Source organism: Labrus bergylta, chromosome 19 (assembly GCF_963930695.1).
Source record: "Labrus bergylta chromosome 19, fLabBer1.1, whole genome shotgun sequence".
In the NCBI taxonomy this organism is placed as follows: domain Eukaryota; kingdom Metazoa; phylum Chordata; class Actinopteri; order Labriformes; family Labridae; genus Labrus; species Labrus bergylta.
The window spans coordinates 4,187,523-4,298,185 of record NC_089213.1 but is presented as its reverse complement, the minus strand read 5'-3'; the positions used below and the strand labels follow the sequence as shown (position 1 = coordinate 4,298,185).

At 41.3% G+C, this 110,663-nt stretch overlaps 12 protein-coding genes and 2 long non-coding RNA genes across 20 annotated transcripts; 9 read left to right on the top strand and 5 right to left on the bottom strand.

Moving 5' to 3' along the window:
* Nucleotides 1-249: 249 nt before the first annotated feature.
* lipea (lipase, hormone-sensitive a) lies at nt 250-11,438 on the top strand. The gene is made up of 11 exons (XM_020642302.3): nt 250-294; nt 3,604-3,851; nt 4,700-4,984; nt 5,271-5,361; nt 5,452-5,597; nt 5,696-5,881; nt 6,884-7,036; nt 7,255-7,399; nt 8,084-8,311; nt 9,462-9,835; nt 10,451-11,438. The coding sequence occupies exons 1-11, from the start codon at nt 285-287 to the stop codon at nt 10,715-10,717; spliced, it is 2,133 nt and encodes a 710-aa protein (XP_020497958.2). The 5' UTR covers nt 250-284; the 3' UTR covers nt 10,718-11,438.
* A 1,358-nt stretch (nt 11,439-12,796) lies between these two features.
* On the top strand, nt 12,797-24,715 carry LOC109990211 (probable ATP-dependent RNA helicase ddx6). Its single transcript, XM_020642245.3, has 13 exons — nt 12,797-12,965; nt 14,352-15,464; nt 15,542-15,646; nt 16,547-16,676; nt 17,199-17,345; nt 17,592-17,686; nt 17,812-17,934; nt 18,383-18,511; nt 18,783-18,899; nt 19,277-19,340; nt 19,428-19,529; nt 19,804-20,024; nt 20,108-24,715. The coding sequence occupies exons 2-12, from the start codon at nt 15,198-15,200 to the stop codon at nt 20,016-20,018; spliced, it is 1,494 nt and encodes a 497-aa protein (XP_020497901.2). The 5' UTR covers nt 12,797-12,965; nt 14,352-15,197; the 3' UTR covers nt 20,019-20,024; nt 20,108-24,715.
* Nucleotides 24,716-25,887: 1,172 nt separating this feature from the next.
* On the top strand, nt 25,888-31,809 carry tomm40l (translocase of outer mitochondrial membrane 40 homolog, like). Its single transcript, XM_020642291.3, has 10 exons — nt 25,888-26,042; nt 27,599-27,807; nt 27,940-28,007; nt 28,143-28,235; nt 28,335-28,436; nt 28,666-28,771; nt 29,863-29,985; nt 30,079-30,155; nt 30,245-30,347; nt 31,100-31,809. The coding sequence occupies exons 1-10, from the start codon at nt 25,903-25,905 to the stop codon at nt 31,237-31,239; spliced, it is 1,161 nt and encodes a 386-aa protein (XP_020497947.3). The 5' UTR covers nt 25,888-25,902; the 3' UTR covers nt 31,240-31,809.
* Nucleotides 31,810-33,285: 1,476 nt separating this feature from the next.
* LOC109990209 (apolipoprotein A-IV) lies at nt 33,286-34,508 on the bottom strand. Its single transcript, XM_020642243.3, has 4 exons — nt 34,398-34,508; nt 34,248-34,295; nt 34,009-34,159; nt 33,286-33,923 (listed from the first exon to the last, which is right to left on the bottom strand). The coding sequence occupies exons 2-4, from the start codon at nt 34,279-34,281 to the stop codon at nt 33,368-33,370; spliced, it is 741 nt and encodes a 246-aa protein (XP_020497899.1). The 5' UTR covers nt 34,282-34,295; nt 34,398-34,508; the 3' UTR covers nt 33,286-33,367.
* A 2,880-nt stretch (nt 34,509-37,388) lies between these two features.
* Nucleotides 37,389-38,763, top strand: LOC109990230 (apolipoprotein A-IV). 2 transcript variants are annotated; one of them, XM_020642282.3, is made up of 4 exons: nt 37,389-37,483; nt 37,566-37,619; nt 37,707-37,860; nt 37,986-38,763. In XM_020642282.3, exons 2-4 carry the CDS (start codon nt 37,580-37,582, stop codon nt 38,563-38,565), a joined length of 774 nt encoding a protein of 257 aa, XP_020497938.1. In that variant the 5' UTR covers nt 37,389-37,483; nt 37,566-37,579; the 3' UTR covers nt 38,566-38,763. The 2 variants fall into 2 exon arrangements, with proteins under 2 accessions (XP_020497938.1, XP_029134810.1); XM_029278977.2 differs by having other exon boundaries at nt 37,452-37,483; nt 37,710-37,860.
* A 2,681-nt stretch (nt 38,764-41,444) lies between these two features.
* On the top strand, nt 41,445-46,565 carry apoea (apolipoprotein Ea). The gene is made up of 5 exons (XM_020625697.3): nt 41,445-41,540; nt 41,721-41,783; nt 42,268-42,418; nt 44,713-45,000; nt 46,148-46,565. The coding sequence occupies exons 2-5, from the start codon at nt 41,741-41,743 to the stop codon at nt 46,419-46,421; spliced, it is 756 nt and encodes a 251-aa protein (XP_020481353.2). The 5' UTR covers nt 41,445-41,540; nt 41,721-41,740; the 3' UTR covers nt 46,422-46,565.
* Nucleotides 43,437-43,806, bottom strand: LOC136177129 (uncharacterized). The gene is made up of 3 exons (XR_010664778.1): nt 43,679-43,806; nt 43,601-43,626; nt 43,437-43,561 (listed from the first exon to the last, which is right to left on the bottom strand). It is a non-coding gene; the product is annotated as an uncharacterized lncRNA (long non-coding RNA).
* A 1,362-nt stretch (nt 46,566-47,927) lies between the features above and the next one.
* Nucleotides 47,928-54,371, top strand: msto1 (misato mitochondrial distribution and morphology regulator 1). Of its 2 annotated transcripts, none has more exons than XM_020642233.3 (14): nt 47,928-48,121; nt 48,974-49,103; nt 49,487-49,556; nt 49,820-49,895; nt 50,414-50,471; nt 50,545-50,698; nt 51,016-51,130; nt 51,345-51,479; nt 51,569-51,721; nt 51,831-51,962; nt 52,046-52,230; nt 52,743-52,847; nt 52,942-53,054; nt 53,146-54,371. In XM_020642233.3, the coding sequence occupies exons 1-14, from the start codon at nt 48,038-48,040 to the stop codon at nt 53,403-53,405; spliced, it is 1,770 nt and encodes a 589-aa protein (XP_020497889.2). In that variant the 5' UTR covers nt 47,928-48,037; the 3' UTR covers nt 53,406-54,371. The 2 variants fall into 2 exon arrangements, with proteins under 2 accessions (XP_020497889.2, XP_020497890.2); XM_020642234.3 differs by having other exon boundaries at nt 47,929-48,121; nt 50,548-50,698.
* A 548-nt stretch (nt 54,372-54,919) lies between these two features.
* On the bottom strand, nt 54,920-61,142 carry srsf4 (serine and arginine rich splicing factor 4). Its single transcript, XM_065948365.1, has 6 exons — nt 60,958-61,142; nt 58,749-58,966; nt 57,074-57,180; nt 56,746-56,960; nt 56,490-56,567; nt 54,920-55,846 (listed from the first exon to the last, which is right to left on the bottom strand). Exons 1-6 carry the CDS (start codon nt 61,062-61,064, stop codon nt 55,357-55,359), a joined length of 1,215 nt encoding a protein of 404 aa, XP_065804437.1. The 5' UTR covers nt 61,065-61,142; the 3' UTR covers nt 54,920-55,356.
* A 3,594-nt stretch (nt 61,143-64,736) lies between these two features.
* Nucleotides 64,737-68,970, top strand: xkr8.3 (XK related 8, tandem duplicate 3). The gene is made up of 3 exons (XM_020642297.3): nt 64,737-65,065; nt 66,551-66,738; nt 66,877-68,970. The coding sequence occupies exons 1-3, from the start codon at nt 64,737-64,739 to the stop codon at nt 67,617-67,619; spliced, it is 1,260 nt and encodes a 419-aa protein (XP_020497953.2). The 3' UTR covers nt 67,620-68,970.
* A 235-nt stretch (nt 68,971-69,205) lies between these two features.
* Nucleotides 69,206-74,062, top strand: xkr8.2 (XK related 8, tandem duplicate 2). Its single transcript, XM_065948384.1, has 3 exons — nt 69,206-69,619; nt 71,630-71,823; nt 72,010-74,062. The coding sequence occupies exons 1-3, from the start codon at nt 69,324-69,326 to the stop codon at nt 72,792-72,794; spliced, it is 1,275 nt and encodes a 424-aa protein (XP_065804456.1). The 5' UTR covers nt 69,206-69,323; the 3' UTR covers nt 72,795-74,062.
* Nucleotides 74,063-74,334: 272 nt separating this feature from the next.
* On the bottom strand, nt 74,335-91,559 carry eya3 (EYA transcriptional coactivator and phosphatase 3). 3 transcript variants are annotated; one of them, XM_020642240.3, is made up of 20 exons: nt 91,437-91,559; nt 85,706-85,810; nt 85,100-85,149; nt 84,836-84,918; nt 84,663-84,743; nt 84,506-84,560; nt 83,327-83,436; nt 82,929-83,066; nt 82,662-82,747; nt 81,604-81,781; nt 81,319-81,488; nt 80,930-81,013; nt 80,742-80,831; nt 80,523-80,581; nt 80,267-80,427; nt 79,872-79,986; nt 79,389-79,510; nt 79,185-79,285; nt 75,414-78,873; nt 74,335-75,357 (listed from the first exon to the last, which is right to left on the bottom strand). In XM_020642240.3, exons 2-19 carry the CDS (start codon nt 85,760-85,762, stop codon nt 78,793-78,795), a joined length of 1,821 nt encoding a protein of 606 aa, XP_020497896.1. In that variant the 5' UTR covers nt 85,763-85,810; nt 91,437-91,559; the 3' UTR covers nt 74,335-75,357; nt 75,414-78,792. The 3 variants fall into 3 exon arrangements, with proteins under 3 accessions (XP_020497896.1, XP_020497897.1, XP_020497898.1); XM_020642241.3 differs by having other exon boundaries at nt 85,706-85,813; nt 91,437-91,549; XM_020642242.3 differs by lacking the exon at nt 82,929-83,066.
* Nucleotides 91,560-91,589: 30 nt separating this feature from the next.
* On the top strand, nt 91,590-107,423 carry LOC114920683 (uncharacterized). The gene is made up of 3 exons (XR_003809013.2): nt 91,590-91,634; nt 93,101-93,179; nt 107,360-107,423. It is a non-coding gene; the product is annotated as an uncharacterized lncRNA (long non-coding RNA).
* Nucleotides 93,431-106,438, bottom strand: si:ch211-195b13.1 (STKc_SGK domain-containing protein). Of its 3 annotated transcripts, none has more exons than XM_020642287.3 (13): nt 106,141-106,438; nt 98,388-98,463; nt 97,510-97,594; nt 97,389-97,429; nt 97,219-97,276; nt 97,040-97,123; nt 96,802-96,933; nt 96,595-96,707; nt 96,345-96,468; nt 96,156-96,251; nt 95,915-96,070; nt 95,732-95,821; nt 93,431-95,388 (listed from the first exon to the last, which is right to left on the bottom strand). In XM_020642287.3, the coding sequence occupies exons 1-13, from the start codon at nt 106,265-106,267 to the stop codon at nt 95,224-95,226; spliced, it is 1,347 nt and encodes a 448-aa protein (XP_020497943.1). In that variant the 5' UTR covers nt 106,268-106,438; the 3' UTR covers nt 93,431-95,223. The 3 variants fall into 3 exon arrangements, with proteins under 3 accessions (XP_020497943.1, XP_020497945.1, XP_020497946.1); XM_020642289.3 differs by lacking the exon at nt 106,141-106,438 and adding an exon at nt 98,985-99,220; XM_020642290.3 differs by lacking the exon at nt 106,141-106,438 and adding an exon at nt 98,985-99,220 and having other exon boundaries at nt 97,519-97,594.
* Nucleotides 107,424-110,663: the final 3,240 nt, after the last annotated feature.

Here is a 110,663-nt window from a genome sequence, read left to right as displayed (position 1 = left end):
CACTCTGACATCTCTCCATTAGTGTGTGTCCATGTGTGTGTATATTTTGTACTTGTACCTCCTGTTTTTAATTGTATTTATCTAATCGATTGTGCTGCTGCAACGCCAGAATTTCCCCTCAGAGGATCAATAAAGTATTATCTTATCTTATCTTATCTTATCCCATTGTATTATTTCCTACCTGTTGATTTAAACCAACGGGCACGCGCCGCGCCTCGAGCTCAGCTGACATGACGTTCACCCAGAATTCTGCGTGCGCGCGCACTGAAACATCAAGGAAGAGGATGCGGCTCGGTGAGTGAAGCTGCGTTTACTCACCACGAAGTCACATTAAATCCTAACTTATGTGTCGTGTTTCGCCACGGTTATGGGGTTGTCTCACGGCGTTGCTGTGTTAGCGTTGATTTTAAACCGGTGACACCGTGTTTCAGCGTGTTCTTACCGGTTCTTCCTCACGACTCAAACCGAAAGAAACGATGTGATCGACCGTGAAACTTTGCGGTGTGGGTGCGAAGTTGTCAGCGGTTGAAAACGGTTGCCCGGTAGCCGGTGGGAAATGAAGTTTATTTAAATGTATGCAGACGAGCTAACGATAGATAAACAGCTTACAGTGACAACACTCTGAAATGGTGTAAACACGTGAAGAAGAAAAGAGAAGCCGATATCTGTGCTGGAAAGTGATATCAGTGCTGTAGTGTGACACAGGAGAGTCTGATGACGTCATTTATCAACTGTGATGGGTTAAAGGTCAGCAGAGGGGAAACCCAGGGGCTTAAGTTTGGTAAACAGTGGTATTAAGACTGAGACACAAAGTCCTGATAAACTAAAAATGTTGTTTTGTCAGAGGACAAACATTCACTGTTGTCCAACAAATCTACAAAAGATGATCAAGCTTCTGTTGGGTCAGTGGGAAACCTTTTCATGTTTGGCATCAGTGGCTCTTTCTTCTAGGCCTGCTGGTTTTTATGGAGAAAGTTAAAGGCACGGGGCGGCAAGCTGCAAAGTGAGTGTGTTTATGTATGGCTCAAAATAAGAAATTGCAGGCTGCCTCAGAGGGCATAACAGCGCATATCTAAGGTCGCCCATAAGGGAGGGGGGGGGGGATTGAAGGGGGAAAGCTCCCTGGGGCAGAATCATTTATAGGGCGGGTCCATGGAGGTTAGCAAAACAAAAACATGGTCCATCCTAATTTTAAGCAACACTCACCAAATTGTATTTTATACCTAAGTACTTACCATTACCCCTCAAAGCAATAAAACACATTTTATTTACCCTTGCTTCAGTAAAATGTAGCCTGTTTCTAAATGTAACACCCCCCTCTTCCTTAAAATGATGTGAGCCTGTTTCTAAATGTAACAACCCCCCCTTCCTTAAAATGATGTGAGCCTTTTTTTTTGTAAAGTCACTGATGAAAGCGGTCCCAGTGAACTTAACTGTTGTGCCAGTTATGTTGCAATCAATATAGCCATTCCATGACCTGCACGGCGTTAGGATGCCAAAAAAAAAGAAAGAAGAGGGCGCTAACAGTAGGCCTACTGATTGAATTTGCTCATGCTGATTTTACCCTGCGAGGGCCCGTTCACTGGGCCTTTCAGGAGCCCTGCAATGTCTCCGGGCTGGCCTGTACTTGGCACCCATTTAACTTAAGATCCACCGTAAAAGAAAACAAACTTCCCCCAATTAGGTCTTTAAAAGGGAAGAACTAGGAAACACCTCAGAAATATCTACAGTGGAGGATCACTGCCAGAAAGGAAATGTTTGTACATAAATGTGAAAGCAGAGTTAACAAATCAGGTTGGTTTTAAATATTTTATTATGATTGCACCTTTTTGGCACTAAAAGCCAAAACACAATGATAACTTAGCCTTGATGATATCATTATCCTCTTAGGTATAATTATGAGATAGAAGGTCGTATTGATGAAGTTTAAGTCGTCATAATAACATTTTTATCATCTGTGACTTTTTTATGTCATGAATTTCCAAATGGTAACTTTCAACATATTCTTATGACCAACAAACAGTCACTCTTTGATCCTCCTAACAAGAACTGTGTGTGCCTGGTTTAGCTTGTTCCTCTGTATTAAAGGCCTCCATTGTTGTCCAAAATTACATGGACAAAATTACATCTGAGAGCCACATTGTTGCACTTATAACCCTCTAAAAGTGCTGTTTTTACAGCTGATTGGCTAATATTTGCAATTAAAAATAACAAGTTTGCCCGGCAGATATGAAAATCTTTACCGTGACATCGGGAACTGTTGTTATATCATTTACATCTTTTTTTTAGGCAGCAGCAGGCTTAGTCACTGTCTCTCAAAGACAGTCAGGGAAGTATGGATTGAAGAGAGTATATTAGCATGTTGTTGCTCTGCATCTTTTCAGGAGATTTGACGATGACGACGGTGTTTTGTGTCAGATAATCATCTATAATGACATGACATAAAGAAGATGCTCAAATATTGTGTCCAAGATATTGTCGGACATATGACATTTTACAACCGTATAGCTCTGGTGGACAACCATGTTCAATTCAACCCAATCAGGTCTTCAGCATTTTTGTAACAATATCATGATGTGTATTAGGACTACAAATATTATTTAAAATGCATTAAAGACAAAACAAATCAGTTCAAAGTGAAATTACTAAATAAAATACAGAGATTATTGCATTAAGTTAATGTAAAAAAAACAATCCAAGCAGAAGAGATTAATCTGGTTGATCTTGTTTATACTGTTGAAATACAGTTACAGAGCCATACAAGGAATTAAAACTACAAAGAATAATCCTTTCTGATAGGGTTTCCTGGGACTGAGTTTTATCTGTGGTCAGTTAGAGCTTCAGCAAGTATTGATTTAGCTGAAGTTATGTCCTCTGTGTTGATGTTTGAGGTTTTACTTGTGTTGGACATGTGTCAATACTGCAAGAAAGCCTCCAGTGTTGTTTGTAAACATGAGCTAACAGCTACAGCAACGCCTTGTCCTGGCTTCACTTTCTCTTCCAGGCTGTGTATGTGTGCTTACAGCTACTGTGACTCAGAGGAGAGCTTTTCCCCTTTAAGTATAAATATTTTATTTTTATATGACACACACACATTGCACAATGTCTCTGCTGAATACAAAAATATTCACAAAATGTACATTTTCAGTCTGTCAGTGGAAAAAGAGAGAAGACTCTTGCTGAATAGGTTTTCAATATTTCAGCAATCTAGGAAGAGATATGTTTGAGAAAGACATGCAATCCTTTTTGTTTGTGTGTTTGTATTGATTAAAAAAGAAGAACAGATCTAGTTCTTTCTCTCCATCTGGACTTATTGTCTGGAGTATTGTTTTTATATATTCATGTCTAGTATTTCATGTGTTGCAGTCAGCTCATCTAAGAGGCCTGGTTTTATCCTCAGACTGTACTTAGACTTCAACCCTTGACCAAACAGATAACAAGAGGATTATCAATCAAAGCAGGAGATGATGTCATTAGGGGATTCTTGTTTACCATGAGATGGTTTCTGTTCTTTAACATTTTCAGAGCTCATCACATGTCTGCAGTGTCGAGCTATAAAGGAAGTTAAAGAACACTCTGCTCCTCTCTCCTGTTCTCTCCCAGACTCAGATATGGATTACAAGCTTGTGTTCGCTGCCCTGGAGACAGTATGTGTAGACAATATTTCTATTCTGGGTGGGCCTTCTGATTTGCCGTACGGCTCTGTTGCCACCCGCCTGGTGAAGTGTATGAAAGAAATTCAGGAGCATGGTCGAGTCCTGGAGCCTGTGGTCGCCGGCTTCACAGCCGTCTACCACCATTATGACTTTGACGAACAAACGCCTGGGAATGGCTACCGCACACTCGTCAAGGTAAGAATGATTCAACTGCCTGGATGTGTTGTTTCATCACTGCTGATTTTACAGTTACACTTTAGATTATAGTTATAAAGACATAAAATCCAATTTTTAACAGAAAAAAAGAAAATATTTGTTCATTATAAGAAAGTGTGGTTAGAATTGAACTGTTGGACAAAAATAACTTCACTGTTTTATGTATAGGTTGAAATATGTTTCATGTTGGAGAAGGTCAGCCATCTTATTATTATTATTTTTTGGTCTTTTAGGGAGCACTCACACTTAACAATCCATACCATGCCTATGCAAGCTTCACCCTTAAAGTCCAGTTTGTTTGACTAGTGTGAGTGCTCCAATCCATGCTCAAGCACGGTACAACACCTTGGCCCTGGCATGCTTGGAAGGTGCGCTTCGGCACGGTACAGTTCATGCACGGGTGCACAACTTGGACAGCCTTCATTATGGAGAAATCCCAGAGTGTTATCGCTGTATCTGATTAAAAATGACTGAAAATAAATCACAAAGTCAGTAAAGTAGCTGTCATGTTCTTTGTGTTGTTCTCTAATGTGCTGACCCAGATTGACGGCGCCCCCTTTTTCTTTTCTTTTCTTTTTTTTGAGTCAGTCTGTCTTGTAAACTAAGCACGCTTCATGATAACATAAAGCCATGCATGTGTTGTATTACGACGTTATGTACAAGAGGTAACCATGCTCAGGTCCGGTTAGTCCTGGAGCAGTGTGAGTGCAGACCAAGGGGGGGACAGTCGTGCTAAATCAGGGTACAGGCCAACTGGGCCTAGTGTGACTGCGACCTTATAGTTGCCGTGTTTACTCCAAATATGTTCCTCTTTCTCTTTTCCTCAGGTCTTGCAGTCTTGTCTTATGCACATCATTCACAAAGGCCGTTACATCGCCTCAAACTACAACAATGCCTTCTTCAGGGCGGACCACAATGCCTCTGAGATGGAAGCGTACTGCAATGCTCTTTGCCAGCTGCGCGCCCTGCTCCACCTCGCCCAGCGTCTGATCAACGATAACGCTTATGGACAGCTGAACTCCTTCCAGGACGGAGACCTGAGCAAAAGGTTTGTGCAGGAGTACAGCTCCATGCACAAAGCCTGTTTCTATGGCCGCTGCCTCGGCTTCCAGGTCAGTTATCGAACACTGACTTACTCCTCAACTGTTGCTTCTGATTTTGTCACATTTTTAGATCATAGGAGTTTGTTTTCTGAAGTTTGATCCAGTAACTTATGAGAAACCAGACTATTGATTACCTTGGAAGCTTGTTGAGCAACCTCCATCCAGTCCCAAAATGTGTTCAAACATAGTAACCAATTAAGTTTTGTTTGAAAATGTTACATGCAACTTTATTTTAAGTATTACCTTCTTTTATGAACTGTCAGTTGTTTTGTTTTTGTTTTTCTCTATTTCACAGTACGCGCCGGCTCTGCGTCCATTCTTACAGACAATTGTCATAAGCATGGTGTCATATGGAGAGACGTATGGTAAACAGCAGTCTGGTTTGGGTAAGTCTTATATTTTGTACCTGTTGTGTGAGGTACCTGTTGTGTCCTTCTCAGGTGTGTTCATGTTTTAAATCATTCCTCCTTTTCCAGGCACGGCAGCTCTTTCACTTCTCACATCAGGGAAGTACGTCATTGATCCAGAGCTTCGAGGGGCAGAGTTTGAACGCATTACACAAAACCTGGACATGCAGTTCTGGAAGTCTTTCTGGAACATCACAGAGTCCAACCTTTTAACAGTAGGTAGCGTTAATTATTCTTGAAGTGGCTCTAAGGTGAACTGAAGTGTTGTTTTAATGTTTAAGCAGCTCAATACCCTGCTTCTCTCTCTTTACAGGGCTTCAGCAGAATAGCATCCATCCCAGTGCAGGTGAACTTCACCATGACTGTGCCTCCTGTAACTCTGAGCCTCCCGCTGGCCTCAGACCCCAGCCTTACAGCCACTGTGTCACCTCCATTAGCCCACTGGGGCCCCGGGCCAGTCCACATGCGTCTCATCTCCTATGAGATTCGAGAAGGACAGGTAAGGCTTCAATATCAAGTGTGAAACTGTTCAATCAGCTGATCAGTTATCTCAGGGATATAATAGGAAGATAATACAAATAAATTGAGGATGATCCCAGCCAAGTAACACCTTGTCAGTTAAATGGAAAATTAAATTCAGTTCAACCGTAAAAACACCGTAAAGATAAAAACACTCAAAAAACTCAGGGGTTGGGGGCTCAGGAGGCAAGACATGGCGTAAAAAAAAGCTGAGTAATCCAAGATGGCAGACAAAGCTACGGCCACTAATGACAGTTTTTGTCTTCATATCAATGGCACATATAATTGGACATATTAAAGGTATCAAATAAATGATGAATATGAGAAATTGAAAATTGAGAAATTGATTGAAAGTATACTGACCTTTTGTATTAAGTGGTGGTGGTCAAGCATTGTCTAAAAAAAATAAGAACAAACTTGACAAGTTGTTAAACTAGGTTGCAAGATAACTGAGGAAACACGTGCAGTATTTCTTACCTGACAGACCGGTACACTCTGTACTTAGTGCCTAAGATAACAGCAGACCCACTGCACCCTCTTCTGTCTGAGTGTGTACTCTTGGCCTCATGACGACTAAAAGAGTCATCACATCCTGTGAACAACAGAGCATTCAGCTGCTCAACAAGCTCTGATACAGTATGAACTTGGAATCTGCACTTTATTGAACTTGCTGTTTGAAATCCCTTACATGTAATCACGTGATGCTTTAATAATGTGCTGTCCTGTATGGTCGTTTATGCTCTCAGTGCGAGGCAGATTCCCCATAGGGTGGATAAAGGTTTCATTCTTTTCAGTCATTCGTTCATCTTCAATACAAAAAGAAAGGATTGAAAATATTTTTTTTATGTTGAAATCTATCATAAACAAGAAGTATATACTGAAAATATGTCCATCGGTGGAAGAAAATCATTTTCTTTTATAGAACTGGTCCCCTGGTCTTAATTGGTCTTAATTAGTAATTTCTTAATATCTTACTTTATAGGACAGTGAAGAGCTGCTGGCTTTGTCTCGTAGCGATCCTCCTCCCATCACTGCGTCCCAACTCCCCTGGGTGCAGAAGCAACCGCTCTCCCCTTGGCTTATCCTACACATCCATGGAGGTGGCTTTGTGGCTCAGACCTCCAAATCCCACGAGGTAACGTACAGAGGGCTGGTGTAAGCATGCTGGAGTTACTACTTATCTGTAGTGGAGTTCTTATTTCTCCTATGATTAATACAACCACTAATACTCTTCATTCTTTCATGATAATGGAAATTATATTATTTAACACCAGAGATTTCAGTCCTACAAAGATGTTCATGGTCCTGAAAAGCATCACAGATATTTACTTGTTCCACCTCTTCATGATACAGAACTATCTCCGGACGTGGTCGAAGGAGCTGAAAGTTCCTATCCTGTCTGTGGATTATTCTCTGTCACCTGAAGCACCTTTCCCCAGAGCTCTGGAGGAATGTTTTTACGCCTACTGCTGGGCTCTGAAAAACTGTCATCTGCTGGGTAGGTGCATGAAACTACACTCAGACAGCACAAGAAGGGGATTACAAGAATTTAAACCTAACCAAAAACAGTTGTGGTTTCATGTTACTGTATGTTGGTGACAGTGTTTCACCAGTATTGACATTTTACCTACAGTAGGTTGTTTGTAAATATCAGGAGTCCTCTAAAATTATTTGTTATAATGCTTCTGATGGACCCAATTCCTAAAATTTAAGAGGGAATTTAGTTTGTATTCAAGCAACTGAGAATTTATAATTATAATATGATAGCAAAATGTTCTTAAGCAAAATGCTGATGTGCATTATGTGCCAATATAGTCACACAAGTAAACAGATGGCTGTCTTTGTGAGTCACCAGAGGAGAATCTGTACATGTGATGTCCATGTTCCCTTTCGATCACACATGTACACGGTGTACTAGACACTGTGATGTTACTCGTTGTTCAGGCGGAGAGGCACGTGGTAAGTGTCAATTGAACCTAAGCATGTTCAGAAAAAGTGAAATGCACATAGATAGGATTAAAGTTGTATTATTAATATGTAGATTGCGTTTTTGGATATCATGTAGTCTATAAATTAACCATAACAAATAGTCAACATCTTCCTTTGTTTCCCAGCTGGCCGTGCAGAATATAAATCCTTTAAATGTACAACGATTAAACATAAATCTGTCCTTGTTTCTCAGGCTCAACGGCAGAGCGTGTGTGTCTGGCAGGTGACAGCGCTGGAGGGAACCTCTGCATCACTTTGTCCATGAAGGCAATGTCCTGCGGCATCCGAGTTCCCGACGGCATTATGGCCGCCTACCCCGCCACCTTGCTCACCACAGATGCCTCGCCCTCCCGCCTGCTCACGCTCATCGATACGCTGCTGCCTCTAGGTGTTCTTGCGAAGTGCATCAATGCCTATGCAGGTATGCTGGTGCACAGTTTGTGTGTGTGTGTGACGTTAGATTTTGTTTTTCCACGCCTCATTTAACACAAGAGAACACTCCGGCGCCACTTCATATGACAACACAATCCAAGAGGGGGATTTATGTATGAGCTGTGGGAGGGGGGAAAAAGTCAACAATAGAAAATAAAAAAAAGCTGCTTTAAATATTTAGTTTTTATGTTATTTATCTTGAATCATCATCATTTTGGGAATACCTAGTTTGCTTCAGGTTTGGCTGTTAATCGAGATATGAATCATCGCCACATACGGTAAACAATCGAAAGCTTGTGTGAAGCATGTTCTTGCTCTGTCTGGTTTTAAAGCCGTTTTAAATGAAGAATGTTGTTCAATGATATTCAAGGAGAAAATAGAAAGTCCTTAGACATTAAACTCTTCAATGTGAATGCAACAATGTGAGTATTGATTGCAGCTTGTTGCCATGTCAACTGTGTACAGCAGCAGAAACCAATAACAAGGATTTATTAACTAGCTCCCCTAAAAGACACGAAAGTAGATGTTTTCAGCGGCTCCTGAGTTTAAATTTTTTATTATATCCTTTTCCAAGTTTGCGTTTTAGCCACCAGTGTTTCGCTATCTATACCTATTCAGGCAGTAAATTATTATTTGCTCTTGTGACTTGAAAAACGTCCCCAACCTACAACAAACAGAACTAGTAAAACGTACTGATAGATAGTTTAAAACATTCGACATATTGTAAATGTTATCTCTAACTTTCAGTCATCTTAGTAACACACAATGAAGTGGAGCTGAGGCCGGCCTTTAGCCTCCTAGTCTGTCAGTCAACTCAGCCACAACCCTAACTGTGCATAACTCTGACAGATGAGTTATAAAGAATTCTCCACCCAGTTTATTGTGTACCAAAAAAGAAATGAGCTATACAGATCATAACCATTTTTTGAAACGGGCTGTAAACATGTTTATTTTTCTGCTGTCAAGCCTGGCATTTAACATGGGTGCTAATGGGACTTCCAGGGCTTTTGCAGCCAGCCCCAAGTGGACATTCAAGGAACTGCATTTTGTTGCACTTATGCATCTGCTTCATTTTTCATCACCAGAGTTTTTAATTCACCAGCCCTCGCCTAATGTATGTCCTGTTATCTTCCCCCTAGGTACAGACTGTCAGACGGTGCAGCCTGCAGTGGAGAGCAGCAGTCTGAGCGCTCTGGGTAGAGAAACCGTCGTGCTGCTCAGCGATCTCACCCAGGGAGCCTCCAACTGGATCCAGTCTTTCCTGGACCCTGGGCGGACTTCAGGTGGAACACGTTCTCTGTCGTCTTCACAGAGGAGGCTCCAAAACAACGCTCACAGCTCCAAACAAAACTGTGCAGATCACGTAGAGTATCCAGAGGGCTTTCAGCCGCTGCGATCAGAATGCCTGGCTTTCGTTCACCCTACGTCCTGCCCCGTCATCAAGAACCCGTTTGTATCACCTCTGCTCGCTCCAAACAACCTGCTCAGAGGGCTGCCGCCTGTTCACATAGTGGTGAGAGAGGGGAGATGAACTGAGGGATGCCGAGGGTGGATATAGTTTCTTCTAACAAACAAACAATTCTCAAAACCTCCAGGAAAATGTAACGTCTTGAATTAATTTATTTTCAGCATGTAAATTTGAGAGTTTTGGTTTAGGTAGCTTCAATTTCAACATTTTGGAACTCTTCTAGAGCTAGGCTGATAAAAATGCCAGGTTGATATTGGATCATTTTATTTATTAGCTCATCTGCATATGTTGGCCGATAAATTGCAAAGAATTGCAGCACAGAATTACTTTTTTTGACCATTTGGGAACAGTGTTTTCTAAACATAGTTTGATCCCCAGAGGTCACTGACAAGTTGTAATTTTAGCTGCAAAATGACTCAGTGCTGCTCAGTACATCTGAGTCACAATTAAAAACAAAACAAAAATGACCATATCAAGATTGTCTTCGGATCTAATCTGTTTATGTTCAAAAGTATGACTGACTTGTATTTTGTCATCAGGTTTTTGAATTCCAAAATATCAGCGACAGTATCTATGTACCCACAAATCCAGAAGGTTTTCCAGCTCATGGTGTTTGTTTTTTCAGTCCTTGTCTCCTAATTCCTCCATGTCTCCTCTCAGGCCTCTGCCCTGGATGCCTTGCTGGATGACTCTGTGATGTTTGCCAAGAAGCTGCGGGACATGGGCCAGCCTGTGAGTCTCACGGTGGTGGAGGACCTTCCTCACGGCTTCCTCAGCCTTACACAGCTCTCCAAGGAGACGGAGGCCGCTTCGGGGATCTGTTTAGAGCAAATGAGGAAGATTTTTCAGCAAGAAAACCCAACGCCTTCCCTTCACAGACGGACTAATATGCAAGAGACTTCCATGAGTACCAATCATTCAGGATGAGGCAGGCATAGGATGGATGAGAAAGAGATGTTCTGTGATGCAAAGGGAGAGATGCAATAAATTAAGGAAAAGGAAAAAAAAAGTCAGAGGGAATTATGAGGATTCAACAAAGACTGTAAAACCGCGGGACGCTTAGGGAGGCTGCACTTGAAAACTATAACGCACAACATTCACCTTCAGCAGCAGTCATCGAAAAAACTTCACCATAACCAGCTCTAACATGACTCACAAATGAAAGATTTTGGTATTTTTCTACCTATAAATACAACACAAAACCCAGTGAAATGTACATTGATGGTATACAGACCATAACCAGCCCATGCAGTCAAATCTTAACTGATGCACAGTATGTCAGTGGTGGGAGCTGTGGTGCCTTAAATTCAAAGCGATGCTGTATTTGAGTCATACATGGAGAAAAGCTTTGCATACATCAACAGACTGACCAAGAGCAAAGGTTTACTTTTATAGGAATATAAGCTGATGCACTGTATTATTGTTGTTTTATTTAGTATTAATCTATAACTTGGCTTTGCCAGTTTGTCATTTGTTTACAATACATTGATAAGTAGGCCTTTACCTTCTGTTTACCAGCAGTATGTAAATGTTGATGTTAAAGTATCTTGTAATACTGTACATTAATTATGAGCTTTTCTTAATGTAACTATTTATCACTGTTATATTTTAAGCCTGAATTAAATAAAAACAGAAGTGTGTCACCTCATCTTTTAGCACAGTTCACACTTCCTACCCCAACATTAATAAAAACCAAGGTTTTGATTTAACAGATAAATCCTGTGCATTTCACATCCCAGACTCACGGGGGCTCTTGGATCCCCATTAGGAGACAAAACTGGCTGAGAGCAGGGATGATGATCAAAGTGTCTCTTTTGAAAGACAATCTTCCATGGCCTTTGACCCTGAAGGTTCAAACCCCTCTACAGGCAGTATAGATCTACATTTCCTGTTTACAAAATATTAACTATTTCATTGTGTTTGAGATTTTTTCTCTATTTAATTTCTCTGTAGTGAACAATCCATTGGCACACTCATGACATTTACTTTAGTTTTGTAATCCATCAAAGTCAACATTAAGACTTGATTTTATTTGTTAGGAGAATTCGTGTGCTGTCCTTTTTAGTAGAGGAACTTGGGCCCCTAAAAGTTGAGAGACCCCTACACGAGGTAGAACAAAGCACAACCATATTTTTTCATAACTTAAACATGTCTAGTTTATGAAACGGATGGTTGTATAAAAATATTTTACTGCAAAATAACTTTTTTCGGATGTTTTATGCATCTTACCAAAAAACGAAAATAGGTCAAATTAGGGCTTCTCCAAAAGAGACAGCTCTAACCTTATCACATGTATCTCTGGGAATCAGAATCAGAATTTCACCAATGTTAGATAGGATGTTCACAGATAGTTATTAGTTACAATTACGCAAAGTTTTTATCAATACCATTTTCAATTTTTGAATTTTTCACACTTAAACACACATGTAGTTCAGGCAGAAATTGAAAATTGAAACAAAAATTCAAAAGGTATGTATATCAAAGTCTGTCATTTTTTAAGTAAGGACACCAAACATTAAAACATGTCATTTGTATCTTCTTTAGATTGTTATCTCAACATAAAAGAAAGTTATTTGACTTTTCACTTGACCCTATGCTGTCACCAGCCCCTAACAGGTAACTAGTGCAGCCAGGATTTCAGGGCGACCTGGTACAATGGGGCTCTATGGACGTGCATGTGGGAGGAGGTGGCCACAAACAATAGATTAAGACTTAACAACAAGACACAATATAATTGTATTCTGTAATATATATATATAATTAAACATTTTATAGTTATTCCTAATACACTTTGTCTCATGTTTTCTAGCTTACATGTGATTTATATGATGACACTCAGAGTCAACCGGTCACCTATGACATTGTTTCTATTTCATTGTAAAAAATTAAAGACTTGTCTTGCCATCAGTTGTGAAATATTAATGAACTAAAAAAACAGTAACCACGAGTGACAGCAGGTGGCAGCAGCGCGGTGAGCGTCACATGTAATAAACATGAGCGAGACGCCGAGGAAGAGGAGACGAAGAAGAAGGCGACCATGTTGATTTAAAGGAATAAGAAACACAATAGAGGCGATTAATTTCAAGTAAAATTCAGTTATTGAAGCGAATTATAAAGAAAGTAGACAAAACGCTGCACCCTGAGCATCCCTTGTATAATAACTAAAGAAACTAAGGTAGGTTTTCGGTGGCGTGGACGCGTTTAGTTTCGTTTAAAAACATCGAGGACTTGTTGTGAGCTGTTAGCTTAGCATGTAGCTTAGCATGTAGCTCACGTTAGCTGGTGGAGTTATTTGTGCTAAATTAGCCTTGATGCTAACGAGCTTGCTAATTGTGCCGTGCAGCGTTTACGACGAAATTATAAAGGACCCGAATTTAAAACGCGTTCGACTCGATTGTCGTCAATAAAAAACAGGTTTGTGATCTTGTTTCGTTAATAAAAGTCCGTTAGAAAAACGAAAAGCGAATATTTTCAACGGCTTAGCGGCTAGCTGCGAGCTAACACTGATTCTGCCTGACGTTTCTATACAAACGCAGCTTCAGGCTAAAGTCGTGTTATTGATTTATTAAACCAACACGACTCAAATATAACAAAACTCAAGTGCTTATTTTAAATTTAATCACCATACATGTTTTTTAAACCAAGAAAAAAAAGATAAATGTTGAATTTAATGTAGAAAACAGACAGTTTGAAGCTTGTTTTAGTGAATTAACTGAAATCCTAGTTTTAACTTCTTTAATTAAATATTTATTATTTAATTGTTATGAGATGTGTTACTACCAGAGTTAAGGTTTTGACTGTGGGATAATGTTTGGTTAATATTGGCTGTTAGTGCCTCAATAATCAGGTTCACCTGGATGGAAAAAATGCAATCAAGGATTTAACATCAAAAAATAATTATTAAAAAAACATATTTATTCTAAAATGTTTAAACTTTCTGTCACGTTTCTTTCCTTCAGTTTTCACAGACTTTGTTGATGTTGAATATAAATTTAAAAACGAGTTTAATTTATCTGGTAAAAGTAAAATTTTATTTTTTTATTTAACTGATGTACATATGTTTGATTTTTAACAAATATGTTTTTATTTTTAATAATTATATTCCCGTCTCCTGTTTCCTGTTTTTCTTGAGCTGCTGAAATGCAAAAATTTCCTCCATGGGGTATCAATAAAGTTTATCTTTATCTTTAATTTTTCACCAATATGATTTTTATTCACAAGTTAATTGGACCGATTAAGCAATGCAATGTAAGACTTCACAATTGTAATGACTCTCTTTGTTGTTTGCAATTTTAAACTAAATGCAGTTAAATTAGAACTTTTTTTTGCTCTTTAAATTGATTAGAAATCTGGAACAGCAGATTAAGAAATACTCAAAAAAATTAAAATACTAGTAATTGCTCGTATAGGTCGATATAAATACTCTTTGCATCTACGAAAACACAATCAGGAAATGTACTACAATTTAGAATCCGAGTGATTTTTCCGCTGCTCTTGGTGAATGCTTTAACGTTTTGGCTGTTCTTTGTTTTTTATTTGTTTGTTTTTTTGTTTGCTTTAGGAGACAAGTTTTGAGTTTTTGGCTGATTTAGCAGAAGCGGAGGGTTTTTCACGGCCACACTCACACAGTTCACACCCCGACCTGAAGACCTGTGGTGACGGGGAGAGAGGGTCGAACACCTGGAAGAGAAAGGAAACACACACTGAGGACTAAAAAGGGGTGGAAAGCTTTTGGCTTTGGACTAGATAACACCCCTTGTATGATTACGGATTTCAGGATCAAGGTTTTTTTTTCTCGTGTGAACTGACCTATATCCACGCAGTGGAACTCAGCAGAGAGCATTACAGACTATATGATTTTGGGGAAATACCTGTACAAAGTTGGACACCCTATTTCTTCAAGGACAGGGATATTGAGCAACTCTTATGGACTCAAAGTGAAAACAGGAAATATTGTTCACTTTAGGAACAGAAGTTTGAGTATTGAAATAAGATTATATTGAAGAAGCTTTCCCCAAGTTCAATTGCCTTAGTTGTTCTATTTCAGGACTTAACCGCTTTGATACTTGTTCACATATAATTTTTCTATACTGTGGACAAGTATATTCATGCATATAAATGCAAATTTCTCTTCATTTCGAAGAGCTCTTGTGTAAAAACATTTTTTTTTGGTGTTGTTGTTCCTGTACGTCAGTCACTCTGTGACGGGACCGAACTGCACGTACATGTGTATATGTAAATACTACCAATTGACTCCTGTCGTAAAAGCTTTGGACTTAAAAATAATAGAGAATATTGTTTGTTAATGCTTTATTAAACTTTTTTACTTTGAAGAGAATTTTTAAAAAGAAAAACCTAAGAGGCAAAAATCTAAGACTTTGAAGAGAGAAAAAAGAAAAGAGGAAAAATGGCAACTGCCAGAACAGAAAACGTTGGTCCGGTCGTCATGGGACTGAACAAGCAGAACGGACAGCTCAGAGGACAGACCAAACCAGCTCCAGTCCAGCCAGCATCCACAACTCAAGGAAAGGCTTTGGGATCAGCCCAGATAGCAGGTGCTGCCCTTCAGGACGGAGGAGGAGGAGGAGGAGGAGGAGGAGGAGGCATCAAGTTTGGAGACGACTGGAAAAAGAGCCTAAAGCTCCCACCCAAAGACTGTAGGGTCAAAACCTCAGTAAGTCACGCAGATTATCTGACTTGAGAATTAAACTTCTTCTCGACTGTTGTTCTAACACTTTATGTCGCCTGTAGGATGTGACGTCCACCAAGGGAAATGAATTTGAAGATTACTGTCTCAAAAGAGAACTCCTGATGGGCATCTTTGAGATGGGTTGGGAGAAACCTTCCCCTATCCAGGTTTGTGTGCATTTGGTTGAATTTAGGGTACATACTTTGCATCTTTTTTTTGTGTGTTAGCCTTTTTCTTTGTATTTCTGCAGTGTGTGGGTTATCTTGTTTGTTTTTTAGAAAGTTATTGCTATATTGTAGCCTTGGCTGTTTGGCCTTGTGTAGAAGCGTAGCTGCTGAATCAAATCAAGGACATTGCGTTTTCATGGTTTCTGTCTTTTGGAGTTTTATAAAGAAAATCTACCTTTTTTTTCTTTTTTTTTTTTTTCTTTTTTGGCTCATACCAGTGACTTCACCACTCCTTAAATCATCTTCAAGGCCTTTTTGCTTTGTTTTTGATATTCAAGGTGTAAAGGTGTCTTTAATTATCTGGTGTTGTAAGAAAGAAAATAAATATATTTTAAATTTAAGCTAGGGAGGAATTTGTTGGCTCAACTAGACCCCCCCTCCCCCCAGATGAGGCAGATGAGCCGTGTGTTTTACACATTTCTGGGAGGAGATGTTTCCTGGTTCTGACAGGAAAGAAAAAAAGATGCAGTGACTTGGTTGTCAAGATTCTTCTGTGATAATGCATAATGATAACTGGAAAGTAAAGGGAGGGGTCTTAGTCTTTTCCTGAGGTTCTTGTTTAATTTAAAAAAAATCTTTAGATGTATTTCAAAGGTCTTAAAAGTCACTAAAATGTGTAGATACTGTTCATAACTCAGGGCCAGTGTTTTAAGTGTATTCTTTCTACCATGACTTACACAAACCTTTTAGAGTCAAACATGTGGAATAAAGACTCAAACATTTTATCCTACACTAAAACAAGTGGTTAAATGTTGAAATCATAGTGTTTATGATGTAGTTTGAAAAGGACAGTAAATTGACAAAGTAAAACTACTGATGATATTATTTTGGTCCCCACAGGAGGAGAGTATTCCCATCGCCCTGTCTGGACGGGACATTCTGGCTCGGGCTAAGAACGGAACGGGGAAAAGTGGAGCCTATCTCATCCCACTGCTGGAGAGAATAGACCTGAAAAAGGACCACATACAGGGTGAGGCCCCACCTCAAGTTTCAAACTGTTCCCTTCTTCATGGAGGCATTCTCTCTCTTGTCCTTCATGCTGTACCATTAGCTTCATATTTGTCTATTCTTCCTCTGTGCATAAATGTTAACTTAATTATTTTATGCTTTCAAGGCTAGGAAAATTTCCCCGTTGGACAAAAAATACATTATGCAGTATTTATTTTACAGATGCAGTAATGTAGGCAAAAATCGTTTTGTATTTGACATGAAGCAATGTCATTATCAGTGACGCAGTCGAGACAAAAAGGGAAAGTAGGTGTTATGAAAAACGGATTTGAGAGTCTAGAAACTTTTGAAAGAGCTTGAATTATATTCAAAATAAACTTTTAGAACCCTTTTTATCTTCCCAATCTACCTCCCCTGTTCCCCTCACAGGTTCCCATCTCATTTTTCTCCACTCTATAAACTGAATCGTCTTGTTAGTTCCACCATCTTTCACCATCCAATACATTTTGTAACAGTGGTTACATTGCTCCGCTTTATTCCACAGCACTCGTCATGGTTCCCACCCGTGAGCTGGCACTGCAGGTGAGCCAGATCTCCATCCAGATCAGCAAACACCTGGGAGGAGTCAAAGTCATGGCGACCACAGGGGGTACCAACCTGCGAGATGACATCATGCGTCTGGATGAAATCGGTAAGAATCTCACAAACGCACAATATCAGGAATTTATATTTTCTATTCTTGTTGAGAAACAGGTCTGTGTGTGTGTGTGTGTGTGTGTGTGTGTGTAAATTATAACAACAAATAGTCTATTAATCTGGATTGTTAAAGGAGAGTTTAGGTTGAGGTACAAACCAAATTGAATGCAAGAAAAAAATGATATATCAATGTTTATAACCTTTTTATTTAATTGTAACCGTCTCCTGTTTTCCACATCAGTGCATGTGGTCATCGCCACGCCTGGTAGGATCCTGGACTTGATAAAAAAAGGAGTGGCAAAAGTGGACAGGGTCCAGATGATGGTGATGGATGAGGTAATCATGAATTGTGATCAACAACAACGAAATAAATGATCTAATTCTCGATCAGTTTTTCTGACAAATCCGTCTCCTTCCATGATCGTTAAAATCTTCATGTGAAACCGCGTGTTTCCTCTCAGGCGGACAAGCTGCTGTCTCAGGACTTTGTGGTGCTCATCGAGGATATCATCAGCTTCCTGGCCAAAAACAGGCAGATCCTTCTCTACTCTGCAACCTTCCCCATCAGCGTGCAGAAGTTCATGGTGAGTCGCCGGCTAATTGCTGCATCGCTCAGCCAACTCTGATGGCTCTCGGCCACTTGGCACCTCTTGGCTCGCACTGCAGACCAAGCTGTTCTTACGCTGCACCCTGATCTGTGTTTGTGTCGGTTGTTATGAATGCTGTTCTTTTTTTCGTCTGGAGCAACTCGGACAACAGGGGCAAGAATCTCGTTGTTTGGAGTCCCTAAAAATTCTATAAATGTTCTTTTAGAAGCAGTCATGCAAACAGACTTTGATGTACACATTGATTCTTTTAAATCAGCCAAATCACCAAAAACACTCTTAGTGAGTGTGTCTTCTATACCATCGCGACTCATTCCAGATTTTATGGTTTTGGTTAAACAACGTTGTACTTTCTTATCCATTCTTAAAACGTTTTGCTTTTCTGTCTACACTTTCTCAACTCTTTACCCCTGTGTCGTCTCTGCAGGCCAAGCACCTTCAGAAACCCTATGAGATAAACCTGATGGAGGAGCTGACTCTGAAGGGCATTACTCAGTACTACGCCTACGTCACAGAGAGGCAGAAAGTCCACTGCCTCAACACGCTGTTCTCCAGGGTAACCGACCAACTCTGCATTCACGCTGCCCATGCTTTTAAACTGCAGTCACACACTCTAGAAATGTTCAGAAGCCGTAGCATTTTGTTAATATCGGAAAACAAACGTGCATGTTTGCAAGTTTTCATGGCTGCATCTCAAGTTTGAATTCTTTCTGCTGTAAATCTTTCCCAAATCAGTCACTTAAGAGTTTTTATCAGAAGCAGTAAAAAGGACACAAGGTTGATGTAATGGTAATGGTTTCTTTTCATTCTCTCTCTCTTCCTCACAGCTTCAGATCAACCAGTCTATCATCTTCTGTAACTCCACTCAGAGGGTGGAGCTCTTAGCCAAGAAGATCACTCAGCTGGGCTACTCCTGCTTCTACATCCACGCCAAGATGATGCAGGTGAGGGAGGCACAGCTGAGAGAACATTTTTGCGACATTTAAAATGGGATTCTAGCCTGTTCGATATATTCTTATGACTGTGATGTCCTGGTAGCTGATTTGAATAAGACACATGACACACAAATTGTTGGCTCTACCCAGCAAAGGCCGTAATCCTCCCGTTTGTTTCCTGTAACATCTGATATCAGAGTTAGAGTTAGATAAACTTAAACTCCACATTTTATGTCAATTACTTGATATTAAATGTGCAAGAGATATTGAAGGACAAATTAGATGTCTCTGGATCTCTGGGCACTCCTGGAGGTTGAGGGATCTTGAGTGGTGTGAAGTAGCTAGAGCTCTTTTTGAAACATTTTGCGTCTTTATTTTGTTCCCAGGAGTACAGAAACCGCGTGTTTCATGACTTCAGAAATGGGCTGTGCAGGAATCTGGTCTGCACTGGTGAGTTTCTGTTTTTTTAACTTTAAAACTAGCTGTCCATCTGGATTAGAGAAAGGTATAATCTTAAATTTCCGTGTCTTCTTACAGATCTCTTCACCAGAGGTATCGACATCCAGGCTGTCAATGTGGTCATCAACTTCGACTTCCCTAAGAATGCTGAGACTTACCTCCATCGTATCGGAAGATCAGGTACGTTGTTCGACCCTAAAAGTAATAAACGGATTCAGTTTAAACGTGTCACATCGCAGAGGGGCGAGGTTAGATTTGTTGGGCTTCAAAAGGCCTTTTCAGAAACCAGTGGGTGATGTCATTGAGACTGCTGTTTGTCCGTGTGTTATACAGTCCATGTATATGTAGAAACGAGATAACGAGAGATAGAGAAGATGAACAAGGTAGCAGCTGTTTTGTAAAACGATGACTATCCTGCATCACTTCTTTATTTACCGTGTCCTGTCACTCTCAGGGAGGTTTGGTCACCTGGGCTTGGCCATCAACCTGATCACATCAGAGGACCGCTTCAACCTGAAGTCCATCGAGGACCAGCTGGTGACCGACATCAAGCCCATTCCCAGCAGCATCGACAAGAGCCTCTACGTGGCCGAGTTCCACTCGTCCGGAGCGGACTGCGACGTGGAGGAGGTGGAGGAGAAACCAGGACGCCAACAGGACAGCACCTAAAACAAGGCAAGACGCTGGTAGATGACGACTTTTGCAAAAACAAAAAGATGAGACCCGTCTTCCTAATCTGAAGTTCTGTCTTCTTTTAGGACTTTGGGACACACCGGGCTTTTGCACAGACATCGGCGCTTGCACACAGGCTTCAGGCAACTCTTCACTTTTACATTTCTCACTCGTTTTCAGAGCCTGTCAAATTAATTCATAGGCTGTTTTTATTTTCAAACATTTCCTTGCGCTAATCCTCAGCGAGAGCTGCTTCATTCTTTGTTGTTAAAAATTCAGAAAATGTAACTTTATTGTTTTGCACCAAACTCAGAGAGGACCGTGTATCCTGCTAATGAGCTCAGTGTATCTTGGTGAGACGGCAGTTCAGTCGGTATCGAAGCTGTTTTGAAGCGGTCATCCTTGGAGACAGTTTTTCTTTGCCAGCAGAAACGTTGGTCTATTTTTTAACGTTACAATGGTGCACCTCCACCAGCCATCATTCTGTCCACGTACACTGTTGTCGTCACTTAAGTGCCTTAATAACTCCTATGTGCACTCATCCATTCATCACCTGCTGTCGTCCACAAGCAGCAGGGAACGAGCACAAATAAAATGAATTTATTATAAACCCAAGTTTATTTAAACATCCATTATGCAAGGGATAAAGACAACGCACACCTTTTCATCTCTCCTGATGAGAGGTGTGCAGAAACACGGCTCGTAATCCTTTAACCATCCTGAATGTGAACGTTTCTTTTTTAATGTGAACGTTGCAATAAAAAAAGGGCAGCTTTATTTGAATACTGCGTGACTGTTTTTCCCCTTTCGCTATGAATAAAACATGAGCAGAGTTAATATGAGAACATCGCTAAAGACACACTCCCCCCCCCCCCCCCCCGCTCCCCCTCATACTGATTCATGGATGTTAGCCTGCAGACGGCCTCATGCTGTTACACTATGGCTGTTGCTGGTGAGTTAGCCTGCACACAGCTGCGGTCTGGAGGTTATTGAACATACAAAAAAAATAAAAAATCACATCGGGCTGGTGAAAATGGAGAAATGATCAACTGCTCATGCTGGTAAATGAAAATCTAGTTTCGTCTCCTGCACGCTGCGGGAATAATGCAACCAAGACGGCTTCCGGGCAGCTTTGATGGCTTTGATTTGCCTTTACTGAGAGGTGATAGCACGTCCACGGAGTTAATGTTCTTTGTTGTCATTGGTGCAAAACAATAGATTTAATTTTGTCTTTTTTTTCCTTCTTACACCGCTTCGCATTCAGTTATTTTGTGGAAATTCAAATCAATTAATTACTGGAGCAAAAAAAAAAAACACATTTCTTTTGAATCCCCATCATTACAAAGTTGAAGTTGGTGAATGTATTTGTTGCCATTGTGAACGGCCCAGTGGTTGAAAGCCAAGCTCTTAAGCATATTTGTATTGCTGCTGTTGCATGTCTCCCCCTCAGGCTTCATCTTTCATGATGTGTTCAAGGGACCCCAGGGTGACAACACCTGCCTGGTAGAGAAAGAACCACACTGACTTTCAATGTTACTCCACTTAAAGAGGGTGGAGTCTTTCTGCAGCAGCAGCGATACCATTTATCCCCCTTTTTGTTCCTTTCCCCCCCCAGCACAGCTTTTTTTTTTCTTTTTTTTTAAAAATATATATAACCGAAGTGAGGGTTATGTTTTGTGAGGGGCGGGCTCTGTGTTTTGAAAAGCAAAATTGTAGCATCTTTGAACAGGCAGCTGTGACTTCTTTATTTTGTCCTCCCCTTACAGAGCGTCAGTGACGATACAAAAACAAAAGAAGACATAAAAAAAGAAAGTATTTTTGCTTTTTAAGATGTATTTTTTTGACGTCGAGTGAGGCGGTTTAAAGGGGGTGGGGGGTCGGGCTGTGAGGCTTCAGCACTGGGAAACTTCTGGAGGTGCGCTCTTTGCATCTTGAATCTTTTCCTTCTCTCTGGTACTTAAAGAAAAGCTCTGTCTCAAGTCCAAACTACACACAACACAACAGACGTTCTGCTTCAGGATTTAAGTGCCAGAGAGAGAGCGTCGACTAAACCAGGAGAGAGTTTCTGAAAAGAGTTGAAGCACCGAGATCTTCTCCAACCTGTTCCATGTTTGTGTGACGGATGATGGATTTTCTTTTTTTTTTTCAGCAACTCGCTCCATTTTCCACTCGGGCAATCTTTATACGAGGTGTTCTGAATCATTTTGAGGAAACAGAATTGTAAATGATTCGTTGTTTACACTCGTCGTTTACAATTATAAACCAAGCAACAACAAAAAGAAAATACTTTGCTTCACGGGCGGGACGAGGATGTGGTATTTTATTTCCTTTTTTCTTTTCATGAAAAAGAATTTTCAGGATTTACATCGAAGCAAAACCAAAAAAGGAGAATGTACGAGTGTGTGTGAGAGAGAGCGAGACGTGTGTGTGTGAGTGAGTGTGTGAGAGAGACAAACAAGTGACTGTTTGAACAAGGTGTGTGTGTGTGTGTGTTTGAGAGTGAAAGAGTTTGAGAGTTGTTTAAAGCTGTGAGAGGATTTTTGTTTTAACAATCATTACATTTACATGCAGCTCCAACTAAACCCAATCTTATCAACTCTATCCCATAATGTCTTCACAGTTAATTAGTTTGAGGAAATAAGTAATTTATGAAACCAATTAAATATTCATGTTTAAGAGGCTTACATTCCCGCTTCCTGCACATGAATATATTTAGTTTCCTGACGGTCTTTTAGGACTCCATCTTGGCCTTTTGAGAGAAACTGACCATTTGTGGACCAGACAACTCGTCCACTTTGTAAGGTCATGAAGACAGATTCCCCTCGTTGCATTTTGGGGATAAACAGATCATCTTTGGGAACTAAGACATGACAGGAGTATGGAGGTTCATCTTTTTACTGTGTGACGGCCGGTGATTTGGAAACAGAGACAGTATTATAAGTCAAACTGTCCCGTTAAGTTAGCAGCTGCATGTACGCGTAATAAGGTCAATGTTCTGTTTTCATGTGCAGACTCGTCTTGTTTCTGTCGACGACGTATGATGTCTTATGTATCATGTTGTTTGAATGTTTACAGTGTCAGGGATGTGTGTTTTTCTTTTCTGTCCCCCCTCTCTTCTTTCTGGATTCTACATTTGTTCTTCTAAGTCTCATTTCTTCAACACAAAGTTCTCCCTTATCATCTTTTTGTTTGTTTTAGTCGGTGGTTTATATCCCCGATTACATCCCAGACAGTCCTGTCATGATCTCCTTTGTGACCCAAAAAAACAGAGAATCCTTTTTTTAGAGCTGATCCTGTCCAAGAATTTGAAATAATAATTTTGTATTTTTTCATTTAACAAAAGAAAATCTCCTTGCATTTGTCACCAACTAAAAATAAGAAATCTGCCAGATGACTTCTCGCTGCTGTCGGCTTTCTTTGTTGCTTCAGACGCATATTAAACTTCACATCAAAGCGACAGCAGAGATCTTACAAGGTACCGAACACCTTGTTAGGAACCATTTGATCGTAAACCCCAGAAATAGTTGTTGCTTCCTGAAAGCTTTTAGGGGATGAGTTTGTCAATCTTGCAGTTGCAGTCGTTCATCTGAGGTCACAAAGGAGGTCATGATGGATGCAGTTCTGAATGTCGAATGATTGGGCTGTTTTTTGTTATTGTGTGTGTGTGTGTGTGTGTGTTTGTTTGTGTGTGTGTGTGTGTGTGTGTGTACTCTGGCCTGTAGAGGCAGGTGGAGTGCTAACGGGGGGTGGGGGGGTTATTTGTCAAAATCTGTTGAAGGAAAAAAAAAAAGGTTAAAAATTTGATAACGGTGAGGATTTGGGTAAAAAAAAAAAAAAAAAAGTGCAAATTCTAAATTGGAGGAAATAAAAAAAGTAACACCTTAACTTAAACTAGTAATACCGGCTGAGCTGCCCCTTCTATCTCTACTGTGCAAAGCGAAATCAAATTGGGCTTCTTAATTCGCCGCACTGATGTAGACTCACCCACGCTCTAAAGCTAGAAGTCGAACTCGGCAGAATTGAAGCCGTAAGCTGAGACTAAGTCAAAGCAGTATTTTCCCTGAGGCGACATGGAAAGAAACAAAGCGGTGTTAAGACTCTTGGAGTGGCTTTCAAGTGTTTTTAATTTGTTTCTATGTGGCTGGAGAGAGTTACAACAGTATTTTTTTTACAACGAGGACAATAAGGAGTGGAAATATTCTTCACCGGCTTGCAGAAGCGTCAATCCTTCATACACGTTATTGCTGTTTTTATTCCAAGAAACAATCCTGCTGTCTTTTTATTTTGATGTGGTCACTCCTCTTTATTGAGTTTCTCGGGTGCCTCAGTGTTCCCAATTCTCCAAAAATCCAACGTTCACCCATGTTTGACATCACGTGCATCGTTATGGACGTAGCTGTAAAAGACTCAAACCAGCTTGTTTTGGATGTGAGTGTCTTTTCCTCCCTCAACATACCATGATTTTCTTTTGGTTCCGTTAGAGTGAAGGTCATTTATGATTGGGTAAAACTGCAAAAAAACAAAATGTCACTCTTACATTCTTTTATGTTTTAAATGCTTTTTGTTTTTTTTATTTCATTACGAAATGCATTGAAGAGATGCGAGGTATCTTGTGTTCATCACTCTGTCCTCTACTGTTGTAACTTGAAATACATGCAGGGGTTATACAATTGAATAAATTGGACTTAAATTTACGCTGCCTGGTGTCCTCTATTACACATCAGTCCACCTTTTTATGAACATTTATCCGGTCACATCAGTCATTACCTGAACACACAAGTATCCAAATAATTGAGTTTTAAGGACAACATCTGTTTCTTTATTACTGAAATGTGTGACAGGCCATCGGTAGCTTCGTACCGTGGCTGAGAAGTGCAAAGCAAAATTACAAATGTGAGACAAATTTACATTTTGAAAAACCTTTTTACATTTTTAGAAAACAAAACCAAAACACTTACACCAAGGAAAAAAAACATTTACGTTTTATAAAACAAATTTACAAACGACAGAATCTTAACATGTACAAAATGTCAGAAGTGGACCCAGAAGTGATCGAGTGAGTCATTTTGTTTTGTTTTGTCGCGGTACGTTCGCTTTGCCTCAAGATTCTGCCGTTTGTAAATTTGTTTGGTGACTGAGGTGATAAAAGTGTTTCACATCTTGTAAATTTGTTAAGTGTTTTTGGTTTTGTAATTTTGTTTCATAAAATGTAAATTTGTCTCACATTTTGTAAAAGTGTTTAACACTTTGTAATTTTGCTTTGCACTTTGCAGCCACCGTAGCTTTGAGACTTTATATGTTTTATGTCTTTACAATGGAGTTGAATTTATTTATTTAATCGGCACGATGCAATTTAACTTTCAACACAGAACGTTAACGTGATGTGCTGCACAGAGTTTACAGATATTGCTAATTTCCAACTCTTGTCCCTAGTTTGGCTTTTGGGTAAACAGTAAGAATGGAGTACCTGTACACTAGTAGTAAACTCTGTTATACTCACGCTTGTGTAAACATTATAACACTCATCACAAGTTTGCACACAAAGTCATTAAATATAATTATCTTTTTTTATTTATATTTATCATAAACTATATTTTAAAAGTGTTGTTACTTGTTGCTGTTGCCCCTCAACCCAACATTTGACCTTGAAGAAATCCCATAGTAACAGTTTACGTCCCCCGTTGTGCTTTTCACCAGCGAAATTCTCCGCCAATTAGAAACCTCAGAATATAAAGCCCCGCCCCCTGGGAGGGATCTCCCTCCTCCATCAGCAAATTGTATTTGCGTATGAATGTTACGTCATTTGAGTAAACCCACGCCCTGTAGTCCTTCAAGCTAAAAAAAAAAAAAAAAAAGTGATTGACGTCCGTTTTAGACAATAATGTACGAGTGTCATTTTTGTTCATCCAATCATAACGTCTCTCGACAAAAAAAGTGGGCGGGGCCTCGCGTAACTGACCCTCTTCCTCTTCAGCGCTACCGAATACAACTTCCGGCTGTATCGTCCTCTGGAAACACAACGTGAGTAGCCACCGCTAGCTGTGTTTTATATAACGAGGGGTTTTCACCGGACACAGGTGAAAATATAAAAGGTGCTTTCAGCAGGTGACGTCACAGGTGCGGCGTTTGTGTTGCCTCTGGAGTGTCAGCTGTTTGTTAGCTGCTAGTTTTCATTCAGACACTAAGTGTGCTCAGGAGCTAGCTTAGCTACAGTCATGGCTCAGCAGGTGAGACAGTTTTCATTCAAACCTGCAGCTTCAGTCCACCAATAAATCAGGTGCTGGTCAGTGTTTCCTGCCTTTTTGAACCACGTAACGTTTCAGTAGCTTGTGATTTACCTGCTTTTACAACCTGCTGCTGCTCCAACTTAGGAATAAACATGATGATCTGTGTGAAAGGTTAAAGGGGCATTCCACCTTCTGTACATAATCACACACACACACACACAGCCTGAGGCCTGAGAGGGGAATTTTTTAATTAATTTATTTTAATAGGGACAATGCAATGTAACATAATTTCAATACAAAGCATGAAACTGATGTTCTGCGTAAAGAGTTTATAGATATTGATCATTTCCAACTCGTGTCCTCCAGTTGGGCCTTTGTGTAAACAAACAGATTAAAATGTTCAACATTCAGTTACACAAAACCCCAGAACACGATATGAGGACACATTAAAATACATGTACGACAATCCAAATGCTTTAAACCAGTTTAAAATAAAGTTTTAAGATGCTAGTTAAAAGTGGGAACAGCTCTGGTTTGTAAAAGATTTGAAGTCTGAGATTAATTTTATTTCAGGTGTTTAATGTGTTCCGGAGTTTACAGCCTTTGATGGAGAAGGCTGATTGACCAAACGTAGCTCTGCGATGTTGTATGGTACAGTACACAGGTGTTTAATCTGAAGACAGGTGTCTAACTGTGAAAGAATAACCCTGATGATGTCACCGGGCTGAGCATTATATTGAGTTTTTTTTTTTACACACACACACACACACACACACACACACACACACACACACACACACACACACACACACACACACACACACACACACACACACACACACGTCAGAGTGACGGAGCAGCGCACAGCGAGCGCTCCTGAGCTGGGGAAGTGATTTGGCACCTCTCCAGCTACCAGACCAACTTCTAGATTTGGTCCGCACCAGGACTTGAACCGGCGACCCTCCGGTTCCCAACCCAAGTCCCTACAGACTGAGCTACAGCCACCGCTTAATAGCTCAGTCTTGCTTATGTTGTGTTAAAATAATGTCCTACAAGTTTCTTCTATTCAGCCACCACTGTCTCCTCTTCACTCTCCTCTCAACCATCTGAGCGAAACTGAAAAAGCACCTGCATAACAAAATACACAAGCTGTGTGTTGTGCATGATTATATTTATTAATATAAATAAATATTAATAAAGTTTTTCTGATGACATAAATCTAAAATCTTTAAAGGTCTAAGTTTCATCTGTTATCTCTAACTCGTGTTCATATACCTGCATGTATTGGCTCGCACCAATAGCAACATATTCTCCTCTCTCTCACTCCTTCATTCATTTTCTCTTTGACAGAATGGGCAGTGTTTTGGCTGCCAGCTCCCCCAACCCCCCACCCCCGACCTCTGGGGCTGCCGTGGCCCCGGGGTTGACGGTCCCGCCGGGCTTTGGGATGCCTTCGGTTTCCTCTGTGATACCCGAGGCGGCATCCGGGCAGCAGCAGGAGGAAGAAAACCCTTTGCCTAATCCAGGGGCGTTCGATGAGTGTCATCGCAAGTGCAAAGGTAAGCAGAGGTTACCGATCCTTGCTAGTCATGACACTTCTTCATATAATCAGCATAATCGTAAAGTGTGTGTTGTACGTGGTGTTGCTTCTCATGTGTCTTCCTGAATATGCAACCATGTTTTCTCCTCAGAGGTTTTCCCCATGCAGATGGAGGGCGTCAGGCTAGTTGTCAATAAGGGCCTTAGCAACCACTTCCAGGTCAGTTAAGTTCATTTTTTTAATGAATAACTACCACTTTTCCATTTCAATCAGTGAAACACAAAATAAAGCCTGTCTACATCTTCGATCACTTTTTTCCACAAGTTTATGATCTGATTTCAATCTCTCTTGAAGGTGAATCACACCGTGCTGCTGAGCACCATGGGAGACTCCACCTACAGGTTTGGAGCGACGTACGTTGGGAAAAAGCAGACCGGTCCAGCAGAGGTACGCCATCAAGTCAAGTCAAGTCCCCGTAAATCCCATCTGTGTGTGTTTTCTCTAAACATAAACTGTGATGTGAAATGTGTGCTGCTTTGTGTCTAGTTCTTTCCAGTCATGGTGGGAGACATGGACAACAGCGGCAGCCTAAACGCCCAAATCATCCACCAGGTGTCCAGCAGTGTACGATCCAAACTGGCCTTCCAGGTAAAGCGCCAACTTCCTCTTCACCTTCATCGTTAGTTCAAAGAATAACCACAGAGCCAAGTTTATATTTAGAGAGTCATAATGAGTCCCTTTGGTTATTATTCTTAGTGATCTGTGTTTATGATAAAAGATGAAAATCAGCAGATTTGCATGTTTGATAAAAGGAAAGGTTAATCAGTATGACTCTTTGGCTGTCATTCAAACTTTATCTTTTCTGTCTTATTCTCAGACACAACAAAACAAGTTTGTGAACTGGCAAGGCGACGCTGAGATCAGAGGAGAAGATTTTACTGCAACAGTCACACTCGGAAACCCAGACGTCCTCGTCGGCTCTGGTAGGTCTTCAGTCTGTCATCTCTGTCCAGTTTGATCGAATGTTTACATTTTGTCCCCCCCCCCAAAGTCTTTACTGCCAATTTCCACATACTCTGTGCGCGCACTATGCCGCTCTTTTGCTTCCACTCTAGTCGATGTTCCTGTTTCAACAGCGAGCGCCGGGGGTCCGTCTCCAGCGCCATTACGCTCTGCTCTGTTTCAAATACGCTGCAGGTCTATTTTTGACGGAGCTCGCTGCAATCAGGTGTGGAAGCTGGACGGAATAGAGAGGGCTAGACAGGAAAACACACACAGAGCGTGCGGCCAATTTCAAAATAAAACACATTTGAAGTATTTTAAGTGAAAACAAATCATCCTCTGAATGACAAAGTAACACGTGCACATTTTTCTCTTTATTCCTGAGTGATCTTGTAGTTCTCCTGTGATGTGTGTACAGCTGCTCATGAGCAGTCTGACCGAGCAAAACCGTAGCACTGACTGACCGCGGTGCTCAGAGTGTGTGGAAATTGTCAGGGCTGCTCGATTATGGCAGAAACCGTGTTTGAAATTGAAGCTTGATTAGATTGCCCAGCACTCCCTCGTGTCCTCTCACCTCGCCTGATGCAGAAATCGTTCCCCCTCTGCACATGATGTAGAATCTTCTAATTCCTTAAACACACCACGAGGAGGCGAGGCTCATCATAATCAGCTGTGTTAAACCCTTCACATGTTTCAGTAAACAAAAGGTTTTTTGAGAAGATAATTCATGACTAAAATATCCTCCGTCTTTATGTGGAACAAACTCAAACGTTATGAATTTTTTTAATATGACCGGACCCATAAACGTTTGTAAAGCAGGTTTTTACAGGTGACTCAGCCGTGCAGCTCGTCATCTGTACCCTATGTGTCGTCCTCCGTCCTTATGTCTCTTTCGTGTGTTTCTCTTTGACGAGGAAACGACACGAGTGAGGGGCGCGGGGGGAAACTTTAGTGAATTCAGGAAGATGCTTAAAGTATTTTCTATCCTTAAACACTTCCATCCATACTTATCTCTGTCTGAAAGCTGACATCATATCTTAAACTGATCACCTCTTTGTTGTCACCGTGTCAGGCATTGTTGTAACACACTACCTTCAGTCCATAACGCCGTCTCTGGCTCTGGGAGGGGAGCTGGTTTATCACCGCAGACCCGGAGAGGAAGGCTCAGTCATGTCTTTAGTGGGCAGATACAGCGGTGAGTTATTTCAACATTTATTTGTTGTGTGGCGTCCATAATAAGTTTCATCTCCTTTAACCGTTGTTAACTCGACCCCCCCTGTCTGTACAGGAAGTAACTTCATCGCCACACTGACCCTCGGCTCAGCAGGCGCTCACGCTTCATACTATCACAGAGCCAACGAACAGGTAACCGTGGTGACTTTTACTCCATCTGTTTGACCCACTCAGGTGAAAAGAAGAAGTTGTGTTTAAATCTGTGTGCTGCTCTCCAACAGCTGCAGCTCGGTGTGGAATACGAGGTGAGCACCCGCATGCAGGACACCAGCGTGTCGTTGGCCTACCAGCTAGATGTGCCTAAAGCCAATTTACTGTTTAAAGGTACGACATCTTTATAACCTTGTACAGACGTTACCACGGTGATTTACCCGCACATGGAGATGTAAAAGACTTATTTACCAGCGAACTTAAAGAGGACATATTACCCCTCTTCTCCACCTTTTCAAACAGTCCCCCTGTGGTCTAAATGAAACATCTGTGCTGTACTTTGTTCAAAATATAGCATGAATCAAGCACCAGAGGAGGTTTGTGACCCTGTATAAACCAGCTCTCTCAGAACGCTCCGTTTAGGTGTGTGTGTCTCTTTAAATGCAATGAGCGCCCCCCCTGAGTTTTCCCGGTAGACATCACTCCTCTGTAGCGAGAATAAAAATGGGCAAAAGTTTTGTTTTAGGCTGGGGGTGGAGTCCATGGGTGGAGATATTAGGAGAGGGGATTTTTTTTTTTACCAGAATCCCACTGTGACATCACAAGGAAAGCAAATTTGAAACAGAGCATTTTCGTCTGTGTTGTAAGACTTATGCAGACCACAAACAAAGGACTGGATTGGTTTATTTCACATTTTGTGGGTCCCTAGAGTGAGTAGATCCTCAGGTTACCTAAATATATGTTCAACAACACTGTACAAGTGGATTTTTCATAATATGTCCCCTTTAAATATTCAAAGAGATGTATTGCGTTAGAATTTTTTTTTTTAAGTCTTGTAAAACGGATGCATTTTTTTAAATTTGAGTCTGCCGGTATCCCTTTTGTAATTTGACTACTTGTCTTTATCTGTGTCCTGCTCCTCTCAGGTTCTGTAGACAGTAACTGGGTTGTCGGTGCCACTTTAGAAAAGAAGCTGCTCCCGCTGCCGCTCTCTCTGGTCCTCTGCACCTTCCTCAACCACCGCAAGAACAAGTTCCAGTGCGGCTTTGGCGTCACAATCGGTTAGACGGACCGAGCGGCGGGTTTGTTCCCCCACGGATAGACTCACTACGGACGAGCAGACTATGCCATGTTACACCACCGTGTGTCCCGTCACCTCCATCTGGACATTTTTCATGTTTGAGTTTGATCTCACGTGCTGAATAGAAAGTTATCAATATACTCTAACGCATATAATCCTAAAATATGAATGACCTAATTGATCAGAACTGTAACACATAATGTGATTGGTCAGGGTTTTGTTGACTGTGGACTCTCGACGAATAGAAAAAAAACTGAGCTCTTTGTTTCCGTCACTGACTTCTGTGCCTGTTGTTCCAGATTTGATTTTTTACATGTCGTTTTTTTTTTTACTGTAAGTGTCTGTGTGCAGTGGATGATACTGTCGTCAATATTTTTTTTTGTTACAGACAAGTTTACCAGGACTGAGTGTACTGTACTGCATGTCACGTTCACAAACCATCACTTGTTTTGTTGCCTTTTTGTTTACGTTACATACATATGAAACAGTATATATATGACCTGTATATACCTCTTGGAAACTGATAAATACCATTTCTTACAAAACAAAACTTGACTTGTGCTCGTTTCCTCCAACTAATCACGGTTCCTGCTTTTGTGTGCATACCTATAACTTCCATAACAGGGCTCTTCTCTTTACAGAAATAAGTATTTCTAGTTTATAACCACTGCTCCCAGATTCTGTCTCAAAAGGAGAGTATATAAAATCAACCGCAAGACTGCAGTCACACACAAACTGATGGTATGAGCTGACACTGAACAGAAGCAGGGCGCTGCCAGGGGTGGCATGGGTCCCCCTTGAAATCTTATTGGCCACCAAGGTGCCGCCCCCAAATCCTCCAGACTAGGATTGGCTATTTGCCTTGCCACTTTTCAGGCTGTGTTGCAACAGGCAGCTTTCAGTGTGCAGATGTTTGTTTGCAGTTTTTTTTAAATGCTTTAAATTGTGACTTTGGACCTATTGTTTGGAGTCCTTGAAGAATTTAGCTTAAAAGATGTATGCTACTACTACTTTGTTACCTTAAAGACCATGTGATTAGTGCAGTCAGAAGGGTAAAGAAATGCTCTTCATTCAGCTTAGTGATCACAAGCTTCAGGCCACCCCTACACAAGTCAGTTCCCCAGTTGGGCCACCCTAGTCCAAAAAGTGTGAACACACCCCTGACCAAGAGAAGACAATCAGAGCACGAGGGAGTCATAATAATTATACCTGGGTGTGACGCCTGTGTTGGAACCGCTGGATGTTCGGACACCAGCCTGACGTGCAGAAAGAAAGACTGAGCTAAGAGATGCTACCTCCACCTAATATTGGATCAATCTTAAAACAGGCAAACAGGTGGAGTTGAAGCGGGTGCTCATGCATTCTGCAATTCACTTAGCAGACGCTTTTATCCAAAGCGACGTACATCAGATGTGGTACCAGAAGCCAAAGTGGGTGCCCCACCTTAAAGCCTTAACCCTAATGACCTTAAGCCTCTTGGGAAACCCCCCTACAACTTAACCCTAAGCAACCCTAAGTATGCTTTACTCTTGGCCTTATTATAATCAAAACAGATGACGTATAACAAAACCTTCCCCTTACAGTGTTGACCAATAAAGAAATGAACTATAGAGACCTGAACTGATTTTATTACCTGGCTGTAAACACGATTATATCTGCTGTAAAATATTGATGGGCTCACTTTGTTTTTTGATCAGCTGACACTCAAAGAACTGCAGTTTTTCCAGATTGGCTTCATTCTTCAACGCAGAAGATTGCTGCCTAACACATCCCCATTGCAATTTTAAAATCTCTGTTATCCCTCCATTAAGTTGTGTATATGAAATGTCACATTGAATACACATACTGTGTTTTAAGAAGGAGCCAAGCTATCAAGTTTTCTTCAAAGTTGATAAAATATTCCCCCCAAAATGTTGGAGACCAAAGACTGCAGTAGTGTTGGTTTCTGTGTTAGTGGTTGCTTGTTGTCTCACACTGCTTTGAAAAGTTTGCGTAAGTCTTCCACACACATAAAGACGCCAACAGACTGAATATGTTCTTCTTTTTTATTTAATAAATTAACATTGGGTAGAATTAGAATAAATATCTGGTGGTGTGAAGGCTGATGGAGCAGTTACTGGGTGCTCTTGATGAAAGACTCCCACAGAGCGGTCAGCTGAGCCTGCATGTCCTGAGCGCTGGCGTCCAGCTTGGCCCTCAGCTCCTCCATCTCCTGGGTCTTCTGGGCGAGCTGGGTCTCGAAGGTCTGGGCCAGGGGCATCATGCTCCTCTGGAACTGGTCCATGCTCTGCTCCACCTTCTCCTTCATCTCCTCGGTGATGGGGACCATCTGGGCCTGCAGCTGGCTCACGCTCTTATCCACCTGCACCTTCAGCTCCTGGCTCTTCTGCAGCAGCAAGGATTTCAGGGACTCGGGGTCCATGGACTCGGTGTAAGGGGCGGCCTCCATCTTCAGCTCCTCCACCTGCTTCTGGATGCGGGCCATCAAGTCCTCAGCGTAGGGCCGGAGGGTGCTGGTCCCGGTGGAAAGGTCACTCTCCAGCTGGGCCCTGAACTGCTCGGCCTCCTTGGTGAACTGGGTCATGAAGTTTTGGGTCAGAGGAGCCACCTGAGACTTCAGAGCGACGACGTACTGGTTCACTGCGTCAGCGCTCTGAGAGATCCTGTCACTAAAAGACAGAATAAAAAAATCAGTTATTAACTAGAATCCCTTAACATAATTCTTATTTGTTGCTTTTAGGTCAGCTCTCTTACTTGACTTCTTGACCCAGCTCAGACGCTCTGATCTGCCTCAGGTTGTCCTCGGCGGTCATGGTCACCTTGGACACATACTCCCAGAAAGCATCCTTCACCATGTCCAGGTTGTTCTTGGGCTGCTCGGCCCACAGGATGTTTGCATTGCAAACTGTGAATAAATAACAGCAGGATTAGCACAGAGGTTTGTGTAAATGTATTCACGAGTCCTTGTTCATGCTGATGGGGATTTCACTCACCAGAGAAAAGAGCGAGAAGCACAAGTACCTTCATGATTCGATTTGAGTCTGTGGATTAAGAAAGTGATTTACCATTAAAAATATGTACAAATGAACATTTTCAGAATCTCTTGAGTCATGAAAAGTGATAATAATTATAAAATGTTTTACCTTGCAGAGTTAGATTGGCTCTTCTTCTCTCTGTGTCTGGGGATGTGTGTCGTTCAGGCAGCTGTTAACCGTTTTTATAGTCACATTTAAGGGTAAAGTCCTTCTTCTCCTGCCGTGCTGTCAGATTCTTGTCACTCCATGTCATAATTTATGTGTCACCGTTAGGTTGCTGCTATCTGGATTCGTTATGTAATGGTTGACATCATTGAAATGGCTCTTCATGCAATTATTAAATGTGGAAAAAGGCTGTTAATATTCAACAAAGGTGTAGTAAATATTGTTTACTTGAAGTTTTTAACGCTCCTGTGAGGAGAGTTTAGCTGGTTATGAATCTGGTCTTTACATGGCAAACAATAACAAACGAGACAATGAGTGAGAAGATTAGTTATTTCTTCATGGTTTTTTATTAGGCTGATTAACGTTGTAGCTGAGGAGATTAACAGCCACCTGCTAAAATAGACTTAATTTTAGAGGGGACATTATATGAAAAATTCACTTGTACAGTGTTTTTGAACATATATTTGGGTAACCTGAGAGTCTACTGACCCAAAAAATGTGAAATAAACCCATCCAGGCCTTTGTTTGGGGTCTGCATAAGTCTTACAACACAGAGAAAAATGCTCCGTTGCGAATTTGCTCTCCTTGTGATGTCACAGGGGGATTCTGGTAAAAAAAAACCTATCCACCCATAGACTCCACCCCCAGCCTAGAGCAAAACTTTTGCACAGTTTGCCATTATTTTTCTCGCTACAGAGGAGTGATGTCTACCAGGAAAACTCAGAGGGGGGCTCATTGCATTTAAAGAGACACACACACCAAACGGAGCGTTCTGAGAGAGCTGGTTTATACAGGGTCACAAACCTCCTCTGGTGCTTGATTCATGTTATATTTTGAGCAAAGCGCAGCACAGATGTTTCATTTAGACCACAGGGGGACTGTTTGAGAAGGTGGAGAAGGAGGGTAATATGTCCTCTTTAAATAAGCTTCCCCTTTCTTGTTTCTTTTGTCATGTTCCTAAAAACCAGTGCTCCCCAATGTGAATAACAAGGAAACCCAGATTTCATTACATCATAGTTTATAAAGAGATTTGCTGAACTTATCTGTGTGGGGAAATAAATGATGAGCGGGTGTTTATAGAGGCCTAAAGTGGACATGTCACTGGGAAGAGTTTACATAAGCATAAATCTGTACGATGTGTTCTGCATTTTTGGTGACACGGCTTAAATTAAAGATACTCAAATAACATGTAATAAACAGTAGGACATCTCAGCTCTATCTGCCTCTCTTCATAATTCTGTCTCAAGGTCCTGGTGTGCGTCACAGCGGCGGGATGTTTATCAGTAAGTTTGTCCGGAGATGCAGACTTTAGCTCCTCTGTGTTATCACACAGTGTCCAAGGAATCGCTGTATAAGGACACATCCCATTCCTGCGTATAAAGATAATCTGCAGGTCAGATGGAACGACTGGATCAAAGTCCTGCTCGCATCTCACTGACCTATAAAACGTCTGTTACTTGTGTATCGGCAGAACATTTAAGTCAATCAAGCGTGTGTCTCTGAATGAGCTAATCAGCAGAAAACAAAGCAAGTTTGTCACAACGGGTAGAAATAGTTGAAACCTCCCGATCTTATCTGCTTTCATTTCTAACTCTGAGTAGTTACAACTCGTCAGTTTTCAACTTGAATTGAATCTATCTTTTTTTGGCATTGCTATAAAAACAACAAAAAACTGTTTTGCAGCTCTTGTGATTGGCAGCAAGAGACAAACACAGGAGTGATAAGAATGTAAAGACAATCATTAACCATCATAAAAACACAATTTAAAAAACACTGAAGTCTAAAAGCAGATGTCAGGTTCAATAATCAATCAACAGTAGGGCAACTTGTATTTGTTTTATACCATAGTGAGGATTTTTTTACTCATTTCAGTATATTTGAATGCTGTCATACAGATTCTGATGCAGTTTATTGATGCACTGGTTTTGTGTGATTCTACGGAAGCCCTAAAAGGACATAAATCCCGATTGTATTATGGCTTACCCATTTTGATAAGGATGAGAATTATGCATAATTATGGGCGTGACAGAACTGACGTCGAGCGGCCATGTTGTAGCAGTTTGTCAGGAGGCTTAAAGGCCTCTCTCAGCTCTGTGCCAGTCGTTAGGTTAACAGAAAGTTTAATAGTCAACATATCCAATATGGCAACCGCCATGGATAAGCTTCCAAAACAGCCCTTCAGAAACCAATGGGTGACATCGCTCTAGCTTTGTAGCCTTACAGTCTATGGGTATAAAAAGCTGCATCTGTTTTAAGTCATGCTAACACCTCTAAGGATGCTAACGTTGGTCGTGTTTCCACTTTTGTCACAGCTGATATATATCCCAAACTTTTTGATAGATTGCCTCTATGCATGCATTCATAGACTCCTGTGGAGGATTCATACAAACAGACTTTATCTCTTGCACCGTCAGGCTAAATACTTTGGTTATAAACCAGTAAATGGAAACATATTAGCATATTAGCAGCATTGATTAAGCTAATGTAAAGACATGACTCCATTTCAAGCTGTTGTTGTTTATTATTATTATTTTAATATCTTTTTTAATAAGTTTTGTGGTCACTGCGGTCTCCTTTTTTATTTTTTTACTATTCACTTTAAAAGCAGGGCCAATATTATTTTCAGATTTTAACCTTTAAATTGAGGATAAATTAAATTTGCAATTAAAATTGAAACTGGAATTTTAGGGTTGAATTTTTGTCAGATGATAAAGTGAGTATAGATTGTTATGAAGGCCCACATTGCAACAGTGAACTAAATAATTGTTAGAAAATCATCTTTGCTAAAATCCTGTGTGAAAGCTTTCTAAATGATGAATAATGAAACCATGTGAGACTTTAAAATGTTTACATGAGGTGTCATCAGACGTACTGCTGTGATGTGGAAGCTGCAGTGACAGCGAGACACTCAGACTTGGACTTTAGTCCTCGTGAGTTCCCCCTGGAGGACCCAGAGGCCTATATATACTCATGATGTGTGCAGACACTCACACCTTATCCTACAGCTCTCTGACTGAACGCACACACAGGTAAGACACCAAGGAGAGGAGGTCACTCTTTATACATCTGAAGAATGACCACACAGGGCTAATTCTGCATGTTTCCTTTCAGCTGCAACATCAGTCATGAAGGTCCTTGTGGTGCTCGCCCTCGCTGTTTTCACAGGTAACAGAGTTTTGATGAATATTAATAAGTAATGTTTAGAATTAAACAGTGTTCAGACATCAACAGAGATGCTCTATGTTCTTTCAGCAGGATGCAATGCAAACATTGTGAGGGCTAACCAGCCAAAGCAGCAGGTCGACATGGTGAAAGATGCTTTCTGGGACTACGTTGCAAAGGCCACCATGACCGCCGAGGACTCCCTGAAGCAGATCAGACAATCCCAGCTGGGAAAGGATGTCAAGTAAGGGCCTCTTGAAAACCACCACAAACTTTGAATGGCTTTGAAGGAACTTAAAAATCAAGTGAAAAGTATTTTTTGTTGGTATTTTTGCACGATTATGATGATTTCTGTTTGTGTTTCTGCAGCACCATAATCTCAGAGAGCAGCGACGCCGTCGACAAGCTCAGCGTCGCTCTGCGCACCCAGGTGGCCCCTCTTGCCAAAAACCTCATGAACCAGTTTACCCAGGAGGCCGAGCAGCTGAAGACCCGCGTGGAGAAGGATCTGACCGCCATGGGAACCCGTATGCAGCCCGTCGCCCAGGAGCTGGTTGCTAACCTCCAGAAGCAGATGGATGAGCTGAAGATGGAGGCCGCCCCTTACGCCGAGACCATGGACCCCGAGTCCCTGAAGGCCGTGCTGCTGCAGAAGAGCCAGGAGCTGAAGGTGCAGGTGGATAAGAGCGTGAGCCAGCTGCAGGCCCAGATGGTCCCCTACACCGAGGAGATGAAGGAGAAGGTGGAGCAGAGCATGGACGAGTTCCAGAGGAGCATGATGCCCCTGGCCCAGAGCTTCGAGGCCCAGCTGACCCAGAAGACCCAGGAGATCCAGCAGAGCCTGGCACCATACGGGGAGGAGCTCAGGGCCACACTGGATGTAGACGCCCAGAACCTGAAGACGCAGCTGATGGCTCTGTGGAAGTCTTTCACTAAGATGGCCCAGTAAACGGACTCATATGAATGCTTGTTTCTCACTCAGAGTCGAGTTGATGGGACGGATAAAAAGTGCAATATCTCGTTTTTTTTACGTGTTTATGCTGCTGTAAGACACTCAAATGCAACCCTCTGTCAGTATTTCCTCCATTGTGATACTGCTGAAACTATAAATATCATCTTTAAAACAACAATAAATAAGTTAAATGTATTCGGTGTTCACACTTTCTTCTCTTTGTCTGGTAGAATATGATCTAGGTCAATGCCGTCAATTCAAAAAAGATTATTTTAGAGCTGAACAAAGGTTGTGAAACAGATCCTGTTCAACATGTTTAGACACATTTAGTCAAACAGAATGTGTGTTTTTGTTTTAAGGCTGAAAAGAGGAATTCATTAGCTCTCAAATACAAACATTAGATTGCATTTGCTCACAGCTCTTTTTGTGTGTCAATAACTTCCTCCTAATCTTTGAAAGCTTTAAAACCATTTGACATGTGACGTCACTGAGTCTGATTGTTGACACACAACTCTGCTGTAAGAGGGCAACGTCTTATCTTATCATGACCCAGTCAGAGGTATGCGCCTTTACACTGAATATTATCTAACCTCATTCAATGGTGACCCCCTTTTTTAAGGAAAAAAACACAACAAATTAGAAACAATATTATGCATGATAAACCGAGCAGCAAGCTCTGGTGTTGGAAGAAGAAGCCAATGCTGAAGCGCAAAAAAAAATGCAGTTCATTGAGTGTCCACTAGAGGCTCGCTCCAAAAACTAAGGAATCCCTTTTAAGATTTAGATAAGATTTAAAAATTAAGTCAACAACCTTTTTACCTCAAATCAGCTGTTTTGTATGTGACTGGTGACTGTTTTATTTGAATACTATTTGGAAGTTTTCATAATGAAATCTGAGTCTTTTTTTCTTTATATTCTGTTTATCATGCCGCACAGTAATGCAGTGGTTAGCGCTGTTGCTGTATGTCAAGAAGGTTCCTGGTTTGAATCCTCAGAAGGACAGGGTTAGGGTTTCATATTTCTGTATGGAGCTTGCAAGTTCTCCCCTTGCATGCATGGGTTCCCTCTGGGTACTCCGGCTTCCTCCAACCAGTGGCAACCGGTGCATTATTGTCCAGGGTGGCACAAGTTCTGGGATGTACAAGTGAGTTTGTTAACTTGATCCTAACACATACTAGAAAATGCCATTAACTGGCTAACAGAAATAGCGTCGCAACAAACAACACCATATGCACTCGTACTTACAGGCATTTTGTTCCTAAACTACGTGGACACAAACGCCATGCTAGTCAGGTCTGCTGCTCTGATCCAGTGACACTGCATGACTCGCTCTTTATGTCTCAGTCCCTCTGTCGCCTACGTTTGGGTTGTGGTTTGCAGTGCATTCAGGGTTGCATTTTCCAGCACCCATCAAAGCCCCTATCAGGCGCAAATGCGCATGTAAAACTTATAACGCGGGTCAATGGAGGCCCGGAGCGCTGGATTCTAGCAACCCAAAATGGAAACATGACACCAATCAGTAACTTGAGACACGTAGAAAGTTTTAAATCTACATTTTGATTGTGAATACATTTTACTCACTTATTATTATATATACTGATCTTATTCAGTGAAGGTCTGAAATTGGTGCCGTCCAACCACTCCCAACATATCCTTTAGCGCCCTCTATTGACCGGCCGCCACTGCCTCCTACAGTCATTTAACTTGCCTGCAGATGTGACTGATGGTTTGTCCCTTTATGATTGACTGGTGACCAGCCTCTTTCCCAATGATAGCTGGTATCAGCTCCAAACCCCCGACCCTGAATGGGACAAGCAGTATAGGTAATGGATGGCTGGGTGGATCTTCTGACATCCCCTTTCAAGTCCTTTTAAGGGGGTCTTGATAAACAGTGTTGGGACCCAATGCCACAACGTCAGTGCATCATAATCACTGGGCCGGTAGACTAGTGGTAAATGGACTTATAGCAAAGCTTGTCTTCTGACCACCGTGTACAGAGGCTGTGGTCCTCCAGGCAGGGGGCCCGGGTTTGAGTCCGACCTGTGGCTCCTTTCTCGAATGTCATTCCCCACACTCTCTCTCCCTCCCTCATTTCTGACTCTATCCACTGTCCTATATTTAAATAAAGACATAAAAAGCCTTCAAAAATAAACCTTCAAAAAAACAACACTAATGTTGCGCGACAATCTTCTGATGGCTGTCAATGCCTTTGCGTTTGTGTATCAATCAAAGGTCAAAGTTAATGAAGTTATTCATTTGTTTCACTGACAAACATACAAATCAATCTGTTGGCAGTGTTCCCATCTGATGTTACATAAAAGCATGAAGTTAGCTGTTCAAGCAGACTTTGAGCCAGATCAGCTGGACAATGATATGATAGAAGAAGAATGACCTTTAGCTGCTGTGTTAAAGTTACGGTGGTGACACAGACAAGCGCAGTGATAAATTCAGATCTTCCCCCAGATAATATGAAGCTGCAGTTTCATTTTTGTTCCCCCACTAGATAATTGTAGTTCAGAGAGAGGAAGACAAGATCAAATTTTCTGTAAGGACATGTACTTATCAAACTTGATATTGTGATTCAGAGGCCTTAACGGCGTGCACAATATTGTGATTCAGAGGCCTTAACGGCGTGCACAATATTGTGATTCAGAGGCCTTAACGGCGTGCACAATATTGTGATTCACAGGCCTTAACGGCGTGCACAATATCATGCATTTTTTTAAGGTGTTCCTAATTTCTAACCTGTGCCCACCATGTGTACTTTCATTATGTGACGTGGAGCCAAAATAACACACACACAGCAATAAAAGATGACAACAACACAGACTGTGCTGGGAACTTCGGACACAGGTCAGATATCCTCCTGACAACATTTATTGGATCGCATCAAAGCCACATGAGCTGTATAAATACAGAGCGAGAGAAAGAGAGAGTCCCACTCACAGAAGTCACAGATCAGGATCTCTAAGGTGAGCCGCACGCCGACTAAATCTTTAACAGCTGATTGAGTCTTGATTGTGTTTTTGTTTTGTGTGTTTTTAACTGTGAGGTATATGTGTGTGTTTCTATGGGTATGCCTCAGAAAATGAACCTCTAACCATCGTCTCTGTGTCGAGATCTTTTTAACCTGTTGTGTTATAATATTCCAGGTGTCCTTATTCTGCTCATCATGAGGGTCTTTGCTGTCATCTTTGTGCTGGCTGTCCTGTCAGGTGAGCTCAATTTCTTATCAGAGACACATAAACATCTTTTTCTATTTTAAAAATATTCCTAAAAGACTATTTCAGGTGGAAAATGTTTCAGATATCAAATACCAAAAGGAAAGCTTTTGTCAAAAGTGAAAAAGTGAAAGTGAAAAGTGAAAGTTTAAGAAAGAGAAGAGAGTAAGAGTCAATGTAAATGTGAAAAGAAGGAAAAGAAGCAAGGAAGAAAGGAACGAGAGATAGGAGATGAAGGAATATTTTTATTTGTAGTTTAATTGAGAATTCATTTAAACTTGAGGGCTTTTAGATGAAGTCAGTCTACTTTATGGTCCGTCACTATGTTTGTCATCTTGTTGGTCATATTTTTAAAAACTGTCACAAGTTGTCTCCAAACATGTGAGCAACGGTTTGATCCTCAATCAAACAACTACAAAAAAACAAGCTCCATGAACAAGACGTGAGTGTTAAAGTCGACTGTTTCCTCCTCCACCAGGCTGCCATGCCAAAAGTATATTTCAGGCGAACGACCCAACCCCCTGGGAGGTCACCGTCGACAAGTTCCAGGATTACTTCACAGACCTGAACATGAGGGCCGAAGGCATGGTGAAAGACATCCAGAGCTCCCAGATCAGCCGAGAGCTGGAGTGAGTTCATTCACGTAAACACTGACCGATCAAACACTGACCGATTCAGCGTCGCTATCAGAGTCATAAATCAACACTACAACGTTTTATCGGCCGTGAACTCTGTGTTGATATTTTATTCACTTTATCTGCTGTAAATGATCACAGCTGTTGTATAACCAAATACTAGAGTTGGCAGGTGATGTTTTTGTGTAATTCTGATATTAACAGTGTTGATAAAGGAAAAACATTCAGAGCAGGTTTGAGGGAATCTGACAGAAATCTCGACTGTCAAACTCTTCATTTCTGGCATTCTGGAGAATTATTTTGCACCAATTTGTTTCTTTTCTGCACCACTGTATTACGTCTGAGTTGCATCCTGCACACCAATCACAGCTCTGCAGTAAATCCTAACTTAGTCAAGGTTATAATCTTCAGTTTCTGCAGACTGTATTATTATGAGGGCGCTATTTCCGGGTAAATGCACCTAAACTGGCAACAGAGTGAGATGTTTTAGTTTACCTCTGATCAATAAACTCTTCCTCTTAAACAAAAGAGTAAGTGGGACAAGCTCGTTTTTGTCTCGGTCTTTGTGCTCTTGTCACACTGCTTCAAGTATGTTTGACAGAGTTTAAAAAAGCATCAACACGTTGCTGTTAGACTTCTGCCCACTTACACAAACACTCTGCCGTGAGCTGAGTCAGTGTGAGGAGGTTCATCAGCATGTGTCAGAGAGGTGAGACATGCACACAGAGACTGCTGAGGCCTGCAGGACTCACAGGACTTTTAGGTCTTGAGTCAATCAAATATAATAGGACAAGAGGATAGAGCAGAGGACTGTTTTCACATTTTGAAAAGAAAGACAAGCTTTTTCATACCAAGTAAAGAATTATACTGCTCTGACCTCAGTCTCTGACCTCATTCTCTGACCTCAGTCTCTGACCTCAGTCTCTGACCTCATTCTCCAAACGCATTCTCTGACCTCATTCTCCGACCTCATTCTCCGACCTCAGTCTCTGACCTCATTCTCTGACCTCAATCTCTGACCTCAGTCTCTTACCTCATTCTTCAACCTCAGTCTCTGACCTCATTCTTCAACCTCAGTCTCTGACCTCATTCTCCGACCTCAGTCTCTGACCTCATTGTCTGACCTCAGTCTCTTACCTCATTCTTCAACCTCAGTCTCTGACCTCATTGTCTGACCTCAGTCTCTGTCCTCATTCTCCGACCTCAGTCTGTGTCCTCATTCTTCAACCTCATTCTTCAACCTCATTCTTCAACCTCAGTCTCTGTCCTCATTCTCCGACCTCATTCTTCAACCTCAGTCTCTGACCTCATTCTCCGACCTCAGTCTCTGTCCTCATTCTCCGACCTCAGTCTGTGTCCTCATTCTTCAACCTCATTCTTCAACCTCATTCTTCAACCTCAGTCTCTGTCCTCATTCTCCGACCTCAGTCTGTGTCCTCATTCTTCAACCTCATTCTCCAACCTCAGTCTCTGTCCTCATTCTCCGACCTCAGTCTCTGACCTCATTCTCCGACCTCAGTCTCTGTCCTCATTCTCCGACCTCAGTCTGTGTCCTCATTCTTCAACCTCATTCTTCAACCTCATTCTTCAACCTCAGTCTCTGTCCTCATTCTCCGACCTCAGTCTGTGTCCTCATTCTCCGACCTCAGTCTTTTACCTCAGTCTCTGACCTCAGTCTGGCACACTTTAAATCCTAATGGCTTTACAAACACCACAGTCTCTTTTCTGGTTCATTAGAGTTTTTCTGTTTAATTTCAGCCGATTTTGAGTCTTTTTCATCAAAATAATTTGATCATGCATCAGTTTCTCTGACATGAAGGGGAAAATAGATAGATAAACACTTTAAAAGACACTAAGCAAAGCATAAATCAAAAAATGTAATGAAGAAAATAAGCTTTTATTTTCCTTTTTCAACCAAAATCAGGCATTTATCTGCTCTGAAGTCACTCTTGACCCCCTGTGGATCCTGATTGCTTCACTAAAACACCAACAAAGTCTCTTTCCTGGCACATTATTTGAACTTTAATTGGTTTAATCTCATCTAATATTGAACCCTTACTCTGTTTTTTTAGTCAACATCCTTTGATTTTGCATTTATAACTTGGTATATTAGATCTATCTACATGTGCATCTCTGCTGAAACTTAGTGAAGGATCATTTCAAATACATTACAAGAAGATTAAGTTTGTATCTTTAGTCATTCAAAAAATCATTCATTGGCTCTGACTCCTTTTTAAATGAAACGCAGACATCACCCCTAAAATCCTCTTTTTTAACCCCCCTGGCAGCACCCTGATCCAGGACAGCATGTCTGAACTCTCCATGTACAAAGACGACCTGCAGACCAAGCTGGCCCCCTACGCACAGGAGGCCGGGGAGCGTCTGGCCACAGACCTGCAGAAGCTGGGCAACAAACTGCGCGATCACATGATGGAGGCCCAGGACCAGATGGAGAAGTACGGCATGGAGCTGCAGACCATGATGGAGCAAAATGCCGATGACGTCAGGGTCAGGGTCAACGCCTACACCCGCAAGATGAAGAAACGCCTCAACAAGGACACCGAGGAGATCAAGAGGTGAGAGACACACACACGCTGAAGCGAGGCGGCGTTCACAGCAGGCTGATGGGAAACTCTGTCCAGTAAGAGGATTTGATGGTTTCTATAACTTTTATATCTAAACTAGCAAGAACTTTAGACTGTTTTTATGAGTTTAATTTGATTGAATTTAAGTTCTGATGAGATTTTCAGCAACTACACTTTAACTATACAGCTGCCTCTTGAATACTAAATACTAATCTGTATTTTGATAAATTAACTTTTTAATTATTCTTCCAGGATTAGGCTTAGCGATAATAAGATGATGGTAAATTTAACTTAATAAAGAACATTTATTATAATTGCTTGAGCCATTTGTCGAGCAATAACACCAAACATTCTCTGATTCCATTTTTATAAATATTAAGATTTGCTGTTTTTTTCATGATTATAGCTCCTGTGAGCAGTTTTTTAACTAGTTTTAAAACAGACTGAAATGAATGTTGATGTCTCTTTATGCACTACAAAAGCAAATGAGACCATTAGCGAGAAGATTGATTTCTTCTATGTAGTCATTTTGAAAGCTTCTAACCCGCTGCTGCAGGGTAGGTGGCAGTCAAGACGAGAGAGGGCACAACAAGTGTTCACACTGACAGATATATTTGAAGGTTAAAAGAAAGCAAGAGGAGATTTATGTCAGCAAACACGACTTACACATGTAGAGGAGGAGATCAGTAAAGAGATATGACAGCTCATGTTTCATCGTTTCATTACATGATTGTGTATTTTATGGGATTATGTTTTCACAGTCCTATGTTAGGACTTTAGCTTGTTAGTGTTTTAACATTATAAGATACAAAGACTCTTGTATTTACATAGTAGGCCTATGAAATAACATTTATATAAATAACGTAACAACTTAGACTTTGACAACTTGATTTATCCCAGAGGGAAATTTGGTTCCACAGTCCACCCAGACAATGCATACATTTACAAACAAACAACAGAAGGAGATTAATCAGAGACAAACAACCAAATCAGTATTTGACAAAGGTAACGCTGAAACCCTCGTGTGGTCTCTTTGGGCAATGACACCCACAAGGGCCTGATGAAAAACTAAGTCAACATCAACAATCATAATTTCTTTGAGTTTTGTTTTTGACTCAGCTCTTTTCCTCGTCTTCAGACATGTTTCAGACTACCTGGAAGAGATTCAGATCCGCACATCAGACAACATGGAGGACCTGAGGGTTCGTTTCGACCCTTATGTGGCTCAGGTGCGTGACAACACCCAGGCTAAGTTCACCACCCTGAACGATCTGCTGAGCTCGCAGGTGGAGAACCTGAAGGAAAAGATGCAGATGGCAGCCGAGGAACTGAAATCCACCATGGGTGACAAGATGGGGGAGCTGAACACCTGGTTCCAGCCTTTTGTCAACATGTTCAATGGCAACATGTAAAACCTCTGAAGTCACAGCCTGGACTGTTTATCCAAACTTTCTGCATCCAAACCACCTCTGTAAAAGTTTGAAGGATTCATAAAGATACTCAGTCCTGACTCATCTCTGTCACTGAAGATTGTCAAATAAAAAAACAGCTGCTCACATCTGTGTAGGAAATCACAAGTCATTTATAATAACATGCTCAAACATGATTATTTTTACTCCTGACTCCATTCTTTCCACATATTAGTCTTTCTTGCTCGTTTCTTTGCTTTGGCTCTAAAGCATTTAAAAAGTCTGTTGGGGCCCTAAGCAAAATTCACCAGGGGCCCCTCCAAACAGCATTCATCACCATTAAAAAAAAACCAACGGCAACTTTAAGTGACCAACTTAAGTTTTCACAGGAATATTGGAACAAATTGTCAGACGGGGCCCCGTTAGGGAGGTGTTCTACTGTCATTGTAAAACTTGCACATTGTGAGCCACCACCATGAGTCAAAGTTTATTGGGCTCCCTACTAGCCTGGGACCCCATTAAGTTGCCTGTTGGCTGGTCGTTCAAAACAAATTAAACTGTTTCATTAATTCAGGCAAATTGCATGTTTAAGTAAATATGCGTAAAGGGGTCGGTGCAATTCTCTACAAATCTGCACAAATAAATCACGTGTTTAAGACTCATTGATAAAAACTAGCGAGTCCATTCTCATTGAAACGGTCAAAATATAAACAACTTCTTCTTTCATCATTGGAGGTAAAAAAAAATATTGAATATAGTATTTCTACAATTCTACAATTCACTTGTTGTTGCTTTTATCCAAAGCGACGTACATCAGAGAGTAAGAACAACACAAGCAAGGATCTAGAAAAAAGGGAACAATGTCAGTAAGAGCAAACGATCAGCTTTGAGTCTGATTGGACACACAGGTGCTGACAGGAAGTGACCAGAGGCAAAGCACAACATTGAGGGCAGTTCTTGAGAGCTCTAATCAGTATAGAAACCATCTTACGTATATATTAACCCCAAAAAAAAAGATTTAAAGAATCCCCCTAGATGAATCAAACTTAAACTGTGCAATTAAAAATAGATTTATACAAGAAATGTACATAACCTGTACAGGAATAAAAATAAAAATACATGTGCAATTTAAACAAGAACCTTTAAACAGTAATTAAAAATCTGTAATTAGACCTGAATATAAAAAATAAAAAATAAAAAATAAGTGCATTAAAATATGGATAAACGAACAGACAGACTTCAAAATAACTATTTAAACCATAGACTGTAAATAAATAAATAAATAATAAATAAATAAATAATAAATACATAAATAATAAATAAATAATAAATAAATAAATAAATAAATAAATAAGATATAAACCTTTAATTAATTAATTTTTTTTTTACTTAGTCATTAGGACCGCACGTGAAGCTACCGGTCTTCCCTCTGACGTCATTTGCACATCCAATCACATTTCTTTCGACCTTTCCTTCGACCAATCACAGAAGACGTTTACGTACGGCGCATTGATGCGCGTTAGGTCCGTCGCACTTTGCTGTTGTCATTTCTTGAGCGTGTACATCATGTCCACAGTGGAGATCTCTACGTTCACTCCCGGTTGTTGATCTTCGGCGCGATGAGTAACCCGTGCAGAGAAGTCATCACTCTCCAGCTGGGACATTATTCAAACTTTGTCGGGACTCACTGGTGGAACCTGCAGGTGAAGGAGGAGCCCGTTAGCGGCTAACGCTGAGCTAAGCTACCTGGCGTTAGCTTTCTTTTTTTCTGCATGTGTTGTCAAAGTTTGAGGAGTCGCTGTGATGCTAGCTGCGACATGAGTCTGCATTATACCAGATTTTACGATTATAAATCAAGTTAAACACAGAAGCTGCTGCTTAAAGCTGACTTTAGTTAAAGATGTTATTGTGCTAAAGCTGCAGACTGTTTGTGATCTTTTAAAGGAGGAGTGTTTTTGTTTGTTTTATAGTCTTTATCAAGTTGTTTCTGATTTCACACTTGAATGTTGAATAGATGTTTGTCTCACTTTCCTGTCCTCTTATAAGGGATGAGAGTAAAGTGATGTTTTTGGTGGTTTTACCTTTTAAATCACTTCTTAAAACTCACTTTTATAGACTTGCTTTCATGTGATTTCTCCTTCACAGATCTATCTCTTCCTTTTATTAATTGTTACTGCTTTTAACATTTTTATCTTTCTCTTCTTTAAATGTTTCAGCCTTTATATGTATTGTCCTGTTTACCTGTTTCTTTTTTTAATCTTCATTCTGTGTTTACAGCCTGTGATGTGATGTCCTCCCGCTCTCCCTCAATTTAAATTTTATTCTCTCCTGATTGATTTTAAACTAATCTTTCCTTCACTGTACTGAACTGCCTCTCCATTCCTGTTGACTCCATATCATTCCTGTTATTTGCATTTTTATAATTTTGCCCTCTCTGTTGATCTCTGTTCTGTCGGTCACAGCACTTTGTAAACATTTGTTTTTAAAGCTGCTGTATAAATAAAGATATTATTATTATATTCTGAATGACGATGGTGTAATTGTGTGACCTGCAGGATGCGTCTCTATCATACGACCCTGAAGCAGCAGCAGGAGACATCCAGAGTGATGTGGTGTTTCGTGAGGGACAGACTCAAGGCGGACATGTCACCCACACACCTCGCCTCATTGCCATGGATCTCAAAGGTCATTTCACCTGCAACTGAAAATATTCTCTTCGCAAAGGCAGCACGAGCAACCATTATTTATTTACTGATGTCAAACACGTAAAGCATTCACAGCCTAAACTTATGTACAATGCCCGTTCTTAGATGAGCCTTTCAAATACATAAAACTGGACAACAAATACTCAAAAAGTCTAAAAAGCTGCAACAATACAGGATACAAAATGTCAAAACAAGTAAAACAGGAAGCACGACCCTCTTCTTTCTGATATAAATGTTTCATATTTTGTTCACTAGATAATTATTCTTGTCATTTGAAGTCCTTGAATGAACTCCAACACATTACTCTGTAGGTGTTTGGTTCTCATCATGCTGACTCAGCTGCTCTTTGTGTGCCCATGACAGGAAGTCTACGGACTCTACGGCAGGAGGGATGCCTTTACGACCCCGGCAAAGACACGTCTGCCATCACATGGTAAAGACAACATCAACATATTTCAGTGCCCGACAGATTTTACCGTTTTCTTTTACGATCCAGATCTCAGCGTGACGCTGGACGCGTTGTTTGCGTGGCACCTTCTGTGACATAACTATTCTTTGTGCAGTGAAATAAAAAAACAACGATGAACCCACTCTGAGAGAGTTTGTGCAGAACCGTTAAAAGAACTTCAGAGATGGAAGTGTAACAGATAACTTCTGGTTTCCTGTGATATGAAAAGTGTGTGTTTGATCCTGCAGGGACGGAAGCCTCATGATGCACCAAGAAAGTCCTCCTGCTAAGAACTCATTTCTTGAAGATCTGGACAGGTTAGATGTGAGTATTTATAGTGAAAGTATAACAGACAAGCAGCTCACGCTATTGACGTTTATGTACATTTTTTTAAATATATATTAAGGATTTTTTGGGGGGGCTTTTGTGCCTTTTCTGGAGAGATAGGACAGTGGATAGAGTTGGAAATAAAGGAGAGAGAGAGCAGGGAATGAGATGGGAATTTTCATGTGGTTATGGGGGGGGGGGGGGGGGGTCATTAATTACAAGGAGGGGGGGCTCAAAGGAAAATAGGTTGGGAATCAGTGGTCTAGAATATTAAACTTATGGCAGGAAACTGGCAGAAGGAGCAAACACATGGGCTGAAAGTTACCATCTTGTTGGCAGCTATATGACTTCAAAAGGTTCAGACTTTTTATTTCAGGTTTGATTGGTCGGCACACCGCTCCAGAAAAAGCTCCTTTACTTTATTACACATAAAGTTCTACAGTCCAGTTATAATATTGCTGCCTGATAGAAACATCCTAAATGATCCTGACAACCTTTTGTTTTTTTGTCTCCAGAGAGGAGAGATCCTGGCTGAAGCAGATTTTTTCTCCAGTTCTCAGCCTCACTGCTCAGGTATGGAAACCTTCTGAACTCCGCACGACGGCAGACGTTTGACGTTGACCCTGAAAGCTCTCTCTCCCTCCAGCAGGTGCGTTGAGTGTGGACACTGTGAACAGCCAGCTGGCTCGAGTGCAGAAGGCCTACAGGCTGGAGGGCAGCGTGAAGGTGTGGTCCGACTTCCTCAGGATCCACCTGCACCCTCGCACCATCTCCGTCATTCACCAGTACAACCACGACGGGTAACGTGTAAACGCCTCCTGCATCATTATCATTTCAGAAAGTTTAGTGGTCGTGTAATCAAAGCAGTGATCCCAGACTTTAACCAAGCGGACCGTTGTACAGACTAGGTTTCATACCTGCTCTCCTCCAGTAGATGGCACTCTTTACACACAACTGGGTTTGAATAAAAGACCGCTCTGTGTTTGCTGATTATTTAGAACTTTGTTTAATCTCTGACTGAACCCAACATGGTATTTAACTCTTCCACAGCTGTTTTTAAAAAACCCCACATGTTGTGTTATGTCTGGTTTTATATTTGTGTCATTGTGTGTTCCAGGGAGGCTCATCGTCTGGAGGCTTTCGGTCAGGGAGAAGCTCTCCTGCAGGGGCCGGTGCTCGAGCAGCTGGAGGACAAACTGCACTTCTTTGTAGAAGAGTGTGATTACCTCCAGGTAACGCACTTTTTTGTGTGTGTTTATTTGTAAAAAACAGTTTGTGTTTGACTTTAAAATACAAGTTTAAAATATGACTTTGATCTTGAGTAAATACAGATAAGTAAAAATAACTTCAGATCAAACAAATATAAGAAGAATGCACATTTCTGTGTTTGTTTCAAAGTTGGTCATTGCGCCTCCTTTCTCTGCATCTTGTTTTTTTCCCTCTCAGGGTTTCCAGGTTCTGTGCGACCTGGCTGATGGCTTCGCAGGCTTGGGGTCAAAGGTCACAGAGATGCTTCAGGACTCTTACGGAGGGAGAGGCATCCTGACATGGGGGTTAGCACCCGTCAGCCACCCAAATTCAGTGAGTCACTCATTCAGTCTCTCTGCTGTTGTTGTAGACGTGCAGAATAAACAGATGTTTTGTAAATGGGATTCTTTTTGTTTACCCAGACTCCCATGAAGGACCTGTACCACATGTTGAACTGCACGTTAGGCACAATTCAACTGGCCAATCACAGCTCCTTCTTCTGCCCGCTGACCCTGCGTGGAGGACTTGGAAGACGACCCTCCTCTCCTATGGAGTTCCCACACCTCAACTATGATGTGAGCGTTCTCACTGTATCTCTGATGATCTGTTGAGACGTTTTAAAGAGATTATTATTTGAATCTCAGTGTAACATGTCTCTCCTCTGTCCTGCATGTCACACACCAGCCCTCTCTGTGGTTCCACTCCAGCGCCGTCCTGGCTTTGGCCCTCGACGCCCTCACTTTGCCTTACAGGCTGAGGAACGACAGCGTCCCCATGTGGCAGCTGGCAGACTCACTGGCTGTATCCGGGAGAAAGGTAACCCGCTTGTCCTGTATTCTACGTTTGTCTGTATTGAAGGCTGGCCGCTTAAAAGTTTAAAAGTGTCGTTTATAACCCAGGTTGTGGCTGCTTACGGCGCCATCCCCTTTCCCATGATGCACGGCGGCTCTCTCCCTGACGCCCTGAGCGCCTGCACTGATTCGCTGCCATGGAGACCTCTATCATCTTGTCCTGAACCTGGCGACGGTCAATGCTATGGACAGTGGGCGACACTTCGGGGATTTGAGAGCCAGAGACTAATCAGGTCAGATTGAATGAATATAGTTTGTAACCGTGCCGTTACAACTTTTGAATGCCTTTTTAAAAGTTGTTTTTTTCCACAGTCCTGTAGGAGCTTTTTAAGTAGTGACTCAATATATTTAACATCCTTACACTTTTACACAAAATATTAGTGATTTTAACGGAAGATTTGAGCATTTTCAGATGTCTTGAGTAGTTGTTTTGTTTTATTTTGGGCTCCTTGGAGCTTTATATGTACAAATCTAATGAAAATCACACACTAAAGAGAGGAGTTCATTGTGGAATAAAGGCTACAGAACATGAGACAAAAATGTGACCAAATGTGACCAAAATGATCATGAACCGCTGAGAGCTGGAACAAAGTACTGCTCTTGTTTTTTGGCTATTTGAATATTTTTAAATAACTTGAAACAGATTTTAACAGCATGAGGCTGAGATGTAAAAAAAACCTCAATCAGATACAATCACAGCTGTATATTAAAGACATGCACGCTGAAATAATGTTCTTTCCCTCAGCTCTCTGGCTCCAGGAGACAAACCGCCCACTCCTCTGCACAGCCTGCACAGCGGGGAGGACGTCCTGGCCTCCTACATCAGATCCTTCTATCCTACAGCTCCTCTGTGAGGCCCGAAACACTTAATTTAACCTAATTTACTGTTTTCTAAAAGATGCATTTTAACCCATCAGTCTTCTCTCTTTATCTTTTACTCTCAGAGCTCTTCAGATGGTGTCCTCTCCGAGTAAGCTGACACCACCTTTCCCTCAGATGTTCAGTCAGTCTGTGGGGGCTCAGGGCTTCCTGCAGAGCCGTCTTCCACACCCCGGCTGTAAGCAGAGATGTTTAATATGATCTCTTTTGCACTCAAAGCTTTAAGATTGAATTGCGTTATATATAACATTTCTTTCTTGTTCCTGCAGCTCCAGCCCCCGTGGTCTCCTCTGCACCCGTCATGACGTCCCTCCAGTCAGGTACCGCAGTCGGCCAATGGCTGTCCGAGCTTCATCGAGGTGTCAGCGCTTTCGACATCCGCCGCGTGGCCCCAAGCTTCCTCTCTCAGGGGCCCGAAATGGCCGACTACGAGGAGGCTCTGGAGCAGCTGCGCCTACTGTCCCGGTGTTACCGCGATGACAGCGGCGGGATGATGCGCTCTTCCTCAGAGGAGGATGACGATGACTGACGCTGGCAGTCTTAGTCGCCATGATCTGGATAAAATGCTGAGCTCGGCTTGCACTCAAACGGAGACGGAAAGAGGAGCTGCGCCTCTGAGGTGTTAAGGACCAGGATTGAATTACACGCTCAATGAAAGGGCAAAAGGCAACGAATGTTACTGAGCCTGCAAGACACAGATGAGGGAATAGTAGATCTCTTAAAGAGATAGATGGGGTGTTGCGTCCCGAGACTGTATGGACTTTACATTTCATTAAATAACTGTACATCTGTAATGTTTTTATACCAAGTGCACGCTATAAAAAGAATGTATTTACATAGAGAGCTTTGGTTGTCACATCTTTTGTTTTGGGTACAGGTTGCTCTAAACATCATTTGGCTTATAGACTCATTAACTCATGCTGACAGTCACCACATCTTATGAGAAGAGAAGATAAGACAAACTTCACGCTTACACCAGATACGTGTGCATTGCGTTTCCCCTCCGGTCGGTGACGACTCCCTGCTCCCTCAACACCCTGGAGAGCAGAGCCATAGAAATTCCCGCTCTAATTTTACAGATTCACCCACGACAGCGCAAGATAATATGCTTTGTGTGACAGCCAGGTCGGGAGAATCTCCAGAGCACTCCTGACATGATCTAGATATTTTCAGGAGTGCAATGTGAAAACGGCTGAAGGTTGTCAACATTTCTGAAGCTTTGATTCTTTTAAGATGTTTTTGAAACGATACATACTTGGACTAATTGAGTTTTAGAAACGACCAAAGCTTTCATTAAACTGCAGATTTAGTCATACTTTAACCCAAAGCTGTGGGGTGTTAAAGAGAGCAACTGTGATCCACTCAAATTAACAGGTTTCATACTGACATTTCATTCTCTTCCAGACAGACGGCAGGTCACTTTAATGGATTTGGGCAATTTAGACAGTATGAAGAAGTCTTTTTGCAAATGTAATTAAATGAAGGTCTTTCTTAATTTGGAGTGTCCAGGACTTTTTATTTCTGTTGCCATGGTAATGATACAGGTATCTGTATTTGATTGTTACTACTACAGCTGTGATGTTTAAAATTCACCTTATTAGAAAATATCCCGATGAAAACCTTCAGGTCAAAACGTGGACTATTAAATTACCAAAATCCTAAAAATAAAATAAATGTTTACATGACGATCAAACGTGTTATCCACCCTGCCATTTCCATGTGTATCAATAGAAAATCTTTTACTTTTTGCATGCAGACTAAAGGCTAATGAAACCAAACTTTTGTGTTTTAGTCATCGTTAGTGAGGACACTTAAAATATGATTACACAGGTGTTGTTTTTGGGCTGGTAACAAGATGTTTCTAAAATGTGATTAAACGTTGACAGATTATGGTGAAAGTAGACGTGAAGTCTCGGGGCTGGAACTGCATTTGAATCTACAGAACGATTTGATCATCATACCACATTTTAAATCACTATCTACCTCGTTGGCTTTCGGTCTTATCCCAAAGAATAAATTAAAAAATAACAATCCAACAACAAATGTAGAACAGGCATCTTTAATCAGAAATAAAATGATACAAGGATTCCACATAAGGTGAGGAGATGCTAGAACAATTTCCCACCCAGCACTTTTACAACACAATATGCTTCTAGGTTTGATTAAAAAAAGGCTAAGACACTTACCATACCATCATTGAAACTTATAAAACTGAGATTGCACCCTGTTAATTTACAAACACCTCCATATGAGAAAGCTCTAATGAAAGAATGTCGAGGAAAAGTCAAACGAATTGAAGGAGTAGCGTGTGCATAAAAGACATTGGGCTGAGTGCCTTGTTTTCTACAGCTAGTTATCAAAAACACAGGGAGGGTGGGGGTGGGGGTGGGGGTAGTGTTGAGGGGTCTGGGGAATGTAATTGGTGAACTGGATGGGGGTCAGGAGGGTAAGGGCTCAAGACAGACAGTCCAAAATGTGATCTAAGAACGGGAACGGGAGCGAGAACGAGACGGGGAGCGGGATTTGGAGCGGGATTCGGAACGGGATGCAGAGCGGGAGTGGGAACGGGCTTTGACAGGTGAGGGGGAACGAGATTTGGATTTGGACTTGGATTTAGACCTGGCTCTGGATTTTGAATCAACAGGGGAGCGTGAACGGGAGCGAGAGCCCCTATCGGGCTCGCCGCCCTCGTCCTCACTCTTGGGCTGCTCGCGGCCCTTTGAGCCAGATTTCCTGGAGCGATCCTTCATTCCCGATCTGGAACGAGACCTGGAGCGAGAGCGAGACCTGGACCTGGAGTCATCCTTCTTGCCCTTCTTTATATCTTTCTTGCCCTTTTTGCTCTTGGGGCTGCGACTCCTGCTGCTGTCCTTGTTCTTCTGAGCGCCGTTGCTGCGCTCCTCGTCCTCCTTCTTGCCCTTGGGCTTGTTCTTCTTGCTACGAGATCGGCTGCGGGAGCGTGAAGCCGCTCTGTGGATAAAATCAGAGAATTATTAAGACTACACTAAAACGAAGGACATCAACGACTCTTCAATAACCGATCAAACTAAAAAAGGACTTCGACAACACGAATCAGATGAAGAACAAGATGTTGACCCTGAACTTAAGACATTCTGACATCCAACATGTGAGTTGGAAAACTCCCACTAAGCGACCAGCCAAGACCCTTTGGTCAGCCTCAGATTATAAGCCAACATTTACTCTGCGTCTGGCAGGTGGAGGGTTTCAAATTTTACTACCTGATGGAAAACTGCAGCTGTAAATATCAAACTGCTGCAAGCGGCCACTTGCTATAGGCCACATGCCCAGCGGCCCAAACACCTGTGCACTTTGGAATTGTACGCATCTATTTATGGATACTACGCTCTCAACTTACTGTTAACGGGCTACCGAATACCAAAATCTCAACATGGTTTTGTACTGACAGCTGCTGAGCTATAAATTATTGTTGCTGTATGTTATAGAACAGTGTGTTGGAGGTGGAAAGGACTTCTTCAATTGGGAGTTAGCCTAACATGTTGACTTTGTACAAACTAAACCAGACACACAGATCTCACAGGTTGTTTTTTGACAGCATAATGTCCCGACACTGATAAAAGTTTGGATTTCTCACCTTGAGTGGGAGCGACTGCGACTACTGCTCTCACTGCGGCTGCGGCTCTTGCGGGACCTGCGGCTCCTGGAGCGAGACCTGAGGTAACCATGAGGAACGATTAGCAGCAGTCACACTGATCAACAAACAAACAAACTGAAGCTGAACTCTGCTTTGCCAGCTTATTTTCCCATAACCCTTCATGCACAGTGGCTATATTTAGGCAAACTTCAATACACATTAAGTAGCCATGTATACTCCCAGTGACGTCTCTCACCTGGAGCGGCTGCGACTGCGAGAATAAGATCTCTTGCGTTTGTTTCCAGGACGATCCTCGATGAGCCTGATCTTTCTGCCGTTCACTTCTGTGCCATCGAGCTTCTCCAGAGCCCGCTTCATGTCAGAGTAGAGCCTGAACTCTATCACCCCCTCGTTCCTCCGACCTTTGTGGGTGTCAGCATAGGTGACCTCCCCTGCCTGCCTCATGTAGTCCTTTAGAGAAATGGAAAAACACAGAATTCAGGAGGGGAAGCATTTACCTGACTACTTTTACTAAGGATGCAACAAGTAATGCAAAGAATAGACGAGGGACAAAAACGACATACCTTCAAGTCCTGCCAGCTGCAGCGGCTGGAAAGATTCTCAACTATGAGCCGATAATCTGTCCTTATAGGTGGACCATATCTGTCTCTTCCCCAGCGTCCATAGCCACCTTTTAATGCAACAAGGAAGGGAAAGGTAAAATGAGGATCGCAATAGAAACTGAGGTGGTGCATTTATGCTAATCTCCAAGCTACAAAGGCTAAAAAATGTGTCAATAGTGACTTGGGAAAAAGAAATAAGGAAGGGGAAAAGTAAAGGTGAAAAGACTTTAAAAAAGAAAAATAAATGAATTAAATCCTGGAAAAAAAATCTCTATTTTAAAAGATGAAGTCTTTATCATAAGGCCTGAAACTATAGAACTCAGTTTTAGATTAGAACATTTTGGTAAAAGTTCAAATCAGCCTACTTACAAAAGAAGAAAGAAAAGAAATCAAATTAAAAAACATAACTGATCGAGGAAGTACTTACGGTGAACTAAAGCAAGTCTCTAAGCTATCCTATCTAAAAACATTGCACTGTTACAAAACATGTTCTTTTTTTTTTTCAGGCACCTATAAGAGCTGAACCCACATCTCTTCCTAACCCCATTGCATCCTCACCACCCGGCCTGGGCCTAATGGGAAAAGCGGTCTTCATTCACAATGGCTCCCTTTTTTGGTCTGCCCAGGGGCCCAGAATGGTCAAACCACACTCTTGGAAAGGGGGGACACCATGGCCAGCAATAGGGGCAGGCAGTCAGCAAAGGACTCTTTCAATTAAAACATTGAGGTTCTTTGTTAAATCTTTACCTTTAAATTGACAATCACTTTAAATAAAATAGAAATGGAATAAGACATCAATAGATTACAAGATATTTAACAATCAAAGAGTTACTTTACAGTATTTAAATTCAAACAGTTTGATCTTCTTCAAAAGTAAGCCATTTCCCCATCACATATTCACATTTTTACTGCTTTCCCAATTCACGTATGGAAGTCCAACATAGTTTTCCAAGTCATTGGTGGCTCTGGTGCACACAAAATTATCACGTTATGAGGACAATCGTCTTGTACACCTTTTGTTCAGATGGTGAAAACAACTCTAGAGTACTCAAGTGATGGAAATGGTGCTTGTCTTCAAGCTTATTTACAAGACAAGGTCTTCGGCGTGTCTACTCGAGATGCTTGTATGTTAAACAGGTAAATGAAAAGACCTGGATGGGTCAGTGGGACTTGAACAATAGAAAACCTGACGACCTTGAGATGGTGGGTGTGGATGGGTGAGTCTGACACTCAGACAATCAGACGGCTGAGATGAAAACAACCAAGTTTCCTTTAAAAGAAGTGTAAATTAAGTACTCTGGTGAGAGTACAGGAAAGATGCTGGTAGGTATTAGTAGAGCCGGACAACACTGACTGAAGACTTCTAAGCTAACTACAGTTTAATGTCTTTACTTCTCTGGTTCAAAACCTCTCAGTTCCATTTCAAATAGATTTGACTGACAGTAAAATAATCATAGCATCACCCCTAGCCGTCCTTTACTACCAGGATATAAATTGAATGCACATCAGCCACCAAGGACAAGATTTAAATTTTGCCCCGTTGAAATTTAGATTGACGCTTCCCTGTAATGAATGAAATCCCTCATGAACAACAGTATTAATGTAAAATAAAAACAATACTCTACGGTAAACTTACTTCTTCCACCGCCGCCTCCGCCACCGCCGCCACCACCACCTCCTCCTCCTCCACCTCCGCCCCCTCCTCCTCCTCCACCTCCTCCCCCATAGCCTCCATCACGACGGGGTCCCTTGGTGTGCTCCACAATGACCCTTTCCCCACACAACTCTTTCCCGTTCAAGTCGTACACAGCATCATCTGCGTCACGGGGGTCATCAAATTCAACAAAGCCGTACCTTTGTAGGAGAAGAGAAAGGATTTAAAACAGGATCCGGAGGAGGTCCTTCATCAAAAACACGATGGGGTACACAATTAACCAAATTACTCCTACATGAAATTTCACTGTTAACACATTAAGCAAGATAGACTAAAGGCAGACCCATTTCACATTAAAAGATGTTGTTCAGCACTAGATTTCACTGCATTGGAAAAAGCTGATGTCGTGCAAATTAACATATATTGAGTTAGGAGAGACTAGCTCTTCAATTGAATGACACACAGTAGCGTACACCTCTAATTCTAAATGTAGAGGTTAACCGGAAGCCACGTAAAAATAAAAACGGCCTCTGAAAAACATTGAAACCTCCTTCAACAGCCTTTTAGTTTCACTGAAATGTACGAGCATGTTGTGTTTTTGCACTGCAACAGACAGAGAAAAAAGGTGTACATTTATGATCACTTTAAATCCATAAATGAAAATTAGCCAGCAAAAAAAAAACCGACACAGTATAGTATCGCAATATTTCATGTGGCGATATCATTTCGTCCAATGGCGGCCAAGTATGGCTCATTTTACTATGACGTTTAAGATATGCTTTTTTAATTTCTAACTGCTGAAGGGGTTGCACAAAAATGATTTTGAACAATTTGCATCGTGAAGAATTCATATTCAATTAGACTGAAACACAAAAAGGCTTCAGTGAGATGAACAGACTGAGAATTTATCTTATTACTATTATTATTATCTTATTCCTGTTGTTTCTTATCCATCATTGCACTATGGTCACTTTATCTCATTTTTACCTTTACAGTTATATTGTATATATTAGTTCTGTTGTTCCATTATTCACCATGCACCTCATTAACTTATCATTTAGTTTTGCCTACCTGCACATAGCTCTGTATATATATTTATTTCTCATTTACTGCACATAGTTGTGGTTACATCTGTTAGTCTGATCTCTGTCCACTTATATCTACTCTTTTATATTTTGTATTTTTAAGTTAAGTTTAAGCTTTGAGTTGTATTTAAATTGACACTTTATATTTAGGTTAAAATGTTTCGTCTACTTGCCCTGTTGTTAATTTACTGCTCTGTGTGCCTTTGAATTGCCCCCCGGGGACAAATAAAGTTTTTATAATTGAATTATTTGAAAAAAGTTATTAATTGCGTTTAGTGTATTGGACATAATGTGCAGTTAAAAAGTTTAATAGTAATATATTTTATCACCAGTCTCAGCACATTGCAAATGGTTAAAAATCGCAATATCGTATCGTGGGGAGTGTGAAAAACTGGAATTAAAAGAGGTGGAATCTCCACAGAGTGTTAACTATATCTACAATCTATGTAACACTCCTGCAATACAATTATTGTTTTTTATTTTAAATATTTTTTTTTCAAAGCTTCAGCACTATACGTTGTGATTACAATTTTAATGCAATTTAATGTAATTGATGCACTAATTATTTTATTTTTATTTTGTATTGTTTCACGTTGTACAGTTTGTCCTCCCCCGTGTCTTCTCATGCTTGCACCCTTTACTGGTATCCAATAAAAAATATATATACAAATAAATATACACGGCCATGCATCGGAAATCATTGCAATTAAATATCATTTAATCTTAATTTTCACACGTGTGGAAATGAATTTTGCACTTGTTGAATGAACGGTTTGCTCGACATTCGCACGGAGCAAACCGCGACATTGCCACGTCCAACCGAAGCTAACGGAAGCTAAATGTGGCTAACTTTTGTTCAGACGGTGACCGATTAACAACGAAAAGCTACGAAACACGTAGCTCCAATTCGATACACAAGCGTTATTATGGAAAAACAATTATCATCCACCCCTCCGAAATCAAGCCACGGCAGCAGATTACAACCATGTGGATAGATTTTTAATTACATTAGCATTGTTAGCATGTTAGCTCGTTAGCAGGCCGCGCCCAGGCGCTGCGGCCTGTGCGGGACGGAGCTTCAAACACAACAAAAGACTCAACCTTACCCGTTTTTTAGGTCGACCTCGAGTATCTTCCCGTAGCCTTTGAAAAACCTCTCCACGTCCTTCTCTCTGGCTCTGTAGCTCAATCTTCCTATATAAACCCTCGACATGTTGTCAGCCCGAGCGTGCTACCGAGAGACGAGGAAGAGCGCGCGGCGGCAGAGACACATACACGCGGTCCTTTGATACAATAGGTTGTGGCTGAAGGGGGCGTGTCTTCTGAGCGCAGGGGGTTAGTGTGGCCGGAGTTTAGTCTCACAGGTTGCGCTGTTGTTTACAGGCAGTATTCTACCCTACAAAGGCAAAAGGCAGTAACTTTTTTTTTCTTTTTTGGAACATTACCGATGTGCTTTATTATGTGGACAGAAAACTTGAGTCAATTGTGTTGTTTTTTTTTAGAAAATAGTAGGTTGTGTTTGCTTTCTTCCCTCGAGAAACCAAGGCAGAGTCCAGTAACTTTACTTATGAGGGTCTTCGCCTTTGTATTGCAGCATTCCGTAATGCTCAAACTGAGTTAAGGACTTCTGCCTTTGTTTTACTGCGGATCAAAGAGAAGTTACTGTTTTACTGTAGTGAAGTTAAGGTGTTATGCCTTTGTTTTAATATCTGTCATCAAGCACTTCTGACACACATGGTAGCTTGACCAAAGTGTTGCAAAGAAATAGTGTTTGGTTGTGTTATTTTAACCATGCAACCAAGTGAAATACAGTATCAAATGGCATGACCTGTTATTATTGTACAGGCAATGCAAAGGCAGAGTACCTTAACTTCCAAATAAGGGTTAAAGGTCATGTTTGAGCTAAAGATTTTTATGAACATTAATAAACTCATTAAAAAGACAAAGAATTGCCACATTTCCAATATTCTGCCTGCAACTCATTTGGCTGGACAACAAAAAGACTTTGAAGTCATTTTTCTCAGTTCTACACTCTGGCGAGTTAAGGTCTTTTGCCTTTGTAGAGCAGCATCGCTTAGTGCTGTAATGTAATCGACAAATTAACTTGTTATATTTATATTATTCATGTATGACGCAGGAAACATCCTCTTGCGCCCCAAATACTATTTCCAGTTTCCCAAATGTAATTCAATTCAATTCAAAAAACTAAATGATAAGTTATAAGGTGCATGGTGAATAATGGAACAACAGAACTAATATATACAATATAACTGTAAAGGTAAAAATGAGATAAATAAATGTGACCGTAGTGCAAAGATGGATAAGAAACAACAGGAATAAAGTAACCAGAACTGTATGAATACTGAAATAGAAAGGATAGAATAAAGTGATTTAGTGCATGAGACCAGATAAAGCAGAGGCAGTTAAGGTGCATGGCAAATGGAAGGAAGAAGTCCTTATCATCAAGAAGTAAGGAGTCGTTTGGATTATTGTCGGGACATTTATACAAATAACTTTGGAAGGATACATTTTGGGCTTTGGCAGCAGTTGTTCAATCAATAATGAAGTTATACAAAAATAAATTCAACCTTACGCAATGCTGCCACTAAGGGGGGGAAAGGGGGAAAGCTTTCTGAGCCCATGTGCATGCAGTGCCCACAGAGTTAGGTAAAACATGGTCCATCCAAATTTAACTAGTTAATTGCAAAAAGGTCTTGAAATGAATGCGTTAATCTTTTTTTATCTCACAAGGGTGCAATAGAAGTTTTTAAAGCTCCTGTGAGGAGAGTTTAGCTGGTTATGAATCTGGTCTTTACATGGCAAACAATAGCAAAAGAGACAAAAAGTGAGAAGATTGGTAATTTCTTCATAGTTTTTTATTATGCTGGTTAACGTTGTAGCTGTGGAGATTAACAGCCGCCTGCTAAAATAGACTTAATTTTAAAGGGGACATTATATGAAAAATCCACTTGTACAGTGTTTTTGAACATATGTTTGGGTAGCCTGAGAGTCTACTGACCCAAAAAATGTGAAATAAACCCATCCAGTCCTTTGTTTGTGGTCTGCATAAGTCTTACAACACAGAGAAAAGTGCGTTTCAAATGTGCTCTCCTTGTGATGTCACAGTGGGATTCTGGTATAAAAAATACCCTCCCCTTGTATCTCCACCCATGAACTCGACCCCCAGCCTAGAACAAAACTTTTGGTCGAATCGTTGAATAGAATTACTTTATTGATCCCAAACTGGGAAATTGTGGCGTTACAGCAGCAGGTTATCCAAACACACAATATGAGTAAAAAACACAATATTAGCAAATCTAAACATAATATAATATTAAATACAAAGTAAATAAGCACTAAAAATATCAAAACTAAGAATGTGAATATATACAACCAGGATTTAACTTAGCATTACTGGTCTTAAATATGAAAGATTAAATGTAAATGTGCAAAAACAGAGTTGTAAATGGACAGTATTGACATAGAGAGCTGTGCAATCAGTGATACATATGTTAAAGTGCATGAGTGTAGACATATTATTAGCAGAAACTATACAATATAACGGCGAGTAGACAGACAAATGAAGTGAACTTGAGTGCAGGGATGATTTGTAAATGTAACATGTGCAGAACAGATTACAGTAAGGAGAGAAAGATATTATCATGATGGACAAGCACGGTTCAGTGGCGGTTCTAGAACACTTCTACTGAGGGGGCCGAACTGGGGCCATTTGTTTTGTCAGAGGGGAACATTAAACCCAGGTGAAAAACAGACAAAGATGATCGCTTTAAAATAAATATATTTATGATGCCAAATAATAGCACACATCATAAAATACCATGATTTATATTTAAGATAAGATAAGATAAGATATACTTTATTCATCCCAGCAGGGAAATGTAAGTGTTCCAGCAGCCAGCATACATACAAACACACAACACAACACATATATACATATCCCACCCATACAAAAAAAATGAGCCCACAATACATAGCCAGGATAAAAATGTGTTATGGATGGTCCATGTGCATAAGTAGCTGTTACTCATAGATAACAGTACAAAACACTAGCTCTGCCAGTGCATAGTATGATAGATAAATAAAGAATTATTATAAAAAAGCAGTCAAGTGTGCAAAATACAGTTTGATATATGCAGCTCAGGCTTAAGTTTAAAAGTTTAAATGTCTTCTGTCCTCACTTAAAGGGGAGTCGTTATAAAGTGCGATTGCAGTAGGTAAAAAAGTATTTTTAAATCTGTCCTTTTTGTTTCAGTAACAGTATTTAATGCTAGATTGTGAGTCCGGTTGTTGAGTCAAATATGTGTTATTAGGGGGGGGCTCTTCCTTTTGGAGGGGTGGCCACAGGGGGGGGGGGACCAAGCTCAGTGTGACAGGGCCCCTGTTGGCCCCTGTCTAGAACCGCCCATGCACGTTTTGCCATTTCAAACAATGTTTTGAGTTATTGCATTATCAGAACTGTTTGATGATACTTATCGCACCACTAGAGCGATTAATCGGTTAAAACCTTCTTTAAAAACTTATTAAAAACCTGTCCATCCCGGTAACTTTGTGACCTGTCGCTGCCATAGGTCGCTGCACAGTACCCGGCGGCGGTGGGCGGGGCTTACAGCTACACAAACAGGGCACCTTTAAAAATCACACCAGCTGCCACTTCTTTTCCCACTTTAAAAGGCTTCACGCAACAACAACAACAAAAAAAAACCGTGTAAAACGTGTGGAAATGCTTTCGACGAGTGAGTCCAACCTGTTGCTCCGATGTGAAAGTGTCGGGAAGCGTCGTCCTCAATGGGCTGAAGAAGGAGAAGTCGCGTCGGGAGGGAAATAACGGTTCGCGACGTTAGCCGAACGTTAGCTAACCAGCGACATGGACCGCGCCACTTTTTCAAAATACTCCTGGATCGACTTCGCTTTCTCCGTGGTCGGAGTTTGCACGTTTCTGGTGGACTGGGGCTCGGATGTGTGGGTGGCCACCGAGTTTTACTGCCGCGGCGACTTTTTCTGGTTCGGGGTGCTGGTCGGCCTCATGGTGCTGTCGTCCGTCGTGGTCCAGATGTTCAGCTGGTTCTGGCTCAAGTACGACCGAGAGCTGCCCGGCTTCAGTGCTCTGACCCGGCGGGGAACCACCGTGCTCTTCGGGGACCGAGTCAAGCTGTCCTGCCTGTTGCATGTGCTGCAGCTGGGGTTCCTGTGCAGGTAATCAAAAAATAATAATGCAGACACAATGAATAGACAAATAATAACAACTTTAATTACACACACACACACACACACACACACACACACACACACACACACACACACACACACACAAATCAATTTAAATGTAAATGTAAAAACAATACAGTTAATGAAGTAAAAGAGGCAGAAGGTGATAAGTATAGACACCTAAATAAAGCAGAAATGTAATCACATAATTTATGAATTAAATGACTTCAAACGAGATGATGTGGACACAAACTCATCCAGTCACTGCACAATAATAACTGTATATATACACAATAATAACTGTATATATATACAATAATAACTGTATATACACAATAATAACTGTATATATATATACAATAATAACTGTATATACACAATAATAACTGTATATATATACAATAATAACTGTATATACTCTGCCACTGCACCATAACTTCACTTATTTGCACTATATCTCTGTATTTATATTTGTTTAATTAATCAGTCACTGCAAAAATAATAACTGTATATATTCTTTCAGTCACCACAACTGTTTATTTACATTTAACATTTTTTAAATCTTTGCTCCTCTTGGTGTCAGCTCGTGTTGTTGGGTTCTTGTTTTGCCTGATGGTTCTTATAATGGTTCTTATGATGGTTATTATGATGGTTCTTATAATGGTTCTTGTGATGGTTATTATGATGGTTCTTATAATGGTTCTTGTGATGGTCGGGTTATATATGTCTGTTGGGTATCGTGCACTTTGGGTTCTTTTCTGTTGAATTGTATTTAATTCTTTTTAGTATTTTGCTGTTGTTTATGTTCTTCTGTGTTTGGTTTAGTTTGTTCTTGTTTTTGCTGTTTGTCAAAGCACTTTGTAAACCTGTGTTTTTAAAAAGGTGCTATATAAATAAAGTTATTATTATTATTATTTATTATTATTATCATTAATTCACTGAACAACAACAACTGCTCTGGCCACTTTTTGCATATTTCTCTTTCATATCACCACAAATATATTTTTGTTGTTTTTGTAAACGCTGCTGTTTAGGATTGCTGCTAACAAAGTTTCGTTGTGTCCTTGTATACAATGATAATAAAGATTCTATCTATCTAATCTAAATGAATCCACAGCCACCTTCACTGCAGGAGTGTTTCTCATGTGTTTCAGGTTCTTCCTGAAAGTTAATTCATGGTGTTATGGAGTTAATAACATGTGACAGGGGCAGTAACCATGAATTTGAGCTTTGGGGTTTTGCAACAGGTAAATCCAGTATGTGGGGGAAAAAACTGCATGAATAAACTGCACAAATATTCAGTTAACGTGGCAGCCAATGTTTGGACTGTCGGTAAGTGAATGCATCGTGTCAGAATGGATTTCGTCACGCTCACAGGCGGTTGAGTTGCATTGTTTTGTGATGTTGCGTGATCGGGGCAGTAACCATAAATGTGAGCTTTTCTTACGATCAGCGCTTCTCTCATCCATGCAGGCACATCTCAGCCATACGACAAGGCTTCAGGGTCTGGTGGCGGAAGGAGGAAGGCTCGGAGTACGCCGTTTACCTGACGCATGACCTCAGCATGCTCCGGCTTATCGAGACCTTCTGCGAGAGCGCTCCTCAGCTCACCCTGATGATCTACGTCATGCTGTGCACAAACAAGGCCAGGACCGTTCAGTGTGAGTCTCTCGTTTTTAGTTACTGGCCCACTTGTTTAAACCTCATGTCTGGGTCGTGGTAATTAAACACCACAAATGTGTTTTGTGTTTACTTCCTGCTTGTTGCTACACTGATGGTTACATTTCCGTTTTCTGCAGTTGTGAGCATCGCTGCTTCGACCACTTCCATAGCCTGGATGGTGGTGGATTACCACCGCTCGCTGCGCTCCTTCCTCCCAGACAAGGCCAAACAGGGTTGGGGTTCCTCTTTAATCTACTTCTTGTGGAACCTGCTGCTCATAGCCCCGCGTGTGGCGGCCCTCGCCCTCTTTGCCTCTGTCCTGCCCGGGTACATCGCCGCCCACTTCCTCATGCTGTGGGTCGTGTTTGTGCTCTGGGCCTGGCGACAGAGGACGGACTTCATGGACAGCGTCAGCGGGGAGTGGCTCTACAGGGCCACCGTAGGGCTCATTTGGTACTTCAGCTGGTTTAATGTAGCGGAGGGTCGGACCAGGGCCCGCAGCCTCATCTACCATACCTTCATCACCACTGATGGAGTCATCCTGCTGGTGACTTGGTGGTGCTACAAGGACCCTGTGCAGACTGAGTCATACGCCCTGGCTCTCTTCATTACTCTACCTTTCACCTACCTCCTGGGGCTGCTCTTTAAAACCCTCTACTACTGCTGCTTCCACCCCAGGCTGTGGAGGCCCCCGATGAGGGACCCAGGGCTGCCCGACGATCTGCCTGATGCAGAAGTGACAGTTAGAGACTTTTCCATCCAGGACGGAGCCATATCCTCAGAGCTTCTCAACAAACGGATGGCTTGCCATGCTACTCATTTTTACTCAGAGCAAAAAGTCTTAAAAAACGCTAAAAACGAAGAGTCTGCACATCTTTGATGTCCGACTCTGCGTGTTACATCCAACTGTTTACTACTGAAAAATGTTCACCTCTCAATCTCACTTTAGAATGTCTCTGATTTTGTGGTACAATTTTTCATGAAGCTCAGTATACATTAATCTAAAATACTGTACTTAAAGTGGGCACCATGTGTCCAAACCCTTTATACATCAGTGCATTTATTACAATATGGACCATTCCTGGAATTCCCTTGACGAATCAGAAAAATGCTTGAAAGATTTAGTTACTCCATCACATTGGTGAAGCTAGCAGACACACATCCAGTGTTCCTTATCATAGATTTTCAGACTAAAATGATTTTATAATTCAAATGAACAGCTGTAGTATCTGGCTGTTTTTATAGATTCTTATTTTTTCAAGTCATATATTGTCGTATTTCTCAAACACCCTTTGAACTGGTGTACTTTTTGAAACCTTTTATAGAAAAACAAAGTGAAATGTAGTTTTAATTTAATACATTTTCTACAAAAGACAAACATATTTAGATATCTTTGCATATGGAGTCAATTTTATACGTGTTAAAACACGACTGTTGTTGCGGTTGAATGCCTCGCACTTTTTTAAATACACACTTTGAAGAGTGAAGAGAAGAACCTTGTTTTTTACAACACTTATCCAAACTAAAATGCAATAAAAAATGACAATCCTCATAGTATCATGGGCATTATAGGGGGTTTAGTTGGGCTGTGAGATCTTGTATTATTCTAAATGTGTCGTTAATCTTCAAACTAATTTTTGAGGTTCGTCATGAGAACAAAACAAGGGCTCTCTAAATGTGTGTTGTGTCACAGCTGTTATTACAGGAAGCTACTTCAGGACTTTGAATGTAACAATAAGTTCTCCTTTTCTAATTTTGTTTTAGTGTTACAGTTTTAGACCTCTCTACGGGTTGCCAGTTTTGATCGACATGTTAATAGTTCTGTTAAATAAGTAAAAGTCAAATGCTAATTCTTTCTATGTTAGCTCAGAGATGACATCACTGTAGCGTCAGGTGTCAGAGAGGTACAAACACTCTGTTTCTATAATGTTTGTTCAGCTTGTTTGAGTGTTGAATCTGTCAAACTGTTTACTATTTACTAAGAACTAGGTCACACGTTTCTTTCAGAGCATTTTGAAAAACATTTGTGTCTTGAAGTTATTTGTTTTTGTTTTTGAATGCTAATTCAGTTCATGGTTTTACTCCAGCGAATGTTCAAACAAGGTGTAGTAGATCTACTTCTTTGCCACATTCACTCTGCTGCAACCAAAAGTCAAGGTCAGGGCTGGTAGTTAATCTTTTACCTCATTCGCCATGTGCAATTATTAAAGTGGGAACACTGTTGTATCCTCTGATGAACTTCTGTTTTTTTTTTTAATCTGGTCTCCCTGTTCCTATTTTTATTTGATTTTACAGCTCCATAAAGATGTAAAAACAGCAGAGCTTGGTTATTATATAAACAGCTTTCAGCATTAAATGTGGGCGTTAATTTGTCTTGGTAATATTTCTACAGTGTGCCTTTAAATTCCCCTTCAGCAAAACTCAGCTGGTGGGCGGGGTTACACCGAATTTAAATACTGAACTTTAGAGTCTTTGCTTACTTTCAGTTATCTTTCAAACCCTGTGCAGCGGTGTGTGAACAGCTCTATTCTTAAGAATGTAGCCTCACCAGACGCTGGCACTTTAAAGAGCATTTGTGTGAATTATGGGTGTGTTCAAGTACTCCCCGGTGGACTTCCTCTTTACTTGCCTGGGTCTTGTGTTCCTGCTCCTGGACATAGTGCTGGATGTCTGGGCCGTTGTGACTCTGTACCAGGAGAAGGCCTACGTGAGCCTCAGTGTCCTGCTGCTGTTTCTGGTGGGCTCGTCTTTTCTCGTCCAGGCCTTCAGCTGGCTCTGGTACAGCTACGAGGACTTCAGGAAGTACACGAAGGTGGACAAATATGTGAATGAGGGACAGCTCAAGATCCTACATGTGCTGCAGCTGGGAATCTACTTCAGGTTGTGTAAACTTGCTCTTACTATAGAAGTTCTGGTGTTTTCCAAAAGCTCCAGGCTGCGTGCCGTCTTGTTGAAGTGTGTGTGTGAAAAGTTGGGTGTGTGTAAGAGTGAAGTAATGTTGAAAATCAGGCAGTGTTTGTTTCGTTTTCCCTTTTTCATGCAGTTCTTTTTTATCAGGAAGCTACACCCTGAGTTTGCTTGCCAGGAAACTTTCCATTTCTGAAAAACAAATAACCAGTGCAACACTTGTTCTTCATACACATCTAAACTACACTGTAACACTGGTTCAGAACTAAGATTCTCTACATAATGTCCAATGTGGTAGCATGTCACACAGTAATAACATGGTAACATTTGGATAATGACATAGATAACGAAGGCATACCATGTTTATCTGGGTAATATGAGAGTAAGATGGCGATGAGAAGTGAAGTTTTATTTTGTTGTATTGTACATTATAGCGCTGGGTATTTCCCACAATCCCATGCTACGTTACATATCTTAATATATATTGATTTTGGATAATGACCATGCCATACACAGTATTCACTACAGCAGCTGCTCTTCATTGTTGAGACTTAACTGCAGAGGCATATTAATGATCCTACAACTTCAATCACTTCAATTCAGCTCCTCAGAGATCCTAGAAATAATTTCAAATATTTAAATCCCAGCGCTATGGTGTTACAGTGAACTGCACCATCGGTCAACTGACTTTCAAAACTCTGCAGCCACATCGATTCTGTAACATCCTCATGTACATGTATTTGCAAGGAGCACATGATGATATATTGCCATATCGATATTTTGAGCACAGCCCTAGTTCATCATTTGACTTTTTAACTTCATTTATAAATTGGTACCTTGCATACAATTGCAAGAGTGACTGTTTGACATGATGCACTTTGCCTTTAAGGTTGCTCATGGTTACGGTCGACGGAGTGATGTTGTTTTAAGACAAGTGAAGTGAGTCGTTCGGTCTGTGTATGTCTTATTATATTACGGACAGACGTTTTAAGTATTTGAGCTCTTGCTTCCCGACCCTGAAGATACATTTAATGAAGTTTATCGACAGTTAACGACGAGACAACCAAGGGTTAAACTTATGATCGACATCACCTTAAGAAACGCTGTTACATTAGCCTGAATAAGGGTCAGATTTGTAGGTCTCAATGAGGCTAAACTGTTATGAAACAGTAGCATAACCTGCTCACAATAAAATGCTCATCGCAATATTGTGATTTTAGAAATTGTAAAACGAGAACTACAACTGCAAATATTAATGAACGAATGGAGAAGTTGTCTAAAGCTCCTATGGGGAACTTTCAGTTTGTTCTGATTTTGACCACCCCTGGTACGTTTGTAAAAGATTTATTTATGCGTCAAAAGAATTAGAATGCAGGTTTCTTTAAAGCTCCTTAGAGAAGTTTGTCGCTGGTGATGAAACCGACTGAGATCAACACTCGTTTTGAGCTACAAAAGCAAACGAGAGCATCAGCCTAATGATGGACTTCTGTATTATTTTTAATGCCTGAATCTACTGCCGGGGGGGGGGGGGTTAGGTGTGTGACAAAGGGAGAGGTGGCACGCTGGAGAAAAGGTCCTCACAGGAGCTGAAATTATTATTTTTTATTTTTATTTTTCAGTGTAATTATCTTGAACTTGATCTTGAAACTTCCACTTTCTGTTTCTTATCATTGTGATTCAGGAAAATGCCAGATGAAGTAATCATAGAAAATACGACTGGCTCATCCCCTCACATGAATGACATGATGTGTTTCAGTTCCTTCTCATGGCGGCGCCTGATACACGTGGTTATTATGTCACAACAGAAGCGTGTGTCGTCTTTGTTTTGTCAGTGTGTGACTCAGGAGTTCACACCACGGCTTCCTCGAATACACAAGATAATCTGAACAGTTTCTGTGGCTCCTGCTATATGGGATAAGCCTTCAATTTATGGTTGTTGTTGCCATGGTTATAACTTTGTGTTTTGTGTATTTATTTTTTAAGGCATGCGGGTGTGGTGGAGGTTTCTATACGCAGCATCTTCTCAAAGTTCAGTAAGCCAGATGGAGACGTCGCGGTGTTCCTGAGCCACGATCTGAGCATGCTGCGGCTCATCGAGACGTTTTCGGAGAGCGCCCCTCAACTCGTCCTCATGCTCACCATCATGCTGCAGCGCGGAGAGCTCGACCACTGGGCAGGTGCAGTGTGTTCCTCGTGTCTCAGAGTTATTTCATGCCGGCTATTTTAGGGATGATAACTTTAAATATATAACACCTTTATAATACTTTTAAATATCGCTTAGTTTGCCATTCTAATCAAATCACATCCTCCATGAGTCACTCTTTAGTAGCGCTCTGTAGTTAACTTTTTCTCCTCTTCCTCAGTGTTGAAGGCCCTCGGCTCAGCCTCAGCCATCGCCTGCAGTGTGACCATGTACCACCGCTCCCTGCGCTCCTTCCTGCCTGACAAACAGAAGCAGCTGATCGGCTCGTCCATCATCTACTTTCTCTGGAACCTGCTCTTGGTCGCGTCTCGCATCGCCGCCCTCGCCCTCTTCGCCTCGGCGCTGCCCTGCTTCATCGTCACCCACTTCGTCTGCTCGTGGGTCGTCTTGTTCTTCTTTGTCTGGCGATCCAAAACCAACTTCATGGACGGTCCGTGTGGAGAGTGGCTTTACCGAGCCACCGTGGGCCTCATTTGGTATTTCGACTGGTTTAATGTGGGGGAGGGGAGGACCAGGTTCAGGACTCTGATCTACCACGGATACATGCTGATTGATATTTCACTCCTCTGTGGATTGTGGTGCTGGAAAATGATCACAGAGCCGCCATATTTTGAAATTCCACCTCCATGTGCTATAATAACTGCTGTTTGTGTTTTTGCATTTTACGTCCTCGGCCTCGTCTTTAAAATGATTTATTACAAGTTCTGCCATCCAAACCTTGTCAAAGCGGATTTGGAAGGGGATGACTCTGAAATGTCCTCAACGTTGTCTGAAAAAAATTCTGAAGATGTGCCAGACGCTGTCTTATTTCATTCAGCTGCGGCTACACCCATCATGGAAGACGACTCGGGCGTTACAGTTCGCAGATTTCCCAGTCCTCCTGAACCTCAACCTAAACTCTGCAATAAAAGAATGAGGAAGTTGGCCGAGAACTTCTACTCCTGACCTGGGTCACTTGACATCCACAGGGGGGGTTAGAGACACGGTCGTGCAGTGTTGTGGTTTGTCTCGGATATAGGTGACGATCACCTGGTTCATGGTTACCCACAGACGCAGCATGATGAGTGACATAAGCGCTGCATCAGCTCATGCAGCGGTACAACACAAACTATTAAGCTGTGGTCGATATTTAAAGCTCCTGTGAGGATTTTTTTCCTTTTCATGAAACAGACTGAACTTAATAGTGACGTCTCTTCATGACTCAAAAACATCAAACAAAACCATCAGCAATACCGTGGACTTTTTCTATACGTTTATATTTGATGACTGAAACTGCTTCTGCAGGGTCGTTGTCAGATGAAGTGATTAACATCCAGCTGCAGAAACAAACATATTTCCTTTTACTTTTCCAATGGTAAGAATTCTCAAGCAATGAAACATTTGGAAATACTTCAGTTAAAAAAAAAAGCACAGTTTTTTTCATGAGTTTTTTTTCGGTATTGAAAACACTACTTGCACTGTTTTCACATTATGCACTAGAGAATTTCAAGTGAACCGCCCCTGGAGTCCTCCTGACTTACTCGTTTACACATCATGTTGGATCAAGCATCAGTGTATGCTCTACTACACTATAAGGGCCTGTGTCCACAGACGGAGCTGTGCCTCCACAACCTCTGTTTCATAGCACTTCTCACCAGCACTCATTGTAGCTAGGTTCTGAAAGTTAACTTCTGCTCCTCTCTGTAATGTGTGTTAGGTGTGTTTGAGATTTTTTACATTTTTTATGGGTCTGGCAGAAGAACTGTGCGAGTGTGAAAGCCATATTACACTGACAAAGAGTATAATTTTGTCCACAGGGGGCGCCAAAAGTGACACAAACTGAATGTTGCTCACAGAAGCTTTAATGTTATTCAAGTCAGTCTTAGTTATATTGAAATGTCTACATGAACAATATTTAATCTGTCAGTATTTTCACGATTTCATGATGTTTCATGAACTTCTTATCTTACCACTGACATGTCACTCATTTATCTGTTATCTGCTCGACTGTCAGTGCAGCTTAGCAAACAGCCGTGCATTGATAGAGTCTGTTAGGGGTTTAACTCCACACTACTTTATGTAACCACTTCATGAGACACACTGCTGGAAGATACAGAAACATAGTCCCTATCCTGCGTCAGCTGTTTATTATTTATTTTTTCTGTTTATTTCTTGAATTTGTTGACATTGTGAGATTGTGTAATATTCTTAAATAAAGTCATTTGAAGAATGCAGCCTTCTCTGAGCCTTTGCATGTTGGTGCACGATCCACACAGATTATCATCTCATTTTTCAATGAATGAAAAAACATAAAAAAAAAAGATTCAACTGAGCTGTCACAAAGCGTTTCTTCTTTCCCATCACGGTGACTACAGGGAGACACCGCGGAGGCTTATCTACGGTGCTCCTAAAGGGACAAAACAACACGAGATTAATCGTGATTAACTAATGAACGCTGACAGCCCGTGGCATTGGAAAGAAAAAGAAGGAGACGTTGGAGAGTATAGCCCATTAAACATCGCATGGTCACTTTCTTTGACAGCCATGATATACTTCAATATGAACATGACATGCAGACAAAGTAAAGAAATCAAACAAAAGACACATTCAGTAAGCATATCTGACCTGCATTAAAAATACCATGTGGCCTCATGTCACTCGTGATTGTCTCTAGGCGTCGACGCTGAGCAGTTCACAGCAGAGAAAGAAAGAGAACAAAGCAGGTTGTTGACGATGAGATGGTGACAGGTACAACTCTCCTAGTTCGTCCCGTCAAATAATGAGATATCTACATTTTGGAACCGTATCTGCTAACAAAGGGAACTTTGAACCGTCTTAAAGAGACTTTCTGAATACAGTGCAGACAAGAAAATCAAACAAAAGTTACAAAAAAAAACAACTTAAAAAGAAGTCGAGTTAAAATAAAAAGAGTAAAGTAACACTTTGGATAGTACAACAATGCAGTGATACATGTATCAAACGATAACAGCGGTACATATTTCCCTTTGAGATTACGCATACAGACGCATGGATAAAAGGCACGATATAAATATGCACAGTCACACAAACACATTAAACAGAAGTACACATTCTTAACGGTCGAGCTGCGTGTGTGTAAATCGTCTTCAGGCTCAGTATTGTTCACTCCTCAGTCTCCGCCCCCTCCTGCTTTTGTCAGGAAACAAATAAAAACCCTTGAAGTAATGAGAAAAGTAGAAAAGTATTGCACAGTCATCGTCTGTGGGGCTTTTCTCCCCCTCTGTACGACTTGTAAGGATTGGGAGTTGTCATGAGGCAGAGGGATGAACTTAATCGTTGCGTGAATCAGTCGGATGTTTTAAGTTAACTGAGGAAATTAAAGATCATCGATGACGACCTGGAGCGGAAACAAAGGGAGATTTTCTGGCAACAACTGACGACGAGCATGAAGAGTGAGAGGCTTGAAGAGCTCAAAAAGATCCAGCAGGACTTGTAGTGTGAAGATCAACGTTATTACTTTTATTAAACCGCACTGATGAGGACCACGAGCCTAAACCGCACTGATGAGGACCACGAGCCTAAACCGCACTGATGAGGACCACGAGCCGAAACGAGTCGGTCCTACAAGATGAAGAAAGTGAATCTTCATTCTTCAAGTGTTTCTGGAGCTTTTTGACCTCTGACACTGAAACTAAAAAACATCCCGGGTCCACCTAGCGTTTTATCCGGGCAGAAAAGCGCTTTCTGTGCGCTCAGGAGTGTTCGCATGAATCTTTTGTGCTCCGAGAAGAAAAGCGCTGCACGTCCGTCCTGTCTCTATGACAACAGTATGTTGACAACTGCCGCCGTATGACCGACACAGCTCCGTTTACTTTTTACTGTTCGCTTTATATTTGTGAGTACAAGACACGATCCGTGGGCGGAAAAACTCAGCAGGAAACTGTCAGATGATAGTTTTTTTTAAACGAGCTTTGACCCTCCTCACAATGTTTTAGCTGAGTCAGAGGCTGACAGGTGTGAGCGTGGACGGATTATGGGACAAAGGGCCCCTTGGAGGCAGAAAACATGATGCAGGACCCTCATCCTGCAGGTGAACCAGAGCTCCGGGTGCTGCTGTCACTTTGAAATACACGTATCTGCAGTGTTTAGCTCCCTGTCCAAGAATTCCTGCAGTTACAGAATTTCTTCACTATTTTAGTTTCCAGTTAAAGCCAGTTTAGATCCTGCTTCCCGGGAACATCTGAGCAGACGGTGATGTTGTCTGGTTTAAAAAAAAAACTTGAGAACACAGAATATACCAGAAACATGATGCAGGCTATTTGTAGGCAGGGCCACCCATCTGCTCCACTGAACAAGGTTCAAAAACAGCTGGACACTTATCTAAGCTTTTTGATAGAGGTCGGTGAACTTGTGGAATTTCTGAGACTTTAAAGACTGACGCAGAAAATGCTGAAGAATTCATTCCTAGATCTAAAAAAAACAGAATGTGAGGAAAACCTATTTCTCACAGTCTTAGTCTTTGGGTTTTGGACTCGAACACGAAATCAAAAAATTACCCAACACATCACTTGACCCACTTCTGATGATTTTTAGATGAAGCAACCGATCAATTAATCGAGAATTTCAAACCTTGGATTGAAAGATAAAAAAAATCCCTAATGGCAGCCGTACTCTCGACAAAGAAACACAAGTCCTTCATATGTGAGAGACGCTTCTCCGATCCAGCCTCCGTACTGACTTTAAGGGGATTTAAGTCTGTTGTGTGTTTGCGCTTGAAAAGTTATTCAACCTGCAGGTGGTAGAAAAAAAAAACTGTGGGCATTATTTCCCATTGAAGCCAAATTAAAAGGCACCTTTAACTTGCAGAAACATCTGCACATTGCTGCATGAATATGCTCATCATCTGTGAGTTCAAAGCTGAATGACTGGTCAAAATATTAGACTTTTGAATACCCCGTGTTTCAAAGAGATACAATCTCCATTATTTCAACAATCGATGGTACGGAGAATGGCCGAAGAGAAGAGAGAAAGCACCGTCTCAAAGGCATGAATACATAAGCAATGTTTCAGTACCGATGCATTTGTGCAATTTCGACGGTGTGAAGGAGTTTGCTTGCAATTTTGGTGATTTAAAACAAAAAACGACTCGGAATTCGGTGCTTCGGACTTCTATTTTTATTGCCGTGGTATCAAAACAGCTACCAATACCATTTGATTTTGACATCTATTATATTGAAGTTTAAAATTCTGGTATGGTGGAAAGCCAACAAAGAGCCAACATAAGTTTAATTTTGTTATAACAGTCTACTATGAGAGTAATGATAATACTTTGAAGAGAGTAGTGTGGATTTGGGACACAGCTCTCGTTATCCTCTACACGTCGTGCTCGATAATCTGTGCACTTCAGAATAACTGAACAGCTCAGGAAGTCATTGCTTAAACTGAACTGTGTTTGGTTCTGTTCAGAGCAACCTGCTGTGATCACTGAGAAACTGAGAGAGGCCAGGTTTGTCAGGAGTTTGAGGGAGCGTGATCCTCAGCTGCACACGCTCGCCCACTGACCACAGACGACACACACACACACCATCACACACCGACCCACACACACCCACACGAAGTACGACTAGAGAAAAACAAACAGAGGTCAGAGCAGCTGACTCATGGTGTGGTGAGGTCGGGTCAGGAGGGGAGGTCATGACAAAGTTCTTTTTTTTGTGTGTTACCAGATGTAGTAGTTCCTTTTGTTAAAGACGTGAATGGTTACATAAGAGGAAAACGTAAAGAGTCATTTGATACTGAAAGACTTTGAATGAGAGAAAAACAACCCAGAAAGAGTTCTGTTTTTACAAATGTGCTTTGATATTATTATTTCAGTTATACAGAGTCTATATAAAGCAACAACAACAAAAAAACTCCCATAAAAAAGGAGAAGAAACAAAAACTGACCTTTGGTTGTTTGAATCCTGAAAAGAGGAATAAAAAATAAAGAGGGATTGTTGCATTGCAGGAGAGTTAAGCTGTTTTCTACGGAGTCCCTGAAGTCCCAAAAAATATTTTTTTATTAATCTTGTGCAAACAGGATCATTTCTGTGCGTGCACAAAACACAAATTTTAATTTTTTTCAGACTTCAAGAACTCTGTAGTTTTCACACATGCTGAAAACTTTCTCAGATGAGTTTCTTCACGTTAACTGTTGTTGCCTTTTTCCTGTTAGCACCCTGAGGAGACATTTCCGTTTGCAGTCAGGATGAGCTGACGTGTGAGCGCAGCAGGTAATATTCAGGAACGATTAAGCATGAGCAAGCAGGCTGAGGGGGGGGGGATGACATTTAAATTGTGAAACCGTAGAGTGACCAGTGTAATCTTGAGCAAGTAATGAAGTCACTTCAAACTCTTGTCTGCTCGCCTGGATGTTCTTTTCTCGCTCATTGGATGATTTGTGAATATGTCCAATCACACAAAGAATTGATGTAAAGGCAAAAAACAAAGTAACACTACAGTGTTACCGCTTCGTCTGCCATCTTGGAATGCCACAGGGTCCTTTTTTTTTTTTTAAACGTCTTTCTAGAACATTTTCAGGTGTGCATGTGTGAAATCAGCTTTTGATACTTGAAGAAAAATAAAAGGAGGAGGGCAAAAAAAAGAAAAAGATGTCTTCCCTTTTGTGTCCGTTTCAGTGCCAGTTTCAGCCGCGTTGAGGTTAGCTGCCGTAGAGGAGGGAGTGCTGGAGGAACCTTAACTCAACAAAATGATGCATCTAGTCCGTTTCTCACAGTCAGCTCCGACCCAAAGTCCGCCTCAGTACATCACCGTCACACATCACACAGAAAAGTCTTTACACGTCAGGCAGATAGGCATTTCTTACATACGAGTGAGTACCGTTTTGAGTCCTGGAGGATTTTTTTTTTTCCGAACACAACGTCACTCCACAAACCGACAGGATGACTAATTCCCTTTTAGTGAGCGACTTTCATCGCCGCCTCCTTCACAGGAAGTCCAGTTCCAGCGCTTGGTGCAGAGACACGAGGTCGCCGTGAGTGGAAATCCGCCAGAAAGGCATATTGTGCTGCAGAGAGACACACAAAAACAAACATTTTACAGGAGTGTGTGTGAGTCAGACAACATACGCTTAGCAGTCTGCTTGAAATGTAGTCAAACTGACAGTTTTAGTAAAAGCTTGATAGTTAGACTTGATTTCTGTTTCATTTCACATATTTTTCCTGAACATTTGATCAGAATACTCAAATTTACAAGTCTAGTGTTCATTTATATTTGTCAAAATCCAGATGACTTGACAAACGTGAGTGTTTTGAAAAAAACAAAAAACAATCAAAATCAAGGTGGATTTGGAGGGAAAAGAAAGCTTGAAAAGTTTACCTGTTTTGCTGCAAACTCCTCATCTCGACCATCACCTATCACCACATAGGTCACCTTTTTCCCAAAGCGTGAGACGATCCTCTCAAAGCAACTCTCCTTCCCTGCATGAAAGACAACAAAGAAAACAACACATCATAGAAAGAAGAGAAGCGACAAAGCAGCTCCTTTAGATACTCAACAGTATTCAAGGTTTAACTCGCGTACCTATTTTGGTTGCGCTGTAGATGTTCTCGATGGGGAAGACGTCTCCCAGGCCGTAGAGAAGCACTTTGGCCAGAGCTGGAACCAGCTGAGTGGTGGTGACCAACACGTTCATACACTTCCCCCTGTTGGTGCAATGTGAGAGACACACAAGCATAAAGATGGTGGGTAGAAAATAAACCTTTATCTTTACACTGAGGTCGATCTGTTAAAGAAAGTTAATCATATAAACTCCAGGATATGTATCTGAAACATGGTTGAAACTATTTCCTTTGAGGAGATTTTATTCCAGACTTTTTTTTTTAAACACAGATTAATCACAGCCTCGCTTCAACTTCTATCCTTATAAACAGTTTATTCAGTTCGTCATCAAACATCAACTCCAACAGTCACAGCACAAACACTCTGAATCTGAATGACTGTAATCTAACTACTCACAATAACTGTAGTTAAAGATATTTAATAACACGCTTTCTGGACTCAGACCTGGACTGGATGAGCAGCAGAGACTTGAGCGCTGTGCCGAGCCACGCGTCTGTAACGTTCTCGATCTCTGACCGCAGACGCAGAAGCAGATCTCTTTTCATAGGACTCAGCAGGCCTGAAAAAAAACAACAACATGCAAAATATTGAATCTTTTGTTTTGATTGAGCAGCTGTTATACTAACTCAAGATAACATGAATCAGATATATTATATCACCAATCAGGTAAGACATGATTATTCAGCATACTTCACTTTTTATGTCCTAAGTTTTATGTAAGTGGTGCACCACATGATGGTTTGAATTGCTTTTTGTGTCATTTACAGCAGAACCCCCCCCCCCCCTCCACCTAACACAAAGTGTGTAACTACAGATGTTATACACTGATGTGAACTCACCTCCCACGTTCCCTTTGTAGCTGTTGTAGAGCTCTTTTAGACGGCGGTATCGAAAGGCCAGTTTCCGCATCCACTCCACCCCCCCCTGGACTCCTGCGGTGGTTCCTGAAGCCCCTCCACCACTGGGACCATTAAAGCCATCGGCCAGGAAGTTGTAGGTACTAAAGAAGGCAGAGACACTCCCCCAGTTACATTTCTGAAGAGGCCTATGAGTGTGTGACGAGGTCATCATTATAACGTATTATAAGTTACAGACCTCAGATCCTGTCCATTGTCGTCAGAGGCGACATCCTCCACGTGGACTTGATCACACTCCTGAAACAAACACACAGAAAAGGTTTCTATCACAAATGTGAATACTGAAAATGTAAACTCGGGCCCTCCCGGTGAGTACCAGCTGCCCGGCTGATAAACAAACAATGAATCATTTTTTCCTCTGCCAGTGCTACACGGGTGTGACTGCCTCTCACTGTACCTCCAGGTCGTTGAAGAAAAGGTGAGTGTCTGCCAGCTCAAAGATCAGCTCCTCCATCTGCAGGCCCAAGTTCAGCACTGTTGTCGGGTCCTGAACAAATTAAACACACACAAACAAAAAACAAGACTCAGACTTTTTCCCTTTTCAATTTGCATGCGTTAGTATTTTTTAAGTTTAAAGAAACGAACCTTGCCAAACTTCTGTGCGTAGGAGCCAGTGAGCAGGGAGTGGAAAATGATAATGGTCTCATCCAGGTCCCACAGGAAGATACGCTAAAAACAGCAGAGAAGAACAACATCCCGTTTCTTACTTTAATGTTCTAACAGACAAATGTGTAAAAGTTACCCTGCTGTCATTCTTCATGCGTTGAGTCCTGGTGAAAGTAGTCTTAAGGTAACAAACTTGGAGTTTTGTTCTAGAACAGGAGTTCCCAAACTTTACCATGCTGAGGACGTCCATATTAACCTCAGACAGGGACCCCCCCCCCTCCTGCAAATTCCTTGGTTTTACGATGGCAATTATCAAACTCAAGAGCCGAGAACACATTTGTTTATGATGAAGATAAATCAGCTGTTACCTCCAGGTCAGTCTCAGTAGGTGGAGCGTTATCGGGCTTCTTGGCTTTTCCTTTCGCTTTGCCAACAGAGTTCCTGCGTCCAACCTCGTCCTGATCTCGGGCTGCAGCCGGGAGACACACACCTGTTGGAAGAGCCGCACCTGCCGGAAGGTTCTCTGGTGGAGATGCGTCTGAGCACAAGAAATTCTGAAATTAGTACTGAATTATATATTTCTATGGTACAAAACAAGCTTGTAAAAAGACAACATTTCATGTGGCAAAGGTAGATAAAAGTATTAAACGCACCTCTGGGAGGCAGTCCAGCTGACGCAGCCTGCTCTGACTTATCAGCTGAATATCCGGCCGCTCCCACACCGGTGCCGTGGTCCTCGCTGCTGGGCAGGCCGGCAGGCACGTAGCTGGGAGGCAGAGTGTAGTACTGAGAGAACTGACTCTGTCCCAGAGAGTTATAGCTGTTAAATTCCTGCAGGAAGAAAAAAACAAAACAACTGCTGTGATCAACAGAAGATAGTTGGTGGAAGTAGAGCCACATTCAGAGGTTTGACAAATATCATGAAATGATCTCCCTCTTCTATTGAAGTTCACTTTGAATCACAACTACTGCGATGCACTCTGGTTGTGTACCACATTGCGAGTTCGACCCCAGAGACAGAAAGTGAAATCATTCTTTTGGATCCAGCTCCTTTGAGTGTTTATCTGTTACACTGTGCTTGAATAACCATATCTGCCTAACCTCAGTAAAATGCAGAAAACCAGACAAACGCTATTGTTAATTCGTTATTATGCAATAATCCTCTTTAATATGAGACCTCTCTCTCTCTCTCTACAGCAGGTGTCAAACACGACTCACACATGTAAAGGGGGGGGATACGTTTGCAGGTAACTAGCCAATTACAGCCACTCCAGTTGCATCATTGAGCGGTGACTGTTGTCAGCAGCGCTCTCTCTCTCTCTCTCTCTCTCTCTCTCTCTCTCACATCAGAGGTCTTAGTCCGACATCACGAGTTGAACCGAGCACACACTCTGCAGCGGTTAACTTGAATGTCTTTGTGTGTCATTTTGTGGGAGGAGCTTCATTGAGTGTTTCAAGTTGAAGAGTGTGCAACGGAAGTTTAAAAACATAGGAGATGTCTTATTATGGATCAAGGGGCAATCTGAACTGTTGAGTATTTATTCTGCAATGTGTGTACAGCTGCTGCTGACCTGATGTCAGTTAAGAAATCAACAATAATCTTATTTAAAAACTCATTTATTGACCTAATTCTCTTCCTCTTTCTGTTGGACTAATCAACAGAAGAATGCTTCAGTTTAAACACAGAGGTCCAGTCTAACGTCCTCCTTACCTGATGGGTCGCTGTGGGGGGGGCTGTTGTGGCTGCTGTCGCTGACGGGATGCTGGAGTACACACTGGATGTTGTGAAGCTTGAGCCTGGAGACAGACACAGCTTAATTAAACTGTGCTTGAGGAGAAGCAAAGTACTTAAGAGCATTACCTCAGTGTGTCAAAAAGAAGAGAGGAAAAACAGAGCTTATTTGTGAGTGCTCCTCATAAAGCAGCGAATGTGTCAGCGGTTTGTTGTGAGACAGTCAGGTTGCAGGTTGGAGCTTGCCTTGGCTTGGGTATGAGTAGTGCAGATGGCCGGGTTGGGTTGAGGTATATGCGGTGCTGAAGCTGAGAAACCCAGGCTGGCCACCAGAGGGCGCCTCAGGCAACCCTGTCTCTGTTTTAATGCCTGGCCACATAGCACCTGAAGACGAAAGAGAGCAATAGAAGCAGAGTGAAGGAGGCAGCGATAGGAGGGGGCCACTGAAAATATGGCAAAGTTAAAGTTTCAGTCAAGGTGTGATTTTTTGTTTTGTTTGTAAGCAGCGTTTAAAAGCGAACTGATTCCACAGCGCCAAAGCACAGAAAAGCCTCTTAAGCAAAGTAACAGAGATGTGATGCTGGGCTTTTAGTGAGCAGAAACTGTTAAAATGTGCCGTTAAAGAGGAAAAAGACGGGACTAACCAAAGGGAGGGAGGCCGTAGGTCTGACCCGTCTGGGGGAAGGCAGAGTACACAGTGGACTGGGCCAGAGGAGGGAAGGCCACCTGGTTGGGGTACGACGTCACTGAGGGGCTAATAGAAACATGGAGAGAATGCATCGAATGAGAGAACAGAAATAAATCACAATGAAGACAAATCATTATTAATCCTTAAGGACTGATTATTTGGTATTTGACTCCCAATTCAATTAACACAAATCCAGTATTTAAAACCCCTTTTCCCCTCCCTGTTACATTTGCTATTTAGACACACATTTACATCTACTTAAGTGGGAATTAGTAGCACTTAATATTCTGAATTGTTCAAGCTAAAGGAGCACTAACAATGAGTTGAGGCACAACCGCATGAAGTCTTATAATTGGTGCCTGGAACAATGAACAACATGTGGGAAAGTCAGGCTTCTGGGAAGCTCTGTTAGAGGTTCATAAAGTGGTAGCTTATGGTGCAAGTTGGAAATTATACACAGAGGCTCAAAGACACAAAGCAGTGTCTGGGTGAAAGAGGCTTTCTCCTCTCTGCATGCACCTGCAGCCGGCGCTCAGTGTTCAGAAGCTCCTCGATGCATCAAACTCAAGCAGGTTCCATCTCCAACAAAGTGCTGCATGTTGTCTAAATACTGACAATGGAAAGGTTTTTCTGCATCCTTGACCAAAGACATTTCTACAGACAATGGTGACGTTGTTCAAATTTTAAAAAATTGTGGTACTTTTCAAGACCACATGTTTTAAAACAATGCAGTCTCCATTATTTTAATGATGAAAAGTATCAAAACAGAATCAAAGCTCTAGACAGATATGCAATCATGTTTTTTTTCTTCTCGAAGTTGCAGCAAGAAAGAGAGGAAGCAGCGGTCCTGATAAGATGCAAACGGTTATGTTTATGTCTTTGACAAAGATGCACCATCTAAATCGCACAAAATGTTGCCAGTGTTTTCTTGCACTTTCTTGTAAGAAATCCCCCAATATTTAGTGCTTAGGGCTCCTAGTTTTGTTGCTGTGGTATTTTTCTAGTATCCTACTTAGATTCTGGTATCGTGACAACCTTGGTTTGCACTTCACATCAGGTATGATGTTCTTTAATCGGCAACACATCTGAACATCATAAATCAAATACTTTTTTTCCTTCCATGCAGTGTACTCACTTGCTTCCTTGATAAACCTGTTGGGTGTATTCAGGTGTGGCCGTCGTGTCTGTGGCTGTTAAAAAAAGACAACATGTCCTCAGTTTGGTAAACAGGAGCATCTTTTTTTTCTTAATCTTAGATCATGACTCTTCATGAGAAATGTTTCTGCTCCTACATGAATGTGCATACGAGTTCATGGAGTTGCTGCACGCTTGAGCTGCTGCCTGTTCATCTCCATCTTGCTGCTCCTGATCACCTACAATGAAACAAACCTCTATGATTATATCACATTATATATATGATTGTATTTTCAGTGAACATGTATGAGGGCTGTCACTTTATACTTACTTGGCTCAAGTTGGGCTGTGGCCAGTGCAGAGTAGGTGTTCTCCTGCTCTGATGATCCTGGACTCCTATCGTCACCTAAATGCCTGGAGACAATAAAGAAGTGGTTATAATTAAAGCAGATCTGCTGCAGGCCAAAGACAAGAGTCTCTTAAAAAGGCCATAGTTTAAATTACATTTATTTAAATAATAGTCTGTTCCAAAACCAGAGTGTGCAAGGAGCCATTCCAAAGACAGAAAACAAATCTATATTCTGTGGACACTTACCGTGGCTCCTTCTCCAGTCCACCATCGATCTCAAGCTTTGCCTTCTTTGTCTGCAATGACACAACACAGTTTGAGATTAAAATATTCCAACAGATATCTAGTTCTTTCATGATGGCTCTTCTTTTCGTTTTTTTTTTTTAAATCAACGGTGTACAATCAAAATGAAGTCACTGTCACCTCTTCAGAAAGCTAAATGAAAAGTAAACAAGTGCAACTCTCAAACACATTCCCACAGTTTTGAGAATTCTTTCTTGGATTAGTTCCTGAAAAGGAAGGCAATCCTGCTTGATCCTGTTTTTGGTCATTCACCATGCAATCAACTGAAATCCAAATGAACTTTGATCGGCTAAAAAGAAAATGTACGACAATTGAAACCAGCAGCAACCTCCTGAACCTAAAATACTTTAAATGTTGAAGCTGATATAACAACAGTATCTTTGTTTAAATGACCTAAAATTCTTAAATGAAACAAATGCAAATTTCTTAAATAGTTTTGAATTAAAAAAGTGATCTGCAGTCTCATTAAAACCTCGCACAATTTGTAAATGAATCTATTAGCATGCATCCCTCCACACTCTGAGTTGGCATCATTGTGGGTGGACTCACCGGCAGCTCAGGTAGGTCTTGCGAGTCATCCATCTCTGCAGCCGAGCGAGCCGACATGTCTGCACACACAGCCTACTCTCTGCACCTGGAGAGTGTGTCGGGACCCTGCTTCACACAGACACAGGGGCAAACACACAGGGGCACAGGATAAATGGCCAGGGATGAGGCCTTATGTAGCTTTCTGAGGTCTGACTCTCCCCTCCCCTTGTCCCAAAAAAAACGCTCACGGATGCATCGCTCGCTTGCTCCTATCGCGGGGGGGGGGATCAGCAGGTAGGTGGCCGCTAGGGAGGAAGTGGGGCACACAGGTATAATCTCCCGCACGAGATCTGCAGGTGAGGCACGTGTGGGACTGACGTTTCCTAAAGTCCCCCACCTTGCTTGTGTATATAGTAGGATTAAGGAAGCGTGCCATCTTACATGTGACCTAACCTCCATTCAACGAAAACATATTCTTCAGGAGCATTAGGTGCTCGGGTGCAAGCTGTCGTATCAATAGATGCCTGTGGGGATAAGATCTAGCCTCCTTTTGTCCACTGCTTGCACAACTGGCCTTTCCTCCCACAGAGGGAGACATGGAACACAGAAAATAGGTCAGACAGCTAATTCAAAACCGCGTGAAAGTGCTAGGCTGCTGATAATTGTGCACGTTCTGAGTCAAAAGTGTGACACCTGACTTGGCACGGCCATCGAAGCATAGGTCAGCTTATGCAAGATTTATGAAAGTGAACTAAAAAAAAAAAGAAAAGAGGGTTACATTTGGAGAAAAAATAAGGCCACAGAATGGTGATTTGCTGATAAATTAGCAACAAAAAGACTTTTATCAACGGCATGATTCTGAATAAGTTGTTCTTGAAACGCTCTCAAGCAGCTGATTTGCTTTTAAGAGCTGCAAAATTAGTCAAAATATTATTGAGTTCCCGGGGCGCGGGTGGCGCAGTGGTTAGTGCGCGCACCTCATGTATGGAGGCAATAGAGCGCCACAGGAACGAGTCCTAAAACCCGGAAGTTGTTAGCATTTGAGCGCCATGGGGTCTAACGTCTAAAAGTCAACGGGGATTTTGAATGGGTTTGTGGTTAGACTCCTGAAATAAGGTCTGTGGTTAACACAAGCTGAAGAGATGTTGGTGTTCTGTTAGAGCACATAAACTACGTTAGGTAATACCTCCACTTGTGAATTTTGAAGTTTTTACGCGTCTTTAAAAAGGCGGTTGCTAACAAGAGGCTAAATGTGACTACAGTGGTTGTCGGGGACATTAAAGGTCATCACGCCGGACACAGAGGGCGGGAACTCTCTCAGTAGTCTGAGATGTCTCCTGTAGGTTTAATCTTTAGGTTAAGGTGAATATTATGTTAATAAACTATTTATGAAGCTACGCTGATTAGTTTATCGGAGATCGTCTGAAGCATAACGCTAGTGACGTCACAATCATCCCACCGTGGTGTAGTTAGCTTGTAGCATAACGTTAGCTTTTTACTTCTGTCGGCCGCATTAACGCGTCAAACATCATAAAAAAATGGCGTTCATCTGTGAAGATTATCCTGCTGAACAAAACGCCTACGCTTCAGAAACGTGCGTTTAACACAGAGTTTCTTTTCTGCAATGATCCAAAATCCAATGAAAACATCCCATAGGTGAATTCTCGTTAGACCCCGTGGCGATGCTACTTCCAGGTTGGCCTACAAAAATACATCATATGGTTTGTTCTCTATAGTCTTCCAAGCGGGCGGCCCAGGTTCAAATCCCACCCGTGGCTTCTTTCCCGCATGTTATTCCCCACTCTCTCTCCCTGATTTCCAACTCTATCCACAAAAAAGCCCAAAAATATATATATATATATATATATATATATATATATATTATTGAGTTCCCAATATGGCCAATTGCAATATACAAATTGCAGAAGCTACAATGTTTGGCTGAATAAATGTGCGACAACAACTGCTTTAAATACGAAGTAATGTAGTTCTGCAGAGATGCACCCATTCTTGTTTTCAAGATAAGAAAATACATTTGTTACGGGCCACCCCCCCCCAATATAATGGTAGGGGAAACACTGCAACGCCTCTGATGCACTGAGCTCGAAAGGTTTTCCAACAACCAAAACCCCACGGCAGAATTAAACATTACTGATGCAAACCAAAACATATCTGTGAAGACAATCTTTGTCTTATCGTCAACAGGATTTGCATTCAATTTAAGATTTCACAGATTTGAGCTAAATTAAGTTTAGACCCCAAAAAAGTTGCTCAGTTTTTATTTTTAAAGCCCTTTCAGGAAAAATCTAAATTGGTATACAAAAATGATCATTTGCGCTTATCGAGAGTCATATTGCATCATATAGTCAGTCAAAGTAATCGTCTTTCCCCCCCATCCTGCAGCCTTATTGCACGTTTAACCAACCAGATCCTCCCAGTTAACACGCACTGCTGCAGCTGCTTATCTTTTACGTGACAATCTTCAATTTATCAACCCAATCATCCTTCCAGCTGTTGCCCCTGGTAACAGAGCCGCTCACATTTAACTCTGCCAGCATCTCAACAACATTCAGGTACAATCACACTATCAGCGGAACACCATCACCCTTATTAAGGATCATTCATGAGTCTATGCTTCAGGTGACCGCTGTCTTATCCCACGTGGTGCACTATCAGGTCGCGAACGATCGGCAAAATAAGAGATCAACCATATAAACATCTTACGTTGCCTAGGATTCCACTTGAAATAGGTTCTCGTCTTTTGGACAAAAGACAGTTGAGTGCTGTCCAGATACGTTCCTAAAAATGTTGCCTGAAATATGTAACATGGTACAGATTTCCTAAAAATACACATTATTTGGATACACTTGTCTGAGTTTAAAGAAATTGGTGTATTTAATATTTTCTGCTATTAAACTGCAAATCTTGAAGAGAGGGACCCAGGCCCGGATCCGAGTACGCTTGACCCCAAAGCCCATTTCATTTGATCAATGTGAACACAAACAACCGTACTCGGGCACAGTGTCTGAGTCCACTTGAAGAGGTGGTCTCGGGCACGATTCAGGTGTACTTGAGTACTGTCTGCTCGAGATGTGAACGCATTTGTGCTCAGACAAGGAAGTGGACCGCTATAAGACGTCATTCGGCTCCGTTCCCGACACTTATCATATATGCACAGCACAGGCCCGTTTCATCCTCTGAGCCGCACAATAGTTGTGGAAGTAGAGAGAGGGTTGCCTTGGTTCTTTCAAGTTTAAATTTATTGTGAAAAATAACTTTTTGTAAAGCAGATATACTTTCTCACTTAGCATGCATGCACACATTAGCATGCATGCACTGTTCTGATGCAGTCAGATGAAGCTTAAACTAGCTATCAGATTAACCGATTGGTGCCAACTTAGTGGTGAAAAATAAAAATGTTTTTAGTCTTTACTTTGGATTCAGGAGAAACACTTTGCAAAAAGGTATTTTGAAAGCAAATAAACAGGGACTACCCATTAAAACTGTGAATTATAGCTAAAATGCACTCTTTAATGTTTATTTATCGCCCTTCATATTGTTATCGCACACCCCATATTTGTCTCATATCATACAGGCCTAAAAGATATCTCACATTTCAGCATCATAAGCAGACTGGTTGTTCAATTTTCAAGGGACTCATCGGTTTAATTTCTTGGTTATCTTAATGTAATAAACTGACTTGTTTACCAGAAACCTTAATAATAATTTACTGTGTGAAATGTTTGTGTGTTACAAATAATAATACAGATATAGTGCTTGTAAAATAAAGCTTTATCAAAAGATCAGCATAGGTTTGGTTTACGTTAGTTTAGTTCAAGTAATTAAGTTTCATGTAAATCTGAAAGAGGGTCCTCATATTAGTTCCATTAACCTTCGATAAAGCCTGAGATACAATGGATTTTATGCAGATTATGAATGCATCCATGATGATATGGACTTATGGAGCAGTTTATCTGTACTTGTATCATGTTTTGTATATTTGTATATGGAGCTGGTGACACTAAGAGACTGGACAAACTCATTAAGAAGGCCTGCTCTGTGACAGGCTGCACGCTGGACTCTTTTGTAGTGGTGACAGAGAGGAGGACTCTGAACAAACTGTTATCCATTATGGATAATCCTGATCACCCTCTGAACACCCTACAGGACAAACAGCGGAGCAGCTTCTCCAACAGACTGATACAACTCCGCCGTCACAAGGACAGACACAAGAGACTCTTTCTTACCGAAGGCCATAACTCTGTACAACAGCTCACCTCATGCGAGCAGAGAACTGTCATCATGATAATATCTGTCTCTCCTTTACTGTCATCTGTTCTGCACATGTTACATTTACAAATGATCCCTGCACTCATGTTCACTTCATTTGTCTGTCTACTCGCCGTTATATTGTATAGTTTCTGCTTATAATATGTTTACACTCATGCACTTTAACTTATGTCAATACTGTCCATTTACAACTCTGTTTTATCACATTTACATTTAATCTTTCATATTTAATTTACAACATTTATGACTCTGTTTTATCACATTTACATTTAATCTTCCATATTTAATTTACTAATATTTACAACTCTGTTTTTGCACCTTTACATTTAATCTTTCATATTTAATTTACTAATATTTACAACTCCGTTTTTGCACAATTACCTTTAATCTTTTATATTTAATTTACAACATTTATGACTCTGTTTTATCACATTTACATTTAATCTTTCATATTTAATTTACTAATATTTACAACTCTGTTTTTGCACATTTACATTTAATCTTTCATATTTAATCTAGTAATGCTCAGTTAAATCCTGGTTGTATATATTCACATTCTTAGTTTTGATATTTTTAGTGCTTATTTACTTTGTATTTAATATTATATTATGTTTAGATTTGCTAACATTGTGTTTTTTACTCATATTGTGTGTTTCCCAGTTTGGGATCAATAAAGTAATTCTATTCTTTTCTATTTTCTATTGCTAAACCTAATCCTGGCATGTGATCCCCTCTGTGCAAACACCTCTGTGTGATCTATATAGTGTTTCTGCTGCAAACTGCAAGTTGTTTCCCTTTGGCAGACACCCAGGAAAGCATCACCTGAAGGCATCATCCCCTCTGGGTTGTCTGTAAACTTTGACCGAACACAACAACACGCTAGCTGACTCCAGCAAATAACCAAGCCGAGGACAATCTGCTACAGAGGTGAAATGTGGCATCAGACTATTTCCTGGACCAAACTGTAGTTGGAACAGCTTTTATTAAAAAAAACCCAAGTGTTTGCACTTGCTCTGCGGTGAATCGTGTAAGAATATATATAAAACTGCAACTTACACCCGCAAAAAAAAACTGCTTCGGGCAATTATAACAACATGAAACACACCGCCCCAGCATTTAGACGGCACCTTGGAGGCTTCCTAACACAGTGTTAGCATCCAAGCGTTAGCAGACAAGGTCGATATATTTACTCGCTTTGACGCATAATACTGTTGTCTGTTTCGCGTTTATGTTTAACAACTCGTGTGTGGTTAATTGTGGTTGATGAACCCAAGCTTGCTGTAAGTGGCTTAGTTTGTACAGGGCATGAAAGTTTTCCTCTCCAGGGTTTAGTCGGGACCAGCAGCCATTGGAGTGGGGACTGAAATGGCATCGTGTAAATCTCACTTTCACTTCGCTTCCTGCACAGCTAACTGCATAACACGCATTCCTCACTTATAGAAATAGTGAAAACAGGTCTTACCATTTAAGGAGTGTGTTAGAAAACGCTTCAATTAAAGCGTCTGCAATTTTAAATCCACAGTGTCAAGCTTTGTCCGTTGTTAGGGAGCTGTCGTTGCTGTGCCTTAGTGCGCATGCGCGAAATGTGTGCATTCACTACTGGGGGTGTTCGCTCCTCGGCGCGACGGAAGACGACAGGTGTGGCGGTTCATTAACACAGGTGAGAGACAGGACTGCAAACATTTGCTGTTTGAACAGATGAACCCTGTTGTTGAATGTTGTCAACTTTGCACAAAGGGTGTGTTTCTTCTTGTGAATTCATTTCAGTGTGAAACAACTTGTAGGACTTTGAGTTGTTTACTTTTTGGCTTGTTTTAAGATAACTGGGGTGAGGATTCTCACTGTTAAATATTGTTCTTATGTTGTTATTTGGTCATGGATACAAGAAAACAAACAAAAAATAATTTTTAAAGACAAAAACACACAATTTGAAAAAGCCAGGCAAGCTGTTTCTGCCTGTTAATATATTTTTTACACTAAGCCAGGGGTTCCCAACCTGTTGAACCAAGCCTGCTCCCAGTAGATCACACACACACACACACACACACACACACACACACACACACACACACACACACACACACACACACACACACACACACACACACACACACACACACACACACACTAATGGAGAGATGTCAGACTGAGCAATAATAATGTTATATTAATGTTATATTATCATTATCATATATTGTTATCTGTGCAATAACATGTTACACTTTATGTGCATGTCTGTGTTCTAATATTGAATATTACAGACTACATGTTTGTCAATAGCTGATCTACTTTTTATTTTTAGTATCTATTTTTTTGTACATTCTTAATTTTTATTTATTTTGTATTTAAATTGTACTGTTTTCACTTTTTCTTTGCAATCTTTGCTCTTTGCTGCTGTAACAATGTAAATTTCCCCATTGTGGGATAAATAAAGGATTATCTTATCTTTTCTTTTCTCTGCCAGGGACACCATAACTATTCTCTTGCTAAATTTCTTTTTTCCTGTACATTACAATGGCAGATATAAAAAATCAGACATTCAACATCTTAACATTTCCTTTGTTTATTAACAATTAATAATCTTGCTATTCATTTATTTCATTCACTATATTTTGGTAAACAGTCTTGTAATTTCTGATTTAGCACAGACTTTAATATGTAATTACATCTCAAATGACATATTGTAAAATTTAATTTCACAAATTATGTTGTAAATTGATTTTAATTGTATGGTCCTGGGACCCCCCTTGGGCCCCTGGCGACCCCCACAGCTGCAGCCTGTCATGAGTCTGTGCCATGTACAGTAGAGGACAAAGTACACCACTTAATTACTTAAGTCAAAGAAAAGATACTCCTGGTTGTCAAATATGGCTGCAAGTGAAAGTTGCTCTGTCACGTTATTACTTGAGTTAAACTTCTAGAGTACTGGCTTGTATAAATAATTAAATATTCATGAGGCACGAGTGCAGTCAAGAACATTCTCACACATTGAGAAAACATTCAATTGTTAATCAGCCATTTCAGGATGTGCAAGGCCTCTTGAACTCTGCCATTAAGCAGGATTTCCTTATTCCTGGTGTTACTAAAGCCCCCTTGCTTTTTGCTTTTTTTTTCTCTTCTCTATAGCGTTGTTCTCATCCAACATATACTAAAACATATTAAAAAGAAAACGGTTTCTTCATCCATGGAGACACGCAACGTACAGGTATGGCAACACCACTAAGACAAACTATACGCAGAACAATATGAACTCAGCTTATAGTCTTTAGGATCATATTTCAGGGAAAAAAAAGAAAATTTATCTGCTAACTTCTGAGCAAAAGTAACAAGAACATTCATTGAAATGTTGTGGAGTCAAAAGTAAAGCTCAATAATATTTTAGTACATTTACTTTGTTACTGTCCACCTCTGCTCCTGAATGTATTATTAATAGAATAGCACATAAAAACAGCACACTTTCCTTTAATTTAGAGATTTTATTTGTCATTTCTGACACAGATTACAGTTCAGTATTTCACTTGATCATGTAAATTATTTTCTTTTTACAGTAGCAGTGGCATGAAAATAAATATGCATAAAAAATACAAAACAAAACAAAAATTCATGCTTCCAAATATGGAAGAAAATTATAGAGAACTGTGTGTTGCCTTTTTAAGTTTTCAGCAGGCTTGAAGTTGCACCCTTCGTATGCATTGAATGTTAAGAATGAACGGGGTTATTAACCAACCAACTCCTTTGAGTGAAGAGTCTCCTTAATAAATAATGAATATCAGAATCAAACAATGTACACATGATTATAAGTCCTTCAGAGCTAACAGCTTATTGCACTTTCCAGAACCACGTTGTGCAGTAGACCAGTGGCTTAACACTGTGTCTACTCCATCTAGTGGTTCCCCTTCAGGTTAATGAAGCACTGTTTTTTTGTTTTTTTTTTAAACGCAGATTCTTTTCTACCAAAGGGAACAAAAGGTTTGTGGTAAAGAGATATGTACATCGAGTATATGTGGATCAGGCCGCCTTGGACAGGCACAAGACATTCACAGTTCTTCTCTACATGATGCATAAATAGAAAAAGAAAACATTTGTAATCTTATTATTTTATATCTGGAGTGTTTGCAAGAAAACAGCAACCACTTAAATTCAAGAAACAACTTGATATAGAGTATTTGCTATCACTGATGTGGGCCTGTTATTGCTGGTTGATAGCTCTCCTGATCAAAAGGAAAAGCTGTCCATTAAACAATAGATAAACACAGTCACTGGTTGTAAGTGAGAAAGGAATGGAATAACCAAAACAAGAATGTATTGCCTTACAGGACATATCATTTAAATTAAATCTATTATATTCATATATATGAAACATGTATAAGATGTAGAGCAGACAGAGAGTCGATGAAAACAGTGAAAACCTTTGAGATTTGCTGTAAAATATGTTACTCTTCTACACAGTACAGTCGAACTTTGATCTTAAGTTTAAGAGGACAAACGAGTTGAAAAAAGTATTTCTGTTGAAGCATCCATTGTTACCTGTTTGGTCCAAGAGCCACTATTAGTGAGCAATAACTAAATGCCATTATTTCTTTGTCCTAAACCGAGATATGACGATAAAACAAGGAAAGATATGCAGCTCTGTGATCCAAAGCAGAATGTCTCACTTATCTCAACCCTTGTTTCCTCAAGTGCAATTGAGCATTCACATGAAAACAACAATGCGTCATGAATTTAAAAACAAAACAACGTATGCAGACGCGTGTTGAAGGCATCAACCTTAACGGCTAGTGCTCTGGTCAACAGTCCAAGCAGGTCAAATGAAGTTGTGATAAAAAAAAAAAAGTGCTGTTGCCATCCAAACTGCCTTTCGAACCTCAGGCACTTCTCTTCACCTTGAGCTGTGCGTTCCAGAGCTAACGGAGAGGGATGTTTATGATCCCAGAGTGCATCGACACTTGGCACGCTTTTATTAATTGTTCTGAGTGGATGAGGCAGAAGATCGGGGCTGGTGTTGTCGTAATATAAGAGGCCCCCCATCTGCACATTTTTCATGCACAAGATCCCTCAAGCCTCACCCCCCCCCCCAAAGTGCTCACGTCCAGTTTGTGAGTTAGATCCTCTTTTCAGGCTGTGTAACGACCCTCAAGCAGGATCCTCTGGTGCGGTCCCTCAGTCAAGAATAAGACTCAATCCAGAGTTTTCATCCCGTTCTTTTTTCTGTGTGTGTGAGTTCCCAGGACAGATGTTTGCCTTCATGTTCACATAAAGGAGTGATCTGCTGGAGGCCCGTACGAGAAGCCTGGAAAAGCTCCGGCGGCCTCCTTGACGCTGCTCGTCACGGTCAGGCTGTCGTTGCACAGAGACGAGGTGACGGGCATGTGGGTGAACTCGGGGTCGAAGTGTCGCAGATCTGTGGGGCCGCTCTGTGAAACCAGACAAGGAAGGACAGAATTTAGGACATTTGCAAAAAAAAAATATCTTTACGCATAACAAGAAATAGTTTGATGGTTAGATCGGTTTTCTTAGTGACCTATGAACACGTGATTAAAGTTCCTCCACACTTAATCAGTAATAAGTCATTTGTTTTGTTAAGTTTTTTAAACAAACAACATTTGGAGCCACCTGATTGGCTCTGGAAAACCGCCATTGGCATTTTTCTTAGCTTGCATGTAACACATCACTTAACTTGCTACCTTTGCAGACAGTCATGTACGATTGATATTTTCTTAATGAACTGATACTTAAGATTCAGAAGTTTGAACTCACCACTGAGGGAATGAATGGAGGTGTGATCTTTTTGGCCATCAGGTCCTCCCAATTGATTGGAGAGAAGAATGAATGGTACTTGAGCTCAAGCTGGAGGGAAAAAAAAAACATTTCAAATTAGCACACAAACTCATGAAGTCCTAGTCCCTTAGTATGTCTAAAAGGTCATCTGTTCAGACTTACAAAGTCATCCTTCGATCCCAGCCTGTTGGTGCGGTCCTTCTGCAGGAGCCCCTCGAGCATCTCCCTGCCTGAGTTGGACACGTTGGGCTTGAGGACTGGAGCCTTGTGCAGGATGTTGTTGTACATCTCGGCTGTGTTGCGACTGTAGAACGGAGGCTGGAAAAGCAAATTCATCTAATTTAGCACACGAAACAATCAGCAAAGTTTCAAAAAGAGGCGTAAAGTCTGGGAATGCACTTACAAGTCCATAAAGCATCTCGTAAAGCACAGATCCAAGGCACCACCAGTCCACGGTGCGGTCGTACGCCTGCTTCTGGAGAACCTCAGGCGCCAAATACTGAAAGGAAACCAGCAACAAAGAATTAACTTACATCCAACAATTTGAACGAGTGCCTTTTCTGTATTTATATACTGTGGATGTGTTTTGTACCTCAGGCGTCCCGCAGAAGGTTGTTGTAGTGCCATTCGCCTCAACGCCCTCTTTGCAGAGTCCAAAGTCTGTGAGGACGATGTGGCCCGTTGAGTCCAACAGGATGTTCTCTGGCTTCAGGTCCCTATTTAAAAAGAAGAAAAAGAAAGCTTTAAAAAGGTTGCTCCCATACACTTCTTCCTTCTGTTCAGCTCTACACGGGTCATGTTGACAATCGTCCACTAGGGGGTGCTGTAGGATCACCAATTACCTGTACACGATGTGCAGAGAGTGGAGGTAGCCGAGTGCACTGGCAATTTCCGCAGCATAGAACCTGGCTCTGGGCTCCAGGAAAATCCTCTCTCTCTGGAGGTGGTAGAACAGCTGGAGAGGAGACGGGACAAACATCTGTCAACACCTGATGGAAACCCTTTGATGTAATGACCTGATTCTAGATGTTCAATGTTCAAAGATTTACCTCTCCGCCATTGACGTAATCAAGTACAAAGTAGAGTTTGTCAGTGGTCTGGAAGGAGTAGTGCAGCCCCACCAGGAAGGGATGTTTGATGTTCTTCATCAGCACACTGCGCTCTGCCATGATATGCTTTTGCTGGAAGGAAAGTATGGAAGTTAATTTAATCTTTCATCACAGTGACGGTTCAAATACTGACACAGAAGCAAAATGTCGACCCCCCTGGACGGAACCCCCGTCTTACCTCTTTCTTCTTCATGATGATTTTCTTCTGTAGCACTTTGACAGCGTAGTAATTGGTGGACTCCTTGTGTCGAGCCAGCAGAACCTGTCATAGAGCAAACATTTGCATGAGTCATGGTGTTGTGGATGATAGACGTGAGAAGATAAGAGAGGTTATAGCAGAGGAGGCGTTTCAGTCACCTTTCCAAAACTGCCTTTGCCGATGATCTTGAGGTAGTCAAAGTCGCATGGTTTGATCCTAATTTTAAAAAACAAGAAAGATAATTTAGTTTTTTTTGTGGACACTGCACGGGGACAACACTTCTTGCCATGTATATTTATAAGTAGAGTTCTTTTTAAAGTCAACTTACTGTGTTTCTTCAGCCAGCGAGCTTCTGGAATTTAGGCACATCTGAAAAAGTATGGAATGAGGAAATACATGAATACGTTGCCACATACAGAAAATGAGTCAGATAGAGAGAGGAAACGTACTCTGCTTACCGGAGTTTCAGGAAGTTCATTATCAACCTCCTCGTTCTGATTCTCATCAATCTTCAGGAAGTTGTTCACTTCGACACTGGAGGAAATGAACACAGAGATGGTTAGCATTGTTTGTTTTTTTTAAATCAGCTTTAACCTGTTTACCTCATGGGCGTAAAGTTTGTCTAGATTAAAATCATATAAACTCTTGTTGTATTGCTCTAATCACAAAGAGCAGTTTGAGAGGCTGTAAAGCTAAAACGGATGCTCCCTGGTGGATTGTGAATGACCGTCTGAAACATCCAACCAGGTCAAGTTTAGGATGCGATCATCTCCTTTTAACCTGTCTGAGAAAAAAAGCTTAAGCCGCTGACCCACAACGGGAGGGTTCAGGCGGCTCTGCAGGACTCAAGAGGTCCCGCTCAGGCGCCCTCTTCCTTCTGAAACATCTGAAGGGGACAGATGCAGGAGCGATTTTTTTTCAGTCCTGACCTGGACGGCTGTGATGGTTACGAGCCATGTATCATGTAACGACTGAATTACCGGTTTATCCTCGTCTAGGGGACAGAGAGGATTTGCTGCAGGGGTGATTAGGCATGTAGAGACACTGCTTCTGGCTCGTCATGACACAACTATTATTACCCTGGTTTTCTCGGACCCAGATTATTTCTCCGCACAGATTGTCCTGCCAAACTCAGGTGGCTGATTGGATTGGCCAGCACACTCACAGATCGCGAACAGGCTTATGATCAGAAATAAACACAAGAGCCAGGAAGTAAGAGATGCCAAGTGACGCTTCTTAATTGTGTGCCTCCTTCCCACGCCAATTTTCCATCCAAAACAAACATATTCTTTATCCTCATGGTTGTGTTATTAGAGGGAATACTCACTGTTGGCAGATGTGTGGGGTTGACACCAGCTTCTGGATGAAGTCATTCAGCCCCATTTTTCTCTCCTTGATGAAAGCTGCACAGAGAAGACAGAGAGAGGGGGTTTAACATCTGAGCTACATATTTGGTGAAAAAAAAATGCCTCCATTAAGAAGTAAATATATTTCAGCTGTAATCTTGCGTTTCTGAGTTCCACATGTTCTGTTCTAGGTTAGATTTGCGTGTTGTGCGTAGACCTCTAATGCTGCAGGCTTACGGGTTATGCAACCACTTGGGTCACTCGTTCAGATACCAACAGTGGTGACCAACAAAGCATTTTCCATCACACATTATTACCAATTCAAAAATAGGCAAGTCTGGAGATTTTTTTCAGGCTTATTGCTCTACAGTTACATTTCATCCCAGCGATTTGTGTGATAATTAACCAAAAAAAAAAAAAAAAAAGCTCTCAATAATTAGGTTTAATTAATCTTTTTAAAGCGGTTTTTCTCTCTAATCAACACATAATAAATAAATGGGTTGAGTTTGGTTCACTGTTGAGTTCAAACGCAGGTTAAGTGATGATGAAAAAGAAATGTGTGTCGTTTGTTTTCTCACCGGTGAGAACGGTGACAATCCCCCTCATTTTGCAGTAAGTAAGATCACATCCAGCTTCAGTGACAGCCATGCTGACAGCGAGAAAAACACGGATATCCAATAAACACGAAGAAGAAATCAATAGTAGTCCCTGTAAGGTCCAACAACAGTGAGTTATCGCTGACTTATCCGCGTCGTGTTTTGAAGTCTCACAGTCAGAGCTCAGCCGGCCGCGCTCCGCATCTGAATCAGCCGGAGAAGCCAGCCCACAGCAATATATACCGAGCACGTGGTACTGGGAGGCGGCCCCGCCCATTTTTATTTTTTTCGTCATCCGCGTAACCACGGCAACTGCTGCTCGGGAAGGGAGGCGTGACATCATGGGATTCCGCTGCAGCCACATTCTGCCTGTAGGAGGCGAGGGGATGACGAGGAGAGCTCACCGCAGAGGAGGAGGAGGAGGAGGAGGAGGTGATCACTCCTACCTCTCCCTCCTCCTCTTCCTCCTCCTCCTCCTCTTCTTCATTCTTTTCTCTCAATGAAAACCTCCAACTGACTTTAATCATCTGAGATACTTACTGATGCTCTATTTTAGTAATTTACTCAAATGATTTTTTTATACCTCTGCCGCATACAGACCTAAACAAGTGGCTTGACTCCACCTGAGCCTCCCTGCAGTGCTCTTATTTTGAAAGGATGTGCTGAAAATGTGTGTCATGATTGCTGCATTTCCACATAAAATAATGTTATGTAATCCACATAAAACGCTGTATAACGACCGCGTATATAGCCATTCTGTGTAGACTATCCATCTGTCCTCCAACGAAATCCAATGCAATTTCCTCAAATCTCCATAAGCCTTGCCTTTTAAATAATTAGTAGATCTGTGCAGCCGATGAGGTCAAGGTTACGGAGGTGACGTGGCACGACAAAATTATATAAATTCAGAGGAATAACACATGACATCATGCTCTTCTAAGCTGACCATGAGTCCAGCAGCTGTCATAGATGTGGTCCACTAACCCGGAAAGTTGCATAACAGTGGCATAATGCAGATGGCTATACCGCCTGAGGAGGAGAGGGAGCCGCACTGCAAATGAAAGCAAGTTTCCCAGCCGGTGTTAATGTGTCGGCTGATTGAAAGTGATCACTAACAGAAAAGTAATTTGGGATGAGACCTGTCTGTGACTGATTGATTCCACAGGGGGAGTCATGACATAAACATTTCTCTCTGTTGAAGTTTAATTTAATTATTATATATATTTGTTTATCTTTAAATACTTTATTATATCCTAGAGGACGTTCTGGTTTATGCTCTATTATTGAGAGAACTCCTACTCACACAAATAGACCAGATATACACCAGTTCAGGTACTTTGCTGTTTTAACATTTTGTTCATCTAAACTTTTACATTACCTCAAAATATTGTTTTTTTTTATTTATTATTATTATTATTTATTTTTTTACCTCAAATCATGTTTTTGTCTGTAATGGGGTAACTTATGATTCATTACCGACAGATGAATATTTGCTTTTTTATTTTTTGGCTTTATTGGATATGACAGTGGGAAACCAGGGAGAGAGAATGGGGACTGACATGCGGGACAGGATCCACAGCTCAGACTCGAAACCCCGGGCCGCCTGCTCAGAAGAATATAGCCTCTGTGCATGGGGCGCAACCTAACCGCTAGGCACTCTACCCTAACCCCAGTTATTGCTTTTTAAAGACACATTTGCATCAAGCGGTAACCTCTGGTGTTGAAAAATGAAGAATGTGTGCCACTTGAGGCTGGCTAGAAGTCCCAAACCTACACATATTAAAAAGACCATTTTTCAGCAGATGTTACAGATGTTTACAGCCTTGTGCAAAAAAAAATATATTTTGATCTGAATAGCTCATGTCTCCTAAAGGGGGAGGATTTTTAAAAAAACAATTTGTTTTGATTTTGTGAAGGATAATCTTTCTTACTAAGTTAAATACTGTATGTCATATGCGGAGAAAAGGCTCTTGATGTCTACGTTGATGTCTTTAAATGTCATGTTGTCTCTGGCCAACAACATATGACAAAGATAACCATCAAATCCTCACATGTGCTTTGCAGCTGTAATATTTTTACTCTAGAGAAGTATCTGAGTACTTGTTCCCACAGTGTTATTTAAAAACATCACCACGGTCCTCAGAGACTCATTCAGCTGAGCTCAGTCAGCGGGGAACTCCTGGCTTTTGTCCCAGAGGTCTGACATGTGACACTCGCGCATAATGTAACAAGAATGAAACGAGACATCACAGGACCGGTGGTTCCTGAACGAGGTGGGGAAAGAGGAAGTAAAGTGGCATGAAGGCTCAAATAGAAAGCCGGAAGTTTCTGGACCGCTCAGCTTCAGCTCTGTTTACACTCAGAAACACACCAGGGGGGGGTCGGGTTGCACTGACATGGACGCCTCATGCAGCCTCTCTCTGAATATTTTAAGCATATCATGTTATCTCTGGTTACATGTAGGGTAAACATGACTTGGGCTGTTCACGGGAACTGCCCGACCCTTCTGATTTGCATTGTTTCCACTGTGATGGAACAGAAAGTCAAGTGCTTTCTGGCACAGCTGAACTAAAATTGTATTTCCCCTTTATCTAAATGTATCTCTATGCAGTGTGGAAAGTCACATCTACGTCACCTCTCTGTTTAGATAAACTTTATCTGTCCTGTAGAGCGTTCAGACTATTTGAAATCACAGATTGTATCTCTTTCAGTTTTTCTCTAGAATTTTCCTCCAGTGTCAGACTAATCCGGTTTTATTTAGAACCTTCAAGAAAGCCGCCCCACTTTCCATCCCTCTCATGATTGATGCTGAGCAGACCGGCAGCACTTCTTTTTGTTATCACGTTGTCGAGCAGTCATGTGAGTCACCTGCCAGCAGATCTGGCAAAAAGCTTTCCCAAATCTCACCGGGTGCCATCGATCATAACGCCCCCCACACTCAGTGTGATACCACTCCTGGCACATGATTAAAGGCTCCGTCTGGAGCTGAAGGTTTGTCTGTGAGGGGCTCTGAAAATTAACCCAGTTTGTGATCCGCATCATGTTAAATTTTAAGACAAAGAGCTAAGCATCAGATTTACTCCAAAATGCAATCAGATGGTATTTGAAAAACGAAGGTCATTTCACATTGTTCATCCCGATCCAGAATCCTTAAAGTCCAGACAAAATGAAAATGTACCTTCTTATCCCTTTAAATTTATTCTCAGTCAAATCTATTTAACAATATTTTTCTCCTCCAAAAATCCAGTTCTTGGTCACCTTAAATCGAGCTCTAATCATACGAGACGTGTGTATCCGCTACCTTTTTACCAACCACTTTCAACTGTTCATATCCGTTTCCCTAAAGTACAGCGGGTTCAAGCCCACTCACGAGAATTTATTCATGGCTTCTGTGACTGCCCCAGATTTTGGGCTGGGAATATTAAAGTTAACTGCTTCAGCAACTCCGTTTAGTGTACAACTGGGTTCTTCTCTCTCTCCAACAGGGAGACAAACTTAACTATTAGTTCCCGTTTTTATAACTTTCAAACCAAGTTTCTGTCAGAGTTTTTTTCCCCAGCTGCCTGTCATGTTTTACTCATAAACATGTCCCAGAAACTCCACAAATTCACTTTTATATCGACTCTAAAATACCTTCTGTCATCACTCTCTGTTAGCTTTGTTTTTTTGCCTTTTTAGCTTCACATATCGTTCTTTAGCTGCTAAACGCTTGCACTATATTCACCAGCTAGTTGCTAACTGTGACTTCTGTTCAGTGTCATCTGGTCATGTAATGTTTGTTAGTAGGGATGCAGTTCAGTAAACAGTCAAAATTAGGCCCCATTTATATAAAATTGTCTGCAGGTAAACAAACTTCATTTTCAGAGTGTGGCTAACATTAGCAGTGCTAGCACCGGCAGCTTTCGGCCCTCCCTGCAGGTTAACATCAAAATGCTTGACTTGATATGCAAGCCTACATACATACTCCATTTTCTAGATAAAAAAAAAAAAAACCTGCCAAATGGCGCTGCCCCTACGAGATGCTATCCATTCACTGTGCTTGTTTACATCCGGGTAGTAGAGCAGTGAGAGCAGGCCCATTAACCGGAGCAACAGACAGTCGCTGGCTACAGAGGCGGCGGGCTGCATTGCAGTTTGAAAGTAACATTTGACCAGCATCGAGGACCAACAAATAAGAATATGAATAATTCAATAAGTTCACATTATTACTGGATAAGGGAGGGTGATGACGTTCAACCATTTAGTTGGCTAAATGTGCACATCTCTACTCTCTATTTTTTTTTTTTACAGGCAAAATCTGCCTGATGTGGCTGAAACAGTGCTATGTAACTGTTTTAAGTTTTGTTCATGGACCTAGGTTTTTGTTAAAGATTAATGGGAATGCATTTTTCAGAAAATCGTCTGATTTGCACTCAAGGCTTAACATGAGAATCTGGCCCTGTGCCTGCCCGGCTGTCTGCTTCTAGTGTAACGGGGTTGAGGCAGCAGAAGGTGGAGGAATAAGTCATACAGGCACACTAGTCCTCAGTGACCGACTGTGAGGCTGGCAGGAAGCCTGTTTGCTAATCAGGATGGAGGATCTCTAATTACCATGTGGGTCTTGTTATCCGGCTCTGAGCAGCAATCGCACACCTACTGAGTCATCCCAACTCCTGCGGCCTCTGATCTCACTTAAGAACAGATCATGCCCCGTCTTTATAAAGTCTTTTTTTCTGTTTGTGCTTGCAGTGTTCATCGCTCTCTCTCACAGTCTCTTTGCACTTATTGTTATTACTCATACAGAGAACCGCAGACCGGAGGTGGCGGTCCTGACGGGCGGCATCGCAGTGCAGCCTCGGGGCCCTAACGCGTGGGAACAGATTTTGACTCGTGAAAGCTCCGTTAGATTTTCCATATTTCCCTGCTGAATTCCCAGGCATGAAATGAGATGTGTTTTTCAATATTTCCAATTCTCCCCAGGGGGGGGGGGTTAGATGGCTGCTCATTCGCTCGCTTCAACAGATAAAACAGAAAGAGTTTGCTCTCTTATGTGATGACTCACACTAATTTACTGCCAAATATTTTACAAACGATGCATTACTTTAATTTGCTGCCAAGTGTTGGATCCTGCCTATTTAAAAAAAACCCAAAGCCTCTATTAAATATATTAATGTGACTGCTATTACTGCTTTAATGACTATCATTATGGTTAGATTGGTTTTGTCTTGATGGTCTCTGAAATTACTGCCGGTCTAACATCATATCTCTTGCTCTGTAACTATGGTGCTGTTTGTGTTTCCTGAGAATTACTGAAACTATAACAGTCCAAAGAGAGGAAGTAGGCCAAGGACATTTTCATTCAGAGGTCCAGAATCTCATTCAGTAACTGAATCTGCTTCCAGTGTACGACAAACATCATGAATCAGTGCTAGGAGGGGACTTCTGCTTTTCAGTGCGGTTCCTGTTTCTGTTTTTATAGACTCATCTGTGAAATCATTAAAACAGAAGAGGACAAATACTCACCTAACAACCCTAAACAAACCAACTAACATAAATACAGTGAGCTCCCCTGCACACAGCCACTCCATAGTTACAAATGTCATCCAGTTTGTGGTCTGATCAGTGGTAAAATTATGAGGGATTTTTTATTAAGGAACTGATTTCCCCGTGAAAAATGTCAGAGGAACTTATCCGGCTTTATTTTTTTCGAGTTAAATGCAAAGGAGGGTAAATAACATGTAAAGTACTTTTGGTCTACAACCAATACTAGTCTTGCTAATTACTTTTTAAAAACTCCTGCTGGACATTAAAATGTTTTGTGACAGTCTGGGGAGATAAGTGACATTTTGAAAGAGTTAGCCTCCCTTAGCATACGAACTAACATGGGAACAGCTAGAGATGCTCATTCTTAGTCCTGATTTATACTTCTGGGTCGAATCTACTGCTGTAGCATACGCCTGTTTGGATAGTCTTGTACCTATGCAGAAGCCGGACGTGCGTTTTCTAAAAGATGCAATTCAAAACAACGAATACTGGATACTAAATGTACTGCATTTACAACATTTCCTGTGTCACCGCTGTTTTCAAAATTCTGCAGGAGGAAGAAGCTTTTTTAGGACGCTTTTCATCAGCTCCAACTCCGACATGATACGCTTGGTTTCGGTCGCCATGGTTTCCTGAACAACAAGCAAGCTGAGGATGTGGCCGAACCGGAGACTGGCAGCACAACTAACATGGTGATAGCACCACCGACTAGCAATTGTCAGGCGGAGTATTTCAGAGCTAAGCAGACGCACGCAAGGATGTAGCGCTTAGGACACGACGCAGAATAAATTCTGATTTTTGTGATGTGTGCAAAATGGATGAGATTTGGATGAACTCTGCAGCTCTACCAAAAACACAGACTTATTCTTACACCTGGGTTTTGAGGACGATGCACAAACTAATAACAAGTGGGATTCAGATGTGCTGTTGGTTGGATGCAGTTTCTACCTTTTCACAGTGCTTATACAAAACTAAGCTAACTGTTTGTAGCTTCATAGTCACCCTATGCAAGACTGATATAACTCTACATTTGTGTATTTTTAATGTGTCAGACTTTTTCTCTGAGGCTCAAAAGTAATTTTAAAATAGTCATTCTAAGCCTCGTCTTTTCATCCATATCTGTGGGAACAGAAGAGTTTTCATGCTTCTCACTGAACGCCAAAATCATCTGATCCTCCCAGTCCTGGTTACAATGTGGAGGCCTGTCGGTAACTATTACGCTCTCAGATGACAAATTTATGAGATGAAGAGCAGGGAGAGAGAGAGAGAGAGAGAGAGAGAGAGAGAGAGAGAGAGAGAGAGAGAGCTCTGCATTTGGACATTGCATAATTATCCAAAACAACAATTGGATAACAGACGGAGGAGTCCTCGATGATGCTTCTCGTAATGGGCATCTGGTGTTTTGTGCTGCCAAGAAGCAATCTAAGTAGTGGCAGTGACGTCACATAAAACAGAGGGGATTCAAGAAGCAGCTTGAGGGGGGTGTTTATTGAATAAACATATAACAGTGACATGATTGAATAGGGAGAGGATTGAGCTGTCTGAAAGAGGAAAAGGTGCATCCTCCTCTCCAGACAATCTTATAACACAGACAGTGAATTAAAGGAGCCCTTACCTATGAAGGATTTCTTTCCAGTCTTCATGTCCTCTGAAGTGTTTGATTGTATTTTGCTATCACGCTCTGGGTCTCTCTGATGAATCAACGTGTGTCTGCTGCTCAGCGTCCAGGTGCCCGAGTGCATAAAAAAAGATGTAGTCCCTCTAAAATATGCCTCCCTCTCCTTCTCCGTCTTCTTCTCTCTGCAGTTCTGGTCAGAAAAAAAGAAGTGTTCGATTTAAAGGCAAATAACTTTCCCCTGCTGCACTTCCCTCTTCCCTCCGCTGTGTCTTCCTCTTATCGCCTGCGACACCAAATAAAGCTGAAACCAAAGATCTGTGACGCACCTGCTTCTGTACACCACCGACCCCCTCCTCCTCCTCCTCCAAAACCACACCACCTACCTCCACCCTCTGTTCTTTTATCTACTTGGAGAGCGTCGAACAAAACAAAAAGCAGGTGTTTGGTTACGGCTCCCGTGAGTGTCGGAGTCCCCCAGGAGAGAGGGGGGGGGGGGGGAGACCGGTCTCCATGACTCGGGAACCACCTGAGGAATACAAAGAACACACAGAGAGGCTTTAACATCTGATTTTAATTGGCCACCGCTGCACAGGTGATGCGTTCAGTGCCCATCAGCTTCCTGTGCCTCTGTCATTTATTCTCTCTGAGGAGTTTATGTGGGTAAAATTATCCGCTTAGTCACACTGACAGCCCTGATTAGCTTTGTTAGCGGTCTGCCTCGGGGCTGTAGGCCATCAGGTACAATGAGAGGAGGTCTGTGGGGGCTGACGTACAGGAGCAACAGCAGCATCACTGATGAGTTCGGCCGTTTTGTCAGACAGCGAGGCGGTGCTTTGAATTATGATCAAGCTTCAGAGGCTGGACGAGTGAACACACGGCGATTATTAAACCTGGATATTACTTTAATAATGTGATTTTTTTACATTTGCTGGAATTTGCATTTTTGCTTTTTTTTTTTGCTGTGATTAGAAGAGAAGTTCAATACCACTCTTACAAAAAGTACAATACATTTTAAGCAGCAGCAGGTTAGCGTAGCTTAGCATACAAATAGGAAACAGGAGGTTAACGAGTTAGCCGCCAAGCGCTATCTGAAGGTTACAAAATCCGCCCCCTTGAAACTTAAAGCAAACTTTTCAAATCAATTTTTTTTGTTTTTTTTTACAAATGTATTCACACTATCTATCAAATTTTAAAGCTTTTCATTGTTGGTTTTCAGTTTCACCGCTGGTGCAGCAGCAGGAGCCTTTTGGGGGTTCAGGGTCTTGACCAAGGACGCTTCGCATCCCTGTTAGTTAAGAGACGTCTGACTTGAGCCACAGCCGTCGGTATTGTTACCTTTGTTACCGTTGCTTTTGGGGGATTCATGTTGGGTCTCTCTAAATAATTAAACGGTCTGGTTACAGTTTGTTATAATCCTGAGCTACATCAATAAAATGATTGATTGTTTTAATCGTTGAGACACTGAAATTGCTTTCAAGTGATTTTTCTTTTGCTGCGTTCATTCAGACTCATTTGCAAAGCAAAGATCTATTTGAATCCTTCGCCTACATGTTCAATCCTTCAACAACTGCTTTTTGACATCATCACAAACATGTTTCTGTACATGAACTACAAATGAAATAATATGCAGTAATAAGCGCCACAGGTAACCTTTACCTTTCTTCCCTTATTCTCATGGATAACGATGATAGATTGTGTGAAAAACAAATCGCTGATAAAAGAGCTGCGCAAACACTGAAGAAACAAACGTGAACATTGATGATGTGAAACATTTTACAGCCTTTTCCACCTTTTATTGATACTGAAATCAAAAACTCAAACTTCACAGCAAACACAAACACCTCCCACCGCAGAGGAACAGGCATTATTTAAATTTTCAAAAACCTCCAAGGGGTCAGGGAGAGTTTATAGATGAACTCATTAAAACTGTAAGAGAGAAGAACTGGGCTTCCTCTTTAAATCTTCCACTGAGTCATTTCATATCTGCAGCCCCGTGTTGAAAGGCAGCAATGTGGCCAACAAACATATTTTTTCAGCCTGTTAATCATCTTGTGGAAACACCGCACGACATAGTTCACGGGAAAGGGAAAATAAATACACATTGATATCCTGTAACGAGAGCAAAGACGGCAGGGATGTTTTTTTTTTTTTTTTTCAAATGAAAATGCAGCCTGAGGGTTTAGAGTGGGCTGAGAGCACTTTGACTGGACAGATTTGCATGTCATTTAAATCAGGGCTGAGTGTGAGCAGAGGAGTAAAATGGTGATAAACGGGTGATATGTTGACGCAGAGGAGCGATTGTTTGTCACTCAGAAACCTTTAGCTTCTCTGACTCAGAGTCCAGGGAAACAATCGTTTACTGTCCTGCTTGTTTATTGGCGTTTTCCTGCAGGACACAAACACTTCTAATTCTGCTTGTTGTTTGACTCACCTTAAACAGTGTTGTGCTATCTGGAATATAGGTCACACTGAAGAAAAATACATGAGAGGAACATAACAGGTACAAGAGAAAAAGTAGTTCATGAAATGAAACATGTAACATTTGGAGATGATGCTGAGAGATGGATGCATGGATTGATACCACTCTCTTATCTATCTGTAAAATATGAAGCCAGGAGTCATTTAGCCTAGCTTAGCATAAAGACTGAAAGCAGCTGGGATGGTTCTCTCCTCATGTAAGACAATATCTATCCACAAAATTCTAACGCTCACAAATCAACAAAAGGTGTATTGACTTCACTTCATTCATACGTTAGGTAAACATCGCACAAAAAGTAAGGACCTTTGTGTTTGGTGGATTATGTCTTTGTCGTAACGATGCTTCTTGGCAAAACATTTTCTAACGTTGAAAAGTTTATTTCCCTTTTTAAATGGTGCCACATTTGTAAGGAACATGCATTTGTGGGATGAGCAGCAGAGCTGAGTATGTGGGTTGCACCCATGAAAAACTTGCCAAATCTTCTCTGCCAATGCCAAACAGCTTATTGGCTCTTGTTTGTTGTCGTTTAGTTGATTGTTTGATTGAAGTCTGAAGACATATTCGCAATTTAACTATTTATTAATTTAACAAACAGGAGACTCAGTAGTGTAACATTTTGGAAAATATGTTTATTTCCTTTCTTGGTGAGAATATCATGAGCAGAAAGATGGCTCTCTCTTGTGTTTATAATAGCTGCTAGCCTAGCTTAGCATATAAACCGGGAACAGGGGATAACAGCGAGCCCTGCTCTGAATAAAGCACCCTGACATGCAGGACAAACCCAAAAGAATAAAATAAAGTGTTTAAAATTGTACTGCTCATGTGCTGAATCCATCCTGCTCTCTCTGACGGATGTGCTCCTGTGTTTGCCCATCACTCTCCTTCTTCAGCATTAATCAGCTGATTCAGGAGCGCTAAGTCAACCCGGTGGGCGGGAAGGACGAATAATCTGAGAGCAGGAGCGAGGAGGCGAGGGATTGAGATCACTCCGTCTGTACAGTAGGTCAGTCTGAGACGAGGGCCGGCTCACCTGCTGCTATCTTTAACCTGATTAGCAGCAGGCCTGATCTGCTGCAGGTCTGTGTGTGTGTGTGTGTTTGTGTGTGTGTGTGTGTGTGTGTGTGTGTGTGTGTTGTCTGTGGTCTCTTACTGTAAAAATTGAATTTGGTTCCCATGAAAGTCTTATCTCACTTGAGAATGATGTTTCTGTTGAGCTGCATGATAGCCGTGGAGATCTGAATTCGTACCAGTTCAGTAGAGCCTGAGATAAATCTCCATATGAGGGTCACCCAGTGGGTGAGGTTGGATTTAAAGGGATGCACTCCTAACATAGAAGGGCTTATCACCTGCTGCCACATTAATAGAAACAAGCCGCGCTACTTTGGTCGCCTTAAGAACCGTGTGATTTTATATGTGGAAAGTTGAGTCACACTTGGCATCGATGTCATGAAGATGTAACGATCAATCTCTACATGTTGGGTTTTTTTAACGTCTCTAAATGTTCAAAGAGTGCTTTTTAATTTCACACATTAGAATAAGCATAGCACAGATGTAAATCAGCTTCATATGTTTACAGTGATGATGGTAGAAATGTCTTAGTGGGACACATTCATAGGAAAGAGTCCGTGTTGATGTGATTAGTTACCCATGTGCTGATCCTGCTGTGACAAATCAAACATCTGCTGTTAAAATACAAATAAGCAAAGGCATGCAACTTATTCCAGCCAATCATAGAGTTTAAACTAAACCAGCAGAGTAACTTAAAACATGTTGATGTGTTCAGAGCGAGAGTGAAAGCGGCTTTGTTTGCGCTTCAAGAGGTTTTTTTTTTACCCATTATGTTTTTCTGATTCTACGTCAAGTTAGCAACATGACTCCAAGGATTCAGTTTAATTCAGTTTTTTAGATGTCAGATAAAACACTTAATGTGGAGACACTTGGCAGTGAATTCTGTTTAGGGTGCCATGTGTGAAAAATAAAGAATTAGAGATGTTTGGTTATTTGGCACAATATATTTCTTTAAATATGAAACAGGAGTATT

Bases quoted from the DNA above. Each gene is read 5' to 3' on its own strand.
- lipea (XM_020642302.3), top strand. The intron at 7,037-7,254 runs GTAACGTACAGA...TTCATGATACAG, and splicing joins AGACCTCCAAATCCCACGAG to AACTATCTCCGGACGTGGTC. The intron at 9,836-10,450 runs GTGAGAGAGGGG...GTCTCCTCTCAG, and splicing joins TGCCGCCTGTTCACATAGTG to GCCTCTGCCCTGGATGCCTT.
- LOC109990211 (XM_020642245.3), top strand. From the start codon at position 15,198: ATGGCAACTGCCAGAACAGAAAACGTTGGTCCGGTCGTCATGGGACTG. The intron at 16,677-17,198 runs GTGAGGCCCCAC...TTTATTCCACAG, and splicing joins GAAAAAGGACCACATACAGG to CACTCGTCATGGTTCCCACC. The intron at 19,530-19,803 runs GTACGTTGTTCG...TGTCACTCTCAG, and splicing joins CCATCGTATCGGAAGATCAG to GGAGGTTTGGTCACCTGGGC.
- tomm40l (XM_020642291.3), top strand. From the start codon at position 25,903: ATGTACGAGTGTCATTTTTGTTCATCCAATCATAACGTCTCTCGACAA. The intron at 28,008-28,142 runs GTCAGTTAAGTT...TCTCTCTTGAAG, and splicing joins GCCTTAGCAACCACTTCCAG to GTGAATCACACCGTGCTGCT. The intron at 29,986-30,078 runs GTGAGTTATTTC...CTGTCTGTACAG, and splicing joins TTTAGTGGGCAGATACAGCG to GAAGTAACTTCATCGCCACA.
- LOC109990209 (XM_020642243.3), bottom strand. From the start codon at position 34,281: ATGAAGGTACTTGTGCTTCTCGCTCTTTTCTCTG. The intron at 34,160-34,247 runs GTGAGTGAAATC...ATTTATTCACAG, and splicing joins GCTTCTCGCTCTTTTCTCTG to TTTGCAATGCAAACATCCTG. The intron at 33,924-34,008 runs GTAAGAGAGCTG...TCTGTCTTTTAG, and splicing joins GAGCTGGGTCAAGAAGTCAA to TGACAGGATCTCTCAGAGCG.
- LOC109990230 (XM_020642282.3), top strand. From the start codon at position 37,580: ATGAAGGTCCTTGTGGTGCTCGCCCTCGCTGTTTTCACAG. The intron at 37,620-37,706 runs GTAACAGAGTTT...ATGTTCTTTCAG, and splicing joins CGCCCTCGCTGTTTTCACAG to CAGGATGCAATGCAAACATT. The intron at 37,861-37,985 runs GTAAGGGCCTCT...GTGTTTCTGCAG, and splicing joins CAGCTGGGAAAGGATGTCAA to CACCATAATCTCAGAGAGCA.
- apoea (XM_020625697.3), top strand. From the start codon at position 41,741: ATGAGGGTCTTTGCTGTCATCTTTGTGCTGGCTGTCCTGTCAG. The intron at 41,784-42,267 runs GTGAGCTCAATT...CTCCTCCACCAG, and splicing joins TGTGCTGGCTGTCCTGTCAG to GCTGCCATGCCAAAAGTATA. The intron at 42,419-44,712 runs GTGAGTTCATTC...CCCCCCTGGCAG, and splicing joins CAGATCAGCCGAGAGCTGGA to CACCCTGATCCAGGACAGCA.
- msto1 (XM_020642233.3), top strand. From the start codon at position 48,038: ATGAGTAACCCGTGCAGAGAAGTCATCACTCTCCAGCTGGGACATTAT. The intron at 49,104-49,486 runs GTCATTTCACCT...TGCCCATGACAG, and splicing joins CATTGCCATGGATCTCAAAG to GAAGTCTACGGACTCTACGG. The intron at 51,963-52,045 runs GTAACCCGCTTG...TTTATAACCCAG, and splicing joins TGGCTGTATCCGGGAGAAAG to GTTGTGGCTGCTTACGGCGC.
- srsf4 (XM_065948365.1), bottom strand. From the start codon at position 61,064: ATGTCGAGGGTTTATATAGGAAGATTGAGCTACAGAGCCAGAGAGAAG. The intron at 56,961-57,073 runs GTATGTCGTTTT...ATTTCTCTAAAG, and splicing joins GCAGCTGGCAGGACTTGAAG to GACTACATGAGGCAGGCAGG. The intron at 55,847-56,489 runs GTGAGAAATCCA...TTTTATCCACAG, and splicing joins CGCAGTCGCTCCCACTCAAG to AGCGGCTTCACGCTCCCGCA.
- xkr8.3 (XM_020642297.3), top strand. From the start codon at position 64,737: ATGGACCGCGCCACTTTTTCAAAATACTCCTGGATCGACTTCGCTTTC. The intron at 65,066-66,550 runs GTAATCAAAAAA...TCATCCATGCAG, and splicing joins CAGCTGGGGTTCCTGTGCAG to GCACATCTCAGCCATACGAC. The intron at 66,739-66,876 runs GTGAGTCTCTCG...CGTTTTCTGCAG, and splicing joins CAAGGCCAGGACCGTTCAGT to TTGTGAGCATCGCTGCTTCG.
- xkr8.2 (XM_065948384.1), top strand. From the start codon at position 69,324: ATGGGTGTGTTCAAGTACTCCCCGGTGGACTTCCTCTTTACTTGCCTG. The intron at 69,620-71,629 runs GTTGTGTAAACT...TTATTTTTTAAG, and splicing joins CAGCTGGGAATCTACTTCAG to GCATGCGGGTGTGGTGGAGG. The intron at 71,824-72,009 runs GTGCAGTGTGTT...CCTCTTCCTCAG, and splicing joins AGAGCTCGACCACTGGGCAG to TGTTGAAGGCCCTCGGCTCA.
- eya3 (XM_020642240.3), bottom strand. From the start codon at position 85,762: ATGTCGGCTCGCTCGGCTGCAGAGATGGATGACTCGCAAGACCTACCT. The intron at 84,919-85,099 runs GTAAGTGTCCAC...TATTGTCTCCAG, and splicing joins GGACTGGAGAAGGAGCCACG to GCATTTAGGTGACGATAGGA. The intron at 82,748-82,928 runs GCAAGCTCCAAC...GTCTGTCTCCAG, and splicing joins CTACTCATACCCAAGCCAAG to GCTCAAGCTTCACAACATCC.
- si:ch211-195b13.1 (XM_020642287.3), bottom strand. From the start codon at position 106,267: ATGCACTCGGGCACCTGGACGCTGAGCAGCAGACACACGTTGATTCAT. The intron at 96,934-97,039 runs GTAAGACGGGGG...CTTTCCTTCCAG, and splicing joins TCATCATGAAGAAGAAAGAG to CAAAAGCATATCATGGCAGA. The intron at 96,071-96,155 runs GTAAGTGCATTC...TTGCTTTTCCAG, and splicing joins ACGAGATGCTTTATGGACTT to CCTCCGTTCTACAGTCGCAA.